This window comes from Diadema antillarum, unplaced genomic scaffold (genome assembly GCF_040938485.1).
Source record: "Diadema antillarum isolate AM-2024a unplaced genomic scaffold, OU_Dant_1.0 seq00001676_RagTag, whole genome shotgun sequence".
Taxonomy (NCBI): domain Eukaryota; kingdom Metazoa; phylum Echinodermata; class Echinoidea; order Diadematoida; family Diadematidae; genus Diadema; species Diadema antillarum.
Window position 1 is genome coordinate 444,052 of NW_027272371.1, and position 144,179 is coordinate 588,230.

The window sequence follows — 144,179 nt, forward strand, 5'->3', positions numbered from 1 at the left end:
CAACTTTTGCTGGAATGGCAACTTCCAACAGCAACAGCCAATCAGGAAGCTGGATTCTTGTCGTTACCATGACAATTGCCATTCCAGCAAGAGTTGCTATCATATCAACTCTTTATGAAATGGGGCCCTGGAGAATAGCCAGGTCTCCAGGGAGTCGTGGGAGAAACAAACATGTTCAATGATGTCAAAGACTTTTTCCAGTCTCCACCTGGTCTCAGACATGCCTCCGCAACGTCTCCATCAGTTGTGGCCACATCACGGAGACTCATTTTGTTTCAGATGTTTCCGCAACCTTGCAACCCATGGCAACCTATGGGCGGCGATGTAAATAGGTCACAAATACATCTCCACAACTGAGAAGATGTCTCAGAGAAGTCACCGTGCTTGCCGCAGATGTTGAAGTGACGTCCCCATGACTGTCCGCCAAATAAGTTGACACCCTGAGTGGAGATGCCTCTCGGACCCTGCCCTGGAGTCGCCTTCTTGGTGAGAGCACAAGCCATTTTTTGGTCTTTCAAGTTGCACGAGTTGCAGCAGTCATGGCGAAGTCTCCTCCCCTGAGATAGCCCCTTCATATTTCAAAAGTTGTGCACTTAGTCTGTCTGGGGTCACTCCGGTGACACACATAACTTTACATCAGTCTTGAAGCTCTCAGGCAGTGCTATCAGTTTAACGTGGTATTCGCAGCACTGCTCTTCAATGTCATTGATTTCCTCAACATAACTCAATCCCTCTTTCATTTCTCGGGGGGTGGGGGGGGGGAGGTGGGTGCTGCTTTCAGTCAGTTTTTTGTTTTTCTGTCTCTCTGTTTTGTTTAATCCATTTTGCTGCTTTGATTAGAGACATGACGACTGGAATGCTGACTGGTAGGAACAATGGAATGTAGATGGCAAATCTGAAGAGGAAAGAAATGTACAACACAGTACGATTACTACGCTGTCTAGACTATTAAAGGACAAGTTCACCTTCATAAACATAAGGATTGAGAAAATGCAACAATATTAGTAGAACACATCAGTGAAAGTTTGAGGAAAATTGGACAATCGATGCAAAAGTTATGAATCTTTTAAATTTTTGTGTTGGAACCGCTGGATGAGGAGACTACTACAGCTTGTGAGTCATATGCGTACAACAGTATAAAGAAAATATAAAAGAAAATTCAACATATTTTCATTTTTTTCGCATAATAAAAGAGCAATTGACTTGCCTCTTTCTAAAGGCAGGGGGAATAATATTACCCATAACATTTATCGGTAACGAGTCAGGGGAATGTGTACTTTTTTCAAAAGATGGAATTTTGTGAAATTCTCTTTATATTTTCCTTATATTGTTGTACGCATGTGACATCTAAGTTATTCATACACTGCAGTAGTCTTCTCATCCAGCGGGTACTGCAAAAAAACTTCAAAAATTCATAACTTTTGAACGGATTGTCTGATTTTCCTCAAACTTTCAATGATGTGTTCTACTAATATTGCTACATTCTCCCAATACTTATGTTTATAAAGGTGAACTTGTCCTTTAAACTTGTATACAAGGGGGTGTTTCACAAAGAATTTAAGTCAATCTTAAACATTAAGATCAACTTTAGTTCACAGTCATGTATCATCTGGTTTTTGTTGTTGTTGTTGTCGGTGGTGGTGGTGCTGTTTCTGTCAGCATACAGTGTGTATATGTGTGTGTGTGTGTGTGTGTGTGTGTGTGTGTGCGTGTGTCTGTCAAATTCACACATAATAATTATACACTTTCTATTTTAACAGTGTTATAGCACATTAATTACATTGCAACCACAAAATGACAGCGATGGTAAGGTAGGAAGGTTTGGACAAGTGGTCTCAAAGCACTGTATCCAATGACCCAATGACAATAACAGAGCTAGCATGACCAGATGCCATGCAAAGCACCATATCAGACAATGACGCCCATACCATCAGTGCTAAATACCAACACAACTAGAAAACTGATGAAAATTTTAGATGTTCTTCCACAAACTATACGTTATACTCACGTGAAGTATGTGCTTGGACTACAGTAAGGTACAGCAGTCTATAGCAAGCCCAGACGCTATGTCCAAGGAGCAAAAAAACAAACAAACTGCAATTTCTAATCGCAATCCCTGACCATGAATTCCATCGTTGCACAATTCAAAATACCAGCTTTGAACAATGCAAGTTGTGCGTTTGTGTGACCAAAAAAGCCGCTCATGTTACCAACATAAAGATTAGTAATAAGTGCTCTGAGGTAAAAAACATAAAGTCATGGATCCAAAATCAACGTCATCGTTGTGAGTCGGTTGGTGTTTCGGAACCCAATTGTACAGCCCTGTCGCGACTTCTGTACAGTGACAGGCCTGTGTATAATTGTAACAGATCTTGAATCTTATACATGGAACCTTGTTACAACAAGCTGCTTGGGACTACAGGAATATCCTTGTCACAATATTGGCTATCGCATTACTATCAGGAATACAAAAGGATACAGAGGAATATAGGAGGAATGGGATTTGCAACATTTCCTCATTATAACACTGTCAGGTGTCTTGCTTTATCCGACTTTGTTATAACGAGGTTCCACAATAAACAAAATAAGGAACAAAAGAGGAGAGTGAGGACTCACTTCTGGTCATCAGGGAAGTAGAGGAGTTCGAGGAGGGAGGGGTCAAAGAAGGCTTCCTCCGAGGCAATGATGGCCCTCTTGGAGGCCTGGAAGGCAGGCTGCAGCTTGCCGTCCCTCAGAAACCTGTGACTGCTCTGCATGCTTTCAACTGCTACGTAAACCTGTCCGGCACAAGGCAGGCATGAAGGCACACACAACACAATCAGTACGTGCTGCTCAGGGAAAGTTTGTTACATATTTCCTTCTGCTACTTAAAACTGAATAGAAAGCAAAAAGTTCACTGACCTGCACATTTTCTGATTGATATATGACAGAAGGTCATGAACAGAATGATCATGTGGTTGATAGGCTGCACATGACGAATACATTCATATTTATGATGTACATTTTTACCAGCGGACTGCGTAATAAGCTACTTAGATTACTACATACACCTCATTTGAAGAATGTTTGATTTTTGATTGGTTAAAATCACAGGCATAAATTCGGTGATCTATCACTTGGTCTACTCCCACTTCGTCTAATAGCCATTTAGTCTCAACCCATATGGTCTTATCCCATTGCCACTTAGCCTCATTACCAGTTGGTCTACTTCCATATGGGCTATGCCCATTTCATCTAATACCCACAGTTTATTAGACAAAATGGGAAAAAATTCAAGGAGACAAAATTGCTATTAGACCATCTTGTCATGAGACGAAACAATAATTAGCCAAACTGGGCATTAGACTAAGTGAGAAAGGGACCAAACGGGCATTAGACGAAATTGATAGTAGACCAAATGAGTTTAGCCGTAGTGGTGTTAGACGAACTAGAAAGTAGACCATCTGATATTAGACCAATTGGCAATAAACCATAAATTCAACATATTGCTGCAGCCTCATAGTAACAAATCGCCCAATTGCACTAAAGTGCCCTTTCCTTGGTACTTTAGCAGATGTCTGTGCATATACTGTAAACGTTTGGCTTCCATAGTGCCAGGAGTGACCTATTCAAACTGACCTTTTTGTCACAGTGATCAATGCAATCACAGTGTAAGTGTCTATAGCAGTTCATATGTCAACTGGATAGCATGATCACTATAGATCAAGTAAAATTTCTATTAATTCTATTCAGTATATAACAGAGAGACAGACTGCTTTTATTCGAGACACTTTAGACATTTTCATCTCGAGGGTATTGTTAACAACAATGTCCAAAAACAGGGGCGGATCCAGGAATTCCGTGAAGGGGAGGTGCCTTTACAAAATTAAAGGAAGGCGCACATGCCCCCCCCCCCCCCCCCCGCCCCATTTTTTTTTCATTTTATTTCTTTTGTTTTAACAAAAAATAAAGAGGGGGCGCGCACCCAGTGCGCCCCCCTCTGGATCCGCCACTGAAAAAAGCAGTCCATATCTGTATACTACCTCACTATTAAAGTGTATCCTACTACCTGGATTCCAGTTTACATGCATTAAATATCGTTATTTCAGGCAAACTTTGAAGGGAAACTTGAAGGGGAACAATCATCACCCTCCATGAAAATTGAATATTTATTTCATTTAAAATTGAATATGTTTGTAAACTGGTTGAGGGAAAACTCCTAGACCAATGCCAACACATAATGCTCAAATATCTTTAAAAGATTATAAACCTCTGTTTGACCAATGTCCTAATGTCCAGCATGTTCAATCTTGGCAAAAACTGCTGTGTAAAGATGCAATTCTTTTCTTCAGCAACAAGGCCTGTCCACCTTGATTAATGTTTCAACCATGGATTGCAAGACACAGATTCTTAATGTAAGAAACATCAAAGGAATAATTTTCTCTCACCGGCAAGAGGCTAACATGCTATTATTTACTGTACTTCTTCAATTCGTTCACTGCAAATTGTTATCAGTCTGTTCGCAAAATTAATTCCTGAACATGTGGGACTAAGCAAAGGGAGTATAATGCCAAGGATTCAGCCTTTACCTGCTGGGCGATGTCATCTTTGATGACAATGTTTCCAATTTTCTCCAGCAGCTGTGACAGGGAGAAGAGTGTGGTTGACGCCGTGGCAAGATTTTCTATACAGTGCCTCCTCAACAGACTCTCGTACTCCTGAATAGCAAACAAATATCATGCACAAGATATCAGCTTTCTACACACTCTCCATCTTTGTAGCATGGAAGCGGCATTCTCAGATTTGTAAGACTGACTTAATCACTGTGAAACCCTAACCTGCCTTGTGCATTGATTCAAATCAAAGACTGAATAGCAAAGATATTGATGACAGTGACAATTATCATTTGAACTTGCATTGCTTTTTAGAAGAAAGCATTGCTTTGCCAATACAGCAAGAAGTAGAAAATACCCAAGGTGAACTGTCTGATGGACATATGATCAGATATTGTCATTTGACAGTTATACCTTAAGTCCAATCCCCCAAACATAGCAAAATATGCCAGAAACTTCTGAGAAAATAGTTATGGAAGATGAACATGAGAGCACATGGCACTGCAATGCAGCATAAGAAAATGGGTGAAACATAGTATAGAGTATATAGGCAACATGAAGCTTTGACATTCAATGAACAGTCTGAAGGTATTTCATTGATACATTAACATACCCAATCCATAACTGAAGTTTTTGTAGGCTCATCAATGAAACTGCCATCCACCTGTGAGGAAAGTCGGAAGAAAAAATGAAAATTGGTGAATTTTTGTGTACAAACCAACTGGAGAACTGCTCAAAACCTATGTTACACAGAATTGCCAATTTGTCTTACTTCCTTAAACTTTTACATTTCATACCTTCTTTTGTGCATCTGATTTTTCCCAAAAAAATTTTCCCTGACCCACTTTTATGATTTTTTCTGTTTTCATACAAAGCAACAACTTATCAGGATAGAATTCCCCTGCAAACTCTTCGTTACTTAGAGGTCTCTTGAAATGCCAAACTCTACTCAATGAAGGGTAAAGTGCATATTTTGGTTACCCTACAGAACATCACTGATTATCACTCACTGTGCATTTTATTAGGGGAGGTCAATTGAGAATGGCATACTTATTGTAAAGGGGTAAATACAGCTGGATTACACCATGTGAGCACTAAATAGATAAGCTATCCAAAACGGTGACACATTTGTTCCTGCGGCAATTGCTCTGGTTTCATTTTCTCCAAGAACTTAGGGTTAGGGTTATGACTGTTATCGGGTTTCAGGTTTAGTCTGATTCAAGGATCGAGTTTAGGTTTAGGGTTACATTTGTGGGTAGAATTTATGTTTGGCTTAGCATGCAGACATTTTATAAGAGTAATTGTTGCTGGAGAAATGTCATGGAACCTTCCAAAACTCAATAGCTTAGGTCTCTCTCCTATGCTTACAATTGTCGGCATCGGAACACCAAGGAGCAATCGGAGCTGGGCCAGGAAGACGGGCATAATGCCTCCACTGTCTACATCCACGTGGTATGGCTTGGAGACATTCTCCCCTGGAGTAGGGGTGTTGTGTATCAGCACCCCACCCCAGCGAGGACTTAGAAAGGCATTGGTATCAACAGGCTCACCTGCATGGAACGATGCAAAAATATGATCAATTTAAAACTGCATGGAATATTTGAAGACATGACTATGATTCATGATGTTTAATCATCACGCTTTCGAATCACTGCACTTTTAAAATTCTTGCCCCAGTCAAAATGGATCCTCAATGGTGTACCAAAGTGAGAAAATCATGCATCATGTAAGACATGTGTGACTACGGTTGCTGTCTGGTTCCAACAGGGAACAGCTTGTGCAAACTTTGTGAGGCAGTCTGTCATGACTAGCATAGATCTTAAATTTTATTATTTGGACTTGGCCTCTGGTACCTAAACTTATGAATAATCATCCTTTCATCACCTCCATCTGTACATCTTTTCTCCATTGTCAATGAAACATATTTTCACCTCCGTGAGTATATGTTTCCTCCATTGCCAATGAGACATATTTTCACCTCCGTGATTATATCTTTTGTCCATTGTCAATGAGACATAGTTTAATCTCCATGAGTATATCTTTTCTCCATTGTCAATGTAATATATTTTCACCTCCGTGAGTATATCTTTTCTCCATTGTCAATGAAACATATTTTCATCTCCATGGATATATCTTTTCTCCATTGTCAATGAAACATATTTTCATCTCCACGAACATATCTTTTCTCCATTGTCAATGAGACATATTTTCATCTCCATGAGTATATCTTTTCTCCATTGTCAATGAAACATATTTTCATCTCCACGAACATATCTTTTCTCCATTGTCAATGAAACATATTTTCATCTCCATGAGTGTATCTTTTCTCCATTGTCAATGAAACATATTTTAATCTCCATGAGTATATCTTTTCTCCATTGTCAATGAAACATATTTTCATCTCCACGAACATATCTTTTCTCCATTGTCAATGAGACATATTTTCACCTCTGTGATTACATCTTTTGTCCATTGTCAATGAGACATATTTTAATCTCCATGAGTATATCTTTTCTCCATTGTCAATGAAACATATTTTAATCTCCATGAGTATATCTTTTCTCCATTGTCAATGAAACATATTTTCAACTCCGTGAGTACATCTTTTCTCCAATGTCAATGTAACATGTTCAATAAATTACCATGATTTTATTTTTCTTCAGTTAAATCACGCACAGTACAATAACAGAATTTAACTTCAACCTTTCACCCCTGACTTTCATCCAACCACAAATTGCATTGTCACTTTTATAAGGCACTGTAATGGAATGAGTAATGAATTTCTAGAGTACATTTTGGGTCTTTTTTTTTTCCAGTTATGGTGTGAATGTAAAATTATCAGAATGAAGAGACAGCAGGCGATCTTTCAGCAGAATGCCACCAAAGATCATGGGAGCAGGGCACGTGATAAAGTCTGCTCTGAAGTTGCAACCATAAATCAGTGATTGTTCTGTGGTATAAAATCTCTTAGATAGTGTGCCAGGCATGCAGAGAGAAAACAAGAAATCTGCATCTCACCTTGCTGAGAGTGAATGTAGAGTGGAGACTGGTCTAGAGGAGGAATGTACACCACAAAGTTCAGGTTGGGGAAATTTGTCACGTGAGATCCTAGATGATAGAAATAGATAAAATATAATATGATAAAAGGTATCAGCTTTCAAATTAAGGAAGCATCATATATCAGCAACAGCATCAAAGATCATTTCCTGGATAAAGACACTGCTGGAACATACCAAGAAAATATCAACAGCTGGATTAAGAACTTATCAAAGGATGTAAGAATATCAATCCTTTATTTTTCTGCTTTATCAGTGTTACAATAACAGCACGATATAATAGGTTTTCTATTACTGTCAGATTGTTTAGTAAGTGCCTGTACTTGCTTCATGCAACAAATCTGTTGCTGTGTTTTGTAAATTTTAAAGACACTAAAGAATAGAGAAAATAGATCTCCATTATAATATTGGGTGAATGAGGTGAGGTAATGTCATTGAGGAGGTTTTGATGCAACCTGTTTGCATTTCAACTAGACAATTTGTGAAGAATGATCACACATATTTAAAAACAAATTTTCAACGGAAGAAATTAATTTTAGCTAGACAATTTGAGAAGTAAAAGAATGATCACACAAATTTAAAGACAAATTTTCAATGGAAGAAAAAAAAAGTTAAATGTTATCGTTAGATGGCTTGTGTGTGTGTGGTTTGTGGTTCACATGAGTTGATGCATCCATTTACAAATCTCAAACTTATGAAGCCGTTTTAACAGCATTCAGTCATACTTTTCCCCCTCAAAAGAAAACACAAACTTGACTTTGATAACTCATTCACATAAGATTAAGATGTAACAGTAGAGCATGAAAGTGTCATTTTGGGACACGACAGCATAGACAAAAAAGGATATCATATCACATGACATGGGGGTAGTAAAGTATCTTTGAACACTGGACTAAATAGTCATGAATTCAGGATGTCTGAGTTGCAATGACGTGATGCACGTCAGTGATTAGTGATAAAAGCACAGGGATTACAGAAGTTTGCAGACAATGTTACTTACGCATCAGTGATAGAAATACCAGAACACGTTTGCACATACCTAGTTTTGCCTCCACAGGGGTAATGATGTGCCCTAGGGAGGTGTGAGGGAAGAAGTGTGACCCACCCCCTGAGGTCAGCTTGGGGGTGACTGACAGCCCCGTGTAGTACAGGACCTGGGAGGTGACGGTGAACTCGGCAAAGTCCCTCATCCTATGCAGCATCGGATCTAAGTAAACTGCAGACAAATAAGATGGGAATGGATAGAATTCACTGCAATAGGCCTACTTGTTATCAAAATCTTTAGCCCCCCCCCCAACATACACACATTTGTAGTGCATCAAAAAATACAACTAGAAAAGCACTTGAGAGTGCAGACCTCTACCAAGCAGCTCATTTACACCAACACATGCATTTTGAAATCGCCCCATTTCCCAGTATAGAAGCCTTTTGTTTATGTCACCAGCTTCCAGCTGTGTAGCACTGCGCCTTGCCCGAGCAGAGCACATGCTTTATTGCACATATCCAAACCTCAAATATGCACAGCTTGAGCACCAAAGTTCATTGACCCTATGTGCCAAAATATCAAAAATCCTTCAAAAATCCACAAAAATTCATGGATCACTACCACAAATTTATCATCTGTTCCTCATGTCACTTTCAATTTTTCCTGCAACTTTCATTCAAATATGACATTTGACATTTTTGCTAAATTTTGGTGACTTTCATCTTCTATCTTTTTTGGGGGGGAGGAGTGGTTTTGGGTATATTTTTTTCTTTGTTTGATTATTTTTTCATGTCTATCCTTACCATGATATACCATTGGACATTCAAAGTGAAATTTTGGCTGAAGAATGACATTTAGGTAACAAATGTACAGTGACCTTGATCTATTACGTATCACTACTGTATTGTTCACACAATAACCGTGACTTCAAATTTACCCTGACAACCAACTTATGCCATTACCAGACATTCCTTGCTGAAAATATACTGGTTAACAGAAAACAACATATTTTTGCAAAATACATTTGACCTCTGACATTTTGCCACTATTACTTCATGAAAGCAATGTCTACATATTTTTACCCTTCCTACACAATCTCATCACCACAGGACACTCCTAGATGAAGCTACAGTTGAAAAATTCTACTTTTAGCTCAATTCCAGAGATCTTCAAACTTATACCATGAGAGATTTTGCCCCAAATCTAATCAACACATTTCAAAAATACATGTACATGAAATCTAGCATATCTGGGCCAGGTTCTAAGAATATTAATTTGATGCTTTGTTCTGTTTTGTTTTGTTTTGTTTTGATTTTTGTTATATGGCTGTTATTGTTGTTGGTGTTCAATGCAATAACAAGACAGGGACCTTTCAAAAGTGTCAGGATGGAGACAGAAAAATTGCAAACATGAAATAAAAAACACCAACCCGTCTGTGCTTGATCCATGTCCCAATGTGCCAGGACATTGTGTGGCTCAGGAACGAGAAGCGTAAAGGAGAGTTCATATCCTGGCTTGTAGCGGAAGGAGCGCATGCTCTCCAAATCAGCCTGGTGTAGAGATATGAAGTTGATTAGTTTTCAGTTTTTGCAGGAATTTAACATCATCTCAAATCCTGAAAATGATGTGAATGTTCTGCATGCCCAAATATGGCCCCAAAAAAATTCAAATAATTATGAAAATAAATCCAGCTCACTTACACCAGTCTCAAAATGTTCTACAAGATGCTATGGAAAATGATAATCAGAATGTGAGGAGAGAACATGCCTAAATCACATCAGTCCTTTTCCTTTTAAGGCTAAAGAAATTGTGCTGTCTTCGGGACATCACTCCACATTGATTACTTTCCCTGTTAGTGCAGGAGAAGAAAACCAAAATCAAATTTGATCAAAGAGAAATATATCATGACTTCAGCTGAAATGCTGTGATACCATTCACAATGAATTGTCATATTAGCCTATCAAATACCAGGAAGTTGTTTCATAAATATTTTCATTTACTAATTTTTCATATATCCTCGCATTTGCATGATCACTTTTTCTGAGGTGGTAACATAATAATAAGTAAGCCTATACTCTAAGTCAGATGTATATGTGGCTTCTATAATGAGCTTACCACTGACTTTGTGATTCCCCTGGCCTTACGGTAGTGTTTCTGCAGACTTGATTCTGAAATGATGACCGATTTCAGCAGGGATGATGTTGTCTGAAGCGCTTTCTGGAAGTCGGAGCCTGCACACATATCAGAACACAAGCTAGCTGTAAAAGATATCTGGCGGAACAACCTTGAAACTACAGTCATCAATGTACTTACTCATAGTATCAATTTAGCTCTGTCACTTCTCATTTTAAGAAGAAGATTTGTAAAGATTTCTCAATGTAGGGGGTTTTGGTTCCTGCCCCTCCCCCCACCATCTGGGAGGTGTGAAAATCCATCATGGAGTTTTCAAAAAGAAGATGAAAATGTCAAAATGTCTACGCACGACCGATGACGGACGACGGATGGTGGACAGCGCATCACAAATGATGTACAACGCATGCCTTCGACTCGGGTGAGCTAAAGATTTCAACATCCCACAAAATCACCTTTGATGAAGATTGCTCTGTGCCCCCCTAGATACACATCCCTGGCATCAAGAGGAAAGAGTTCAGTGCTATCATCCAGAAAGTAGACAGTGATCCCTCCGATAGTTCCCTGTTGGTGACTGTCGAGTTTATCATCCAATTCTGTCAATACAAGAAGATGGAGTAGACGTCCAGAATTGTTAACACATCACAATGCATGGCTCTCTGGAGAGCCTTCACAATGAACAGTATATGACAAAATGTGACTTTGCACCACAAAACTTTTGCAGTGGGCCCGAAAACAACAGTTTAGGGTAAAAATATGTGGATTTCCTGTTTTTGGTGTTTATCTGCATGAATACTCTCTTCTTACATCCAAGTCAGATGTTTGTAAGCAGATATTTGTCTGAAAGGAGTGTTTTTAATGGGTTTTAAAGGGACATTCGCGACGATTTTCATAATTTCACATCATGCAGTACATAAATCAGCAGCTCCATATATAGATTTGTAGAATTTATTGTGGCCCTTGAGCAGAGAATTCAATGATCTGAAAATCTTTAACAAATCATACTGAACAGTGCTGATGACATGGGAGCCTCACATATTTCAGAAATGCAGCAGTGTAATTCCATTACAATACCACTTATTTAACAAGTTCACATGTGTATATCTATGCATGCCTTCCTTCTTTTGTTCTGCTTCTTTGAGCCCCAACTCATGCATTCTTGTGGTGAGGCTGCCATGTCATCATCCTTGTTCACTGCAATTTGTTATAAATTTTTAAAATGTTATTATTCCTCATCCCAGTCACTATAAATTCTGAAAACTCTGTACTCATTATAACTTATTTATAGTTGTTCAAAATGTAAAAGTCTGAAAATCTTGCAGAGGTCCCCTTTAAAGACCTATGTTTTTCAATCTGACATTTTTTTATTCATATTTTGTGTGTGCAATATAAAGAGTCAGCTAGTGCATTCTAATAGACACAGAACATTTCAGCTATTTCATTCAAGAGTAATGTCCATAGTGGTTGGCTTTATATCACTTGTTGAAACACTGAATATCAATTAGTCAATATATATAATGTAACAGATTAGAATAACTTCTTCCAAAATCTTGGCAGCCTGTCATGAAACTTGTCTGCCACTGACAACTGTCTTAAGCTACTGAAATCCTTGCATTTGATTGGCTGAGAGTAAATTTGTCAGTGAAAATCACTGACAAAGCCCTTGATGAATTGCCCCACAGGTGACTTTTTGTTCATGCACTGTCACAAAAGTAAACTTTGTTTCTTCTCTAATAACCAACTCAGAATTACTCTTTATTCTTTTTTTTTTTTAAAGGTGAATTGACTTGCAATTATTTTCGTACTGGTATGTATATCAACCGGGAACACACTGCAAAAGAAACATTGCTGACAATGCACTGACATACAGATTCTCAGTGACTTATCTCTTGCAATGACTGATACCTTTCACTGATGAAGACGATGCGATGGAGGTCTTCTCACGAGTCAGGCAGGCTCTGGAATACAGAGAGTAATGTATACTGAGGGATGACTTCTCCTTTACTCCTACAAAAAAAGGGAAACATGAATACATGTCATTAATCACCATCACTATCAATTCAGCTGATGACATAGGGATATTGCTTTCATAAGTCTAGTTTAAAGAGACTCAGTGGGTATAGCACTCTGCTGAGTATCACAAGCTCACTTTCTATGACTTCTTGCAGACTTTTAACAAGAAGAACATAAAATACTGAAGGGCTTTGGGAGTCTCTAGGGGGCTTGGTGTCCATTTATCAATTATCTTATTACCCTAGCAAATGATACCTGTCAAGCTTGGTGACAAATTTGACCATGCATTTTCAAAGAAAAGATGAAAATGTAAAAATGGGCCAAAATTTGGGCACCCCTCGATCTGCTATGAAAAGAATTGAAACTGCATTCACCACAGTACTTAGTCATAGCACTGGCTCTATCACTTCTTGTTGAAGAGAAGAAAGTTTGTGAAGATTTCTTACTTTCAGGACTTTGGAGCCTCCATATTGGGGGGGGGGGGGGTGAAGCTGGTATTGTACTCATTTGAACAAATTGAGATCCTATTTAGGGGTGTCATCTGACAAGCTTTGTGAAAATTCATCATGAGGTTTTAAGGAAGAAGTTGAAAATGTAAACAAAAATTATGCACAATCAACGCTGAATGATTCCCCTTTGGCTCGGGTGAGCTTTAAATTTTCCCCCGACATAAGGTTTGTTTACCTTCTGCAAACTTACACACATGTTTATTTTGACAAAGGAGTGTCAGGAAGTTAGAGCGACCTGTGTTAACCAGATCCATACTGAATTCTGGAATTGCTTTTCAATTCCCATAGACTTAATAAACAGGTCACCAGGTTCCCGTAGGGAAAGGGTTAACACTGGTTCTGATATGAAGTCAAGAAATGATGACTGAACATTTTCCAAAGGGCAATTCGTGAGTCATGACAAACCTTCCAAATAGAATTTCATGTCAGCTTTAAAGGGCCACCAACATTAATACACAACAGCCAAGAGGTTCCAAAGAGCTAGTGAGGAGACACGTGCATGCTACAAGCACCTCAACATGCTAGAATCATCCCTAAATCAGGAAGGTTTTCATGATCTTGACATGAAGAAAGTTTCTTTTGTGTTTGTTCATGTTTTTGTTTTTGTTTTCAGGGAGCAACCTGTACAATCTAAGGAGATGTGGCAGATGTGGATCTATACCTGATAGCAACTCTGCTAGCTTGGGCTCCAGTTCACCCACTGATGGGACTGCTGCGCTGCTACAGGTCACCAGTGTCACAGGAATGCTGCAGGTTGTCTAGTGCAGGAGGGAAAATTGGCCTGACATTGTTTTACAGACAAACAGATATAGTTTCAGCACTCGACAATGAAAATAGAAATTACAGTAAGTCATAAAGTGTCTTCAGGTGAAATGAGGTGTATGAGTCAGAAATGAGTGTACGTTTTATACTTTTTATGTTTGTCATTTCGCCTCTGACAAAGATTCTGCTAGGATCGAAAGTTCAGGTACCTTTTGGCTCAATTTCACTCACACAGAGGTCAAGCGGGGTCACACTTTCAGTGTTCACTTGTGCACTTCGAGTGATGCAGTTACTGTGCAGCAGGCATGGGCAGAACGCACTTCATATACATATAGAGTAATCGCATCTAATTTTTCCCTTTAAAGGACAAGTCCACCTTCATATACATAAGGATTGAGAGAATGCAGCAATATTAGTAGAACACATCAGTGAAAGTTTGAGGAAAATTGGACAATCCGTTCAAAAGTTACGAATATTTTAAGTATCTGCGCAGTCACTGCTGGAAGAGAAGACTACTATAGTGTATGATGTCACATGCGTACAACTATATAAGGAAAATAAAAAGAGAATTTCACAAAACTTTACTTTTTTTAATAAAGTGCACATTTCTTCGACTTGCTACTGACATATGTTAAGGGTAATATTATTCCCCCTGCCTTCTGAAAGAGAGAAGTCAAGTGTTCTTTTGTTATGCGAGAAAAATGGAAATATGTTGAATTTTCTTTATTCTTTCTTTATATCGTTGTACTCATGTGACATCACAAGCTATAATAGTCTTTTCATCCAGCCGTGACTGAGGAGAAACTTCAAAAATTCATAACTTTTTAACGGATTGTCCGATTTTGCTCAAACTCTCACTGATGTGTTCTGCTAATATTGCTGCATTCACTCAACCCACATGTCTATGAAGGTGAACTTGTCCTTTAATGATGAAAAAACCGTCACTTCACAATAAAAATAGATTTTCCGAACTTGTAAATTGATATTTCATTTCCCAACACGTAACTATTGCTGAGAATATCTACAAAACTATGATAGTTTGGAGATACAGATAGTGCTCCACATTTTGTGTGTGTGTGTGTGTGTGTGTACAATCATATACAGCTCATACTGTGCCATGGCACAGCCTTGTCAACACATCATAGGAGAAAATCAAATGGCTCACCCACTGTTTGAGTTTTATAGTCACATGCGATAAAGGCCATTGAGACACAAACATCATCACCTTATTTAAAGTCCTTTTTTATCAGGAAGAGTTTAAGTGTAAATGTAAGAGTTTAATCATCTTTCGACTCCTGTTGGTTTGACTTCAATTTCGTTATATACATTGTATGTCAAATTGAACATTTAGTAGATCATTATGTTTGTTTGTTTGTTTGTCTGTTTGTTAATACAATAAAAGATCCTTAACCTACAGGGGGAGCCCCCCCACCCCCTTGACGTTTTGTGCAATAATTCTGCAACACGACAAGACCTTGTCATGAGGTTTCTTGACATTTCTTTCAAGTCTCGCGCAACTTTTGAGACCAAATGTCTGCACCTATCAAATACGAAGTTATGCACATTTGTATAACGGCATGTCATCCCAAAATGGGCAAAATTTTGTGATTTTGTGTACATTTCCTACATGAAAAACAGTGCTCAGTCATGACACTCATAAAAACCTGACTATTTTTACTATTCATCACTTTGATGGATTAGTATTATCGTAATTATGGTCGAAATGTTGTCCATGATAATTTTCATTGAAAATACAAAGAAAAAGTAAAAAACAAATAAATACATAAGAAATTCCAAAAACAATAGATAAGAATTTAAATGACTTTTGGAAGTTTTTATGATATACAATTGTTGAATATGTTAAAACAGATATACAAACAAAAAACAGACTCTCAATGCTTTTCATTAGTGTTTAACAGGCTAAAATAAGATGTTGGGCTTAATTTGCATAATCAATTGATTAAAAATAGAAACTGATAATTTCAAAAAATTTAAAGACATATCTTATAGATTATGATGTGGGTGTCACGCATGCCAAATTTCATTGCGATCGTGCCACTGATGGCCAGAGATCTTGGGGAGGGGGGGGGGGGGGGGGGGGGCAAAATCAGCCCCGTGGACTTACGTTGTAGCATAGCCAAAAAAGCCTGGCCTGCTTAGAGTTAAAATCTGGTTAGTGAGACAACTGAAAAGACTGGTGATACAAGAGTGTCTTTACTTTCCAGAAATAGAACTGATTAAAATAATCTCTATCTTTGCACAAATTTCTCACCTGCTGTTGGAAAAGTTGGACGATGTCAGAATATGGAAGGGAAGCCCTGTATGTTGTTGTAGTCCGCCACCACAGGGGAACACCCACCACCAGACATATGAAGCCAACTGCCAAGGCTGCCCATGCCTCATTCCTTCCTTCTCCTAAAGTATTACACAAAGTGAAGAAACAAACATACAAACACAAACAAACATATATTTAATTGAGTACATTTGTTTGCAAATAGTGGGTAGAAAAATTTGTATATGATTTGATTTGATTTGATTAGATTTGATTTGATTTGATGCGACATATTTTGTCAGTCCATGTATTTTGTCAGTCCATGTAATCCCTGTTCATCACTTGAGTCTAAGTCTTGAAAAGGTATAAAACAGTGTTCAACAGAATTTTAGGGCTGATATTATCTTTCCTGATCAATATCAGGCCATTCAGTGGTAAAAGCAACAAATTTTCAATGAACATCTATTATTTGACCTTCATATGTTAGTATGTAGATTTTGGCTTAAATTCAAATAGATTGCTTCTTTGAAGCAATTTTGAGGGCAAAGTTATCTGTCATTAAAGTATTCTTCCTCTTCTCCTTCTTCTGCCTCTTTCAATCAGCTGAAGATTCTTGCAGACTGTGCGTGTTCTCCGTAATTTAAGTCCATTCGAGTGTCCAACTAGTTTACTGTAAGCTGTGGCTTTGACATCAGAGGATTACTAGAAATGCAAGAACGTTATTAGCTTTGTTGACAGTATTATTGATGTGTTGAATTGGGTCCACTTCAAATCAGAAGTGATAGCTACACCCTAGTACATTGTACTTCACAAATTCAACAGATTCAAGAGGGGTGTTGTTCAGATGATACACGGCATACTCGTGAAATAGGCCCCACCACTGCGTGTCCGTACAAATACTACGGCGGCTCGCCTGTTTATACTCGTGAATTCAGCCCCACCGTGTGGCGTTCATCGGTAGATAAGCACGGCGGTGGGGCTTTCTTCCACAGTATAATACTCGTGAATGCGGCCCCACCAAACGGCGTTTACGCGAGATGCATACGGCGGTGGGGCCGATTTCCACAGCATAGCATCTTTCGTCCTCCCTTTCTCCCGTTTTTTTCTTTGGTCTTCTACTTTTTGTTCTCGGAAGGACTCCCTAATGTCCCCTGACTAATTTAATGGCCAATTTAACCATAAATACAACCCTACCTAACCCTAAACACTAACCCTAACCTAACCTTGCTTGCTAACGCACGGGTGCACGCGCACTGCGGTGGGGCCTATTTCACGATTTTGCCTGATACACATGTTAAAAGCCAATAGTTCTGGTACGCCTGCAAAATTTCACTCCTAAATGTACACGTATGGATATGCCTATGCCTCAGATATCAGAAATGTGTGGAATAAACTTAATTATAACGCTGTAACGTTACTCGAGTCGTTGTCTAATAATAACAAGATATTCGATGGTTAACGACGAAAATGCGAAATAATAATAATTTGAATTAAGTTATACATCATTTTAAAGCTTAGAGTCTGCCCTTTTAGAATCTGTCCTGAACTAAAAATCCATGTCTGGCAACTTTTTGTTTGTTTTGTGGTGCAGGGTCACATATGGTAGACAAGCAAACATTCGACAGCACAATAATTAACGAGTGGGACCATTACGAAAAAAACGCTAACTTCACTCGCGACATTTGAAACTCTCACCTTTCTCTTTCTTGATATCTTCTTGCTCAGTCATCATGGAAATTTCATGCAGTCAGGATTAGTAAGTACAGAACCAAACCGCTTCACATAAACAATTCTGGCAGTACTAGTAAATGGCGTTGTTCGCTCCAGAACGGCTGGCTTCTGTGTTCACGCCTTACTATACTCCACGGTACACGTACGGTACACATTACCCACAGCATATGCATGCATTACACAGGCCGGATTGATTTGTGTACACCAAGAGCATCGCAGCAGGGGCTAGCGCGCGCACGAGATGGCGTCTGCTAACAAATTTACATATTAAAGATGTGAAATAGATACATAAATAAAATACAAGCAATGCTTCCATGTAGATTCCTCATATTTCTTATAAGCTGAACTTGACAATTCATCCATGCTTTTGTATAGTTATGTTTATGGTTTACATACTTGTTGAAATATGGAATATGGAACAATAAAAACAACAACAAAACAAAACTATATATCAGATAAAACTGTCATTGATATGAGTAATAGCTGAATAGTGTACATTTTAGTTGGAGGTGATTTGAGTATGAAAACCTATATCAGTTTTATGAAATCCATGATTAATTTCAAAGTTAGGTTCCAGATTTCCTCTGTACAAAACCTGAACTAAAAGAACTAATGACGTGTATGTGAGTGTGTACATGCACTGACCCTGAACAATGGACCTGGATACCACCTGTTCAGAGCTCTGCTCCAAGGCACATGAATGCTTTATTAATTATTCATGATGGATTGCCTGGGCACTGCTAGTTTCAATTCCTAGCAAAGGGTGAAATGCATGCACATGATTAAAAAAAAGTAAGTACATGTTTCCACGTGCTTGCATACACCACATTTCAGAATGAATAAAGACTAGCTGTGATATTGGGATTTCTCATGAATAATGTAGCATTCAAATCCTGGTCATTGTCCAGGACCATTGTCTGGGTGTCAACTACACACTCCCATACAATTGATGACTTCTGTGCGAAGTTAAAGTTTTGTATAACAGAGGGTTGAAAATAGAGCAAAAATCTGAAAACCATCTGAAAAATTGATGTTTAATCTATAATGAAACTGAATTATGCTGTCATTTTGAAATTGCCTCCGACAAAATTGTAAACTATTCAGCTATTGCTCATATCAATGTCAGCATTATCTGATATATAGTTTTTGAACTATTAAGGATCAAAGTGGGAATTGTTTCTTGTAACACCTAACATTAAGGGGTGTCATTTTCCAATATTTGTAATCGATATACGTGGTTTATAGCGTTGTGTCTTGGAGCAGGGAGGTGGGCTCCTCTCCCACCTCCTTGCTTGGAGTTCAAGGCGTTGAGTTTGTATTAATTAGTATTTCGGCTTTTAATGATCGATCATTAAAATCCGTATTTTTGTGCCTCATTCCGTTCTACATTTTCTGAATTTTTAAAGCAAAAAAAAATGCAAACGACATCTGTTTAGTCAAAAAAAATGTGAATTTAATGATAATTATATCTATGAAATGATTTTTCCAAGTTTTTGTTGACTGTTGAGGTGAGATGCTTGAAGTAGCAAGTACTGAAGTAAACGTGACGTGGGGAATAGTCATTCTTCGATAGGATGGATTTACTTGATCGATATCTGTTTCGAGACGACTAAGTGGCCTAGGAAGAGCCAGGTAATCCACCCTAATTTTCACCGCTAACGGTTTGTATTAGCGTGCATAGATTAGTATTTTGCGTTAATAGTTGCATTAATTAGTAGTTCGCATTGAGTTTGCATTGAGTTTGCATTGAGTTTGCATTAGTTTGCATTAGTTTGCGTTAGTTTGCATTAGTTTGCATTAGTTTGCTTCAGTTTGCATTAGTTTGCGTTAGTTTGCTTAGTTTGCATTAGTTTGCATTAGTTTACTTCAGTTTGCATTAGTTTGCGTTAGTTTGCATTAGTTTGCGTCAATTATAGGACCCACATTCTTCTTCTTCCTGTTTATGTGCAGAACCTCCTGAGAGTATACTCGTGCATGGTCATGATACTTGTGTAAACAGAATGGGATACTAGTACTAGTAATCTCTGCTGGATATTTTCATGAAATCTGTATATGTGATATTTCCTGTCAGTATATACTTGGTACTTGTTCACCTCCAAAAGGGTCCGTATGAGGAGAGGTGTGTCGGGTGCGGTCAGTCACCAATTTCGGATCAGGTGCTAATTTTATGGTCCTTTCTAATTCTGTTTGAAACTACACTGACTGTACCCAAAGACGATTGGGTAATAGGCCTAGCTGAAGAGGGAAGGCAATTCCATTTTTTTACGGTTCTTGGGGGAAATGAGTGTGCATGGACATGAGTTACGTCTCCGTCCGCAATCCGGTGGAGAGAAATTCATGCCTTGTAATGTCAAAGTCTATTTGGCCATGGATCATCTTGTATAAAACAGGTACTTTGGGAAATTTGCCTTTCTTTTTGGAGAGGGATCCAGCCGATGGAGTCTTTTATAGAGCATCAATAATCTATATAGTTACGTTTGAGTCTCGCCCATATGTGTTGGTGATAAACTTAGCCAGGGCCGGCGGAGCGTTTTCAAAAGTTGGGGGGGGGGGGGGGGGGAGGGGGCGGAGGGGGGGAGGCACTTCCGGGTTTCATGAGCTAACAAGCAAAAATTAATAATGATAAAAGGGTCTTCAGCGCAATAACATAACCTTATGTCATACCGCGCTCACACTTCAAGATCTCAATCTATTTCCTTTTAGTGCCACTTACGTACTTCCGGGGTTAAAAAAAAAAGAAAAAAAAAGTGGGGGCCCAAAGTGATGACACCTTATGTTAATGTCGGAATTTCGGAGCTTGGGTATTTGTTCCATGCTCATCGTGTCACTGCCGGCAACCAGGGACAGCCTGGTGGTATAGTGTCGCTGCCCGAAAAGCAGTATAGCAGATGACAGGTTCGAGTCCCACTGGTTCCTTTTTTTCCGACATGTTTGTTAATTTACAGATCAGCAGTTGCGATCTTAACAAATTTTCATTTGTATAGGAGACAAAAATATAATGAAGAAACTCAAACCTGACACCTTATGTATTCCTTTGAATGGTGCACAAAAAGGGGGGGGGGCGAGCACCCCTCCCTGCCCCCCCCCCCCCCCCCGACCCTCTCAAGGATGTTGATGTGTTGACACTCAGGGGCGGATCCAGGAATTCCGAAAATGGGAGGCGCCTTTGCAAAAATAAATGGGGCACATGCACCCCCCCCCCATTTTTTTCTTTTTATTTCTTTTGTTTTAACAAGACATATAAAGAGAGGGCGCGCGCCCGGTGCGCCCCCTCTGGCTCCGCCATGTGTATCAAGGAGAGGTTGAAGGGGCATGTGTAGATAAGGGCCTAAAATAAGGTGAGGCATACAGCATAGAGTATGCAACTTCTCCTTAGTCTTTTATTGAGGAGTGAGAAAAGTTTTCTCTTAGAAACAAGGTTAAGGACTTTCATTGGCTTACTTCTGGAATTTTCAACCTGTTTGTTCCATCTCATGAATGTCGTTTTGCAGGACGATACCTATATAAGTATTTGTTGTGAGAAATTATTCAAGGTCAACCCCATCCTCTGATAAGACGTCCTGGTTGGGCTTCCGCCTCTAGTGATTCGCATTTGATTTTTTATTTGATTTTTAATTTTATTGTTCCATATCTCAAACACAAACATCATGGAACAATCGGTAGAACATAAGACAAGTCATAACGTCATGATTAACAGAGGAGACAAGACAATCTTACAAACATGAAATGTGGGGGACCTGCTAAAAAGCAAAGCTTGTTATGCATTGTATAGCTTGTATTGTATACATACCACATTGTTTTTATACATTATTTTCTTTGGATGAAAAAAAGAAAGTAAACTGCGTGAAAAAAAAACACATCTTAATCAAGAGACTATAATGATCGGGCAAGGTAATTATAGGCTTTGTTTTAACTTTATTGTGCTACGTTTTGCTTGTGAATAATAATCAGTTCTTAGAACGCATAGTACCATGTGTACAAGTGGAAACAAAATCTTTCAAATATTCCTCTATTCATTTTATATGATTAACAATTAGCAAAAAGATGAGTTTTTAACACAGATTTGAATCTATCAAAATCTGACTATAAAACACTTCACTGGTATAGGGAAGGAATAGAGGCCTAGACGACTGGCGGACATCTGAGGTAAAGGGAAAACACCTTTCATATAAACCATCGGCATTTCATTCCATTTTTCTTTCTTCTTCTTTTTGTCTATAGAAAATTATGGCATCATAACAAAATGCTAAGTCTTATTTTATAGATAATGCCCTGAATTCATTCAACTTTCTTTCCTATTCATTTTTTTTTTGCAATTTCCGTAAGATGAAACAGGATGTTCATAAAGCAAAAATGAGTGAAATCTAAATCGGGAGTTGCGGTTAGGCCTATCCTGAACTGTTTACTATTAGCAATGAACATGCACACAAATATATGATAACGGAAAAAGGCGAAGCTTGCACCATAAAGAGTTATGGTTATAGACCAAGGAGTATACATCCATGGTTAAACCTATATACCAGATTCACACGGCACTGCAGAGTGTCTCGGGATTTTCAACTTTATGCGCATATTTCTGGATTAAACAGATCATCAGACCCTTTGAAAAACCGAGTCTTACTGTTATGTTGAAAGTGAAGTTTCACTAATCACAATTAATCTGAGTCCAGTGTGCTCCAGACAGATAATGGTGAATACTCAGTTTAAGTCTGGAAAATCTGTTCTTAAATGTCATGAATTCTACAACGTATAACGTTTTGATTTCTTCCATAAAAGTCCTCTCTGAGTGGATTGTAAATTGATATGGTAAATTCATGTTTCATTAATATATTTTATGAACATTATATTTTGATACTTGTATTCATAAAACTATCTATATAAGGAATGAGCCTTTTGGAAAGCAGCTGTGTAGGGCCTATAATACGATACTGAATACCAACCCCGCAGGACTTAAGAAAATAAACGAATAAATCAAAATAGGCTCCTAACCTATACAACTATGTTTATTAGTGATGTTATAGTAAAAATTGCAGAACAATTTAAGGGTCTACTAATATAGTGAAAGAATGTTTAGAAAAAAAAGGAAAAAGTGAATTCTCAGTTTCGCCGCTGGTGCCAGGCTTTCAATTAAGTCTAAAACATACATTAAAAAAACAAGCAAGCCAGAATACCTGTTACAGTCACAATAAGCTGCATTATTACTAGATTCCTTGACCATCCAATACCCTCTATGTATATAGCATTTGTAATCATACTGATAGTTTCATAACATTATATTCACGGACCCTATTTCCTATAGATACCAGATAAAGAATCTTTCAGAAAAAAAATCCGATGATCCCAACCATAAAAAAATATAAATCGTTTGTGTCATCATCAACTTGACCTGAAAAGTTTATCCCAGACAATCCATAACTTTTTGATTTATTTTTGCAAATATAGCTTTGAAGAATAAGAATATACAAAGGGGCGCTTGAATGAAATTGATTTTACACTCTCCTTATCGTTAAGAACTATTTTTTTTTTATTCTAAAGCATTTCAATTGGAAAAAAAGCTGCAGCAAATGAATATTATGGGGACAGTGTGAATATGGTGATAAATGTAAGTAAAACTCAGTTTATGGTATTTGGAAAGAGAAAATTTGATATGAATGCTGTTTTGTATTTTAATGGTCAAACAATTTCTCGTTTGTCTTGTGTAAAGTTTTTAGGAGTATAGATGACAAGCTCTCATGGCATGAACACATTGGTGTCGTGTGCAATCGTATTGCCAAAGGTATTGGTATTTTTTATCATCTGAGGCATTTCCCCAGATATATTCTGATTATGTTATACCATACTTTATTTATTTCCCATATCAATTATTGCAATGTGGCCTGGTCCAATGGAAATGATTTTTGTATGAAAAAATTGTTTGTATTACAGAAAAAAGCTATTCGAATAGTCTCCAATGTATCTTTTAATGCTCACACTTCACCTTTTTTTTTATTTGAGGCTTTTAAATGTATATGATATTAATAGATATAATCTTGCAATTTTTATGTATATGTGTTCAAAAGGTTTATTGCCCTTCAATATTTCTTCTAAATTTTTTATTGAATAGTAATGTTTATGTTTATAACACCCGTCGTGCTAATGATTATCATTTATGTCATGTGAGAACAAATATTTCTAAGAATACAGTTTTTATGAAGGTCCATTCATATGGACCGAAATACCATTTGATTTGAAAATGAAACCGTCTTTGAATAGTTTTAAAAGGAATTATAAATTTTTACTCCTGAATTCATATTCTCATTCAGAATGATTATTTTGATTGCACTTATATATGTCTTTTGATTTGTTCTTCAGTCCTGTCCCTTTCTTTTCCTCCTTATATAGTTTCGTTTCTATACTCCCGATATGTTTTACACAGTATTTATGTTTTCTAGGGGTCAGCGATTTACAAGGCTTATTGCTCTTCTCTGTTGACCCCCCATTCACATGAATTTACGCATCGGCTCTTGTTCTTGTTGTTGTTTGTGTATACCTATGTGCCTCGGTGTGTATTTCTTTTGATATTCATATATGTGTATCTATGTGTTTTCATTGTATGAATTGTTTGATGATTTTATGTCGAATGGAAATAAATTTGAACTTTGAACTTTGAATATCATTGGTATGTTCCGTATAAACGCGTCTTCAAGGCATGCATGATTGTGCGCTATATAAGTCTCACAGTATGTAGGTGTGCATGGGAGGGGGATCCCCCTCCGGTTCATGCGAAAGGCCTTTGCATTGCGTATAGATAAAATGAAACACACACCTCTGTAGAATAGATTTGCATATGTTAATTCGTAAGTTTTTTATCAAAAGTAAGAAAACAAATTACTCATGGGAAATGATAACACTAGTATAGGAATGTGAATGGCGAAATGTTCATTGCACATAATACTCCTGTATATACTTTATCATGCATCGTCTTTTGTTCGATTGAAATACAGTAAGTAATTTAACTGAATCAAAATATTAAAAAAAAACACGTGGTATCTATCACCGCTTGATCCGCATATTATGCATCTTCATCAGCACGACGTATACAGGGGCGGATCCAGGGAGGACCGCAGCCGGCGCACGCCCCCCCCCCCCCCATTTTTTGTTGAAACAAAAGAAATAAAAAGAAAAAAATGGGGGAGGGGTGCGTGCGCCCCCCCCCCCCCCCTTTAATTTTGTAAACGCGCCCCCTCTTTACGGAATTCCTGGATCCGCCCCTGGTATATGTATACTAAGTATACTAAAAGTTTATGGAGATGAACCAGGGAGGAGGAGGAGGAGATAATCCCCCTCCCACGCTGAGGGAGCTTTTGCATTTTAGCATTGAAATCCAGCGAGTGGGCGCACACTTCAAGATGACGGAATAATAAGATATGCTTGATATGATGATAGCCGTTGCAACCAGATGTTATAATCGTATAGCTGTGGTAATTACGTCATTAACGCACAACTTTCCTATTGCTGTGTGAAATGTGTAATAATCACTGCATGGAACGTAATATTTACCACTTATAGACCTATAATATACCTCTTTGCCCTTCTCACTTTTCAACGTCATTCAGATCTTGATTCCAGATAACGATTCCGGTTCCTTATCACCTTAACTGTTATACGCAGTTATCAAGGATCTGTCTCTTCCCCCTCATTATGTGTCTTGTTGTAAAATGAAAATTTTGATGCATGCCATGACAACATAACATCATTATCTATCTGGTTTCTATTTTTTTTTTTCGGCGAAACTCAGGAGTAATTTCATAACCGGTCTCATTAAAGGGGAAGTTTCCAGAAACGTGTGCATTTGGTGCATGCAGACAAAATTAATAGGGCCTATCAGTGAAAAAGCGGTGGGCGTTTTAGGAAATCGGGCAATCCATCATACAATATCTTTAAAGTTTTATTCATTCCGTGTGTCATTCTCTCAAGGAATACGTAATTCTCGATGATATTAAACTATATACGACTGAAAGAAAATATACGGCGAATTTCGCCATGTGTTTTGTGTATTAAATAGATATCAAAAGATCTCTGTCACTAACTTGATCGTAATAAGCTCCCAATCAATATATGGCCTTACCATATACTAAAAAAAAAAAAAAAAAACAGATCTAAAGGGCATGTTTCTCAAAAAGTTTTAAAATTCTTGAAATTCCTTTAAATCTTTTAATCCTTTAATCTTTGTGGTGTTCCAATACATAACGGGCCTCTCAGTGTCCGATGTGACATTGACAGAAATGTTTTGCCTCAAATTTATCTTTTACGAAAAAAACAACAACTGATCTTTACACATTCACTGAATGCATATCAATCTACGTTAGTATTTGTCAGGTATAGCTTCCTGCTCTTTAAACTCGATTTTGATGAATAGCATAAATACCCTTTCTGTATCTATATACTCACGGATATCATGTCCAATTTCGTTGCAAAAAAAAAAATGTACATATTATATTATGTATACGTATATACTATACTATGTGATAAGGGAAAAAAAGCCTCACATCGTCATATATAGGCCTAATGTACAATAGACAGCAGTGGCGGATCCAGGAGGAGCGCAAAAACCTAATAGGATATTTGTTTTCTTTTATCTTATTTCATTTATTCTTTATTTTCATTTTACTATCATTATAATTATTGATGCAGTGTAAAACAATACGGATTCTGCTGAGGGAGATCATGACATTTCAACGAGAAGCACTATGATGGTGTTTCTAGGTTAAGAATTGGACAAAATGCACATTCAGCCATTGTTTACAATCTTGCTGAGTGCAAAAAAAAAAGAAAGAAAAGATTTTACAAAGCGCTATCAAAACATAATTCACCATATTGCCGCGGAGAATTACCTTTAGTGTGACTTGTCTCTAAACCCGGTCTACACGGCCTTTTTCTTCTTGTTCTGTCCTTCCATTTCCCACTTCTTCTCTTTCTTCTCTTTCTCTCTTCTTTTCATATTTCCTCCTCATTCTTTCTTATACTTATTTCTCTGTGTACATGTATTATTATACAGTACCCGAACTGATGTGTGTGTCGATCGCTCCATGCTTGTAAATAAATGGCACTATTCATAAACAAGTTCCACTCGATACCATTCAAATGTTTGATCTGATGAGCAACACCATGGTTTCAGTATGGAGTGTGCATTGCAGTTTCAATGTCAGATTTTCAATTTCGACTATTGAACGCGGATGAAAGCAGGGACTTCGCCGTTGGAGCAGAATGCCACATTGCGGGTTCTATTTTTAGAAATGGTGACTCATGTGCAATTTGGGTTTCCCCGGCTGTGTCTGGGCTGCAGCATACCGCTTGCAACAGCTCCAGTCCATACCAGTACTGCAGTAGGCATCACTGGTAGTACAGTACAGTATACCCATACCAAAGACGAGCACGCTCGTACGTGCGCGCCCGGTAAAAGTCTCAGGTGAGTGGCATGGCGCAATGTACTCTTCCTAAATTCGGCACATCGAATGTTCTAAATATTGCCTATATTTTCACATCGAACCGACTGATATTTTTCAAGGGGCATTACCCTTAAGCTTTGGTTTGAGACTTGTGGAAGTCAGTGAAAGTCATGGCCAGATTGTTCGTTTTATAAACGAGGTAAGTAAAGAACAAGTTTGTTTTAACAATAAATGTTTCCGAAAGGCGATACGCAGTATCAGTGACAGTGCAGTGCAGTGCATGCAGTGTCAGTGTAAAAGTGACGCCTATAGTGGGGTGGCTTAGTGACAAATATACTGATAATCGTGACACGCCGGACAAAAGTGTCATTTTTTCCTCAGACATTTGTATATATATAAAGATCAAAATTAGGGGGTGCTCCAAGAAATCCGCTAACAGAAAAAATGAGAAAACGCCCTTAATTTGTACATAACAATAATGTCTGAATTCAAAGACTATACACAGGACATTCGCCAGGTTTCTGTACAATGCAATGCAATGTACATGGTTGCTAGTCTTAAAATTCAGACCCATAATACGACATATTATGTGCATGTTTACAGTAATACACCATTTTTACTGGTTTTCCTATGGTAACAGGTGGTTAGTCTGTGTTGCAGACCTGAGGGAGGTGTGTTGGAATAGTCCAGTTTTCTTAAGCACCTTTTCATTAAATAATTTGATATAATTTCTGGTAAAGGATTTTTTTTAGTACTGTCTACCTCCTGTAGAGAAATGGCAAAGACTAAGAGTGACATGTGACTCTGGCTCAGATACTTTAAATCTTGGGCAATGACTTAGCCAGGTGTAGGACTATGTCACAGCTCATTTTTTCTCCCAGAACTACTAGTTCACCAGTAGAAGAGCTGCATATTCCATTGAGAACTTAAGGTTTTGGGTATTGCCATACATATTTCCTAACAAATTTAACCCGTTTCCTCCAAGATTGTGTGAATTCCATAGGTTTAGCGCAGGGATTACCTGGTTCCCGTAAGCAATTTTTATTGTCCGCACTTCCCCTCTCTATATGTTTCTTATTTCTTATGGGGGTTATTCAAATGTTTAAAAAGGTTAAAAGTTTGTTTTCATAGATGAAGTTGAATTTAGACAATTTGAATATTTTTAAAAATATATTGATATTTGTAATTTCACTCATAAAGACTTAAAGCGGTTTGAATATTTTTGGTCTGATAGCTATGTATAGACATGTTATTAAAAAGTAAAAGCAATGTTTGATTGGTTCACATTATCCAAAGAGGGTGGGATGTAGTTGGCTGGTGAACAAAGTCTATGGGGGAGTTTAAAAAGTTGATAGAAATAAAACAAAATCGGTATAGAGCAGAATCTAAATCACAATATAATATGACAAAATTCCCGACCCCAAAGGCGGTTGATTCTATGATGCTTTATGTCAAAATACATTTCACCAAAATACATGTGATTGATAGGAGGAAAAAGTATAGTACATTAAAAACAATATAGTTCAACTAACCCCATTAGTCCAGCAGCATAATGAAATGATTGTTAAGTTTTTCGCCTTGTCAATTGAAGATGATGTTACATAATGACAATTATCAAAGTCAGCTAGATCTAGTATATCAAGAAACCAAAAAGAAGGGGTGGGGTGGGGAGAGAAGAATGAAGTAAGTTATTAGTATCTGTAGTTGTGGTTTTCAGTATATTCATTTTAATTTCCTTAATTTCCGTTAGGTCATCATGGATTGGAGCATTTGTGTACTAGTAATCTGCCAGGAACAAAAACAAGAAAAACTTAAAGGTCCTATACACTTTTGGGAGAGTGACTTGAAAAAAATGTTCAGGATATCACATTTTATGCATAATATGTGTAGGTCTGGGGGCATTTCATGAAGCATTTTGTCCGACAAGTTGTCGGACAAATTTGCTCTCTGCCAATCAGATGCAAGGATTTCTGTAGTTTGTAACAGTTTGTCAGAAAAATATCTGACCAAACTGCTTCATGAAATGCCCCCCCCCCCCTGTTGTATCACAAGACATCCTACCATAATTTTTATACAGTTTATGCAATCAAAGCAAACATATAAAGAGATATCAGTATTTTTCTCATTAAAGCATAAATGCGGACGGTTTAGTCTGGAAACATGTTATCATAGAAATATTGTTCACATTTTGTGTTATCAACAATACTTAACATTGATTATACAGATTCATTTTTACAGAGGTTCTTTCTATCCGTAACTCACACTTAAGAACAATTTTCAAGCACTAATTTTGGGTTTTTGCCTTTAATTATTCACAAAAAGGAGGACTCAATGCATAAAAGGTGTATGCTTTATTTTTGGAAAATGTTGAGGAGATCAGGAAAATTATATATATTGATGTAGATTTTGGACCTGAAGGAGCAGTTGAAGCATTTTTAAGAAACAATGCCTTGTGGCATCGTTCTTATCATCAAAAATTAATAATGACAAACTCAAATGAAAATTGGAGGGGGGGGAGAAAAGACGAACATATTGACATGAGACAGCTTGGTAAAGATTAAACGCTATAATAGACAATGCAGCCTCTTTTCTCAGTTCATACTTATCCAGAGTGTGTGCTTTCTTTCCAGTACCGGTATTATTATTTAGATAGGTTAGGAGAATCCCTTTGAATTGTGTGATACATCATTTTAAAGCTTACAGTCTGCTCTTTCAGAATCTGTCCTTAAAGGACAAGTCCACCTTCATGCACACATGGATTCAGTGAATACAACAATATTAGTAGGACACATCACAGAAAGCTTGGAAAAAATCGTATAATCCGTTCAAAAGTTATGATTTTTTCAGGTATCTGCACAGTCGCGGCTGGATGAAAAGACTACCACAGTGTATGATGTCACATGCGCACATTCTAAGGAAAATAAAATGAGAATTTCACAAAACCATACTTTTTGAATAAAGTTCACATAGTTTCTTTGACTTGCTACTGACGTATGTCAAGGGTAATATTATTCCCCCTGCCTTCTGAAAGAGAAGTCGAGTATCCTTTTGTAAGCGAAAATAATTTATGTTGAATTTTCTTTATTCATTCTTTATATCGTTGTACACATGTGACATTACAAGGTATAGTAGTCTTCTCATCCAGCCTCGACTGCATGAGCAGAAACTTCAAAAATGCATTACTTTAGAACGGATTGTCCAATTTTCCTCAAACTCTCACTGATGTGTTCTACTATTGTTGCTGCATTCACTCAACCCACATGCTATAAAGGTGACAAATCTTTGTCTGGCGACTTTTTTGTTGATAAATTATACCAACCCTGATGGAAATCTCTTCAAATTCATAAGTTCTGAAGTCTCCTTTAAGTTTAACCAAAATCTATATATATAGTTGCCATGGCAACATACCACTTAACACTAATGAAAAGTATTTCAAACCTCTATACATCCCGTCGATCAGTTGTACCTATTCAAATGGAATCTCTTCCAAACTGGAAAATAGCCTCCTGTAACTAACTTCAATAAAAACCCTAGTTTTGGGTTGCCATGGCAACGCACAAATCAACAATTATATTTGACCCCTGGTTTATACTCTTGGTACCTTCTATACAACGTTCATATCAAATTTTGTGAAAATTGAATCTTCCTCCCTCGAGAAATAAACAAAAACATGATTTTTAGAAAAAGTTCATTGACCTTTGACCTTTTACCTTTGGAAAATTCACTCCAAATTCAATCAAAATATTTTACTTGTTCTCAATATTCTTCCTGCCAAGTTTTATCCAGATTGGATATTCCTGACCTGAGAAATAGTCAAAAAACCAATTTCACAAATAAAGGTCATTGACCTTTGACCTCTGACCTCCTTCCCAGCATCAATTTTCTTGGAGCACCCTATTTTTTGAGAAGGTACATCATGAAGTACCTTTGGTGAAAAAATCATGCTTTTGTCCGCCGTGTCACGATAATTTCACTAAGCCACCCCACTACTATGTCTACGAGTTAATACGATTACAAATACAATGTTGTAAACTTTATGTCCTCTGTGGACGAATGTGCACTAGACCTAGACTAGTCAGTGGAGACTTTTAACTGTTAGTCTTTTAGTTAAAAAAAAAAAAACTTTGTAGATTTATAGTTAGTTATGCCGTTATGCAAGTGGTTCATGTGGTCACCTGGTCACAGCACACATTTACAGCAGGTTGCTGGGAGTGTTCAATTCTCCACAGAATCTATTCTGGTAGTAGGTACCAGGGTACGGTACATTACTGATGAGTGATGGCTGGCGTTACGATGGAACCAACTAGCAACTGGTGGTAAAATTATTTGTTCCTGTAATGTGTATGGCTGTAAAATTTACTGTTGTCTGTCTGTGTGTGTAGGGTGGGTGTAGATCTAGTGTTTTGTAGTCATGTGTATCTCTGCGCTGTGACTTGTGTGAGTGTGGAGCAAAGATCCTGTTTTTGTGATTGACTGGGCTGGGGTAGCAATAGACAGAAAGATCCGTCTGTCCGGAGGACTCTTTTGTATTTTGCCATTAACGCCGTCCTCCGTAGACAGACGGAAGGTTGTAGTACCCATTGCTGTGTGGATGTTCTTAACCACTGTCTCTATGGAAAATTGGGTGAGGTACCTCACCCTTCTCGATTGCGTCTAATTCACGGCCCTAGGTCGGCAAATTTAAGCTTGAATAGTTAAATCAACTATTCAAGAATAGACTACACTCACCAGATTAATGAATAATCCAATATTTCGGTCGAATTTTCAACGCAAAACACGCATCAACCAGCCCGTCGCGTCGTCACGTTCAAACTGCAGAAACATACAGTATGAATCTATTAGCCAATCACATGCGAGGTAGTTTCTAAGCGTTTTTTTTACTTAATAAAGTACCTCGCATGTGATTGGTTTACAGATTCAAAATGGCGACCTTCAGCTAGCGAACGGCGATGTTGCGATATGGATAAAATTTCTGCATTATAACCGCGTTACTGTGAGTATTTCGATTGTAAAATGTGAGAAATTAACCCCAAATATTGCTGCATAATGTGTCATGTCATGTCAAACTTGTTTGAATGTAAAAAAGCTGTCTGAAATTTGGTTTATCGTAACGTTTGATCTGTGCGCTACTGCCACACAGGAGCTGGCATCATTGACTTCGGTCTGTATACGGAGGGGATCCGTGAAGCCAGACGCAGTCTCCGCGGAACATTCCCCGACGGACAGATACAAACCGATCTTTCGGTCAAGGGTAGCAAGTACAAGTCAAGTGCAAAAAGCTACACTGTAGCTCTGTCTCTAACAAGTTAGCACACTTACACTAGGCTAGGGCTAGGCGGGGTGCGTTCGAGCGCTCTCCTAAAGACACTAAAGTGACGTGAACTACCGTACTGTACCTGCGCCAGAGGAGCGCTCAAACGCTCCTGAGGCTGAAGTGTACCATACTGTACTGTACCGAGCTAAAGGTGGACCACTTCCCGATGTGCTCCAAAAGCCAAAAAAGAAAAAGAAAAAAAAAGAGCGTACCGAAAGTTTGCATAATATGTGAGAATGCACCATGCTTGTAAACATGTACGTTGTATCATGCACATACCTCATAAAGGCAAAGACTAGAAAGAGTTCATTCTCTTTGGTTTGGATGACCCTCCTGCTACAAAATGCGTGACTCCCTCTAAAAATAACTCAAATAGCGCTCAAAAGCTCCAAATCTGGCACACATTACCCGTTGCCTTTGGTTCAGTTCACTTTTATTCGCTGTAGAGCGCTCAAAAGCACCCAGGGACCTTGACCGAAAGATCGGTCTGTATCTGGTCGTTGGGGATATGTTCCGCAAAGACTGCGTATGGCTTCATCGAATCCCCTCCTATATACAGACCAAAGGCTATCCTACTGGCTCCTGTATTGATGCTCTGCCAGCGGTCGCGCACAGACCAAACATTACCATAAACCCGATTTCATACAGCTTTTGTACATTCAAACAAGTTTGACATTATGCAGCAGTATTTGGGGTAACTGCGACCAGCCCCAACGCTGCACGTTGGGGCTGCGCCATTTTCGCATTCAGATTTTAATGTTGTACAAAACGGGGCCGTTCCGGCGCTATATTTCCTTAATTTTTCAACAAAAACTACTAGGAATACTTACATGGGTCGATTAAACCTAAATGATTCACATTGGCGACTGTTTGATGCATTTCATTGCTTATGATGCCGAAAATGCTGTCTTATAGGGCAAATATCTTCAGCTCACCGATGCTCACTAAAACTCACAATCACTTGCACATGCGTACAGCATGCATTCAGTGCAGTCCATTGACAGCTGTATTGCTCGCTACATGATGCATATTCATTTCACCGTGCGATGATGCATTATTCATATCCTTGAGCATCGGTAACGTTGACGTCATTGATCACGCATGCGTAGATGCGTACTAATGGATATGTACACGTTCAAAATAGCAGCAAAGCTCCCCACTAGGGCAGGCCGCTTACTCCTAAAAATGTGGAAAATTTTGCAGTTTCCAGATAAATTGGTGAGAAGAACCAAGGCAATGGGGTAGTGTATATTTCATTTGTTATTGTCACTGTGTTTATGATTGAAATTTAGCATTGCTTTATTTGTGAAGTTGCCGTATATGTGGCAATAGGGAGTTGTTCGTGATTCTCACTTTAACAAAACTGCGAGGTAGCCGCCAGGACCCCGCCGCAGAGCAGCGGGTCTCCGGGGCTATATTTGGGGTAACTTTCTCACATTGTGCAATCGAAACACTCCCAGTAACTAGGTTACATCGCAATTACAATGTATATTCATTCAAGTAAAGGGTGTCTGTTGGCATATTTTTGATGCACATGATGTGTCTTATGTCTTAATTTTCAATGTTATTGATCAATATCGTGAAAGACATTCATGATGAAGAAGGTGTGGTGCTGGTGTAGTGTGGTGGGCAGCAAACCCTTGCCTGACCCTGCCCTGGTCTGCATGAACTGGAGCAATTTGGCATACTCAAAGCTGAAAGTGCCTCATTCTATTTTAAATCCTGATTTTTTTTTTCAAATTCGATATTTTGGTATATATACACGTGTATATACCATTATTTTGCAGAATTGAAGATTGTGTAATAAAGCGAAAGTCATAACACAACATGTCGTGTGGTGTCAGTATTTGTGATTCTAGTCGGTTGAGAATGATAAGGGCGTTAAGTTGTCACTAAACCCATAGTGTTCAAGACAACTTAACGCCCGTCTCATTCTCAACAGACGCTATGTAGTCTCAGCATGTATTGGAACGCCTACAGTAGCTTACACACTGGAAGAATGATTGCATTTGACTATTAATATTAATTCAAACGTAAGTACGTTCTTGGTCTCCAGTAGTTTTCACCCTCCCTGCCAAGTAATTGGTTTCCTAATTGTGTAGGAAAATCACTTTGAGATATAACAAGGGTGTGCAACAGAAGACAACTTAACTCTGATTGATAAACAGGCCCTGACCTACATACATGTACACCATCTGAACATCATTTGCAAAAAGTACCAGTAAAAGTAAAGTAAAGGCACAATAATTTGTATGTAAAGTACTCATGACAACAACAAAGTGTAAATGACTGTGTTGACCAGTAGGGGATATTGTATTGGCTAGCCAAATTCACCAATAATTGTGGTGAAGCATGCAATTAGAAATCAACAATAGAAAGAGAAAAAAATAGATGAAGAGAAAAAGATGTAACTTTTGTGAGAGAGGAATATTGCATATGTGACCAGCGACAACGGTTTCCGGCAAAAGTCGGGAATTTTGAAAATTCATTGTTTCATTGAATCACATTGCCCATTTCCTAAGCTTTGAATTGATATAAAACACTTGTATTCTCCGGCACCGTAAGTGGCCATATAAAGCGAAATATAATGCATTATATTTTTATTTGTTAACCTGAAAAAATTGCGAGAAAATGGGCTTTGAAGATTCACCTCTTGCTCAAAGACAATGTCCGAGCGGCGATGCGAGGTGAGAATCACCCATCTGTACGATGGTGCCAATCAAGATTAAGCTCCGCCTCTAGCAATCACACCGCCTTCTGATTGGCTCGCTGAGAGAGTCAAATTTCCCGCTCACCTTCCTCGGAACTCGGCATGCAGAGCCAAACACAATGGGTTTCGCTTGGGTTTGTTTACCAAGTACAATGTACGTCTTTCAAGATGGCGGATAGGATAATTTCAAGCCTGCTGGTGTATGTGTGTATGGTGCACGCATTCAGCAATGGCATCCACACGCCCCCGCTTGTGTGTAGACATGACAGGAGTGGGTGGCGCATTCGTGTCCACATCTTTACAAATCGCGTTTTCATTGTGGTTGATTTGTGTTTTCATCATTGGGGACCCTTTCGAAGGCAGAAAAATTGCTAACAGTTAGAGCTTACAAGGGTCATGCCTCCTGTTATTTTTTTTTTTTCAAGCCGTGCATGTGTAGCACTGTGCGATGGGGTTTATCATAGAAAAAAAAACACACACACACACACACGACTACTTAGTATGGCGCAATCTTGACGTTTAGTATTAATATTGGTCATATATGACCGTTACTTTTCTCTCCTCTGCTGTCTCTTGAGTCAACCTTCTGTCATAATTATTTACTACGAGCAGGCATTTTTGAGAATATTGTACGTTTTTGTACGTTTAGATTATGTCATTTTGCTGCAATTGAAATGTGAGTTTTCGATTGCATGTTGCACCATATGTGTGGCGATTTACGACTCTGATGGGTTCAAACCATGTTCCCCATGTATCTGTTTTCCCATTGGAAGTTAGCGCTGCTGTTCACTTTTAGTTTCACTTCCGCTGTCGAACATAGCGGTAGAAAAGCTCAGATAGTAAAAGCCAAAGAGCGTACACTGCAGAGCGAGCATATCTATTGTAGCAACAACAATGGAGCATGCACGCATAGACAAAACATTCCCGAAACGCTGCAAGACGTGTCCCTGAAAACCGAACTATGTAAATGTGTGCGACCCACTAGCCAATCACACGCGACACGCCGCGCCGTAGCAACACTGGGCATATAAGCGCGGCGTTCGAAAGAAGATCGAAACTGACGAGTGCGATCCAATATAGGGTGTTTAAAATTCCATTTTCGCTTGGAAAAACTTAGTCTTATGCTTTGAAATTTAGTGTAGGTGTAGAAAAAATGTCAAGGATTCTATTTCTGCAAAAAAACAAAATCGACAGAAATAATGGTCTAAATCTTTGTACCCCATCCAGGAGGGAATTTGCTCTTTCTCTGATCACAGGCAATGACTTAAAGATATGATATTGATGGGAAATATACTGTATATTATATGCCATGCGTAGTGAGTCCAATTTTTGCGAATCTGGACTTCCCAACAATTTCACTAGTGAATTAGCAATCATATCTATAGTACTGGTACAGGAATAGACTAGACGTATATCAGGGCATGTCACATTCATATCTACAAAAATGTAGATTAGAGTTGATAATTTTGCATGTTGTTAAATTTGTGAATCGCGCCCGAATCGCAAAATTAGCCAAAATAAAAACCTCACAAAATATATGGCATACCCAGTATTTGAAATACACCCCTTTTGCCAATTAGACAACTACAAGTGGTGTAGGAAGAGGGCTTTAGAAGCCAGGGGCTCTGATACACTCTTATTCCCAGTTTAAGTGGGTCATAAGAAAGGCCTAAAATCAATGGCTGTCTAGAGTTTGGGGGAGCTCTTGCATGTCATTAAAGGCTCAGTTTCAAAAGTACTCCAGCAGTGGTGTATGGGACATGAACATGTCTGAAGCACTGTAAAATACTTTGACTGGATGAGTAATCCTAGGTTACATGAGTATGTACAGTATGTATGTTCTCTTCTGACCTGATCAAGGCTCAACATTAGCAGTGGCCCGGTGGCCCTGGGCCACCAGAGGTAGATGTAGGGCCACCACTTTTCAAGAAAAGATAGTGGCCTGTGCTGGCCACCAAATTTCATTATCGGGCCACCAAAAGAAAAAAATTAGTATCAAGCCTTGCTGATTCAAATTACATGAATGTGGGGAGTATTGGCAAGCTGGACTATTGCCATGTGGTACGTTGCAATAGTACATGCAGGCAGAACATTCACTTCTGTACTTTGTAACCTGTACATGTGTAATTCAAACAGGCAGAATGTGATTTTCCACTTACTTGTATATAGAAGGCCTGATGTACAAGTTTAACAGTTGTATCATAATTCAATCATGGATATTGTGCATGTGGAAAATATCATGCAATATTTTGTCATTTGAAAATTGGTTTTGGTGGATTTACTGGCAACTGCATTGATTGTTTTGGCACACATGCCTCATTAGGTGGTTGAAAGGGCAATGTAGAACAGCAGGTCTTGCATCAGATAGACTGTTTCAGGAGCACCCTTGCATTTGGGCCCTGTGTGAAAGAGATAAACTCTAATAATAATCTGTAGTACTCTTGCATATTGAAGACTACCATCAATTAACAGTCAGAAAACAAAAATAAGAATTATATTCAATAATGATCATTTTTCTCATTCAATACAGGTAGACTACCATGCCTGGTACCCTTGGCTTGGTGTCACAGTGTTTGGAAAGGATGTCGCTGGATGGCCGACCCCACACTCAGCCTGGTTCCTTATCATCTATGTCGGAGGCGGGCAGTGAGCTGAGTGGGAACATGGTAGCCACAGGAGAGGGGCCCCATCTGGGACCACCTACTGGATCATCAGAACCAGGGGTGGACCCTGGGGAGCAGCCAGGGCAAATGAGGAAAGATGCTGTCTTTAGGTACAGCAGTCTGAAATCCATTGAGGAGTCAGAATCTGGGAAGACGGAACCACCACCGGGCGGGGCCACAGCTATAACATCAGCCAGAGAGTCTAGTCCAGCAAGTGAACAAGACGTAGATGATATCACAGAGCATATGAAAAGTACGTATATGTGTGGAGACAGGTTGAATCCAGAGGTAAGAGGTGTGCAAGAAACTGGTGGATTGGAGAACAAAGAGGACATGAAAAGGGATGAAGATACACATGGAGAAAAAGCTGCTGGAAATAGTAACGAGAAGGATCAAGGAGCAAGAAAGGATGAGAAAGAGGAAACCCAGTCGTTAGCAGCGACACATGAGAGGGGACACCCAAGCGATGTAGGAATGACCGGGCGAGGTGGAGGTGGAAAAGAGGAGGAAGCTGCTCTATTCCCTGTGCAATCTAGCGAAGAGGATCGGCCAGGTCTCAAGGAATCAATGTCAGGAACATTTCATCCATCACAGAGTGACTCCGCCCTCTTCTCCTCCTCCTCCAGCACATCGGAATCATCATCCCCCCTCAGTCGCAGCCAGTCCGTTTCAAGTTGCCGGAGAAAAGAATTCTTTGATTTGCTTCTCATATACTCTGAGACTGATGAAGACGCGTGTGTCGCCGAATTCAGACAGTACGCCATCCAGAAGCAGTGGAAGACAATATCCGTGGCTGAATTCCCTATTGGCAAGCTGAATCTTAAAAAGTTCTGTGAGGTGATGGAGGATTGCTCATATGCCGTCCTCTTGATATCAGAAAACTTCTTGAAAGACCACAAATGCCAGAGGCATTACCACATAGCTCTGGAATACAGCGACAAGAACGATGACTTTGAGGAGTGTGTGTTGCCGATTCTGTTTGGGGATTTTGACCTTACGGCTGACCTTGGCTCAATTACTCATGTTCGCTGGGGTAGCCGCTACTTTGAGAGGGTCCTGGCCAGATCCATCTCCTCCGACAAACGGGTAGAGAAAGAAAGGCAGAGTTCCTCCAGCGGTCCCAGCGGTCCCCTTCCCTTCTCTCAGACACCTCGCACACTTTCTCTTAATGTAAGTACCCTTTGTGCAAATAGTCCTCACTTTCAGCAGAATTAAAAAAAAAACATAACATTAACAAAGCAAAAACAAAAGACTGCCACAATTGCGGAATAAGTCTGTAATTTGCAAATATGCAGTAAGAAATCATTTAAGGCTTCATTCTTCTCACGAACTGATTTTATTGAAGTAGATTTTACAAAGGCAGGGTAGATGTGGAACTCACTATCAGGTTTGTATTGAAAAAGCATTAAAAGTTTATAGGACCGAGACAGAGGGATAATTTGTTGCATTCTGAAATTATTTGGTTTGTTGCTAAATGTGACCACCTTGACAAAGGATTTTACTGTTAACACAAAATTCTTCAATGTAGGTACAATCGGGATCGTCTTGGTCACAGGCGCCAATACAATCGTCTATACAGGTGACCGACCAAAGCAGGAGAGTCAACCAGACAGCATCAGTAAGTATTGAATGTTAAGTCATGCATAATGATGACTTTAAAGGACAAGTCCACCTTCATAGTATACATGTGGATTGAGTTAATGCAGCAATATTAATAGAACACATCAGTGGGGATTTGGGGAAAATCGGACAATCCGTTCAGAAGTTATGAATCTTTAAAGTATCTGCGCAGTCACTGCTGGATGACATATTTTCATAGACACAAAGTGAGGTTGTTACAGACAGGTGGTGGTTGTACAAAGTAGACAGGTTTGACGTGGTAGCAGCATTTCAATGTCCCTTATCATGATGATATGTACAATGTACATGACAGTACCACTACACATGTAGGTCTCTACAGAGTACTACATAACCATGTGCTTATCATTTATGTAATATCACGCTGCATAAAGTCATTTGTGTCAACTAATCACCCCCCTCCCCCCTTCAAATGGTCACCAGTTGCCTTTAATTGCTGTAGACCAGTCTCAGTATCATTTGTTACTAGTCGTGGCTGACAAATTTAGAGTTAGCTGGTCACTCTGCTACAGTGCACTGCAGAGGATTTCTATCACTGTGGACATGTGGCTGTTGTGTACGGATGGATGCTGGAGAGTTTGGCTATATTCATGTTTGCATCAGCAGCAGGAAAAAAAAAAACTTAGTGAAGATTCATGAATTACAAAGCTCTTTATAAATGCTATCAGTGTAAGATGGTCACTGTTAGTGTTAAGTATTACAGTGCAGGGTGCATTGTGGGATATACTGCCAATTAATCCTATGAGAAAGGTTAGAAAGATCTAGCAAATTTCACCCTTTTGTTGAATGAACATCATGTTGTAATTGCACAGATCTGGGCCCCGTTGCTAGAAACTTTGCGTTTAAACGCAACTTGCAACTGATTGTCACTGGCCAATCAAAATCATTGTTGCATGCATGTCTTCTTAATAGGGCAGACCCTGAGCCAATCAGAATGGATGTTTCAAAATTAGCAATTATTTGCAATTGATTGCAACTTTCTTGCAACAGGGCCCAGGTCTGTTTCCAAAGCTTTTAGATTGATGAAAATTAGTCTGTGCATGTACCTTTGTGTGCATCGCCTGTTACCAGTATCAATTCTCAATCCACACTCACATATGGCCAGAGCAGCAACACATACAGAATTACCAGTATGATCAAATTTTAACTTTTTATATGATTTTAGTATGATGCATGACATTTTCCTCCTTGTCATATCAACAGGAAAACAAAGAACATTTCATTACTTTGAATATCCAATAGAAAACTGCTGGTTTCTTCAAGTGACTCAAGCTAAATATGACAAAATTCTCTTATACTTTGTGTGTTAATAGTTTTCAACTCTATACCTTGAAGTGCTTGTGTGTTATTGCTAATCTGTTCAGCTAGAACTACTTGATTCACCATTTTTGGCTGTGTTCTGAATTGTTGCTACTTCCAGAGGAAGCCAGAGCAGGAAGCCTGCCTCATGCCATCAGAAGTCGACTCTCCCAGCCTACCCCCGATCCCTGCACCCACAGTCGCCAGTGATGGCGCTGTTTGTGCCACAGGGGGTGCCCAGGTCACCACCACTTGTCACAGGGAATCAATGCAGGGGCAGGCAAGTTGGGCCAGTGACAGCTCCCCATCAGTGCAATGCGACCAAGGGTCATTGGCTAGTGGTCCGTCACAGGTACGTCACGCTCCTCGGTAACTCTTCTATTTATCCTTTACAGGGCAGATGTTGACTACAGGGATTAAACTAAATGATCCATCCATAGCATTTTCATTGCTACTGAGAGACTTGTAGCCTTCTTTAACTGTGACCCGCTACAACAAAAGGAACCGAAATTTGAGGGTGGTTGAGTTTTGAAAATGACATGACATTATTCCCTGACTGTTCCGCTTTAATTTCATATAAAACATGACTCATAAAAGTACTCAATTGCAGAGATATTGATGGTTCTTATGATACCATGACGAGTGGTCTAGGAAATCAGTGTTTCGAGAAAACCGCCTTCAAAGTTTTCTTTCCGATGCAATCATGATCAACGGCAGATAAGTCAGTTTTCACCTCTTGACAATAGAAGGTCTGCACATAGCAACCTCCGCGATGTTCATTCAAGCTTAGCGCCAACGGTCTACACACAACCAATCAGTAATCAGGATGCCACGCACTGACCAATGAGATCACTCCCTTGTTGCTAGGGGCGGAGTCTATCTGCGGCGCTAAATCCAAGTCTTCGGACACATTTTTATTCCGCTGAAAGTCCGGAAATCATGGCCGGGAAGAAAGCTTATTTCTTGCCTTTCCTTTGATTATTTAGCTTTGAAATTTCAGCAGATGATAGACAAAACATCTGACTACAAAATTATGCCCAAAACAGAAATTCAATGGTTTTGACCGATTCTGATGATCTGACTTCAAAACTCGATTTTCTTGGCTCAGCCGTCAGCAACTTTTGGATCCTTTTGTTGTGGCCGGTCACAAATAGAGCATGTCAAACTCTGCATTCACATAATTTCATACATTCCTGACAATAAATGTTATCTGTTATATTATCATCAGTTAGCCAAAGTGAGGAGAGAGTACACATTGTGATGCATGCCACTGGTACCTTCAATGCAAATTTTCTGTGGTAGCCATTTTCACAGTAGCAGCAGCATCATCAGTATCAAGAAGTTTTTAGCTTGCTGCATTGAAAGGCACATTGCTGCGACTTATGTGTGCAATGGGTAACCAACTTTCATAACATGCTATTTGTCTAAATCATATTTTTGTATCACTTGTGTTCGAAATACGATGTTTCTACAGGTATACATTACATGCATTTGCCAATTGAATACACTCCAAAGTATTCCCCCACAAGGGATTACAGCAAGAATGTTCTGCCCTTGGGATAATGTTAGAAATGGGCTCTGACAAATATTTCACAAAGCTATAATGGTATTGCATTGAATCATACTGCAGTGTATGTAGGAAGACATGTGCATGTCACATATACAGGCATTACTTTGGTACTTTAACCCATTGAGGATGGACTGATTTTGCTGCAACACGCATTTCCCATAGATACCTGCCCGAGTATACTTGGGACTCGTCCTCAACGGGGTAATTTGATGCAGCTTGTACAGTGCGCAGTGTGTAGCACACTCTAGTATGTCAGTAGTCCACACACTTGACAGCAAAATGAAAGGGATCACAATATGTGGGTACATGTTACAGGGCAGGTTGAGATTTTTTCTTGCAGGGTCAGCTTTATACATAAGGCCTAAACACCTCATGTACGCAATGCTGTGCAGAAATTCACAACCAGGCCCATGAATGAGCATTATTTTGAGCCATAGTCTTGTTTTACATGTACATAAAAAACATTAGGTTGTTGTTTGTTTGTTTTGTTTTGTTTTGTTTTTGTGGGGGTTTTTTTGAGGGGGGGTGTTTGTTTGTTTGTGTGTTTGTTTTTTTCCAATTATGATATTACCCCGTTGGTACATTTCATGGTAAGAGAGAGAAAAAAAAAATCCAGAGAACAGTGATATAATTACCTGTAAATCCAGAAAGTCTGGCATGAAACTTTTGCAAATTAGGCGAGGAGCCAAGATTTGCAAAAGTAATGTGCATGTGAAAGTTTTCGTATACACAATGTATTGAATGCAAGTTCATGTAGTTTAATAACTGGCAATTTTTTAATTGTGGTCAATTCGTGAAAGTTTCATGCCAAAAAAAAAAAAAAAAGGCCTTTGGTTCCAATTCTCGGATATGTCTGATTTTACCGTAACCTGTACTTTAAAGTACAATGACATACATGTGAGTTAGTGATGCAGGGCACTAGATGAGTAGACCGGTATTTTGATTTTATGCAAAAGACACTTAGTGCATTGGCCATTATGTCCTTTATAGTGCTCAATGTACACGTGTAGAATATGTTGCATAGCTGCAGAGCACTCACACAGATTGTCGCATAGAGAAATCACACTCAGATGTGCGATATTTCAGGCAACATCCCTAGCAAATGGCTCCTGGCTGGCTGCTTCCACCTTAATGTCACAGTTATTAGCTCATTTGAGTCAGATGACTCGAGTGTATTATACTGTAAACTTCAGTATTTTCATACCATGACTTTTTTTTTGCATTGAGCGGCTCAAAAACAAATTTGTAGGTTGTTGAATTCATGGTGAATTCACAGAAACTTACTGTAAAGCATGATATTTTCGTGGCATGAAATTTTCTTGAATTTTCACTGGCATTTAATGCATATAGTGTAGAGAAGAACTTTTGAGTGAAGTTTACGGTACATTTAGTTTCAAGACATTTATACCAGTAGGCAGAGAAAGCACTCCAAATAGTGTACCAATTAGCAGACAAATCACAATATGAGTAAGGGATAAATGCATTATTCCTTGCCTCAATGCAACAAGTCTGTTGTTATCATGTAAAATGTTTGCCTCATGTTTAATCTACATCCTATTGCAAATGTTCATTTTAGATATAATGAGTACAGACCAAAGTTGAAGATGAGTCAGCTTCATCCTATTGTCCATTGCTAGATTTGGAGTTTTTATTACATATTGTACAATGTACATTCTACTTACTTGCATATGATCAGTGAGAGCAGATTTTACCCAATTAGTCTAATTAAGAGGTTAAAAATCCTGTTTCATTTATAGGAAGTATATCTTATTCAAATCCTACTTGGTTATGCAAGTACATGTAGGCCTACCTCTTTGTGCAGAAGAGTCCTGTTCGATGGGCCCCAGTGATTAGTTGTGTGTGCAAATGCAATTATTAGGATTTGTGTGCTTGTATTTTCTTGTGCTGATTGGTTTCAATAGATATGAATCAAGTAGGATAGAATGTGGTAACATGGTGCAAGGTCTCTGTTCCCATCTCACCACATAGCGGTATGATATGCTTTGAAATCTTTGAAGGCTTCCGTGGCGGTAGAACGTTGGGTGGTAGAAGGCTTAACGGTGCACCACGCATTCTTTCTAGGGTATGTGTATGGCCCTGAAAAGACCCTTTCCAGGGCCACACACATCCCCTAGAAAGAATATGTGGTGCACCGTTAAGCCTTCTACCACCCAATGATATGCTTTGACGTAGCTTTCAAGCATTGAGAAAACAAACAAACAAACAAAACAAATCATGAACCAGGCACTTTATGCGTGACACAATTGATTCAGTTGTCAGTTTGTAGATTTTAGTCTTGCTGTCTAGTTGTAGTCGTTGCCTATCTAAATATATCAGGATTTAAATCTTGATTTTCTGTTCATTCAGATAAACTTGATTAGGTCTATGTTCTTACGGGGAAAAATAGAACACCCATTGTATGTGAGCAGGAAGCAAGGTCATGTAAATGTCAAGTTAGGATCAAGGTTCAGCAATTTCAGCTGAAGATAGACCGCAAAATTAATTTACAGTATACTGGCTGAGTCTCTTGCAGTCATATAGTCAATGTGGAAATAAGCTGCTTTCCTTATGCATGGTGTATTATCAGTGCAATGACAGAAATCTTGAGAACAGACTCAGGCAGATATGACCAAAATGAAGACTCCCTATTAGCCCAACCAGTGAAGAATGTGCTGTACATTGTAGGCCCTACATCTTGAATTTGATATTCTCACATGAATTCCAGATAGAAAAGAAAAAGGAAAATCTATCATATGTGATTACAATTATAGAGTTATGTGATTTAGAGTGTGCGAGTGTCACACTATTTCTAACATTTTCTGAACTGTTTCTGTCTTTTTTTCTTTTTTTGGTTTTCTTTATAAAAAGATAGATTCATTTGCCTTGCAGGTTAGGAGGTCTTGAATATTATAACTTCATTTTACACCCCACACTCCCACCAAGGCAGAGCACAAAGCCATAAATTATAGCAAATTAGCTCTTTGGTTATGACTGATGTACATTTATAGAAAGATTTATGAGCCTAGAAAAGCTGCAGGAAGTGTTTTGTTGGTAGAGAATACAATGTGAAAGTTAAAATAGAGTTCAGTTTTCGGATAGTTTGTCCCCAGGTTATTGTGGCCAGATAAAATTTCTGTGCTACTGTTTCTTTCAGGTTGTCTCCAGTGTGCCTCTACATAAGTAGCTCCTAGGTTGATATGTCATCAATGTGGAGTCCATAGATTCCCACTTCAAAAAAAAAAAAAAAAAAGAGAAGATAATTATAATAATGGAGAATCAAGATATATGGATTTACCATGTTTATAGATTAAACATCAGGAATACTCCCAAAAATCTGATGTAGGTTTATGATGTAACAACCTCATAGCAAGTACATGTGTGCTCAGCATTTGTGATGTAGTGTCTGGTTCAAAGACTATCTCATTCAGCAACAGGTGATATATAAAGGACATAGAGATGCTTGTTTCTCCTGATGGCACTGCACATCATGGTTTTTTTTTTTCTTGGGGCAAATTTTTATGAAATTGTGATTGCACTCAAATGCAAGGGCTTTCACTCTAAGTAGCATAAAGATGGCTTGTGATTGCATCAAAGAAAAGCTTTAAACACAGAGAAGTAAAGATTGAAGCAAAAACACTGAGAGATAAGACAATGGGTTGTATGAGTACTGTTACCAGACTTTGTGGCATGCTGCGCTTCCGTCCTGAAGTGAAAAGCTCTCTGGACAGCGTCGATAAAGTGGACCCGATCATTTCAAAGCAATAGGTATCAAACCGAGGTGTATCATTGAAACACTCAAACAGACAGTAAGTTGTGCACAGAATTGACGTACCGCTACTCAATGATAAATTCTGTAAACGGCATCAATTTTTTCTTGGTTTACTCTTTTTTCCACTCGCGTATATAATGTGTTTTTACAACAAAAACAGGCAACAGTACAGAGAAATCTTCCTTGGTCTGGGGGGCTCCTTAAAAGAGCCTTGGTGCATGAATGCATTTATCAGTGCTGCAAATTACTTTAAACCAGAGTACATTTTTAGGCTAATCATAAGAAATCCTAGTGTAATTTACAACGCCCGATACCGAGTTAAGATGTTGGTCAATCCTACGATGTGTAAATTTAGCAACTTGCACCCTGTTTTTCTCTTCACTACATGATAGGCTCCGTGTCCACAGTCAGCAGCTGACATCTTCCTCGAGCTTGACGTCAGCTCACAGCCAAGCGAACGCTCTGCCGCCATCCTGTCCCACGGACGCTTTGCCGAGCTCTGCAATCTCCTGGACCCCACCCACCCCACGGGGAGCGACTGGACCATGCTGGCGGAGATCCTGGAACTGAGGAAGAGCCAGATGGGGGTCCTGAACGAGAAACGCGGAGGCCAGACCAAAATGCTGCTGGAAATCTTCTTCAGGCTGCACGAAGGAGAGGAAAGACTGTCCATCCTGAAGAAGCTGCAGGACATCCTGGAGATTATGGACAGGAACGATGCAGAAGATGTTATTAAGAAAGAGATAAAGATCCTCAGATGCAAAAACCTCAAATGCAAGAAGAGATAATGTTGGTGTCCCATCTATCTATTCTGGTTTGTGCAAGCAGTCCAATTCTTCTGGTGAGAAAAGAATGAGAAATATTTGACATCTTTTAGTATCTTGCATCTCTCATAGTGTTGCAGAGATGTCAGTTGTTGCTTCTTTGCGGTATTTAGTACAATACTGCAGGTTTCATGGAAAATAATTTTTTTTTCCCAAATGGTATCAATACATGTGTCTCCTGCAAGAAAGGTAAAAATACTGTTTTTCCACCAAAAATATGCCTTTTCAACCCTCAGAGTGCTACAGTTGTGTTAAAAGGTTGGCATTCCTGGTCATATATAATCAGTTGCTGATAATTCAAGTGGTACGTCCTGTCGATGACTTGGGGCTCACATGATGTGTTGTAGTGTTCAAGCATGCATGTTAAATAAAATGTGTCTCTGGGAATGTGAATGAATCTTTGGTTTCTTTATGAGCCCTTTATGTGCCCAGGTGCTTAGCTTACCTTGGCAAGCATTTCAATCAGCATTCAGTAAGCCCTCCAAACTTGATCCAGTTGTAAAGCTGGCAAGCCCAGTTAGGTGTAGCAATGTGCCTCAGTCCAACATGTTGGCTAGGAAGACGCAATAGGAATTAGGGGGATCAAGCAAACTCTATTCGTTGACGATTAGTTTGCTTGCCAGACGTTTGTGCCAATTGGTGACCAAAATACAGTAAGGATTAAGACGTGATTCACATCAAGCACATGTGGTCACGAAGCATAAGTAATTTGGGGAAAAAAGGATGTAAGCTTTAAACAAACCCTTCTAGTCACCAATTGACAAGACTTAAGAAGAGTCAATGGTAAAAAGTCCAGCTTGCATGCCCACCTCATGTTCTCTATTTTTCTTGTGAACAAGTATAAAAGATTGTGATAACTGTAGGAAGTGCTGTCAAAAGTGATAATGCAGTGATACCACACAATTAGATTTCCCAAGGATGAATATTAAGATCGCTGTGTAAAGTGGCATAAAAAAGAATTATTCCATTTTCCATTGTATCTTCCGTCTTTACTCTTACATCTCACATATGTAGTACCAGTAGTTGAGGAGACCGTTGGGGCACCACAGAAGACCTCACAGCCAGCTTCCTCCAACCAGGGAGGTGTTAGAAAAGGAGAGACAACTCCTGCTCTCCTTTGAAGTCATGCGCGGCACCGCCGAGAAGTTATGTGCTTAACTACAGGTGGAAATCAGGTGCTTTGACAAAAGAGAGCATCAATAATCGGGACTAGCGCTCTCACATCTAGAAATACTTGCCCCTACTGCATTTCGCTCTGTCTCTTTCAATGTGATGGCAACAATGAAGTTGTATACCTTGAATTGGAGCAGCGAATCAAAATAGAGTGTAAAACTGACAATTTTAACAGCAAATAGTTTAAAAGCACGCTGGTGCACGCTTTAGCGGAGTACTTTATTTGAAAGATCAAAATATCCCAGATTAAAGGATAGAAAACTTACATGCGGAAATGTGCGGATTATAGAAAAATATTAGGTTTTTAAGATGGCCTAATTTTCATTTCATTTCAATTTGCGCATTACGAAGAAACTAGAAATACATGTTTATAATATTGAATTCTTTCCTAAACTACTCTCAATCAATTCGAGTATTTCATTTAAAATTTTACGGGGAAATAAAGCTTGTAATTCAACAAAAGGTGAAATGCGTTCTTCGTCTCCGAACTTCGCCTTGCAACTAGAGCGGTGCAGCGCATGACTTCAAAGCGTATAGTGGAATGCTAGACATCCCATTGTAATGCTTTGAACCAAAACATGTGTTTGCATGAATTACGAAGAGTTGTCTCTCCTTTTCTTACACCTCCCTGCTCCAACCTTCCCTATCCTCCGCCTTCCTTTATGCCTCTCTCAATCTTAGGCCTGTCTAGTCTCGTATGTTGTCTTCCCATCTCTTCTTAGGTCTTCTGTGCCTTGTAAGATTGTTTTGGCCAGTCCTGTTGATCTCACTGTATGCACACACCATTTGAGTTTGCATTTTTTCAACACAGTTGACATTAGGTCTCCAAATGGCCTAATGCCTTGTTGGACTCTGTTCATCACCAACAGCTTCATTTGTGATTCAATCTGTGTAAAAGATGCTGAGAAGTCTGCAAATGCATCTCAATTCTGTGGCATGCATTCTCCTTTCTAGATATTTACAAGTCCAAAATTAGCATGCATACAAGAAAATTGTTTTATAGACACCTTTAATAACTGAAGTTTAATTTTGTTTTTCATTCAGTAAAAATAATAGTGATTTTGGACTCTTTTTATTTTCCAAGGAGGAATGCAGGGGAACTTGGATAAATGCCTGGTTTGTGCAATTGTGTTGGCAATAGTGGCTTTTTGATAGTAACTACAAGACTAAATGTACAGTAACTTTAATATGATATGAAGAGTACAAATTGATTTTGAAGTCACACGACATCAAATGATTCTTTGAAGTTTGTGATAATAGAAATCAAGTGTAAGTAATGCAGTAAACAATGATGCCAGCTGTTACTTTTTTGCAGTATTTTGTGCTCTGCCAAAAAAGAAAAGAAAAAAATACTGCAGGCTTAAGGGAAAATAATGTCTCAAATTCTGTTACTACGCATGTCTTTTGAAGTAAAGGTAAAAGTGTTCTTTTTCTGAAGAAAAATGCTCCTCTGCAGCCTTCAGAATACTGTCGTGCTGTTTACAAGATTATGTTTGTTAAATGTCTGAAAAAGATACATCTTATGACCAAACCATTTTTGTCCCAGTAATAGTGATAAGATGTCTGTGAATAGTTGGTGTATACATTCGCAAGTGAGTATTAAAGCACTATGACTGTTGGTAATAGAAAACTATACAAATTGAATATATTAAAAGAAATCATGACAAAGTAATAACTTCCAAAGTATTGAAAAGTGACCAAAATGTTTTACAAATTGTTATTTCTTAAAAACAGTATTACAATGTATTTATCCTTTGAAGATGGAAGAATATAATTCGTCATCATTATGCCTTTCAAAAAGCTTACAAAGACCTTTATATCAATCACTTAAATATTCTCTTAAGAGGCTAATTCCAGATGTTATATAATTATCCATTCTCATTATTGTCGCCGTTAAGATGTGTTAAATGTGTAATATCCTGATAAGCTTGGAAATAGAGCCGCTTCCGATAATTAGACACAAAAGTTGCCTAAAGTGCAAAGTACTACCCCAATGCTGGTCACTAGAACAAAAAAAATATGACCATGTATCCCTCATTTTACATCAGTTATGCTAGCTTCCTATTATATGTGAAGAAGTAGTCTAGCATGCCAAAGCATGGGCATTTGAAGAAAATAAAAAAATAGGTCATTTCACAAGACAGTTGCAGCATGATATACAAAAACAAACAAACAAACAAACAAACCTTTCAAAACATGTAGAGACTTTGACATTTGTTGAGGAGGTTGATCCATATCAGACTTTGGATTTAATAACCAACCTCCGTTTCCGCATTTTTGACCGTTGTCACATTATTTGACATTTTGTCATCTGTTTTCTCACCTGGTCTGTCACCAAGGTAGTAGCCACAGTCAATAATCACTTCAGTGGCACCGAAAGTTTGCATTTTGAACCACTCCTAAAAATTTACTCTTTTTCATCAGGGTGTCATGTGAGAAATGAAAATACCGAAAAATTGGACCCCAAAATATGATGCACCCATAATCATAGTATTTATAGTCTTTGTAAGAGCACAAATTTGTCTGGTGCACAAGGATACTTTGATAAATATGTATCAGTTTATATTATTGATCAGACTTTGATAAATATGTATCAGTTTATATTATTGATCAGACTTTGTCTAGAGGTACTGAGTATGGCATGATTATTCCCACCAGTGGCACCTTGATCATTAAGTACATAAAGCGCCTTTGTCCCACATATGATATATAAAGCAGATTGGTCACATTGGAATATATCACTGAAATATTTTCCCCATGTCTTTGTGGTGCATATAGGTATTTTCTTGAAATTATTGTGTTTCACCACAAAAATGTTCTCTTGGGAAAATTTTAGACCAAGAGACTAAGAGCCATGTCAAAGTACAGGTGAAATTGCTAAAATTACAGTTTTTATATCCATATCTCAGAAATGACTTATGTAATTATGATATTTTTTTGCCACATTTAACCAACAAATATGTGAACTTTTTGAAATCTGAATCCCCATCTCAACCAAAACTATATCATCCCTTTTAAACATTCTGCTGCCAAAGTTCTGTTAAGTGTAGGGGTATTTGGGAAAGTGGTATACCTTTAATTGTTATATCTAGTCAGCTACTGACCAGCAGTGGAACAATCTGAAGGTTTATTGTACTATGTGTTGAGAGCATCAGGGTTAATAGTATCCTGCAGAGTGTCGATGGGATATGATCCCTTCACTTTTAAAGACAGAGCATCATGTAGCACAGAAGCAAATGGAAATTATAAGACAGTGTTGTATGTTGCATATGCTCTGAATCTTAGAACCATTCAATTTTTGAAATGCAGTGATATGTGATTTGGGGATTTTAAAAAAAGGAAAAATATACTCATTGAATTTGAATCCTGTGATGTATTTTTGTCAAGATTAATTAAATATGCAATCAGAAATTAGTACCTTTTATCCATATTGTTTAGCAGAATTACATATCCATGCGTTGTGAGACATGATAAAATAATTAAAATTATTTCACAGGAAAAGTACTTTTGTAATGTACATGAAATAACCGCAGCTAGTAAGAGAGTGATATTTGCATTTTTTTTTTAACAAATTATGAATATGTTTATTCTCTATTTTGTATGTTCAAAGGTCATAAAAGGGTCCATAATGTACTTAAATGTAATCCCACTCTTGTATTCCACCTGTTGATATCTTAGTGAATGTAGTTCTGATTTTATCCCAAAATTTGTGGCTTTTTCTATCATTGTTACATAGTGATTTCTGCTTCATCTTTGTGTTTTTAAATATTGTTGATATTAAGTATGACTTTATTTAGTAAATTCAGCATTTTTATACCCCTGCATACGCGAAGTGTATAAGGGGGTATATAGGAATCATTAAAGCATGACTATCAAAACATTTACACAGTACTACCAAATTACTTTGCACATCAATTTTAATCCATGATATTTCCTTAATATTGAAGAAAAAAAAAAGAAGCTCCAAAAAATATCCTTTGGTCTATCTGCATTTGAATGTCACATGTTTTATGTACATCATTTGCAAGCATCAAGTCAATGTATTTCTTTCTAGAAATGCTGATGTATCAGTTGCTACACTAACAAGAGGTATTATACAAGTGACACTACAGTCACATTACAACAATGGATAATTTCTGATGGCTGCAGCATGGCTCGTTACTTTGATATTTCCTGCGTAGATTTTGCTCAGGTATACCGGTACACTTGTATGTGACATTACAGCACACTAGTGTGCTTTACAGCAAGCACACTCTTTACTAGTGCATTGTTATGCCTGCCTGGTGGGTGAAGGCAGTGTTAGCTGTCACTGAACTGCTGACCATGCAGAACTGTCATGGCTGCAAAGCAGAAAATTATGCTGAAATATAAACTCAGCGCGGCTCAGTATGGATCTGTGGCCGCTATATGCTGTTTAAAATCTACCCTTGGATTAGCCCGACCAGACGCTGTAAGTACGCTGTGCGAGTACGTACCTACGTACAGCGACTGGGCTGTGTATAGTTACCCTTGGATCTAAAATCTGTGGCTGTTGGCCATGCTAGACCGGTGGCCACTATGCACTGGGTCCTTAACATGGCTTTTCTCTTGGATATTTTTTTTTTTAGTGGCTGCATATGGCAAGTGAACACTATAGACAGGTGGTTTCTGAGGCAAGTTTGACTGTACATGACACGTGTCTTCTTATGTGGTGAGAGGTTAGCTGTAGATTGCAGTCCAACATTTAGTGTGTGCTTTGTATTGGTAACATGGCGATATACAGACGAGATTTCAGCTTACGCAAGTCTCCGAGTGTGAGGAATACTGATAATGCCTTCCAGCTCATGCTAAACATCAACTACAGGAAAAATTCCTGATCCAGAAATCAAAGTAAAAGAAGACCGTACGGTATTGACCTTGTTATTTCCATTAATTTATATTTTGTTAGATGCGGAGGGATTGCAAATTCATTATAGATGTATTTTGTCATGTTATGAAGATGCATTATTTCTTTGTTTTGCTTTGTGAATGCATTAACCAGAATTTGGGGATTTCAGATCAATAAAAAAGTTATACAACACCTATAGTTGTAGCTATCTGATTGGTTGATTGCTTATCATGTGACATTCAGTTAAAAAGTTCCATTGCATGCTGTCGCTGCCAGCTGTGCAACTTTGAGCAAGAATGGATATCGCAAGACTGACATCACCCATTTCCATTGATTTCCATGTTAAACTCACGATTGACTCGGAAGTTTTTTTTCCATCGTGCTGCTCTGATATCACAATAGGCAAGCATTTACCATGCACTCAATAATTACAAGCATGCTTACAAGCGCATATTTTGTCACTCATGTTTGTAAACAACCTCAACTGATCAGTTTCTGGTACGTGTACGGCTACCAGCTGACTGTAACTGTGCTACTCATTCGCCTTTTAACGAAACTGGTTGCCATTTCTGTGCTAAATCCAAGAATCTATGTGTACTACATCTGTTGACATTAGAGGTGTTTTATAAAACAAGTAGTGCATGATGTTTACTCGTGCAATGGAACAAGATTTCACACTCGGTGAAAGATGAGGTGCACTATTCAACTGGGCTTCACCTCATTGAATAGAGCGCCTCTATCTTTCAATATGTGCGAAATCTTGTACCATCGCACTCGTGACCAATCACTGTTTGTATAATGTTATTGTATTTCAGGTATTTCCTCCATACTTGTCTATTGCCTTTTTTTTTTTAAGTACATCCATACAAAGACAGAGGCAGGTGTGGATGACAAACACTGGGTTTTATGGGGGTTTTTTATGCTTACAATACTTCATTCTTCAGTATCATCTTGGTGGATGTGGAATTATTATTTGAGATTTCTGTATTTTACAAGAATACAATTTTGAGGTTGTGTAGATTAGTAATTTTTGAAATATTGATTGTTTCCAATGACTTTGTGTTACACATGTATATTTCTTTCGCATGTGATTAATGAAAGTATCAAAATTTTATACAAGGTAATGATTGGGGTTATTGTTGTCATATTGTACATCTGTAGCAGCCAACATTTAATCTTACTGAATGTTTATGCTGTTTAATTATACTTTATGAGAAGATGTTATATATCAAGAGTATGCTCTATCTGTATAAAATTCATGCAGAAAACTATTCTATTGCCTTACTGTGAAACATACTGCTTTCAGCACAGAGATAAATACAATGTATTGTACAGTGCATGCAATATATCACACATGATTATCAAGTGGATCGCTACTGTGTTTACAGCGCACAGGTACTATTATGTAAACCTTTGTTTCACACATTGCATCACAGGTTCCATGTCATTTGCTCCTGGTACAATTGCTCTCATGAAATATTTGGATGCTATTACCCACACATAAACTCTACCCACAAACATAACCCTAACCCTAATCCTAATCTTCACATCAAACTAACCTAAAACCCTATCACAACCCTAAGCCTAAGTCCTTGAAGAAAATGAGACCGGAGCTATTGTTGCAGGAACAAATGTCACGTCACCTGTATCACATATCAGCATTTGACAGTACACTGTACTGGTAAGTCAGCTTTGCTAGCCTTGTTTACATCGCGCCATTTCACCAGGAAAGAAATTCCTGTAACCAGACTTTATTTCTCCAATATTGTTATTGCCAGCACATATTACGGTATTATTCTATATTGTGTCCAAAAAAAAAAGAAAGTCAAAAGTGTACCAATACCCTGAGTACTATGTTTGCTGTTTTGTAGAATATATTTGAGACATGCCCTCTCCAAAATACCAGAATTCTTTTATGTCACTCCAATTTCTATTTATTGGGGTTTAGATGAAAATTGTAAAGAGTACACAAAAACAAAAATGAATTATTAGACTAGTCAATCACTTGATTCTTTCAATCGAATGATCGCACTGTCGATATGTTTTTCCAAAAACGTTTTGAACAATTGTATTTATATACGCGCACATGTACTTCGATCAATACCTCGCTAACCGATCGACGTGGAATCCCAATATTATTCATGAAAACGTACACACATAACTAGAACGTGCGTACATCAGTACTGGCGCTTGCGGAGCACAAGTGCCAAATTGTTATAGAGATATGATCTGATTTATTGAAATATGTATACTTTCAGGAGCTATCACAGTTGAATTATTGTTGTTTTTTGTGTATTCTAGCTGTATACAAATTTGTTTTCCAGGGTATTGTTACACTTTAAAACATGAATTGCGATTCTTCACCAAGTTCAAGTTGGATTAGAAAGATAAAGCCAAATCAGACAAACAGAATGGGAAAAAATTAGCTGAGATAATTTTTGTTGTTGTCATGTGACAGTTCTCCCATGGTCTGTACACAAGGATAAGATATTTTCGGGGGGGGGGGGGGGGGGGGGGGGGGGTAGGGCAATGATTATGCAGCTGCTGCCCCCCCCCAAAAAAAAACAACAAACAAACAAACAAACAAACAAACAAACAAACAAACAAACAAAAACAAAACAAACAAACAAACAAAAAGAAAATGAGCAAAAATGAAATAGAATGTATGTAATGGATGCATGAATCATGAATAAAAATCAAAACAAAAATAAAACACTAATCATCATCTTAAGGCAGACCTAACACCCATTCTGAATTTGGAGGAAAGAATCTGAATTTTGACCATTCCCAGCCCTTGTTTTGATAGGAGTTTCCTATTTTTCTTGATGATTTGACTACACTCTCCTATGGGAATTGCTCTTTCTTTCCTACTTTTGAGCCAAATCATCCTTATTTTTTCAGTCAGAAAGGTTAGAAGGTCTGGTGAGGTTATCAAAACACAACAGGCATTTAGTACAAAGGGCTCAAATTTGTCTTGGCTTCATGTCAAAATGGCAAAATATAGTGAAGATTTGTCTTTATGTCAATTTGAGAAGTGAAACACTGACTCCATCACCTCGTCTCATCTACATATTGCTGTTTGGGCGACAAAACTTCGAATCTCAAAAATGTCCAATGCTCAGGAGAGCAAAAAAAAAACAAACAAACAAACAACAATAACAACAACATGGCAACCAAGGCACTATAACAAATGGATCACCTTTCCTTTGACATGTAGTGGTGATTTCATTTTTTTTAACCTTTTTGATAAGACAGCTAGATTTGGACAGCACATCACTTTTTAATTATTGATTATCTGGCTATTAATCCAAAAAATGTGATTTTCACTAAAATTTGAGATACAAGGTCTTGTCACCCCAGCAATGATTTGTAGTAACCAGTATCGGTGCTTCATGAAAAAAAGAAAAGATGTGATAAAGAGTATAAGATTACATAACTTTTGTCTTCTAGGTATATTATTGTTACCATTCTGTTTGTTTGATTTAGTTGTACATGTATAGTTACTTACAACTTGGGCATGACATATGGAATGACACAAAAGATTTTGTGCTTCATGCTTATCATTGGTAATGCAGGGTGTCTTTTATATTGTTGTTGTTGGTTTTTTTTTTCTTTAACCCGTCCAGCTTGTAGTAGCAATGGCGGTACTAAGCTCTATTATTGTTGTTGTTGTTGTCCCTTCTCTCTCTATTCATGCATCATCATTACAGTAATAACATGAGTATATCTACAATTATAGAGTTAGACCAGTGAAAAGTGCTGAGAGTATGTGTGGTGATGAGATGGAAAAAGGAATGATGGTATGCACCTATGTAGTTTTGGTTGAGTTGGGGTTTCAGATTTTAACTTTTTTGTGTGAGATAATGAGAAACCACTTATGAAATATTAAAGAGCATACAATTTTAAAGTAGACTTCAAAGTTCATTTGATGAAAATCAGTTTTGAAATGGCTGAGATATTAAAAAAAGAAAGAAATCCAAATAAAAGGTAGGACCTACAACTTATTAGGACCACTTTGTTTTATTTGTTTTTGGATATCTCAGCAGTTTCAGAATCAATTTTCATCAAGTAAACTTCCTCACAGAATTGTATGCTCTTTGATATTTTATAAGTGGTTTCTCATTATCTCACAAAAAGTTACAATCTGAAACCCCAACTCAACCAAAACTATGCCATCCCTTTAATGACCAGAATTTGGCTGATGATATAATATAAATCTCTGCATTGTGATAAAAGGAAATATTTTTATTTTCATTTTGATAGTCAAGGATATTATGTGAATGAGTCTGTGTATTTAATGAAACAAACAAACTCGGGCTGAAATTGAATCAATTTGCCCGAGATGATATGCTGTTGTGGGACCATTCTGTGGTTTGACTTACAGGTTTTATCGAGGTCAAGGTCAAAGTGTGATGTTTCAGGGTGTGCTTACAATACTTTTATTGCAGACGTGTCAAAGGTCATACATCAAAGATTAAAACAGAGAGAAAACTGTGTGTGATATAGCATTACTAAGAAACATCTGACAGAATTTTATGGATTGCCTAAGAGGATGACATCACAATAATAATGTGGCAAATGGCAACCTTTATCTTGATCAGCCATTCACAGAATTGGGAAAATTTGAAACAGTGTGGAATAGATTTTATATGTCAAAAGAATTAAAGAGATGCAAAGATTGAGAGGCAGATCAACAGATGCCTGACATTCTACACTATGATGTGATTGTTTCTACCTAGTAGATATCACTGTGTTCTTCTTTGCTGCATATTTGTGATATGTCAGTTGAGATATACATGTAAGGGAGGAGAAATTTGAATTGTAAATTCAAATGTTTATTTCATAGCAGTGTTTTTAAGTTTGCTCTCAATGAACAGTATATATGTGTTTGCTGTGAACATTAAGCAAAAGACAAGATGAATATATGATGGAAAACAGTGTATGTCCATATTGCAAAGTATTGATGTAGAATTCTGTAACAGTGTACAGTGCTTGCCTATAGTAAAAATGTTTTTATGTCATCAATAACCAATCATTTGTTACTGTTGTGATAGCAGCTCCTTATGTCATAACTAAGATCATTAAGGATATCATTTTGTTTTTCCTGTACTATGCTTCAATATAATGTTTTCAGTTCATAGAAAATCAGCTAAACATTGCATTGATTACCTGGCTTTCCAAGCCAAAGGTGTGATTGCTATCATGGAATACACTGAATGTATGCCAAGTGTTAATGTGGAACATTGTGGAACAATGTGTTCTTCTGAAATCATAGTGTTGGATGCCACACTGGTTGTTAGTCTCACAGATCCCCTTCATTTTTGGTTTGTCATGATGCAAATATGATTAGAGAATGGTCGATGTATTGGGATTCTGAATGGTCATTATAAAATGACAGTCATTGTTGCAAAGGTGTTTTGTACTTCATAAAAAACAAAACACACATTTATATATATTGTCATGTCAGAAGTCTAATCACCTTTGATACAGGGCTCGACACGAGTAGTGGCCTGATTGGGCACTCAAGATTCAAAATGGATGGTTATGTTTTGGTTTATTTTGGGCCACTGCATTTCTTTTTCGGGCAACCAAAATGTTAGTTTTAAAGATTTTAGTGGCCAGAATGGGCCACGAGAGAGAACCTTTAGTGTCGAGCCTTGTATATTATATGACAGCAAATAATTGCTGGTGAGCCACTCTGTGTTAAAACGACTACACCAGACCATTCCATACGGTGCTTTGAAATTGATTTACATGATGATTAATACTGTTGTAAGGCGAAATGATCAGCACATAAAGCTTTCTATCAGACTCTTTTTTTTTTCTACCTGTGAATATGTGAGTATAAATATTAAATAAAATGATGTAACTGATATGACTGACTCAGATATGTGATGGTCGTCTTCTCTGTACACATTATCATAAATTATGGTGTTTTAACCACACTTCCTTTCCCACTGAAATGGGTCAAAATTCAGGGTGCGGTTTGTACACCATTATACAGTCAATTATCTGCTTGAAGTATGCAGACAATGTTCAATGTCCAACGTTCAAAATGATTTCTTTTTCATTTATTGGGCATTCGACTGCATATTTCTTTCTTTTTTTTGTGGCACAAAAATCAACACATTTTCTCCCCAAAACATTTCACTCAATTCAATCAACATGGTGGCAGTATGTCCACCCGTTGCATGGCAGTATCCGTGCTTCTCAGTGGACTGTCATTTTTTTCAAACTGACAATCGAAAAAAGGGGTGCGGTTAATATATTAAGGGGGTAAACCCTTGGTTGTATCCATGTAGAGTGTCATATAAATCACTCATTATTGATAAAATTTTACAAATTCTCATCATTCTGAATCTCACACACATGAGCAAAGTTTACAGATGCGGCAGCATTATAACAAATCCTAGCTGTGACAGCAAGTCTACAATATCGCCCCTAGAATGTGCTATAAAGGGCTCAACATTAGCACTTCACCGGTGGCTAAGAATTGATGTTTGGTGACCCAATTTCCAAAAAGGTTATCTTGTAGTAGCCCAATTGGGCAACTAAAATTCAAATGGATTGTTATATGTTTCCTTGTATTTTGAATCAATTCCCTTTCTTTTTAAAATTAAAGATCCCAAGTTCCCCTCCTTACACACAGCAGGGTGCAAACTCAGTGAATATATTTACATAATCATATTATGTAAGAGTGGGAGAGAGAACGAAACAGTGGGTGGAAGAGAGGGAGATATGATACTTTGATACTCTTTTGAGGCTAATTTTTTTTTTTCACTCTTCTCCATTCTCATTTATGCTCAAATACTAGTAGCAGTTGTGCAGCTCATTTACCAGTAATTACTTGAATAAAAACTTGCAGTCATGTAACTGTACTGTGGACTCCCGTTACAACGAAGTCCTCGGGACCAGCAGTTTTCTTTCGTTACATCGGAATTTCGCTATAACCGATCAAATAAACAATAAAAATACATGAAGCGAATAATGCTGCAGCCTGAATTTTTACTTCGTTGTAACAGGAATTTCATTATAACCATGTTCGTTATAACAGGAGTACACTGAACTTGTATGAGAGTCACACCGCTGTATACAGCAAGTCAATGAAACAAGCAATAGCAGGAAAAAAGCTGATGCTATCATTGACATTGACTTGACACATATGCAGCGAGTTAGGATGGAGATAGAAGTGAAAGTGAACACTGTTCATATGGAGGAGAGCCCAGACTGTAAACACTGAACAGGCAAGCCATAGCCAGAGTAAGAGGAATGGCGCAGAATTACAGGTTTGGTTTTTGGTTTGGTTTAGTTTGTGATATTCCTTCATTCAATCAAATACAAATTCAGCACAAATTTCAGAGATACAAAAAATACCAAAACAATGATTGATATGATAGCAAAGCATTACACAAGTAGATAATTATAAGCAATATTGTGCCACTTACATATACAAAACACGTGAATGAGATTTAAAAAAATATATATTATAGTCATAAGCAATAGCATTGGGCAATGAACAAATCATATGATACATTTAAATGAGATAAAGTGAAGAGTTTGTTTGCAAAAACTGATAAGTCCATATTTGCCAAATGGAGATATTTGTGATTAAAGGTCAAGAAAAATAAAGAGAATAATAAGAAATTTTTTGCTTCTTTTGACCATAGCAGATATCAAATTCCAGTAAATAAGGCAGATGATTGAACACAGGAGACCACCATCCAGAGCAGCTACACTGAAAACGGATCGGGGCCTTTAAAAAGAAAAAAAAAAGAAAAAAAATCACTTTTAGGGAGATTGAGTGATCAAGTGGATGCAGTGATAAAGAATAAAGATAGAAATTATGATTATAGGCCTATGATATATGTTGTTATGATTTAAAGAATAGAGAGCAGATACTTGAGTTGTATCATATGCAGTTTATGAAGTGCAGTTGAAGTGATAAAGAATGACTAAACATTTGGATGCTGAACATACACAAATGAAACTTTTGTGTTGGTTTGTTCTAAGTTTTAAGCTAAATGGTTCCAAATGACTTTTTGTTTTATTTTCTATTTGTTGTGGTTGAACTGCTTTATCATATTACATTATACATGACACAGGGCCGGCGGAACCAGAACACCTTAAAGTGGCATCAGAAGTTGCGCTGAAGACCATTTTTTAGCTTAGTTTTGTTTTTGTTTTTTGCTTGTTAGCTGATGAAACCTGGAAGTGGCACCAAAAGAATGAAGTGGGGGGAAAAAAGAATTGAATAAAGAAAAAAGTAAGAAAAAAAGCAGAACATTAAGTTACAAATCATATATCATTCTTATTATTCTTTTTTTTTCCACTACTCCTCTTTTTTATGTTTCTGTGATTTTGTTATCTTATTCACGCAGATCATTGTAAATAATGTGAGTCTTCATGATTGTTCTAATAAAACATGAATATAAAAAAAGAATAAAGTGGGTCCCACCCCCCCCCCCCCCCTTGAAAACGTAAGCGACATATTTGCATCTCATAGCATGTACCTTTCTCAAAGTGAGTATGTATAAAATGCTTTGTTATATATGTCACATACTTGAAAGCAAGAGATTATTAAGCAGAATGATGAAGGTTGAGTTGTGTGTTTTCTTCAATTTGTCTCCCTCTACAAATGAAATCTATAAGATTAGCACTTAATTGTGGTCTAACAAATTTCATTTGGAGAGGGAGACAAATTGAAGAAAACTCATCACACCTTCCTTGTACATAACTTATTTGCAAGGATGGTTTTGTTTTCCTGAACATTAGCATGGCATACCTTCTGATTTCCTGTTTAGCTTCTTCTATCATTGTGGTAAATGTGGTTTAGTGTTGTCTTTTTAATTAAATTTCTTTCTTTTTTCATTCAGTTGTGTGGGGCCGGATTTTGTACCAATTATGCTTCATTCTACCATCTTACTGGAGATGTTTGTTGAGATCTTCCAATTTGAATGTGCGGCCAACTTGATCGATGAAGACAGTTCTAAAAGTGACAGATAATACCGATCATGTACTAGTATGTTTCTTTTGAAAACAATTTCTTTCTCTCATTTTGAATACACATGCCACATGAACCAAAATCTACGGCACATTAAAAGTATTCTGTCTCTCCCATCTGATTCTCCGAGTCAGTTGAACTATCCGCGATTTAGTCGTAGATGGCGTGGTTAACAAAATCTGCATGGGGATGCAGCTAGCATGCACTACTCGATGTATATAATATGCATCTTTAGCTTTGATTGCGTGCACAATATATAAGCAATGCAATGGCTGTAAGGTAGACAAGACAGTCACGTAAGTAATAATCAGGGTTTGTGTATGATCTTTACTTTTATACGTAACAGTTCACAACAAGGGATGTTCGAAGAACGTGTATGTGTTCCGTGTTCTCCACTGTTGCATGATCTCGGAGATTGTGGATGAAGTCTAACGTGGTGTTTATTTGTCTTTTTAGCGGCTATTCCAAGCACCATCGAGGTTGTGTTCCTGTAGGCCTAACCTATATAGTGTACAGAAAAGTGCACGCGCAGTGCATATCGCGTGCGTGGCGTGGCATGCAGTTAGTGGAGCGATGACCCGATGTCTTGTCGCATTTGGAGATATACTTGGGTGACCCGCACCTCGTCATAGTTAATGTTTGCGCATATTTGAATCACATTTCGCCACTGAAATTCTTTGAAACCCAACTTACATACAGGAAAAATACTGAAAATTCCAATGGAATCACAAGTTCACTGATCGATATCGAAAATTTGCTGCTATCGTCGCCAAACGCGAACGATGCGAAAAAGTTGCGCGCTAAGGAAGGGGCCCGCAACTCGTCACCCGCGCTCCCATAGACAAAGCACGTAAAAGACGTGTGCGATTGACCGTGATGCTCCCATAGACATGCACGTAAAAGATGCGTGCGGGGACAGTGGTGATACTTATAACACATATTCCGATTAAATTTCAGATTTTCGCGAAAAACTGTTCGGTTTTCACCACAGTTTGCTTGGTTTTGGTAGCCCTGCCAAGTTTCAAGCGTACTTAACACAGTCCCGAGCATAAATTTTTGTTTAGTGCGCTTAAAACAATTTTAAGCGGGGTGACGGTATTCGGGCCCCTGACGAGGTGCGGGCACCTCGCTATACATTGAATTCTGTTCTAGACTATAGACCGACTTGATCGAAATTACCAACCTCAAAACTTAACAAAACTGCTTAGATGTGATTCTTACCGTCCCTTAAACAATGGTAAAACTGTTACGGTGTCGCCGTGACACCTCTGTACGTGTAAATAGTAAGTAGTAGACTAGAAGTTGTGGATTTGACCAAATATCTGGTCGTGGGGGGGGGGGGGGGTGGGGGATTGTTCCGCGGAGGCTGCGTTTGGCTTCACGGATCTAACGTCGGAAAAACAATAATAATTAAAAAAAAAATAAAAGACTCCTCCGGACAGACGGATCTTTCTGTCTATGTGAGTGGATATGAGAATTTAGGTTTTTCTAGTAACGTTAGAGTGATTGGAATCGCAAGATCTAGATTTTAGTGCCAGTCAGTGCCAGTGCCAGTTCAGTCCGGGAAACCCGCTCATGAGGACCGCCCCCGCGTACGAGGATGGTCCCTCCTCATGAGGACCTCCCCCCGCCTCATGAGGCCCCCCGGGGAACGCCTCATGAGGTCCCCCATTCACTTCTTGGTAATATTCATCTCACATCTGACGTATAAATTGTCGCAACTTTGCACGGTGATTTTTTGTTACACACACATGTCCACTATCCATGATGAAAAGAAGAAAAAATCCTGTCTGTTTTTTTTTTTTTTAATCTAGTTTTAATCACCCGATGCAGAGCGCCCATCAAAACACGGGCGCCAGCGCGTTCGCACAATGCAAGACTGCCGCACCTAGCGGCCTGATCCGACTAAATATTTTCGATGCTTTTTTCTGCGGCTCTCACCTCTCCGCGCACGAATCAGCCTCGTGAAGCTGAAGTCTGACATCTTTTTACACAAATTCGTAACGAGAAAAATTAAATCAGTACTAACCTGATCTTGTCCATATATTCCAAATTACTATTCCACACTGATAGAGTAGGTGGGTAGATGACATACTCCAGTTTGTTAGCAAAATAATCACTTTGTAGGTATGACGAGTTCACTTTCTTCGTCAATTCCGCCCACGATTCCGCCGTTTGGGCGCTTTTTCTGGAATCATCCCGCGACGCGACGTACGTCGCATCACATCACGCATCCAGCACATACTAAGTACCAGACTGGTATGTGCTGGATGCGTGATGTGATGCGACGTACGTCGCGTCGCGGGATGATTCCAGAGAAAGCGCCCAAACGGTAAGCGGGCGGCGGAATCGTGGGCGGAATTGACGAAGAAAGTGAACTCGTCATACCTACAAAGTGATTATTTTGCTAACAAACTGGAGTATGTCATCTACCCACCTACTCTATCAGTGTGGAATAGTAATTTGGAATATATGGACAAGATCAGGTTAGTACTGGTTTAATTTCTCTCGTTACGAATTTGTGTAAAAAGATGTCAGACTTCAGCTTCACGAGGCTAATTCGTGCGCGGAGAGGTGAGAGCCGCAGAAAAAAGCATCGAAAATATTTAGTCGGATCAGGCCGCTAGGTGCGGCAGTCTTGCATTGTGCGAACGCGCTGGCGCCCGTGTTTTGATGGGCGCTCTGCATCGGGTGATTAAAAATCGATTTAAAAAACAGACAGGATTTTTTCTTCTTTTCATCATGGATAGTGGACATGTGTGTGTAACAAAAAATCACCGTGCAAAGTTGCGACAATTTATACGTCAGATGTGAGATGAATAAGAAGTGAATGGGGGGCCTCATGAGGCGTTCCCCGGGGGGCCTCATGAGGCGGGGGGAGGTCCTCATGAGGAGGGACCATCCTCGTACGCGGGGGCGGTCCTCATGAGCGGGTTTCCCGGACTGAGTTGCAGTGCCAGTGCCGTAGCATCACATGATATGTCGCCTGTTCATGATGCATGTGTGGTGGTGGTGGGGGGTAAGGGGGAGATAGCAGACTAACGTTTAGACCTAGACATGCAGCAACGAAACACCACCAACAAACGACAATAGCATAGTTGGCGTATTACATGGAAAGTCGCGGATGGACCACGCTGTTTCTGTTTATACTGTCGAGTGTTGTAATGATAATAATAACAATACTAGGGTAACATCCCCAGTATTCGGTCACTTAAGCTTTTTTGCAATATTTTTCAAACTAAAATAATACATACATACATCATATCTACAATAATGTATGTGAAATATATCAAATATCATTAATCTCAATTTTTATTTTGTTAAATATCACACAGAATTTCACAAAATCGCAAAATATATCACCTTGAAAATTCCCCAGTATACGGTCACCGGCTCCAGTATTCGGTCACACGATATGCGCGTTCAAAGTCAATGCGTGTTCAAGGCAGCTGAAAAACGCGCGCTACCTTGTTGGCGCAAAATTGCATTGGGGACGTTGCAGCGCCCGTTGGTGACCGAATACTGGGGACTCGGCACTTGCATTCAACCCTTGTGCATTGAGACACTGTATCGGCATGTACGGAAATTTTGTTTTTCTTTTGCGTTTTTGAGGATACCATCACACTCCAAGCTTGCGATAAGCAAAAAATCCCGCGAGAGAACGGCCTGTTTCTCGATTTTTAGCGCTTTTTCGGTGACCCGTATTCTTAAGACTGGGCCTTTAAATATCCGCGCGCGCTTTTGGAAAGTAGCGCCGATTCTGCACTTTTGACGGTAAAATTTGGGATTTTGGATGGATTTTTAGAGGGGGCTAAGGGAGTTTCCTGTTGTGAATGAGTGTGCATGTATGTGAATCAATGTGATTTGCATGTGTTGTGACAGTTGAACTTACTGGCTGGTGACTAGTAATAAGTGACCGAATACTGGTGCTCTTACCCTACTACTACTACTAATAATAATAACTAGAGAAGCACTGTGAGAGCGCAGACCTCTGCCAAGCAGCTAATTTTCAACAATGATCTTGTTCTTCCATAGAGATCAATTATTTCCACCCATGCGTATGCATGCTAAAAATCGCCTGAATTCCAAATATTATTAGAAGCCTTTCTGTTACACCTCTAGTGCGCGCATAAAGACCTCGAAAAAAAAAACCAGCTTGAACTCCCAAGTTTATTCACCCTACCAGCCCAAATATCAAAAATTCCTCATAAAATCCATAAAGAATCAAGGATCACTACCAAAATTTAATCATCAGTTCCTGTGTTGTGTGATTATCAACCTTTCCTGAAAGTTTCATCCAAATCTGTTCACATCTTTTTGAGTTATTTCACACATGGACAAACAAAACAACAGAAAGGAACACATAACCTCCCTTGGTGGAGGTAATAATAATAGTAATAATAATGATAATGATAAATGATGATAAATAAATATAATAATATTAATATTTATCAACACTATCAACAAGACTAGAGTAGGCCAAGCTGACCAGAATCCAGACACTACACTAGGGCCCTTCAAGATAAATTCGTTGAGTGAGAATGAGAAGGCTGGTTAGTTGCCACTAAACCCATATAGTGTTCGAGAGAATGTAACACCCTTCCTATTCTCAACCAACGAATTGTTCTTGAGGCTAGAACTGTAGTTCATACAAAATCATATTTACAATGTATACTATTAATATTGATTTAGATTCTATATTAAACTACTTTTACCGCAATGTTGAATTTGTTAATTGCATCGTAGAATTTCAGAAAATCCAAAATATGTCGCTCTGATATGCAAGTAATACAACCGACCAGAATTTGACGACCCCATCCAGAATTTGGACAGGTGCTACTGCTATGCTGTATGAGTGTTCATTGATGCACGTTCAGGGCTGCTGAAAATGCTTGGCAACATAACTTGTTGGCACAAGGTTGCCTCGGGAACATTGCGGCACCCGTTTATGATCGAATTTCTGGCAAGTTGGCATGGCACTTGCATTCAACCCCTATACATAGATTTAGTCATTGCATGGGCACGTACGGAGGTTTTCAATGAGCAAAAAAAACAACAACAACAGCAACAACAAAATGGCATATATCTTGATTTTTGTCTCTTTTTCGGCGACCCTGGTTCTTAACACTGGACTGAAGCCCAGCATGCTTTGGAAAAATGTTGCCAATTTTGCATATTTGACAGCAAAATGGGGGATTTTTGGAGGTGACAAAGAGACATTCCTGTTGTGAATGACAATAATGTGTGAAATGATTTTGCATAAGTCATGGTAATCCATAATGTGTGTCTAAAGAAGCACAGTTGTCATATCTAATGCAGACATACTTTAAAAAAAAAAAAGGATGAATATTTGCTTATGCCTTCTACTTTGCAGCATGTCAAAACTACCATCGTCAGAAACCTTTTCTCTATCTCAATATGTCTAAGTGGTTGTGATGGGTTCAGTCTCAGCATAAGATTACATGTGATAAGTGATTTAGAAGAAAAATTGTACCACTAAGCAAAATGCCGAGACTGTCTTTATTCCTCGTGTTGATATCAGATTAAAAGATGCTGATGAGATTGTTTGATTAAATTGTATCATTCTTCAGAGATACTTAAATCAGTGTTAGTTTTAATGTATTATCATAATATGTCATTTGCTGTACTTGTGCTATAATGATAAATAGAAATCCTGATTCCGTTTTTTTATGTCACCATTTTTTTCCTACTCCAGGAATGGGGGGCATGATTTGCTGTTAATACAGAGATGTAATACAGTAAAAGAGCAATCTTGTATAGTTTTATGAAGTCCATTATCATTATGTTGTAATTACTATTCAATATGTTTTATTCTTCTTCCTATATACACTAGGTGAACGATACATTGGCAACAGTTTTGTAAGTATTGTTTGCTTTGGATATCACAGTTCAAAGCAAGAGAGAGAGATTGTGCTTTAGTAGGTCTGAGCAACAAGAAACGACAACTGCTACTAGAACCAGACAGCCATTCCCATCATGCCTCTAGGAAGATATAGATCCAGGTCACGCTCTCCACACAAGAAGAGCCGCCGCAGGAGGTAAGTTTATGCCATTTGTCTATAAAAGAATAGTGAAGTATGGTTTGCATCTTAAGTCATGAGTGAATATTGCATTACATCTGTTCAAGAGCTGCCAATTATAAAGGCCTGTCTGACTTAGAAATCAGTTTTTATTATGGAAGTGCATTTAACACTTAAGTATTTTCCTGGCTGTTTTATGGAGCCTCCTTTGTGTTGATGTATGGATAGTGGCATCCCTTCACTTCAATTAATATTCAGTGTTTTCAGTCGGCCCATTCATTGTTTTCAGTCAGCCCAAAGCTTTCTTCATTGTGAAAGATTTAACTCCTTGCCTCTTGTTGGGCATATCCATTACAAATTGCCGAAGATGGGGAAAACTTTGAGGGTTTTAACCTGCCTATCCAAATATTTGTCAGTCTTGCAGCATGAGATTTGCATACTTGCCAACTAATCAGTCTAGATGTAATATGGGCATGAGGCGTTAATCATCGCTGAAATTAATTTAGGAGTGTGAAAAACTGTGTTATATTGTAGTTTGCTTGACAGTTAGAAAAAAGGCAATTATTTGAGAGTGAGATCTCGGGGCATACGCCAAAACACTAACAGATATCAGATGGTCAAGGTCTAGAGTCTGTGGCCCACTACACATGGGTACACAGTGAAATATTATCAAAGATAGACAGGTTGGCAGATTCATGCATGGTCAGCAACCTGCAATTCATCTTTAACAGAAGAATATAAACCACTGGTACAAATGTATTAAGGAGGTGGTGGCTACGTGGACTGGTTTTGTATTTAGTGGCACAGGATTTCAGTTTTTTGATATCATGCTCTTTAATGTAAATATGATGGGCCGTATGCATAAAAAGTAGCAGTTGCTTGTGCTTGCCTTTTGCTTGAATTGGTATGCATAAAATTAAGCAATTGCTTGCGAGCAAAAGCTTTTGCCAGCAAGCAAAAGCAAATTTGCTTACTACCTGTGAGCAATTGCTAGAGATGAAACATTTGCGTACAAAGTATGTTATGGACCCTTTGATTGTTCTTCCTAGCAAACGATTACATTTTTTAAAGACTCTGTTATATGAGCTTGAGCTTGTGCTTAACATTTTAAGCACCACGTTCTTCGTAAAAGAAAGGCGAAAGATTAAGAAATTTCTCCTGAGATATATCGAAAAATCTCATTTCAACAAGGCGAATTGCCGATGTTTAGCACCCAAAATGTGATGCAACGAATAGGATGTCTGACATCTGTGCATGTATGTTTGTACAGTGTATGTATGTGTGTGTGTGTGTGTGTGCGTGCATATGAGTGTCATTTTATAGTTCTACAACTGCTGTGTCAGGAAACATTACCGCCCACACCTTGCGTGACATGGCGTGACATCCTGTACAACCTATGTTGAAACAGCAAGCAATTGCTTGGTCAGGGCAAGCAAACGGTTTGAGTACAAGCAAAAAATCATGCTTATAGATTTAAGCAATTGCTTGAGCTTGATCTTTTGCTTGACAAGCTTGTGCTTGTGCTTGAAGCAAGTGCTTGAAAGCTATTGCTACTCTTTATGCATATGTATGGCCTACTGTTTATCACTAGAGTCAAGAGGGTTTGAAGTACAGTTTCTTTGAGGAAAAATATTCTTGAATATTTTTTTCTCAGAAGAATCAGAACCAAGCATGATTTGTTCTTTGTTCATTTGTTTTGTTTTGTTTTGTTCTGTTTTTGCCTTTCAGCACATTATTAAAATTAGTAAACAGTGGTTTAAAATGAACTCTCAAAAGGTTCATGCTTTGCAGTTAGTGTAGTAATACAACTCATAAGTGATAAAATGGTATTTTCAAAAGTTTGAAAATTTAACATTCTTGTATGATGAGCATAATAATATCCAAATAGTGCAGATCTATGAGCATAAAAATACTGTATGAGCTCATTGAGCTGAAATCTTTGCAGTGGTCTGATTTTTTTTAATCGTCTTTGAATCATGTAAAGAATGCATAAAAATATAATAACTTGCTAAATAATGATTTAAAAAAAGAAGAAAATCAATTCATGTCAGTGCTGGATAAGTGAAAAAGGTGAAGATAAAGTTTGAATCGTATTGAATCGAATCAAATCAATAGTGCGCAACTAGTAAGTACTGTACTGGCATGCTGCGTGGGCTGTAACGCAGCAATATCTGGAATATGACAGCACAAAACACTAGTTCACTACTTTAAGTGCAGAACACATTTTTTTTTTTCTAACGAGGAATCACCATGTAAAAAAATATTCAGTAATAGTACTGTCGCTTGCTACTTATTCTTATTTTCATTTTGTGATCTATGTTGTGATTTCTAGACCCTCGCAACCACAAATTTAACAATGTATGCAAAAATGTGTGATAACAGTTTGGCAATTTCCAAAAATATCTTAACATGAAAATTTCAGCTTGTACAGTAGTGCCTTCTTTCAAATATTTTACAAACTAACGATTATGACTTGCCGCTCTCAAACATTTTGCCATTTTGTTGTGTTTTGGGGGTTTAATTTTTGCAAAATTGTGTCACAAAAAAGTATGTTATGGCCCTTGAAAAGTACATGACAATATCAACTGTGGTCCTGTACACATAGAGAAGATATTTAAAGGTTACGTTGGTTGAGGTTAAAAAGAAATTGTATTTCCCACACCAGTTGCAAAATTGTTAAATCAAACGAATGATTTTGAACTGAAGCAGGCACATCTACTATGTAATAGGGAGTTTTAGATTTAGGACGGTAGGGCATACAGGATGGAAAGTTAACCCACGGTCCCCTTTTGGCTCCATCCTGATTTGTTGGCTGTTTCGATTTCTGAGGACGGGGACGTTTGTGTCCAGTGTACTGTATAAGCTGTCACGTGCATGCGCCCTATACCTAAAAATGCAGCAGCTACATTGTAGCTGCTCTGTCCTGCTTACAAAACAAATGCTATTTCCACCAGGAACCATCCTGAAAATCAACAGGATGGAGAGATATTTGATTTTGCACATGCGCAGATTGATTTTATTCTTCCTATCGTCCTCTGCCTACCGTCCTGAAATTGAAAGCTCTCTAGTATCAAGATGCCAAGAAACCACTTTGGAAATAATACAGAGCATACCTTTCTAAGAGGAATTCAAATTTAATTAGATAAAAATCAAGTTTGGAATGGCTGAGACATCCAAAAATGAAGTAAAACAAAGCGATCCTAATGAAAGGTGGGTCCCATCTTCAATTAGGATTGCTCTGTTTCGGATATCTCAGCCATTTCAAAACCAATTTTCATCAAAGAAATGCTGAATTCATCTTGGAATTACGTGCACTTTCATATTTCATAAGAAGTTTCTCATTATCTTACAAAAAACTGTTAGAAACCTGAAATTGTGTCTCAACCAAAATGATATGATCCGTATTAAGAGAAGTTTTGCACTTTGTGGATAATATCCTGGAAGTTATGCTTTTAAATGCTGAAATTGCTACAATAAGATAAATGCATGGAATGAGTGATATGGTCAACTATCATGAAGGTTCTATTGTTCTCTTTTGACAGAGACAGGTCCTCCAAGTAAGTAAGGCAACAGTACACACGGCCATTAAATATGTCAGCTCCCTGTGGCATGCATTTTGCTTACATTGGGCAGGAGATGAGTACATGTACAAGCATAGTGAGGCAGTCCCGACAGTTTGTACTGCCAAAGAGATGAGAAGTGTAAAAAGGAATGGCAATCTATGCAGGCTGAAATGTGCACAACACCAGGCAGTGAGGACCAGATGAGGCTTGTAATCATTAAGCTGCATTCACAAAATACAACAACTTGTATGAGGATGCCTCCCAAGATGTGCCCAAAGGAGGGAAGAAGTTGATGCTCATGGCTTGGCCGAGGCATTGCACATCCAAAGATGCGAGGACAGGACACAAACAAGGGATGTTCTTGTTCATCATCCCGAGGCATCACACATCATAAGATGAGCCATGAGTGATAGAGGATGATGAGTCTGCAAGCTTGATGAGTCCTGAAACAGCAGAAAAGACAGGATGGAGCATTGATACCATCTGCTGTGATGTTTAGAAGACTTTCATTCTTAGATCTGGTGCTATGTGTACAGATGAAAGAGCCACTAGATGTTACAAGGGTAGCACTTCAGTAAAAAAAACAGCATTAACTCTTCAGCAGTAACTCAATCATCCATTATTTCCTGATAAGGAAAAGGATGGACACAAATCCCACTATACATCTATCATGGAACTGTGTTTGAATAGAATACTGTCTTTTGTCACTACAAATTAGATTTTTGTTTTATTTTGTTTTTGATGTGCTGATGTCTTTTACCGTAATGGCCTATTGTGCTGGTTTATGAAACACATGTATGGGAGAAAATTTGCAGTCACAACTTCCAGTATGTCATTTCCAGGGAAATCACAGGGAAAGACATCATTGTTTCACTTTATTACAATAAATGGTACATGTACACAGTATTGTGTGCTCTCTGGAGCCGATAATGAATTATGGATTTCCCTTGCTTTAAACTGAAATGCAAAAGACCCCCCCCCCCCCCCAATAAAATTAAACCAGAAAAGTGAAGATCATCCTAAGAAGACAACAGAAGGCAGAGGGAATAGACCATGCAGACACAAACACTGACAAACCAGCAAAATGGGTCTCTCAGTTCTAAAATGAGCCACATCTTTTAAAAAGGAAACATTGCACTGGTGAATTGATGACTGGCTACAGATGTGGGATGACTGTCATTGATTCGCTGAAATAATGTACAAAGATTAGCTTCAAGGAAAACAAATGAATTTGAGCAAAACCGATGATTTTCAATGATGGGAAGAAGCATGCATATTTTCAGTGGACCCCTGTCTCTGATATTCATGGAGTCGTTTGCTTTCAGGAATTGATCAGATGTAACCAAGGACTGACGACCATGATGTGCCTAAGCCCAACGTGCCCCTGCTGCCCCTCAGAAGTGATGGTGAACAGCTCAGAGATGTGATACTGTGACTCCAAAGGCAGGAGAGATAACTTAAACTCGTGCAGCCACATAAAAAGAAAGAAAGAAAGAAAAAGGAATCGAACCTGTGTACAGTACATAATATATCTGAGTGATGAAGATGTGGGGTACAGACATCATATCTTTACCAGGTGTTTTCAAAATTGGCAAAATACTGGATGAGGCTATAATGGGAGATGAAGCTTTGAGCTTATGGCGAGGGACCCTACACGGCTATCACAGTCGCTCCATGCAGGTGAGCTACCAACATGCCAAGATTTAAGAATCAAGTGGTTGTACCTGTCAGCATATGAAAACCACCTTGCTTCCAAAAGGGAATTGGTGCCTGACAAAACCTGGCTGATGCCAAACAGACACACCTTTGATCAGAGGATGCTGGACTGGAGATGTTGCACATTGAATTTCTGTTCCAGCTGTGCATGGATGGAGATGAAATTAAGCAGTATGTTGGGCATCTGAAGTTAACAGTTAATCCACTGGCAGAAATGTCAGTCAATGAACATTATTACAATGTGGAAATCAAATCTGAATGCCAGACCTGTATCTGCGGAATGTCACATTGGTGCCTCATAGTATTCTGTCAGTGATCAACATTCACATCATATCCTGATGGCATCTAACAGATTTGTACCAAAGAGGAATTCTTGAAGAGTTATGAGATCATTTGGCAATTACTCTTTCCAACAGGAAGGTCCATTCAGCATCACATCATACTGTATGCAACTACTGAATGTAACCAAGCTTCTAAGACCACTGGTACCAGCATCGTGGAACTGAATACATGTATATTTTTTGTTTTACTTCGGATGTCACCTTCTGCAGGCATTATTATTTCAAGCTGTTTGCTGGAGCAGGTTGTAAAATGGTGACAGAGACGGTAATTTGAAGACTTACAAAATAGGACTTGAGTATTTTTGAGACAAGCCATTTAAAAAAAAAAAAAAAAAAATTGTGAGTATGCCATATGCCTTAATAAAAATTTGGTTCTGGGGATGCTATTGTTTAAAGTGCCCACTGTATACATGTGTCTTCTTACAATGAAATGTTAATAAAAAGGACTATCAGGTAATGGAGAGTGCAAAAGAACTACAGTTGTAGTGCCAAGCTGTATTTATAATGCACATCCCTTCATTGTATCTGGGTATGCCAAAATTGCTGATATCATTGTGAGAGCACTATCATGACAGTGAACAAATTAGCAGTTCCTAGTACCTCCCTGAATTTCCAACTTAAAAATGGTGTTTATTTAGTTTCAAAAAGAAGATCTTTCAGTGCTGTTGTTTCAGCAGAATTCAGTGCCAGTAGATAGCAATTTTCAATAATCACTTGACTGTATTTTGATGCTTTTAGTTATACCTTCTAGAATTATTTCCTTACCTGCACTACTGATGTACAAATGCTGTTCTGGTGGATGGTATAGGCATTGACTAATAATCATTGATTTTTATTTTTTTTTTCCCCTGGGGGGGGGGGGGGGGGGGTCGGGTGAGGGGGGAACAACTACAACAAACAAAAAGACACACTCCAAAGGGCAGATTCTTTAAGTGTGTCTTCTGTAGAGAAATGAGACTTTTCTTTCCTGCCAGTCCAATGCCCCTCAGAGGAACAACTGATGGCCACAGATGGAATGATGATAATGTTCTTGGCCTTCAAAAATGCTGCTCATCTTGATTTGGCAAGAAAGGAAAGCCATGTGACGTACTTGTGATGCCAAGGACTACTACGCTGCTGAGATATCACAGGTGCCAGACAATCAAGTCCTCATGGGAGTAACCATGATGAGGACGAGTGAGAAAGCCAATGCACTTACCAAAGCAACCTGTCACAGCTTCATGTATGTGTCTCGAGAGTGGAAGTCTCCAAGTTCAAGGAAGATCCAGAACAGACATGGACCACCCAAAGCAATCATACACTTCTTGTTGCAGTCCTCAACCTCACAAATACATGTATCAGACTTGATGACTGTGTAAGAGAGGAAGATACATTCTCACTTCTGTCTAGACCTTCATCCATCTCTGTTGGGGTTTTCACCGTACTAAATGACGGCATTGTATGACTGACAAGGAAACATGGGAACGTAACCTACCATGGAAGATATAATGTGTCATATCAGGAACTAAAACTGTACACAATCCTTTCAACAAGCAAGTTACAGTAGCCTGATTGTGCTGGTTAGATGCATTGAATTAAACCATAAGATGTCATATTCTGCTACATTATTCAGTATGACCGCATTGAAAGTTATCAAAATACTGAATTGGCTAATGATGAGCCAATGCAGAATATCCACACCAGACATTTCAAAGGCATTCAGAAGAACTATCCACAGGAGTTGGAGCATGATCGTAATATCCCATAATGCCAGAGGAAGGTACAGATGATGATAAAGGAGCTGTAGGTTCTTGATGGACCAAAGATGCCCAAGAGGACACGGTATAGTACCAAACGGTACAAATGGGAAAAAAATCAGCTGAGGGAATAAGATTTCTGGAGTGATTACAAGTACATCAAGGAATGAGTTCCTGCAGATGTGAATTATGTGGATGTACCAAATTGTAGATGGAAAGACCAGATGGAGAGTTCATATTCTCTAGGATTGGGATGGTAATGGCACTTATTCATCAAATATGCCTTTTATGCCTCAAGTTTTTGCAATATCAGCATTATATGGTGAGTATTCATATTTGAGAATTTTTCCTTTAGCTGATGTGTTTACACGTGCATGCTTGTGTGCAGAGCCAGTTCCATGTTGTAGTGTGTATAAGAACATTTAAGAACATTTTTTGCTAAAGAATGGATTTTGATATGAAGCATGCAATGTTAACCTTCATGTTCATCTTAAATATGAGTAAAATTCATGCCATCTTTTCTCATGTATTATAACTTTGTAGTGATTGCTGTATCTTTGTCATTCGACTCTGGCTTTCTAGCCAATTTTCTCTTGCAGTTTGATGCAAAGTTTATAATGTGAATCAAATGAACTGAATATAATGAACAAGTCTAGCTGCTATTTAAATTCAACGATAGCAGTGTCAAGTACATAGACCGAATAAATGTGTTCAAGTTTTATATATTTTGTGGGGGTTGTTTTCTCAAAGAAATGATTACTCTTCATGAAAGGAATCTCGATCAACATGATCTCATACTTTGTTTACACTGACAGGTTTTTATTGTTTAGTTTCCTTACGTTGTTGTGTTGCCCAAGAATTAGATTTTCATTTGTTTTTTTCAGTAGATTTACTATTAAACAAATGATGTGACTTGTCCTGACTCACCAGAAGTGTAACTCTCTCTACCCAGATAGAATGGTGTGGTTTGACAGCAAACTCTCTTTTGTACAGTATGGTCATCTGCTTTGTACTCACATATTGTTGAGTGGAGTGTGATAATGTGTTAAAGTCTGTTGTGCAATATTATACAGACTTGTATGAGATTGTTAATATCCATCTTTTTTTTTCAAGAATTTTCAAAGTCTTACAAGTTATTGAATTTTCATACAATGTACATTGCATGTATTAGGCCACTTAAACATCCTTTATACTTGTACACTGTTCTCTTGATACTAATAAGAGTATTCAAATCTAATCTTATGCTGTGTGTGTAATTAAATGTGCCAGAAATATTTTCATGAAATTCCAAGTAACTTAAGAATATTAAAGATGATGTTTTATAAGTATATTGTTCCAAATGTCAGACCGTGAAAATATGATATTTCAATACTGGATGCCGTAAAGAGTCAAGACTGTCTTGTTTTAATGCACGTCATGAAGTATTTGTGATAATGAAGTGTGTATGATTGTAGTATTGTCCTGTGTAATCCAATCACTGTTTGCATGTTGAATTTATTGAAGTATGACTACTTTTAAAACATGGCTATTTTCCAAAATTTTTGTCGATACAGATCTTCTGGATCAAATTATTCCCGCTCATATTCGCGGTCCCGCTCTCGCTCACGATCACGATCGATGTCAGGTGACAAACATTATCGTCACAAGGAGCGGTCGTCCAGGAGAAGCCCACCCGTAATGTCCATCCCATACCGCTCTTCAAAGCAGTCCTCTTCCCACGACAGAAGAAGGAGCTTTGAAAGCAGGTCGAGACGAAGGTCACGTTCCCATTCTCGGTCCGCATCTTCCTCGCCCCGATCACATCGATCCCATGTCAAAAAGGAATCATCAAATTATGCTCTGGATTCAAACAAAGTCCTAGGAGGAAACTTCAGCGACATTCCAGGGCTGGACTTCATTGGGCGGACCAGTGACAGAATCAAGAAGGAATCGTTTTCCCCCCAACAAGATCACAAGTCCCAACAAGACCTGGATATGAGACTGCGGGAGCTAGAAGCCCAAAGCTCCAGTGGCTCTAGATCCAGGGGATTAGACGATCAGTCAAAGAGTTCTCAGAGAGAGTACTTTGGGTCAACGAGCCTGACTGAACAGGGGTACCAGCAGCAAAGCAAAGGCTCTCAGCAGAAATATGAATCTAAGTCCTATTCAAAAGAGAGAGCAATGTCGCCACAAAAGGGGAGATATAGAGAGCAACGGAAGGACTTTGGCATCAGAGTGGAAGTCAAGAGGAAACCTTCCCCTAAACGCAGAAAGTTTGATGCAAGTTTGGTCATCATACCACGTCGCAAAGATGAAGGGCTGCGTCCAATATTTGACCGTCCAGAGATCATTGCCCGCTCTTTGGAGGATGATCCAGAGCTCTATCCTGAGAAGTATGAGCGCTTTGCTTGCTGGAGAAAATCACCAGAAGGAGACAGGAGGAAGCGCAAAGATGGCAGAAGTTTGAGCAAGGAGAGAGATGAGCGGCCACGAAAGCACAGGACCAGCCACACAAAGGAGAAAGTTCGATCCCATAGTCCAGAGCACCTTCTTCCCAGAGAAACAACAGTGGTCATGAAGCCTTTCACTGTATTTGAGAAGTATGAACAGTTACTCCGCAACAGATCGTCTTCTTTACAGGAAGACAATCAGTTTCTCATGCAGCGATCTCAAGACTTCAACCAGCACTCACACCATCCTGCCACCTCCACATCAAGCTCATTCAGCATGGACCTGGGCCTCGACAGCATGCTGAGCATCAACAGCGACCTGCGACACGACCTTGAGGTCCGTCGGCAGCTACTGGCCCTTGAGGAAGAGAAGCAGATGCAGTCCTCTCAGTTCACAGTGAATCCTTTGGACAGGCTGCCCTCCTCCGGATTTTCTATGGATCGAAGAGAAGTGTCATCAGACAGGAGGCCAGTGCGGGAGAGGCTTGGTGGTGTGGATAGTGGTGGAATTACCGTTGACGATCCTAAGCCAGATTTTCGGAAGGAAGTGGAAGAGTTGCAGAGACTGGATCCCTCAGCGGAACCTGTCCGAGGATCATTTTATGAGGTATTTGGCATTGCTCTTGAGTCCTCCAAATATGTTCTCTTGGCATGTGGGGTTTAACCATGGAAATCCACAAACTTGTGCATGCACACACACAAATTATGAAAATTCAATCATGGTACAAAAAGCCATCCAATATCCAGATGTGATGTGTGTTGTTGACTAAGTTAAGGTGACATGTTCCTTTCTGAAGCAATTTTTTTGTGATAAAACTGTAAATCATCCATGCATCTACTGTTATGCAAAATTGTAGTTTTGGCTTCCGTGCATTATAGGCTTTGTATGTACTTATTCTGGTGTTGTCCCAGAAGTGTACATACAAGTACTTTTCAGTGTGTGCTTTTTCCTTTATATGGTCTGGTAGCTGAAAGAGAATTATGGGGTTTCATTAAAGCATTCTTGAAGTCACTATGTTATTGAATTAAATGATTAAGAGCTGGTTTATGATGAAGTAAAGTCATGATCAAAGCAAGAGTTTTATGTTTATTACCTGGTGCTAAAATAAGTGTTGACCAGTAAAACAAACTTTTGCTCTCTATAGTACTTACAAGTGTAGTGGCAATGCCATTACATTGTATCGAAGTTTTACTTTCTCTGAATACTGTTCACCAGCATGACGATCGGGGGAAACGCTCCCCATCAATGGAGAAACTGCACCGACCAGTGACGAGAGGGCGCTTCATCCATCGCACACCCTATCGAGGCATGAGAGGACGCGGTTTCTATCGCGGCTCCTTCCCATACCGTGGCAGGGGCTTCTCTCGTGGCTTCAGGGGGTCGGGCTATATACCACGCGGCTTCACCAGGGGTAACAGGGGTACCTACCGACCATACGGCTCAACGTTCAGCTCAACATGGAAGCATGATAAATTTGACGACAAGGAAAAGGACAAGAGCAGTAAGAAAGACAAGAAAGACAAGGAAAAGAAGTCAAAATCTTCAGAAAAGGTAAATACAGAATGAATGTATGATATCAATAAATCATATCTTCAGTCATTCTTTAATTTCTTTCATTCTGTCTTTTTTTGAAGGGGAATGAAACCCAAATACATGGATTGAGTGAATGCAGCAATATTACAATTAGTAGATAAAGTCAGCAAAGTTGAAGAAATATTAGACAATGTTAAAAGTCATAAATTTTTACAGTTTTAGTGCAGCTATTGCTGTATGGGAAGACTGCAAAAACTGTTTGTGAGTATAGAAAACAATGTAAAGAAAATGTAAAGAGATTTCCACAAAATTTCATTTTTATGAAGAGTACACACTCCTTCGACTTATTACTGGCATGCCTTATGGGCGTGTTTTCCACTTCTTTCATTATGCTAGGGGAGTATGTGTTCTTTATATCATTGTCTCACAGCCAAGATGTCATCAAACAATGGCAGCACCAAAACTTTTAATAGAAATTCATTAACTTTTTAAAGGGATTGTTCAATTTTCTTCAAAGTTCACTGATTTGTTCTATGAATATTGCTGCATTCCTCCAGTTCACAGTCATGTACATGTATTTGGGTTTCATTCTCCTCTGAAGAGGTTGCAATCCATTGCTGTGTATATACATGCGTCTTTATGTGTGCTTCTGTTTGGGCATTTGATTCCATATGGGATTGTGTGATTCAGTGTGTTAACCTTTTTTGAGACCAGCTGTGCATTATTCATCTACGCTCTTAGGTGCAAAGTTTGGTGCAATGGACATGTTGCAAAATCCTCTAGAGCTTGTATGTTGAATGGTCTGAATTGAGCAGTAACAAAATGCATGATAAATCAGAAAATGAGTATAATTACACTGTGCACCTCTGTTCAGATTGAGCAAAACTGATGCACTCATTGTTGGTGGTTGAATTCTTGACTCCTTTGAACAGTCAACAGAAAATGCCAGATATACCCAAAATGTGGATGCTATGAAATCTGGACTCAGAGAATTCTCTTGACTGACAGAGGTTTTCCAGATACATCAAACTTTGTGGTTGATGGCAAGCATAGTATGGAGAAGCATGCATGAATGTTGCCTTCATAGATTTTCTTTTTTGGCTGAATTTGCTGTATTTGGTCTAAATATCAGAGACTGTCACTGTCATTACAAGGCATTCTCTTTGGACAAAACTTTTTTTCTTTATATTTTTCTTTTTCTTCTCATCCCTGTTTGTCAATGTAGAAAAAGGCCAAAAAATCATCAAAGTCGAGTCCAGAGAGATCTAAATCTAAGTCTGTGAGTACATGATTGACAAACTACCAATTGGATTAATAAACTGGTCATCATGGAAGTGGGACAATTTCTTGTGTGTGTATGAATGCGTGTGATCGATTCCTTGTGTGAGCAATTTGTGTGTCGGGACTGATACATGTACACAAAATACTTTCTTAAATAACCTTTCTGCGTAGTTGTCAGATAACATACATATAGTATGTAGGATATGTGTGAGAGTATAACAGTACTTTTAACATTGCAAGGCTCCTATGCTGACCCATCCAATATCTCATCTAGTGTACAATGTGGTTCAGTCACCCTTACTTTATAATCACCAAGTAGACACTAATGATATTATAAAGCTTCCTTTTTGTCCGGCTTTGTACATGTATCTACAGGTAAGACTCTGCATTATACATGTAGATATATTGTATCATGTTGTTATTTGGTGGAAGTCATAGCTTATTCACAATTAAAGGTGCATGGTCCCCGTGTTTAAGTCAAATGCGTATGCGGGCGCTCGGCGCAAGTTTCCTATAGAGACATATGCTATAGACTCCTCTTTGGCGCTTACGCTGTGGCCCACTTCCCCGAGTCCGAAGAAGTCTGATCCACTGTAGTCAGTGGTCCGATCACAGTTCGGCTCATGATTCGGCTCAGGGGAATGACAGCTTTAGCAAATTTCTTTTGTGATGTCATAATAAGAAGCACATGTGCATGCACCCTGGCATTACTACAGACTGCATGATGCGCAGAGAAGAGAACGAAGGCAACGTTACTTAGCAACACCTACGCGCATTACTCTTGATGACAGCTCAACTTCGGCTATCTTCGTATCAATGCTGACGGTGATCGGCAGTATCATCAACAGCGCCCTCTACACTACCAGGACTATGCACCTTTAAGGCTCTGCATATAGATAAATTGTATCATGTTATTATTTGGTGGAAGTCATACTTATTCACGGCCTTCATGAAATGCAGGTCTGCAGAATATCAGTAGCATACTGCATTATATACCGTTTATTTAGCAAGTTCAATTTTTCTTGAATTGGAACTTCTTGACAATATTGTAAATGGTTTGTAATCATAGAGTATTATCTCACACCTTGTTCATGTACGTACTGTGTACTGCATACCAGTACATGTAAGTATGCATGTCACATTCATGTATTCAGGAATAGTACTCAACTCGCAAAATTTGAGAGAATAAAAACCCTGTAAAATATATGGTACAAATATTCTTTGTAGTTGGGCTATTTGGGATTCTAGTGTAATTCAGACTGCAGGCTGAGAAACTGTACTCCGAAGTATTGAATGCTATTAATAGAGCTTTATATTCACCTCTACTTTGAGAAGCACAAATGGTAAATTCTGCTAGTTTCAATACATATTATTTTGCCTTGGTACATGTACATGTACAGCATACAGTCAACCTCACCTAAGTCAAATCTAAAGGGACCACAGGAAATCCGTAGAACTGTGTGAATTTTGACGTTACTTAATAAAATTATGTAAATTTGACTTACATAATAGAACCAATGCATGTTTCATCCGTGTAGATCTTTTTGTGAACTTAGTCCAATTTTCAATGTAAAATTGCAAGGGAAACTGTATGCTTTACACAAATTTTTCATATCGGTGCTAGAGTACACGTTGTATGTGTACATTATGTAGTAGATTGATTTGATTTCATTTCACATTAGCAACATCTTTGTGTGCAACTAAAATGTGCAACTTCATTCAAAATGAGAAATTTAAGCTAATGTTTTCTTTTTCTATTTCTCTCTATTCACTACATCAAAAATCTCTTTCCTGTCCCATGCTGTGATGCTCTTTGCTTTTGTGTTTTTTGTTTTGCTCATTGCTTGTGATGGTCTGTGTATTTCATGCATCCATTTTCTGTCTTCCGTATACCTGTGTACTTTGTGCGTTTCTCATGCCTCATATTTGCGCAACTCCTTCATAATCCTATCCACTGACTCTGCCTGTTTTTCATTCATACACCTCATTGTTTTCGTCTCCCTCCCCTGGTCTCTTATCTAATTCTTATCGACTACAGAAACGGGAGTCCAAGCAGAAGATATAGACTGAATCGGTTCCGGGCACCTGCACGTCACGTCCTGATGTTTCGCTCCTGTCAAGGTCTGGTTGCACTTATGTGCATCCATGAGTGAAGGGATGGTATAGTTTTGGTTGAGATGGAGCTTAAGGTTTTCAACATTTTTTGAGGGATGGTAATTTTTTGAGATAATGAGAAACCTTTTACGAAGTATGTAAGAGAATATAAGTCTAAGAGGAATTTACAGTTCATTTGATGAAAATTGGTTTTGAAATGGCCGAGATATCCAAAACAAAGCAGTCATAATAAAAGTTGGGACCCACCTTTTATACTAACGCTTTGTTTTATTTTGTTTTTGAATATCTCAGCCATTCCAAAGCCGATTCTTATCAAATAAACTTTAAATTTCTCTCAGAATTGTATGCTCTTCAAATTTTATAGAGTGGTGTCTAAGTATCTCCCAAAAAGTTAAAAGCTTAATCCTCTGACTCATCAAATACTATACCATCCCTTTAACATTTTTTTAATCTGCATACAAGTAGATGCGTTGTATATAACTCTTGTTCATCTATTTTTGCTGTACATTATAAATTGACAGTATTGTTCGCTTCCTTAGTTATATACAGTTTAATTTGTTACCATAAAACCAGAAATTTTTGCGTGCATGAAATATCACGAAAGTAAAATGCACACAAAAGTGTTCATCTACCCAATGCATTGACTGCCAGTGGCGATTTGCGAACATTTTAATTGCAGCAAATTTTTCTAGTTTTGCAGCACTTTATGCAAAAGAGCCCTGCATTGCTGTAAAAACTTTTTATTTGTACTTTTAAAGCTGTAATGACAAAACAGAATGATTTAGAGAGTGCATCATACATATTTTGTTTTTTTTAAAGACAGTGGTTGAAGCACAATTGTTACATTACTTACAATTGTTAAAAAAGTTAAAAGTTATGAAGAACTCAAAAAGGGGCAGAAGCAACACTGCTAGTGTGAGTCCCACATTGCAGTGCAAGGAACATTGTGTACTTGTGTATAGTACCAGATCTGTTGAAATCAAGTAATGAAAGTGATTTGACCATCATTTCTACAAGGTGTAACAGATTTTGTCTTGTTTCATAGCATGTGTAATCAGTCACTCATAATGCACCTCATGGAAAAGAAATAGATTTAGAAAAGGTTTCATGCCACTTGAAAGTGAGAATACACAGAGCAGATCAAGAAAATCTCATTGCTCGAGATTATACCTGATCCTGCTATGCTACCTGAACAAAACTAACCATGCACTGTAAGCTTACCGGGTGATAAGATGGACTCTTATTACAAAGGACAGCAATTAAAACAAATTCTAGTTTATTAGTATGGAAGCATATGTGTTCATACTTTTCCAAATGTTCAGTTTTTTTTGTCTTTACAGGTAATCGTTTTGCAAACCCTAATATAATCAAGTTTGTTCTACAAAGTAATTTAACTGGTCCAATGGAATTTGTTATAATGACAGTCCCCTGTAGATGGTTGTAACTGATTTAGTGTATAACAATTGCAACTCGATGTCCTCTGTTTTTTGCCATCAGTGAGTTTAAACACTAGTTATTCATATGGCAATGGTTGTGTTTTGATCATTCATTTTCAGAGAATTCATTATGAAGCTCAGGATGAGAATTCCACTCAACCTATTAAAGAGTACCAATACCCTGGAAATCAAATTTGTGAACAGCTGGAATATAAAAAACACCAACCATAATTCAACTGTGATAGCCCTTGAAAATATGCATATTTCAATAATTTAAATCAGGTCATATCTCTATAACAATTTGGTACTTGTGCATTGCACATTTAAGCTCTGCTCCATAAGTACCAGGTACTGATGTGTGCACATTCTAGCTATACGTGAATGTTTTTACGAATATCGAGATTCCATGTCGATCGGTTGAGAGGTAACGATCGAAGTACATGCGCACATTATATCACTATCATTCAATACATACAATGTATTTGGAATAAAATATCAATTGCACAATCGTTTGATTTATAGGATCTGGTTTTGAACGCTATTTCAAGTCGTTTTTGTTTTTGTAGACTCTTTAAAATTTACATTTAAACCCCAATAAATAAAACTCAGAATGACAAAAAAATCTAATTATATTTTGCAGAGGGCATGTCTCAGGTATATTTTGCAAATATAGCAAGCATAATACTAGGCCTACACATACATTTTAAATGTTGAAGCTGCTGCTCGCTGTTTCTCAAATTGAAATAATCCATCGAAGGAAGAGCTCATCCTTCTTTTCTTTTGACCTTGTTTTTCCCAAAGCTTTACCCAACAGGCTTTATTATTATAATGCTATGACTGATTGATATTCATCACAGCCTCCTTGTTGTATATATTCACAAAGTCTGTGCCCAAAATAGAATGGCTAGGGATGATGATGATTAATGCAAACACATCTTGCACAAGAGAGATTGCAAAAGCAGATAAGCTGTGTGACCATTGTGCCAAATAATTTACGACATGTATTGGCTGCAAGTCAATATGATAGAGTACAGGTACACCATACATGATTAACAGTGGGTTTCAGTGGATATTAGTCTTTCCATTGTACATGTATACAATTGTAGTACGTGTATTCTATCATGGAACCCTGATGTGTGTACATACATGTATACTTTTCTGGTGTACCACTGTAAAGAGAAACTCCAAATGTGAGAAATGTAACGTATGAAGACTTGTCATTACAGTATCATCTGCATCACTCCCTATTTTTATTCCTTTTAATATTTACTTTTATTTTGCGTTGTTTATATTATTTGTGTCAGGAGAACCTGCCAATATGGACATGGCAGCTAGTGAGACCTGTCATAATACATGTATTTCCATATGATGTATGCACATTTGTGTAAATAAGATCAGTACTTGCATGTTTGTTTTTGTTTATTTTGAGAATTTAGTAATGCAGTGTAGGACATAGGTTGTGCATGTACTACTCAATAAACTGAGCTATTTTATCTTCCCAGGTGACTAGCAGTCGTCAGCAAAAGCTATCAAGCAGTCACATTGTGCCATACGCTTGAATGAATAGAGTGGGTTTCTAGTTGCAGAAATCATTAGGCGTTTTCACATCAGCCCGATAAAAATCCAAGCTCGAGAAATTTTTCGCGATTGCGAGTTAGCGCGCTATCTCATTTCTTATTCACATCAGCCCGAAGAGAATCAGCCCAAATTTTTGTCGAGCTAATTCGACTGCTGAGTATGTGCAAACAGCATAAGTAATGTGTGTGCCCTCAAAAATTCCTCATGATTTGTGTGCAGTTTGCCTCGATCGATCGGGTCACACACGCTAGGCATAATGGGATGCATCGCGCTAATTTCTCGAGTCGTTATAGCGCACTACTATCCCGCTATTTCAGAAATTTCCAGAGTTGGACTCGAGAAATTTTCTCGATCAGAGCAATACAATTAGCGCGTTAATTTGTGTTCACATTATCAAATAGCGCGCTATTTCGAAACATCGGGCTGATGTGAAAACGCCTATTGATACAGTAGCAGTTTCATCGCTTCATATAAACCCTCAGGGTGAATACTTTGCATGTTTCATAGTGGTGGTGCAGCCTCTTTTTTCTGTAGTTATACAGTTTTTATCACACAGAGAAATGGCTTTGATTTCTGTAATTAAGCACTGTTAGTTTTAAAAAATAACATTGGTTTAAAAATCTACATTGTACTTAATGTTTGTATCCTCCTTTATGTCACTCAGACAAAAGTATTAATTATGTTGCTGTCATGTTTGTTGTGTACTCAGTTTTGTTACAATCTTGTATTTAGTATCATTTGATATGTCAGACCTTCTGGTCAACAGTTAAAATAGAATTAACAGCTTTTCCTAATATAGCACCAACTCACTCTTTTTTTGCTCTGCAGATATTTTAATGGAACCAGTGAAGACAATTTTCAAACTTTCAAACTTTGATGGGGGATAGGACAGATTTTTTTTTTCCTACCATATGTTACATCAAGCTCTTTGTCACTCTAGACATAAACTACTGGGAAGGGTGCCATCTTTACATGATTGCAGTAAGGTTGAGTTAAACCAAACTTGAGAGGAATCACCTTGACAAAGGCATATATATATATATATATATATATATATATACATACTGTACATTTGGGATGGTGTAAAGTTCATTGTGATATTTAGCTACTGTCTAGTGATGACTGAAAAGGGCATATTGACACATACATTGTGTACTTGGGCGACTGATAGTCTTTTATCAATTTCTACATGTACTGCCAAGAACTTCATGTACATATGCTATTTGCATTCTCTGCATTTATAAATTCACTCTTTTAAATCAGAAGTAATTTTGCATTTATGTTGTAGTCCCATATGTTTTTGGTTCACTATATTTCATATTGTCTTATAGCATCTTTAGAGAATATTCAGGTGTGCTTTCTTTATATGCATCCGTCTAATTTAGAAAAGCTCAATTTGTTTACTGTACATTTAAAATGTGAAGTCAACCTCACCTAAGTCGACCTTGTACAAGTTGAAAAATTGGCTACCGGTAAGTCAAAGAAAAATTCACCCTGGATGGATATAAAAATGTGTTTATTCTACTGTGTATTACAGTCAATAGATTTTCCCTGATCCCTTTTGGTGTGACTTTCTAGGTGAGGTTGACTGTGTACATTGTAATTGTTTTTGTCAAATTAAAACTGATGCAAAGGACAAAAGATTTTCTGAACTTTTTTTTGTAGCATATTTGACAAACAGTAGGCCTATGTGTACTGTTTTGAGTTATGGATGTTGTAAAAAACTCAAAAACTCAAACACAAAGACACACACACATACACATAGTGTGTGCAAAACATAATGAGCAGATGTTTTACATGTATTCATCAAACTCTCATACACCTAGAGTTGAAATGTGTATGCTGAAACCTCAACCAACCAATTTCTGAAAAACAGACATACGACCTCTTACACTTATTTACCATTAGGAGTGTCATAGGCTAGTATGTACATGTGTACATCCTACCAGAGTACTTTGAACATTAGCTTGCTTAACACAAACACACCATTAAACAGACATTCTACTGTTTAGAGAATTTTGTTGTTGAAGTTAGTTTACCATATATGTATATATATATATGTGTATGTAATATGTTAATACATACATCATGTACACAGTGTACATACACGTATATATTAAGTATATATTTATATATACAGCTGTATATACATGTATAAGTAAAAGCTGATGAAGTAGGGTAGTAATGCATTTCAGTCCAACAGTGCTTATTCAGACCAAATTTTCGACGCATACATACATCTTCCTCGGGGTCGACATGAACAATTATGAAAATAAACAAGATGACTCTATTCTCTCTATATACACTCAGCAAAAAAAGTAAGTTCCCCCCTAACATTTTTGGATATATCTCAAAAAGTATTTTACGGATGTTCATAATTCGAACGGGAATGGATAGGGAATTCCATTACTCATAACATGAATGGCATATCATTGCCACCAGATATCATTATTGGTTTAAAAAATCCCTTATGTCAAAATGCATGGGAAAAAAGCTGCACTTTAGGCCATAGGAAGCATATTGTATACATTTCCTATGTAAGTTATCAAATGATCTTTTTAAATTGTGTAGTTCTTAGGAATTTCTTCAGGTACAATGTGCTTCCCTATTAAACAGATGTTATGCATACTTTTTGAACAATAGGCCTTCTCAATATGAAAATATTGGTAGAAGCCATGTGATTTGTAATTCCAATTTAGGTTGATCACATTAATGTGCCTGTGGGCATTTTGCATCATGCCCTCAAGTTGTAGATCAGTTTGCTGAGGGAAATGGCATCGAACGTATGAAGTGGCCTGCAAGATCCCCTGACTGTAAGCCAGTAGAGAATCTTTGGGATATCATTAAGTGGAAAGCGAGCAAGAAGTTGAAAGATGACACTTCACTGCAAGAATTTCAGCGCATCTTGCAGAGAGCATGGGCCAACATTGAGCAGCGCCAAGAACAAACTTTAGTTAACAGTATGAGGAGGAGATGACGGCTGGTCATTGCGGGTGGTGGACATATCAATTATCAAATACTTCACTATATGCTCATGAAAAGAAAGAGATAGAGAAATATGCAATAACCCATGCTTAAATGTTCAGAATCATGAGTGATTGTCTAATTATTTGTGTAAAAGTCAGTACAAATCACTAAAGTGCAACTTTTTTTCCATGCATTTTGACATAAAATGCATTTTTTTTACACCAATAATGATATCTGGTGGCAATGTTTTGCCACTCATGTTATGAGTAATAAAATTCTTTATCCATTTCCGTTTGAATTATGAAAATCGGTTTAATACTTTTTGAGATATATCCACAAATGCTAGGGGGGAACTTACTTTTTTTGCTGAGTGTATAAGTGGTAGTCTGGACGTTTCTGGCAACGCGTGTGTGTTATCTAAGTAGAGGCATTCTGCGCGTCTTATCAGCATGCGCACTTGCAGTCGTACTTGCTACATTAATTATTATTATGTCATAATCATACAAACTGAGCATGACTGCAAGTGTGCATGCTGATAAGACGGATGCCTCTACTTGGATAACACACGCGTGTTGCCAGAAACATTCCTTTGACTACCATGAGAATAGAGTCATCTTGTTTATTTTTATTATTGTTCATGTTGACCCTAAGGAAGACGTATGTATGCGTAAAAAATTTGGTCTGAATAAATAGCACTGTTGGACTGAAATGCATTACTACCCTACTTCGTCACCTTTTCTGTACTGGTACCAACACGTGGACTACAAACATCATCATATATATACATATACATGTATTTATGTATATTACAGTGCACTCTCAGTATAACGAACATGGTTATAACTAAATTCCAGTTACATATACATTGTACAACAAAGAAATTCAGGCTACAACCTTATCCACTCTATGGACATGTATTTTTATTGTTTATTTGTTTGGTTATAACGAAATCTTGATATAACAAAAGAAAACTGCCACTCCCAAGGACTTCGTTATAATGGGAGTCCACTGTATGTATGTATGTATGAATGTTTGTATGTATATACAATCTGTTTTATACAGCTATTCATACACACAAGTGTATACATACATGTTAATTGTGACATTTTCTGATGATATTCAGGGGCACAAATACAAACAAGGCAAGTGCCAAATTGTGTCTCGCCCATTCGTGTACAAGGAATTAATCTTTTTTATAACTCCCAGAAGTTAATTGACCTGCTTATGACCTTTGACCTTGTGGTGACCTTCAACACCCCAAGGGACATTTACCATCCAAGTTTGGTCACAAATGGACAAAGGGATCAAAAGTAATGAGCCATAATCGAAACGCGCCATAAAAACTTAACATTGGGCCCTAAAAATTTGTTGACCCCTTCTGTGACCTTTGACCTTGTGTTGACCTTTAACACCCCAAGGGACATCTGTCCAAGTTTGGTCACAAACGGACATAGGGATCAAAAGTTATGAGCCACAATCAAAACGCGCCCTAAAAACATAACATTGGGCCCTAAAAGTTTGTTGACCCCTGTCTGTGACCTTTGACCTCGTGACGACCTTCACTTCCCCAAGGGACATCTTCCATCCAAGTTTGGTCACAAACGGACAAAGGGATCAAAAGTTATGAGCCACAATCAAAACGTGCCCTAAAAACATAACATTGGGCCCTAAAAGTTTGTTGACCCCTGTCTGTGACCTTTGACCTTGTGACGACCTTCACTTCCCCAAGGGACATCTTCCATCCAAGTTTGGTCACAAACGGACAAAGGGATCAAAAGTTATGAGCCATAAACAAAATGCGCCCTAAAAACTTAAAGGACAAGTTCACCTTCATAACAATAAGGATTGAGAGAATGTAGCAATATTAGTATAACACATCATTGAAAGTTTGAGGAAAATCGGACAATCCGTTCAAAAGTTATGAATTTTTGAAGTTTTTGTGCAGTAACCGCTGGATGAGAAGACTACAGCAGTGTATGAATAACTTAGATGTCACATGCGTACAACAATATAAGGAAAATATAAAGAGAATTTCACAAAATTTCATCTTTTGAAAAAAGTACACATTCCCTTGACTCGTTACCGACATATTATGTTATGGGTAATATTATTCCCCCTGCCTTTAGAAAGAGGCAAGTCAAGTGCTCTTTTATTATGCGAAAAAAGTGAAAATATGTTGAATTTTCTTTACATTTTCTTTATACTGTTGTACGCATAATTACTCACAAGCTGTAGTAGTCTCCTCTTCCAGCGATTCCAACACAAAAATTTTAAAAATTCATAACTTTTGCATCGATTGTCCAATTTTCCTCAAACTTTCACTGATGCGTTCTACTAATATTGCTGCATTCTCTCAATCCTTATGTTTATGAAGGTGAACTTGCCCTTTAACATTGGGCCCTAAAAGTTTGTTGACCCCTGTCTGTGACCTTTGACCTTGTGGTCACCTTCAACTTCCCAAGAGACATCTACCATCACCCAAGTTTGATTGCCATTGTAGCAACATGTGCTGAGTTACATGTGACAAGAGAGTCTTGCAAGTAAACTTTAACGTATGACCTCAAATGACCTTTGACCTAATCATGTGACCTCTTACGGCACCATAACATGAAGGTACCCCAAGTGCATCTATCACCCAAGTTTGAGTGCCATTGTAGCAACATGTGTCAAGTTACGTGTGATAAGAGAGTCTTACAAGTAAACTTTTATGTATGACCTCAAATGACCTTTGACCTTATCCTGTGACCTCCAACAGCACCATAACATGAAGGTACCCCCAGTGCATCTATGACCCAAGTTAGGTTGTAATCCAAGCAACTTATGTGAAGTTATTTGTCAAAAGAGAGTCTTGCAGGTAAACTGTAACATAGAAAATAGAGTCTTGCACATACTCTTTAATATATGACCTCAAATGACCTTTGACATCATCACATGACCTCCGACAACACCATAACATGAAGATACCCCTAGTGCTTCTATCACCGAAGTGTGGCTGCCATTGCTGTAACAGTTGCCAAGTTATGCATCATAAGAGAGTCTTGCAGGTAAACTTCATTTGTGACGGACGACGGACGGACGCCATTTGGATCCCTTAGTCTCGCCTTCATCTCCGGTGGGCGAGACAAAAAGAGTCCGCCACATAAAGAATATTAGTACATTTGTATTTCGCCAATGCTTGCATCAGTCCTCAATATTTGAATTTTATAACGATTGGCAAAACCTTTGCTGAGTTGCTGAGTTGTAAGACTGCACTATTATCATAGATAATTCCCTCCATCTCCACCCAACACTAGCTCTCGATTATTGCACAACCAAAGTGTAGAGATATTGAACTGTACACAATACCTGTACTTCACACCGTCTTCTGGCTGTCATATTTACCAAGGGTAACCTCTTCAATGTTACATACCTGTACCACTGTTCGTTCAGAGGGCCGAGCCATTTTCATAATTCCAACACTATCGGGTATTCATTCACCCGTATGCAGTGGGTCAAGGGGAACATTGTGAGTGAAAACATCTTGTCCAATGACAGACATGCGCACTTGGCAGGATTCAAACTCAAAACCTCAGTAATAAAGTTAATAAGAGTATGTGTATTATACAAATACATTTGCATGTATCAACTGCTTCGAAGGGCATTTTTTAACTATTTGCCAAGAGGTGATTGCTCCGCAGTGCTATGCCCCAGGTGAAGTCGAGGGGAATACTGTAAAACGAGGAATGTTCGCGTGCAGTTTAATTTTGTGAATTTGTCGAGAGCCAAGATTTGTGAAATTAAAATGCACGCTAAAGTTCTTTTTTACACTATATGCATTGAATGTTAGAGGCAACTCGCGAAAATTTCATGCCGTGAAAATACACTGTATCGTGTTTGACAGTAGCAAAGTTCAAAAATCATTGAGAGGAAATTGTTTTGACCATGACCAAAAAGGCAGTCAAAAAAATATTTGTTTTGTATATCATATCCCACTTATTAAGATAGTTGTGCTAAATTAAGTCATTGATATGACGTTGTGCTTCCAGTCAGACAAAACAGAATAAAACATGGTATTTCACAATGCGCAAATATAAGTACACGCACAATTCACAATGAGCAAAAAGGCGCAAATACATTATATAGACGCACATAAGATACACTTACACACCTTTTGAAAAACTACTAGATGACTGCTTGGCAGAACAAATACATGTACAGCGTGTCCCAGAAAAAACGAAACCGGGTTTCCATGCATATTTTTACTAACGAAATCATACATTTTCTCTATGAGATATACATCAATGGAAAGATAAACTCTTCTTCTTTCATTTGATGTACAACTTTAAGTTCATTGTTCATGCATGACTGAGTTAGAACAATGAAAAGTGGTGCTATCAAATTTTCATTTGCACGCGCAAATGGTGACTTTAAGTGAATTTTTCAAACTTACAACCTTACGTTTTCGAAAAACAAAGTTCATAACCCAAATATTCATATTTTCTTCTTTCATATGAGACCTTACGCGTCAAATATGAATAACGCATGCTTGAGAAAAATCTGTATGAAAGCATGCTTCCTTTCTACCAATTCTACGAATAAGCGAAAAAACAAGCATTCAGCTCTCCCGTCTTAGCATTAGACAATGGGCTCATCTGCACTATTGAATTCACACAAAACAACCGCAGTGCTACAGTGAATGTTGTTCGGGGGGGGGGGGGGGGGGGGGGGGGAGGTATTTACAGAGAAGGCTGTATGAGACGGACAGCCCTTTGTTGTCATTTATTTAGAATAAGCTATGAGACATAACTATTTATAATAATTAAAGACTAATATCGCGAGTATTCTCAGGCTGCACGCAGTCCAATGGCTACGGGAAATCAACATTACAACAATGATACACATTTTGATGATACCTCAAACTTATTAACTGTTTTCATTCCTCCCTACATTTCCCTCACGCGTGGTTAGTCCTTCATCACTGACAGGGTTTTGAAGTTTTTGAAGGGGGTGCGCTTCTAACATTTCAAAGGTGCAACTGCAGGGCAGAAAGTTGTCTTTTTTTTTGGGGGGGGGGGGGGGGGGGCTCGGAAAGTTTTCTTTTTTCGGTCCGTTACTCCCACCCTACCTTCCCAAACATTCCGCTGATGAACACCCTTTGCTCTGTAGTTAGCTGCATGGTCAGGCAAGCTCATGATCACGTGCTAATTTAGGACCCTATTCACAACCGAATCGTCTGTAACATTCCCTTTTACCCTCTCCTTTCATGTTTTTGTGGAAATTCATTGAAGCATGAAGGCCATTGTTATCTGCCAAGTCGGGCAGGAGTCGGGAAAGCTAACTGCTCCTTTTTTACCATCTATCTATCTGGGTAAAATGTAAGGATATTTTCAAATTAAGTTTTCTCGAGCAGGCGTTGATCATTTTTTACGCATGGGATATCATATGAAAGGAAAAAGAATGGATAGTAAAGCTATGACTCTATCTTTTGCAAAAGATTGCGGGAAAAGTCTGAAAAAGTCATTCAAAGTTGCCATTTGCTCGTGCAAATGAAATTTTAGTAGCACCACTGTCTATTGTTCTAACTCAGTCATGCATGAATTATGAACAACGTGTTGTGCATCGAATGAAAGAAGAGAAGTGTATCTTTCAATCCATGTACAACTCATAAAGCAAATATGTGATTATGATCGCAAAGAATTGCAATGAAACTCGGTTTCGTTTTTTCTGGGACACGCTGTATAGTGAAAACTTTTGACAGCACCTCTGACCAATCATAATCGAGGTTTCATCAAATGAGCTATATAATAATAACTATACCACAGGGCCCCCATCTTGGCCCAGCAGTATGGGAAGAACCAACAACCAGAGCCCATGTTTTGTCATGTCACTATTACACCTTAGTTTGTCAGTTACAATAATAAGTGAGAATGCCCTTGAACTCAATGTGCAAATATTTCAGCATCGAGTGTGAATGTCTTTCATTCCAATACAGACACCAAGTCCCTGCTTTTATGGAACAAGTGAAGTCACAACTATGGAGAAGATGTTCATTTTGATTCAGCGACTGTCTAACCTGAAAAAGAGAATTTAGTGAACATCTTATGACAAATGTTCAAATCACGGAAATTGGTAATGCATTGTTTTTCAATAGATCCTACATTGTAGAAGATTCCTTCATAAATGTATTTTCTTGGCTTTACTAATGGTTGGAATTAGAGAATAGCCATGGCTGCATTTTGTTCCCTTGTTCTCTTTTTTTCCTTCAGTAAGAACAATTTAATACAAAATTTCTATCTATCTATACTTGACAGAAAACATCTTACGCAAGATTTATACAATAAAATGGTGAACGAAATGCGCCTCAGAGAGAATGTAAATATTTTCCAATTACAGTCGTTACGATTAACAAAGTCCTCCTTAAATGCTGGCAGGGTTATGTGTAATGGCAGAGAGCAAAGTGGATGGATAGGCCTACAACTGAAGTTTACATAGGAGCTGGAAGGCCTCTAAAATAAGTTCCCATCCCTGCATAACATACATAATACACAGTACCATGTATTCTGGTGTGCTTTGGTCATGATTCGGTACACTACACATTTTACAGCAACTCATTAACGCAAACTTTCATTATTGCAAAAGGGGAAATAAACCTCCATAGTACAGTTGTAAAGTACAGGTACAAATTTTCCCATTTCAAATAAAAGCTCACTAAGTGAACTGAAATTTGGGGGCCTGTGTGAAATTCAAGTTCATCTGTTTGTTTTGTTCTTGGTAAACTGATTCTTTTTCTTTGTCTTGTTTTGTTTTGTTACCTCTCCCAAGGGAGGAGGTTGTTTTCATTACTGTTAGTTTGTTTGTCTGTGTGCAAAATAACTCAAAAAGTTGTGAATGCACTTGGATCAAACTTACAGGAAAGGTTGAGAATGACGCAACAGATGATTAAATTTTGGTAGTGATTCGGAAATTTTTGTGGCTTTTAAGGATTAACGATATTTTTGCAGGTAGGGTTAATGCACTTGGGAGTTCAAGCTGCGCATTTTTTAGGTTTTCATACGCGCACTAAAGTGTGTGCTCTAGTTTCTGCATGCTCGGGCGGGGTGCGCCATGCAGCTGGAAGTTGATGACGTACCAAAAGGCTTCTATAATATTGGGAAATCGGCAATTTTCTGCATGCATACGTAAGGGTGGAAGAGCATTAGTGGAAATTAGCTGCTTGGAAGAGGTCTGCACTCTCAGAATGCTCTTCTAGTTTTTATGTTTTATATCTGTCTACTGACTAACATGTGACCCTTGTACAATTGAAGAGTTGGGACTTTCATCTTGGTCAAACACATAAGACAGGGTTCAACATAACAATTTCCTCTGGTGGCCTGTTCAGGCCACTAAAATCTTTGAATTTGACATTTTTGTGGCCCGAAAAACATATGTAGAGGCGTGAAATAAAGGGAAATATGAATTTTCATTTCAAATTTTAGCTGCCTGAACAAGCCACCAAAGGGTAAATTTGGGGAAATTTATGGCCCGACATCAATTTTCAGTGGCCCTGGGCCACCCGCTAATGTCGAGACCTGCACAAGATCAGTAGCCAGCTGTGTGGTGTAGGTTTACACAGAGGTCTAGATACGGCAAGTCTTCAGAAAGTGGTTGTATTCCTCTTCAGAGACCTTGGCAATCTTCTCGCAGAATGCATCGTCTGGTACCTTGAAGAGCGCCATCAGAGAGACGTAGCCTGGCTCTTTTGGACTGTACTGGTTCCTCTTCTTATGAACCAAGAACTGCATGGAGAGAAGAGCAGACAAACAAGCATGATTGGGAGGTTTGAAAGAAACTCTCCTCCACAGAGGCAAGGAATTTAAGCAATCTAAAAATGATATAAAAGTCATATCATGTTCAGTGTCCATCATTTCAATAGCATGTCCGACAAACCTAGAGCATAATATCACATCTAAATGAAACTCAATTGTTTTAAAAACAAAAACAAATGGAAATCCACAATTCTAAAGAAACAAAATGAAAGTAGCATAAGTCTGAATTTCTCTGCTTTTGAATATGTTCTCTTCATTTTGAATCTCAAGACACATTTCACACACAAAACTCTTTAAGAAGATGCAATACTCGTGCACATCATGCATCATTATGAAATTAAGTATTAAATATGGTCAGTTCAAAGTGACCATAAGATGCCACAGACATGTACAATCTACTTACGGACAAGGGAGGGCTCAAGTTGTTTCACTGTAGGGCCTGTTGTGATATGAATACAGCTGTAGTTACTGCTGAAAGAAAGAATGTGGCCAACTGCCAATCATAACCACATGCTACCCTCAGGCCTACTCCATCCTCATCATGAAAACCTACACCAACAACCAAACTATCATTTGATTTACTGGCTAAAATGGCTTGACCAAATGACCACCTGTCTTCATACCTTGTGCCTGTCTTTGACCCTGTCTATCCGTCCGAGGAACGCTCCAGGTGACCCCAGCAGTAATTTGTGGGGAATCTTCATTGTATTGTGAAGGTAGTCAAAGGTGTCTATGAGTGCTTGCTTGCCTTTCAAACAAACAATTTGAAATAATAGAACAGGCAAATTAAGAACAGTAACCAACAATTACAGAAGTTATGACACAACCATGTAGATATAACAAGGTTGTGAATCTTTACTCACAAATTTTCCTTCAAAGAGAAGCTGTGATGGTTCTCAAATTTTTATACATGTTTCATTACAGCTTGAACAGTCTTGCCAACCTTTTCAAGAAAAGGATTAAAATTACAATATAAATTTAAAAATGTCTTTATAATACTTTTCGATTAACATACATTTTGGGCTGCATACCGACATAACGAAATGAATACACATGGAAATCTTATGCTAACAATTCTTTGGTTCCATTCATGGAGTTTTAGAAGGTAAAAAACAAATCGATAAAATTGCCAGGCAAATACTTTTCAATGACTATGAAAACCAAAAACACCACATTCTTTCACTTGGAAATCAAGTCAAGAATTATTGTAAGACATACTTTTTAATGACTGAACCAAAAACATCATATTCTTTTATTTGGAAATCAAACAAAGTTCCTATAAGAGCAAAATTCTTTGAAGTTTTCTTTTTCACAGACTCAATAGACTACTGCAAAGAGAAACACAATTTCAAACAACCCCAGCACTACACATCTGTATTCAAATGTTTGGCCCTCACCTCTCAGTAAGATGCTGGGTTCCTGCAGCACCATATTTCTGAGGGCACTTTTACTGAAGCCACACTGGAATTCAAGGACAAAGAGGTTCTCCTTGGGTCGTGATACCTTTCCAGTGACAAGCTATGGAGAGAAAAAAATAATTGAAGCAACATATACACTCCCTACAGTCAACTTTGCCCAAGTTGACCTCACACACACACACACACACACACACACACACACACACACACACACACACACACACACACAAAATAATAATAATAATGATTATAATAACAATGGTTGGGTCATGGAAAAATTCTATCCCTAGTGACTATAAGCATGTGTTAATTCTGTTGAGTACCCATGGCAAGTCAAAATCATCACTGATATTCATTGCTTATAGGATAGAGACAAATCTTTTTGTGCATTTTAATCTTGCAAATCTTGATGCTCACTAAATTAAAATGCACATGAACATTCCTTGTTTAATAGTACTACATACACAGGATAGGGATCAAACCATTGTTCAGTTCATGAGTGACAAATGCCATGAGTGAATTCCCACCATGGTATCTGAAAGAACAGATTACAATGTTGGTACATGTCTTGTCTTCACAGATGACTGTGTCATAATTTGAGTTCACACCAAGAGGTTCAGTTGGCACATTATGAAATTAATCAGCCACAGTATATAAAATGAGCATATTCCAAATATTACAATAGAAGAGCTGTGCTCAGCTACGCCAAAGTAAATAGCCTCAGACTGTTCATAGTGAAATATTGAACCCTGACCCATTTATACGGATCTGCAGACAATAACCTGTACCTACAATTGTAATATATAGCAGCATCCCCTGTACAGGTTCTTCATACCTTTGGACATCTTGTGATAATCGCTCTGATGTTGGCATCATTGAATCCAAACAGCTGCTGGTAATAGCCAAGTTTGTTGTCTATCCGTTCAATCTTTACATGCACAGAAAAGAGAATCGTAATCATCACATGGAAGAATGCATCCATCGTAAGACTACTAACCCATTGAGGACGGTTTGATTTTGCTACAACACGCATTTCCCATAGACACTTGCCCAGTTGCCCGAGTATACTCGGGACTCGTCCTTAACGGGTTAAAGTTCAAGTTGAAGTTGCAGGCACAAATAAGTGAACATGATATACTACCAGGACAAATTACTGATTTTAATACCTATCCCTTCGAACACTGAGATGACTTCAAATAATAGCAAAATATGTCTAGTCCAGCCATGTGGTTTTGATACACTGATGCTTTGTAGCAGAGTGCTGGCTTGCACACCAACACCTGTATGTATTGACTTTTAATTTTTCATAGCATATGAAAATTCTCTAAAAACTTGTCACTTCACCTCAGAAGAACAGTACTTGCTGTTTCTGTGATCCTTTCACTTATCTGCATAAACGATCAGTCATCTTAAAACAGGACTCACTGCCTTTACCAGGTAAACTTTTATGAAAAAGCTGATGTCTAACAGTTGTACTCATTTTGTGATAGAAATCAATGGTGTGCACTCATCATAAAAAGGAATAATGTATCATTCTCTGCTTCTGGGAGAACAAAGTGAATCTTGTGCTTTGTGTCAACATTTTCCAATCTCCTCAAATGAAAATTCAGCATCCTAATGACATAGAGAATATTCAATATTACATCATTGTGGGAGGGAAGGAATGTTTAAAGGGAAATTCAATTTTGATATTATGTTGCTTTTAATGAACAGAGAAAAATCAGAGTAAATCAATGAAAATGTGCTTTTTTTTTAACACATTAAAAAATTAGAATACGAAATGTTGAAGTTTACAGAGTACCCAGGGAAAGACAAATTGACAACTCTGTTTGATGAAGGTGTCAAGCGGTCTCCATTTGCTTTGTACACAAAATTTCAATCTTCAAATTTGTTAATTTTTTGCATACCATTACTAAGCAAATGGAAAGCTGCTCAGCACCTACATCACAGAGTTGCCAATTTGCCTCACTCTCTAGACTTCTACATGTTTCATTACTTTTGCATGTGTGTGTCTGATTTTTTCCCAAAAATTTTCACTGATCTACTTCTACTTTAGATTTCTGTTTTCATAAAAGCAACATAATAACAGGATGGAATTTCCCTTCATTGAGGAATGCATCATAGGTGTTTTGGTCATTCAGTATCAATATAAGACATATTGTACCCGGTACATAAAGAATCATTAGTGCTCAACACTTACTGAGAAATTGAGGAAATATGGTGCCCTGCTGATAATTTGAGAAATTGCTTCTGGAGAGAACTTCATCTCCTGCAGATAGTGGACCCTTGCCTCCAGATTTTGCAGTTCCTCTCCAAAGATGAATGGATTTTTTGTAACAAACGACCCCAGCTCTTCTCCCGGGAGGCCGCAGTGATGAAGAAATGACAGTTTGTCCTTTATGTCTCGTTCAAAGTCCATCCTCATCAGCAAGCTGGCCACCCCTCTTCTCTTCTGGATTTTTGACAGGTCCACACCCATTTGCACTAGCTTTTGTAGTGTCTCCGACTGATCCACATAGGACGCCAGGGTGTACGTTTCTGGCATGAGGGGCATTTCGGCATAATGTGATAGGACCTCTGGGTTTTCCAACTCTTCTAGGATATCAATTTCTTGGTCTCTTTCACCCTCCACAGTCTCGTCTTTACCAACCGCTAAAGGATGATCCAAAGAGACTTGGGAGACATTTCTGTCTATAAATGGAGTCAAAGAATCCACGCTGGAGGATGTGTCTATTTCCTCACATTCACTCTCATTTTCATTTGTTCTTGACCCATCTGTCAAACTGGAGAAAAACCTCACTTGCGGAAAAAATGCTGAATGTCGAATTATGGACTTTGCACAGGAACTATTTCTCATTTGTCCTGAGAAACTTCCCACTGAGGGCAGTGTTGAATTTGACCTCAGGCACAGAGAAAGGCAAGGTAGTGGCTCAGATATTGACAGTCTTCTGTGAATGGTACGCAGCATTGTCAGAGCCTGAAGTGGTGAAAAACTTTGGGCTGCTCCAGGCAGACGTTGTCGTAACGTTGAAATGTGGCGACTCCCTGCAGCCATGGTGACGTTCTCACTAGGACAGGGCCAGCACAATAAGCACAGAACTTTCCTGATCTTTCACTGTAGACCCTATGTGGGAAAAGCAAAGTAGGAAATGAGCGTCACACAGTAGTTTAAATTCAATACATACGTTTAGTGTGATTCACATCAAAACCTATGTGAGACATACCCGGCACACATGTATTTCATTCATGTCCATGTATCATATCTCCAATACCTACAGTATGGACTAATATTCTATTCTGTGTAATACATGATGATCCTAGATTAGCTGTAACTTCACTCTGACTTTGAAGTTGAGAGAAGATTCCTATTAAAAGAGATTTTATACTCCATCAAATAATATGATTTAAGCCGATATATTTTCTTTTTGCTGAACTGTGCAGAATACCCCACCATAAGCCAAACTTGTTCATGCATGCATGCATATGTATACAAGAACAGCAACCAACCTACAATGTGGAAGAGCGCAAGAATGTGGCAAGGTATTCTGTACTTAGTTGTTCCTTTTTTATAACCAATTGTCTCCATGCATTTCAACATTGAATCCTCAACAACTAAAAGCATCTTGATCTCACTTGACCTTATGAAACATTGTCCATTGAGAGTTCAAACTACACATTGGGTTGTATGCATAAAAAGTAGGAATTGTAAGGATGGCATAGATACTAGAGAAGGCATGCCTGGTATGGCACTGCCAGAGTCCGAAAACTTCCACTGTACACTTGTTGCTTCAGATGATGTTCTTCTGGCAAGTCAGGCTCCAAAGTACAAACTGCTCACTCTTCTGAATTCTCAACTAATACATCAACAAACAGACTTACAAGTCATATTATAAAGTTATGGCACAACGTGAATAGGACCAAAACTCCAGCTCCAGAATTAGTAGCAGGATATTCACCTACAGCCACGGAACAAACTCAAACTAATAAATTCTATGATATATAATCACAAGGGTAGTGTAAGGGTATGAATAAAGTTACTTTTTAGCTTTCCATTCTATAGGGCTATTTACAGTCTATTTTCCATAAATGTTCCAGATTATTTCTTCTCACACTTAGCCTCCCATACATCCCAATTCCTTTCTGCTCCCTTGTGTCTACATGTATGTACACTTTCAAGAATCAGTACCTTCTTTATTATCCACTCACCTCCACACATGATTCTTTTGTTGTGTTCACATTCATGTTCAACTTCACCTCATGATCACTTCATCTTTACTTTCCATTGGTTCTTTCATTGACCTCAGGTCACACTCTTTTCTTTGACTTTAGTATTTAGATTAGTTTGTGTATCGTACCCTGTAATATATCGTCGCTGGGGTGACAAGACCTTGTATCTGCAATTTTGGTGAAAATGGCTTCTTTGGATTTATAGTCAAATAATGGGTTAAAGGGTGTGTACAGTTCTGGTTGAGGCGAGGATTTAGCTTTTAACGTTTTGCGAGATATTCAGAAACCACTCTGTGTGATGTCAAAGAGCATGCAATTCTAAGGAGCATCAAAAGTTTATTTGATGAAAATCAGTTTTGAAATGGCTGAGATATCCAAAAACAAGGTGAAACAAAGAGATCCTAATAAAAGGCGTGGCCTGTCGCCTTTTATTATTATCACTTTTTTGGATATCTCAGCTATTTGAAAACCAATTTTCATTAAATAACATTGAATCCTTCTTAAAATTACATGCTCTTTCATATTTTATGAGAGGTTTCTCATTATCTCACTTAGGAATGTTCAAAACATGAATCCCCACCTCAACCAGTACTGTACAGTCCCTTTAAGTGATGTCCTGTCCAAATCCCAATTGTCTTACTAAAAAAATGGAGCCACCATGGCATTTCAAAGGAAAGGCTATCCCATTCACTACAGTGCTTTGGCCACCATGTTTTTGGCTCTCCTGAACACTTGACATTTTGTACATGTACGAGGTCTTGTCGCCCCAGCGACGATATGTGACCCTGCACCTCAAAACAAACAAAAAGTCGCCAGACATGAATTTTTAGTTAAGACCATATTCTGAAAGAGCAGACTTTAAGCTTTAAAATGATGTATAACTCAAATCAAATGGACTCTCCTAACCTATCTAAATATTGGAAAGAAAGCACAAACTCAGGAAAAGTGTGAACTGAGAAAAGAGGCTCTGAAGTACAGTGTCTATTCAAGCGCTTAATCTTTACCAAACCGTGCTGGCTTTGCGATGAATGGGACAAAAAACAGGAAGTAAACCACCAGAGTAACAACAATGAAGGGATTATCAGATTAAAGTGAAATTAAGCATGCCTCATTAACACATTCTGTCCATAATTAATGCCAACTTTCAAAGCAGTAGCACTATTCTTATAAAAGTTATTAGAGTTGAAAGTGAAGAGTGTGGACAAGGTTTTTCAGAAATGAAAAAGGGATTCTAAAGACACACCTAATCACACTATTCTCCCAAAAATGTTCGAGATAAACTGCTTAAATAACACACTTTCCTGCCCGTTTTATGATACCAAATTTTAGCATAGTGTAAAAGAAGACCCGCTCTTTCAGAAAATATGAAAAAGTCAAGTTCGGCTAGGTTGACCCATTTCACTTATTTTCAGTCCTCACGCAAAATCAGTGTGTGCGACTTTATGTTCGTTTTGAGATGCACGGTCACATATGTACATTGAAAGAACCCAGCTGAAGTGAGTTCTGAATAAAGAACAGTCTACCACAGGAACTGAGAGAGGACCTCTTCTTCAGCCTCTCCTTGTCCTGAATATTTGGTGGAGATTGAATAAACGTTGTCCAGCTTGTAGAGTGTCTGAGTGACGTACTTGATTTTTGGACACCTAGATAGATGAATGTTACAGTAGCTTACAACCCCCACCAAGGGAGGAGGTTATGTTTTCATTACCGTTGGTTTGCTTGTTTGTCCGTATGCAAAATAACTCAACAAGTTGTACACGGATTTGAATGAAACTTACACTCACAGGAAAGATTAAATTGACACAAGGAACAGATAATTAAATCTTTGTACAATTTTGGTAGTGATTTATGAATTTTTGTGGATTTTATGGAGGATTTTCAATATTTTGGGAGGTAGGGTCAATGAACTTGGGAGTTCAAGCTGTGCATTTTTGAGATCATACGCGCACTAAAGTGCATGCTCTAGTTTATGCTAGGGCAAGGTGGGCCGCACAGCTGAGAGTTTATGACGTAACAAAGGCTTCTGTATGGGAAGGAAATTGGGCGATTTTTCAGCATGCATACGTTTGGGTAGAAATCACCGATCTCCACACTCCATGGAAGAGCAAGATCTTTAGTGGAAAAGTAGCTGCTTGGCAGAGGTCTGCACTCTCAGAGCGCTTTTCTATTCTAGTTAATATTATCATGCAGAGGCCCAGACAAGCATGATAAGTACGTAGGCCTAGCTAGCTAGGCCTACTATATACTCAGGTCTACTATTTTTGAGATGTCTGTATATAAATAGGGTCTAGATCTATTATAAAAGTTTAGTAATTTAATTACTAACTACTTTTACTTAGTGCTTGCTTGCTGAGCTGAGCTGAACTTGGAACTAACTCGATGGACCCTAAAATTCTAGTTTTTCTACTATGTTAAAGGTTTACTTATCAGACCCAAGTAAGGAGCAAGTGTAAAGCTTTAGCTAGTTTGTATTAGATGTAGTCTAACGTTAGAACTCTACCGTGTCTCTAGTTTAGACAATCTATATCCTATCCTTGACCTTACTTATCTTCCTTCTATCATTTAAGTTCTAAATTTAGATTATTCTGTACTGTGGTAGTGTGAGTATTAGCATTGACAACATGAAAACGCGAGGTAATTCGTGTGATTACTTGACTGGACGATAAAACTAACAGAACACAAACACATATACGAAGCTTGCGAAGCAGAGTAGCATGTGTGTGAGTTCCAACACTCACTAGTCACTACAGTGCAGTGTACAGTACAATGCAGTTCAGCTTCTGCTTCAGTTACTAGACATCGTCATCATGCACAGCTAACAGTAACACTAACCCCAGCGGACGCTTCGGCCTCTGCCCGGGCGCGGCCAGGGCGGGCGCCGGTGCGCGGTTGGCGTTTTTTTTTAAGACGGCACAGATTGGGGCATGGCGCGTGTTAAACCTATGGGAAAAACGTTGGGTTAGGGTTTTTGGTTATGGTTATGGTTAGGGTTAGGGTTAGGGTTGGGGTTAGGGTTAGGGTTAGGGTTAGGGTTAGGGTTAGGGTTTGATGGTTAGGGTTAGGATTAGGATTAGGGTTAGGTTTAGGGATAGGTCCCCCGATAGATTTTTAGTTTCCCCAATCTGTGCCGTCTAAAAAAAACACGCGCGCGGTTGGCCCGACCAGACGCTGTGCGAAACACAGCTGTCACCATTTATACAGCGACTGGGCCGTCTATAATCAGTGCGCGGGTAGCCAAGCACGTGCAACGCACACACGTTCTCACACGCTCAAAAAGGCAACATATATTTCAACGTGTGGGACTTGGTTTAAACTTCTGTGTAGTTTGACCAAGGTGCAAGGATCAGGAGGTAGAGTCTACTTTACAGTACTCTCGCTGTGCAGATGTGCAAAATGGCTTCCCAAGTTCTCACCTGAAAATCTTGACGTTGAAGGTTGTCATAGCAGAAGCTAAAGTGGACGTAAAGAGTTCTTGCAACCTTGTTTTTTTTCATAACCACTCGTCTGCTCTTTGACAGCCGCACACCTACGAGATGGTCGGTTACCGATCTGCGATCCGCGATCGCGATCGACCGACCGCATACGACTATAAAGCGACTTTAGATCTGAAGTAAACAAACGTGTAGTTGAGGTCGGGTGTAGGGCTCACACCCATAAATATTTCCCCATAGGGATGTGTGTTAAAAATCAAATTTCAAAAAATTCTGTAAAACAGCTGGGAGAAATGAGGTGTTTCAGCTTCACTAACCTGGATAAGTTAGATATACCCTTTCATCCATCAAATGATCGGGGTGGATAATTCAGTTCAAATTCTGTCCAGGGGTCCGCAAAGCCAGACTACGAGTTCTTATCACTCAAAAAATCACCCATTTTCTGTACACGTACCCAATGAAATATAGTCCCCTCAAATTCCACCAGAAAAGCTTTCATCTTCCAACCAAAATGCAATTTGTAGAGGAATTCATACTCAATATCTACAGCTATTCAGTTTTTTGCCAAACTACATCATTGATTTTTAATCAATTTTTTTCTTCATTTATTTTGGTATCTTTGGTACGAATTTGTGAAGGGGCCTGGGGCATTCCCTTGTATTTACGGGTGTGAGCCCTATAGTGGAGGTCATATTTCTCATTTGACTTTTAAACATCATAAATGTGTTTTTGATGAGATTTGGACCTACATCATATGGGAAATTACACATTCAAGGGTCATAAAGCTTCTCAAAGGGACATTTTTGAAACTCATGCCCTTTGAGGTTTTTTAAAAACTTAAAAATGTAGTGTGGATCAGTTCTTCATAAGATGAATACCTAGAGGCAGGCAGTAATCTTTGATTATGGGGGTGTCATCATCACATTATTGCCTACAAAATACTTGAAAAGACTCTGTTTTGTCAAACAGACTAACTTTATGAAGTTTGACCTGTTTCAGTGGTAGCCAAACAAAGAAATACATTAAAATAACACAGTCATTCAAAGTTGTGTGATACTGATGCCTGCTATGTACAAAGATCTATCTATACCACAACAACATAATAAGAAAACAAATTGTAGCCAAACAGAGTTGGGGGGGGGGGGGGTAGAGGAGAGAGGTGGGGGGGGGGGGGGGGGGTAGGAAGGGGAAGGGGGGGAGGGAGGAAGAGATCTGACACAATAGATCAACATAAACCAGCAGAGTTTGTATGGGATGAATACTTCCCATAGACTTGTGTGCATTGCATGCATCCTCTATAGGGCTCACACCCATAAATATTTCCCCATAGGGATGTGTGTTAAAAATCAAATTTCAAAAAATTCTGTAAAACAGCTGGGAGAAATGAGGTGTTTCAGCTTCACTAACCTGGATAAGTTAGATATACCCTTTCATCCATCAAATGATCGGGGTGGATAATTCAGTTCAAATTCTGTCCAGGGGTCCGCAAAGCCAGACTACGAGTTCTTATCACTCAAAAAATCACCCATTTTCTGTACACGTACCCAATGAAATATAGTCCCCTCAAATTCCACCAGAAAAGCTTTCATCTTCCAACCAAAATGCAATTTGTAGAGGAATTCATACTCAATATCTACAGCTATTCAGTTTTTTGCCAAACTACATCATTGATTTTTAATCAATTTTTTTCTTCATTTATTTTGGTATCTTTGGTACGAATTTGTGAAGGGGCCTGGGGCATTCCCTTGTATTTACGGGTGTGAGCCCTATAGTGGAGGTCATATTTCTCATTTGACTTTTAAACATCATAAATGTGTTTTTGATGAGATTTGGACCTACATCATATGGGAAATTACACATTCAAGGGTCATAAAGCTTCTCAAAGGGACATTTTTGAAACTCATGCCCTTTGAGGTTTTTTAAAAAATTAAAAATGTAGTGTGGATCAGTTCTTCATAAGATGAATACCTAGAGGCAGGCAGTAATCTTTGATTATGGGGGTGTCATCATCACATTATTGCCTACAAAATACTTGAAAAGACTCTGTTTTGTCAAACAGACTAACTTTATGAAGTTTGACCTGTTTCAGTGGTAGCCAAACAAAGAAATACATTAAAATAACACAGTCATTCAAAGTTGTGTGATACTGATGCCTGCTATGTACAAAGATCTATCTATACCACAACAACATAATAAGAAAACAAATTGTAGCCAAACAGAGTTGGGGGGGGGGGGTAGAGGAGAGAGGTGGGGGGGGGGGGGTAGGAAGGGGAAGGGGGGGAGGGAGGAAGAGATCTGACACAATAGATCAACATAAACCAGCAGAGTTTGTATGGGATGAATACTTCCCATAGACTTGTGTGCATTGCATGCATCCTCTATAGGGCTCACACCCATAAATATTTCCCCATAGGGATGTGTGTTAAAAATCAAATTTCAAAAAATTCTGTAAAACAGCTGGGAGAAATGAGGTGTTTCAGCTTCACTAACCTGGATAAGTTAGATATACCCTTTCATCCATCAAATGATCGGGGTGGATAATTCAGTTCAAATTCTGTCCAGGGGTCCGCAAAGCCAGACTACGAGTTCTTATCACTCAAAAAATCACCCATTTTCTGTACACGTACCCAATGAAATATAGTCCCCTCAAATTCCACCAGAAAAGCTTTCATCTTCCAACCAAAATGCAATTTGTAGAGGAATTCATACTCAATATCTACAGCTATTCAGTTTTTTGCCAAACTACATCATTGATTTTTAATCAATTTTTTTCTTCATTTATTTTGGTATCTTTGGTACGAATTTGTGAAGGGGCCTGGGGCATTCCCTTGTATTTACGGGTGTGAGCCCTGTAAGGATTTATTTTGGATCTAAAGTCCGTCAGTCGTAAGAGCTCGAGAGCGCAAATCACCCCCAGGCCCCATTCATTGGCCACATGTTGTTGTTGTTGTTGTTGTTGTTGTTGTTGTTGTTGTTGTTGTTGTTGTTGTTGTTCTTCTTCTTCTTCTTCTTCTTCTTCTTCTTCTTCTTCTTCTTCTTCTTCTTCTTCTTCTTGTTCTTGTTGTTCTTGTTCTTGTCGCTTATTCAATCAAGGCTGGTTGGTACACTTCCGTCTTTTTCATTATTCTTTCCCAAAATACATAATGTAAAACAAGTAATGACAATTTTCTTTCTTTTCTTTTCTTTTTGTCAGCTGATTAAACCCGGAAGTGCCATCAGAAATATAGACCCTGTTAAAAATTAGATCCCCCCGCCCCCAGAGATTTCCCAAAATAGCAACAACAGGGTATCAAAGCGAACTGGGATTTGAGGTATTGCCAAATATATTGGTTATGCGATGCAGTACTAGTAAGTATGAAAATACAGATGGTCCTGGATGGATGAAATAGCCCATTAACCGGAAGAAAAACAATCCACAGAAATTCAGCTGGACCATTCAATGATTAACAGTGCACTTATGTTCTCCTGATAAAATCAAGTCCATCAGTCATTCTGCTTTCCAATGCACTCTTTTTAACTCGATCCCAATAACCTTTTAATTCTTTCCACTCCTTTTTCAAAGTGAATGTGGTTTTTGTAGTGCCGGTTTCTTTTTCTAACTTTATGGTTATTGCTTTATTTCGTAGACTTACTGTATCTTCTCGAGCATTGTCTCGTGCAGATCACATTGTGTTTATCAATCCAGCAGGGCCCCCACTTTTTTTTTCATCATACATAGGAATACAAAGGGTTTAACTATTTGCCCCCCCCCCCAATTTTGTTTTGTATGTTAGTCGATGTCGACCGGAAGACGTTCTAAGTCTTTTTTTTGGGGGGGGGGGTGGGGGTGGGGGGAGGGGTTGCTTGTCAGCTGAAGAAACCTAGTAGCGGAAACAGAAAGTTACACCTTTTATCTCTCTCTCCTTCTTTTCTTTTCTTTTTTTGTGTTGTTGTTGCTTGTTATCTGATGAAACCCGGAAGTGGCAAATGTATACAGTTGCTCTTCAGTGATCTTCACTATATCTCCCATATCACATCTCAAAGGTCTATCTATAACCACATTTTTTATTCCTGTATTACCACTTTGTATCATAATAGTTCATAATGGTATACGAGCATCAATGTAGGGCCTATAAATCCAGAACCTCACTTCATGAAATTGTATAGTTTTTCGTCTTCGGAGCGAGAAAGACCGTAAAACTTGAGACCTGCCAAAGGGACAATAATCTTGCGTGCAGAACGTATCACAAAGGCCTCAAAAGAGAGAGGGAGAGAGGAAGATAGGGAGTTTGAGCTTTACGTTGGTCTTAGGCCTAGTATGTGGTGCATTTGTGGTGATACAATGCATTGGGCCTACAGTAATTCTTTATCCCCATTGATCGTATAAGACCGATAGTATATGATTATTGTAAGGTTGTTAACGCATCCCTATTTACTCAAAGCTAGTCGTCTTTTGGTCTCGTTTCGCCGCCCTTGATGTGCTCTTTCTTTCAGTTCCGATAGAAAATATAATTAGTTCAAACACAAAAATAAAACAAAAAGCAAAAACAAAAGCAAAGACACTTTCAGAAAGATCGAAACCTGGATAACTTTGTTAATTCAACTCAAAGCAAGCCTATATACCACCACCACCTAGAAAAAAAAAACAAAAACAAAAACAAAAACAAAACAGGAGGGGTATGTTTATTATCATTATCATTATTATTATTATTATTATTATTATCATTATCATCATCATCATCATCATTATTATTATTATATTATTATTATTATTATTATTATTATTATTATCATCATCATCATTATTATTATTATATTATTATTATTATTATTATTATTATTATTATTATTATTATTATTATTATTATTATTATCATTATTATTATTATTTTGCTTGTCAGCTGAAGAAACCCGGAAATAGAATCAGAAAGTTGCGCTGAAGGCCCTTATTTCATTATGTTTCCTCTTTTTTTTTCTTTTCTTTTTTTTTGCTTGCTTGCTTGCTTGCTTGCTTGCTTGCTTGTCAGCTGAAGATCAAACCCGAGAGTGGAATCAGCCTGAAAGTTGTCTGATCTTATGTCTTCTTCATCTTTTTTTTCTTTTTTCTTAATATAAACGCACCCTCTTGACAGACTCTTGAAAAAAGCTGCATGGTGACGCCCCTGGATACGTATGATTTTCAATATCCACGTCTTTTATGATGACAATCTGAGTGCATCATACCCTTTGCGGCACCTGTTTCCTCCTCAGCGCGATCGACATCACTGCGGTGGGTACGCAATGCATGCAATTTTTATGAGCTACTCTGCTTTGCGTATATACACGTGTATTTTCAATGCGTCCAAAGTCACGAGTTAAATGCGCGTCTCTCTTCTATATTCTCACGTAATCTTGTTATTTTTGTGCATTCGAAGAAGAATTAATTGATATTACATCAGCGATTACCTGGCTTTAGTTTACAAGAACGATCGGTCGATGCTGTTATGAATCATAATAATGATCATGATAAATTTGCACAGCGGAAATACTCCCTGTGAATTCCATGATTGTGTGTGTACAGTTACGAGACCACTTAAATTGTTGGGTTTTTTTAATAGATTGCCCTGACCTTCCTCCAAATCCCATGCTGCTGTTACTGTAATTTCATAAATGTTTATACCTCGATCACGTATAGGCCCTACTCTTCAGTTGATTGCACCCAACACTTTCAGTTGCGGATCCAGAGCTCTAGGGGCGCAACCGTCGCACGCCTCCCCCCCCCCCTTTATTCTTTGTTAAAAACAGAAGAAATAAAAAGAAAAAAATGAAATGAAACCCGGAAGTGGTACCAGAAATATTAGTTGCGCCCCCCCCCCCCTTTACAGAATTCCTGGATCCGCTCCTGACTTTGCATTAAAAAAAACAACAACAAACAAATTTATTCCTTAGTTGACTCTCAACCAATGGAGTTGACAGACAAGCCTATAGGTCCTATGTTAGGCCTATTATCAGACAAACTTGACAACCTCCTTGGGCGCCTCGTATTACAAAACCGGAAATAGCGTGTGATGCGTAAAGCACGAAGTTCAATTTTCCATCACTTGCGCACGTGGCAAAAGAGAACAAAACAATGTGTAATGACATCGCAGAGCTTGTAAGGAAATTGATTTTTGTCTGCATAAGAATTAGAATCAACAATTGATTACCTGTAATCGTTAAGAAATATATAAAGATTGCATTCACAGATCTATGAAATTATCTGACGCTTTCGGATACTCTCTCCATGAAACAGTTTCTTTATTGAGGAGTTCAGTGAACCCGTTCGTTATTTTTTTCCTTTCTTTCTATCGTATTTGCTCCTCTACCACACTGTTAGATGTATTTTATATTCATGAAATCAATTTATTAAAGTGTAAAAATTTTAATATACTTGAAACGGCCGACCGCGCTTCGGCGTGAAACATTAACAACAGCCTAGTTCTACAAACAGGGCACACAGATTGTGTTCAGGGGCCCAGAAGCGCCTTTGCAAAATGAATTTTCATCTTTTTATTTCTTTTGTTTTAACCAAAAAATACAGAGGGGGCGCTCGCCCGGTGCGCCCACAGAACTAGAGTTCTGTGGGTGCGCCCCCCTCTGGATCCTATCGATCCGCCACTGCACTAGCTTCCTAGAGCACTGGTACCTGAGGCTGCGTTCACATAGAAGAATACTATTCGGGTATTCGGGCTCGTTTTTCGAGGGCACGCGAATAGCTGGAATCGAACGATAGGATTTCCTCACACCGGTTCACATAGGAGGGCACTATTCGAAAGTACCGAATAGCTGCGAAAAGTATAGCAAAGTGGGAATCGAACTTGTTCGATTTTCTTGCAGCGTATACCGTCTCTCGTTTATGAAATAATGACAATTTTGGTCTGGATTTGCCCTTTAGCAAAAATAAGCATGTAGACTGACATTCTGATGCAGTTTAGACATTGTTAATAAGATTTGCTAGGATGTAGGAGGAAGAAATCCTCACTGCATGGGATGTACCGTGAGTTGACGGTGCGGGTGATGGTGTATTCGGGGCCCGAATACCGAATAGCGAATAGCGAATACCGAATACCGAATACTTCTATGTGAACGCAGCCTAATGGTGTTGATTGTCTGCGCTCATATCTGTCCCCAAATTACTGTCAGTAAATTGCGTACTGAGCAGTGGGTAGATCAAAGCAAAAAGCGTGGCATAGAATGTAGATCAATTAGGCTGTCTCTATAGCAAAAGCGCATAAAACGGTCGTTGGAATTGTTAACAACATCTACGTTTTGTGAAAAACAGTGATACAGACAAGTTTTGCCCCAATAACTGCAGTGTTTAGTGGGTGCTACCAGGGAGGTTAGTTTCGCGGCGTCTAGTTCGCTATTGGTGAATGGCTTTGCGCGAAACACACACGTGAGACCTCTCGCGCGAAATACAAGTCGCGGGAAAATCCTCTGTATTTGAGTTCCTTTGCTACACCTCGATTGTGTACAGGTTGTGTATGTGCGTAGTGCAGTGATGCATAGCTAGCTGGCTAGTTTTAATACGTGGACTACTACGGCTAGGCTCCGGGTAGTAAATACGGGCAGCACCCCATTACTAGTATACTGCTGCGCCGGGGATCGGAAACGACGCGACTTCCACAACCTACTCTTCATTCATTCGAAAGCCGTAAGAGTTCTGCTCGAATCCAAGCCATCGGTCTTCGTTTGACGCTTCAAAACACGCGATTACCTGACCAGTATACCAAGTAGATATTTTACTTTCGTGTCTTACACTTATTTCACCTTAGCATTGAAAGATCTCGAAAGATAAGCTCTTTGATTGCTCGAGTTCCGAACTGAAGTGGGTAGTCCCAGGCACATAAATATTCGATCCGGGTGGCGTCATCTCGATCGTAGTGACAACAGTAGCCTGAGCTGCCGTGCCCTAAACTTTGTACAAAATGCCCCGTGGAGTATCTGCGTCTGCACTTCGTCGGCAATCTACAGATGTGGAGGTCAGGAAAGTTGTGGGCATTTCGCCTCAAAGAATTCTACCAAACTTGTCTGGTCAGCCAATGACCAGGGACATTACGAACATCGCAAATTTTGCCGAGGAATTCGATCCAGAAATCGTCGATGTCGTCGGCTTTACTCCCGAGTTCGACGCGACAACAAAGAGTTCGCGACCGCAGCTGGGCAGACCTCCGGTATGTTTATCTAAACAAAGTTGACCACGACCACTGAAAATCTAGATAAAAGTATAGACTCTTTTAGAGTCTTTATCTGATGAGAAAATATACACGGTTCACATAATCGACAAGATTTGCATTTCTGTCAGTAATCAATGCCTCCAGAGTCCAATTCAAGATCAATGAATTCACAAACGATCTCGAATGACTGACAGTTTAGGCACAGCACTCAGCAGCAATGCAAACTCTTTTGCCCTTGTCTTTACTCTTGGGCTCGTTTGGCACAATCTTGCTTCTTTCTTACATCATTTATTTTTCCTACTCCTAGCTGTTGCTCTGTAGTAGCCTTGATAAGTTTTATTTTCATTTTAAACTACAATATGGATGATAGACTAAAAATTGTAAAATTATAGTCCTAAACCTACTAATATATTTGTGTGATTTGCTGAAAACAATTTTGGTGTCTAGAGATTTTCTTAATTGATCGGTTAAGATTTCTTACATTTTTGGAAGTCATTTATTTTATGAATAATAAGTCATTGTTTTTTCCAGTATTTTCTCAAGACACATTTGAGACATAGGTCTATACACTGTGTATAATAATTTTGTAATGACCAAAAATTGGGCATTTCCACAGTAACATTAAACAAAAGGATAGCATTGTTAATGTTGGGGCTACATTTCAGGGATGTTACTTTATTTTCTGTTTTTAATATGCATTACCCCAATACAATATTTTATTTTTACTTGCATGGGTTCAACCACTTTTATTGTAAATATGTGGGTTATGATTATGGCACCTCCGCACCCTTGTTGACACACAGCAAGGATTGTTCATCCCGGTATAGCTTCAACGGAGCTGCAGTTTTGGGATTATTTCAACAAGTAATGACAAGTAATACAATCTTGTAACTTTGCCCAAAATTTACTTCAAAGAAGCAATGTATTGGAATTTTTGCCAAAATGAAAATTTTGGGGGTAGGCTAACCTACACTATGTAGACGGTCTACATAATGTAGTATTACATGTACATGGCGTAGACTCTACACTAGATTCTAATGACAATGTTCTATTGTACAAAGTAGACTGTGAAATGCTTGACAGAAAGCTATGTTGCCTACGCATGGGATAGGCCCTACTAACTTTAACAAGGTCAAGTGAATGGTTATTGAAAATTTGTTGTTTTTCAACGGCATTGCCCATAGAAAAGATAAAAACAGCACTAAAGACGCAAAAGTACTATTGAACATTATGTTTTACACCATTTCTAGACTATCAAGTGGAGAACATACACAGTAACCATACTAACGTGGACAGACAAAAATGTGACAGTTTTGTCTGTCCATGTGTACGTACGTTCACCACTAAGTCTAGAAATGTCATCTAAAGATTAGGATGAGGATTAGGGTGAGGGTTATGTTGTGAGTAGAGTTTATGTTTGGCATGGATGCAATTGGCGCAGGAGCAATTGTCGCAGAACCTCTCCTTGTTTAAACTTACAGTTTGTATGTACAATGTACATGTAGGTGAACGTGTATAAAATTAGCCAATGACTGTAACCTGTTGGATAACGAGTGGCATCAAGTTGACATGTCATGCTGCACAAACCAAATTCCTGAGGAAAAAAAAAAACAACAATCTGAAAGTCTACAGCTCTTTCTTTGGTTCATGCATGGACCGGGTTTATTCTGCATATCAATGAGTCTTGATGGCACCACCTAACAACATTTCCATAATCTTGTACACAAATATGTTAAAAATTGTTTCTGTTTTGTTGATAATTTAGGAGTTTAATCTATACTCCTATTAAAAAAGAAAGCCCTGTTTATGTATAAAGCTGCTGTTTTGCAATTTTTTACAGTTATTATAAGTTACAATAATTGCTGCACCATGGCAATTAGTTTTAATACCCATTGGTTGTTCCTTGCTGTTGCCATGGTAACTGCAGTTAGTGTAAGTTGTAATTGTGTGGTACAGTGCCTGTGATTGCTGAAATGAGGCCCTGGTGTGGTGCCTGAGGTAGCTTTCTGATTGGTCCTTTATTCTGCTTTGTTTTAATCTGATTGGATGACGCCAATCTCAGGCCAAGAGGAAGTTGGAGCTGGACTCCGCAGTGCCCGCAGGAGGGACAGGATTCAAGACGCCGAGTCCTAGACCATCAGCCAAGGCCAAGAAAGCCAGACGTAAGCAGTCTGTACAATTTGTTGCTGCCTATGCCTTTAAATGTCCTAGAAGCAAGAGGCATCGTTCCTCAAGCCCTTTCATCTGATACAGGATAGGCAGAACAACAAATTGATAAAAATTGACATTTTCAGTCAAAGTCTTTACTTATATGACAGCTGTATTCTCATTTACTCTGGGACTTTTGGTAAATGGTCTGCATTATCAATGTCAAATAACAGAGCTTATATGCATTGATTATGTGATGCCCAAGAAATATGAGATGGTTGTTTCACATGACATCCTTTATGGAAAAAGATATCACATGATAATTTACAAATAATCAAATAAATTCAAATTGAAAATCAAGGTAAGTCAGAGGTCAAGGTCAAATGTCAACTTTTAACTGTTTGCCACAGGAAGCAATCTTTCACACCGTCTTATTAAAGTATGTGCATCTGTCGGGTATGAAGGATTTGAGTTTTGATAATCATGTTTATAGAGTTGCGTGTGCATAATCTGCTTTTTTTTTTTCTTCTTCTTTTTTTACAAATTGCATTGTGATCAGAAGATCTTTGTCCCAGATTAGAGTTTTTTCCAAATATGCGGGAAAGTACTATGCAGTATAATGATCCTCTCTTTTTTCTTGAACTTTCAGGGCACCTTTCAAAATGTTTAGTAGATTAATAACAATGATATCTGAATTTCATATTGTGATATTCCTGCTCAAGGCCTCTGATCTCATGTTGCATCAAGCAGTTTTCTCTCTGAAAATATACCTTGTACTTGTAGATTGAAAAAAACTTGTGTCTCCTTTGCTTCTTTAAAAGCTGCTGCGAGGTCGCCGATGGAGAAATCTCGCTATGACACCTCACTAGGCCTGCTGACAAAACGCTTTGTGAGTCTACTGCGTGGGGCACATGATGGCGTTCTCGACTTAAACAAGGCCGCAGAAGTGCTGGAGGTGCAAAAGCGGCGGATCTACGACATCACAAACGTTCTGGAAGGCATCAAACTCATCACCAAAAAGTCGAAAAACAACATTCAGTGGAAGTAAGTGGGACAGGGTGTAAGTCTCCCATGCAATCATTCATTCAAGTTAATTGAACTTGCAGAAGAAGTTAGCCAGGTCATCTTGAAAAGCTAAAGAAGCTCTTGAGCTGCTGTTATTATAGTCTAATGCAAAGGCAAATTGACTTGCTTGAGTCCTTTGGGCAACGTCCTGTGGGTGGATATGCTTTAAAGACCATCTTTTGTCCCTAAGGTCCTTTGTCTGGTCTCTTCTCAGTGGACCAGTGAGTAGACACCAGCTACTCTTAAGCTTGGCCAAGGATGAGGCTATGGTATGGATGATTGTCTCCATTGACTTTTCTCAGCTCATGTCCTTGCATTGTGTAATTGGTTTTTGTCTTGAAAGTTCATTGAGATATCATACCTCTGCAGGCTTATTTCAAGCCAATCAATGTTTTAGGACAGCTGTTCAACCATGAGCAACCTTGCTGCACTGTAGATAAGTACAGTGCGTTCTGGCTTTGACCAGAGAACAAGTAGCCGAGTTATAGGAAACCACAAGACTCCTGAAAACACCCTTCTGATTGATGACTCAGTGGAAATGTGGGCATGCATATGTACTGTAAAACAATATTTTCGCGTATGGGAGCCGAAGGCCTCATTTTCAGCATGAAATTTTCACGAGTTGCCTCTAATGTTCAATGCATATAGTGTAGACAAGATCTTTAGCGTGCATTTTAATTTTGCGAAATTGGCGAAATTAAAATACATGCGAACATTCCTCGTTTTACAAAGTAAACAAAATCTAGAATGAAAGTTACAACTTTGTGAAATGTAGCAATCACTGATAGACAGTAGGTCAAACATATATCAATCTGTAGCAAACTTCCCCTTGCATTTGTGCATTAGATTTCTTGATTTTCAAAGGTTTTTCAATTACTGTCATTCGCTTCACTTGAAATTTGACAGAGGTGCATGCAGTTCTGTAGCAGTTCACCCAGGAAGTTCAGACTCAAAGGTATCTGCAGAAGCTATCCACTTACATTCAGGTAAGTCGTCACATTTAAGATATCCTGCTAAGACCTCTGCAGTACTTATCAATCACTTTCTGTTATCTCTTTGGTGACAAGTCGAGTCACCTTCATTCAGAATAACTGAGATATGTTGCCTGTGTGGAAGATCCCTTCATCCAAATATTCTTTTTGTTTCTGACAAAATTCATTTTAGGACATAGACAGAGCACTTGACCTTTATTGTACAACGTAGTTGTAGCTCTGTCACAAGGCGTGGTGAAAAAAAATAAAACATTGCCTTATTCCTGAGTGAACGGTCATTGAAATGTGTACTTTTCATTAAAGATTTAAACGTGTGAAATTCCCTTTTAGATTTTCATTACATTGTTCTGATAGTGTGATACCATAAGCTGTTGAGTTTCCATATTAATAGAGAGGATGACACATGGAATGAACAAAAACTCTAATGTTTATTACTTTTAACAGATTGTCAGATTTTCCTCAAACTTTCAGTGAGTGTTTAGCACATCTTCCCACCTGTGTTGAATCTGTAAGTATGAGTTGGGATAATTCCCTATTAAAGATTTGGATACATCTGCACTTTTGCACAAGCACATGCACACACTTATCAACTGAACCTTTTCCTTTCTCCCCTGTCTGGCTCCAGACTTAGCCGACCTAGAGAACCAGGAGAAGCGATATGATGAGCTGATCCGCAACGCTTCCAACCAGATCAAGATGCTGACAGAAGACCCAAACAATGCAAGATATCCTTTCACCCTACCATCATTCCTGATGTTTATGACTTGCACAATTTCCAGATCTAGAATGTCTCCCTGATTCTACAGGAAGCTCCCTGAAGAAAGGTTTTTTGTTTGTTTGTTTGTTTGTTTGTTGTTTTTTTTAGTGACTTTGGCATCCAGACTTCTCCATGCAGTGAAGACCGGAAAGAGAAGAACCAGATCAAAAGAATATAGTGCCACTCCCTTTATAACATCACATCGCCTCCTCATGCCCCAGTCACATAGACATCCCGGATCACCCCGGACCACCCCGGATCTGATCCGGGATGATCCGGGGAGAGATCCGTGTTGACGCCTTGGACATCCTTAGACATCCGTGTATATCCGTGTAGATCCAGGTACATCCAGGAGGCCAACGCGGCAACTTTTGGAGGTCAAAAACATCTGGCGTCATCTGGGGATTGCTGTGTTGGCAGAACAATCCGCCCGTGTTGATCTGTGTAGATGCCGTGTTTATCCGTGTAGACGCCGCGCTCTTCCGGCCTTATCCGTGTAGCTGCCGTTTTGATACCGTGTGTACAGTCATACCAACGCTCGTCGACACTCCATCGAGGTCGAAACTATCCCGGATCTCACCGGATCTTCCCGGATCACCGTGTAGATCTTTGAGCATCCGTATTTATATGTGACAGGGGCATCAACAAAGAAACAAGCATAAATCGTGATCTGATGGGGGGGGGGGGGGGGGAGCAGGAGGCAGAGGCTAGAGTTAGAGATGCCAACTTCACATTTGTTTCAGTCCGTGCAGTGAAGTAAGACCATGAATTAGATTAATGGGTTGAAGTCATGGTTTAAACCTTTTCAAATTTGAACTTTAGAGTGTACAACTTCTCCTTTGTATTCCTTGACCATCCGCTATACGTATGCCTATGTGACCTATCATGATATACGAGGGATCAAGAGTTTCGAAGACCAGACTGTCATAGCCATCAAAGCCCCTCCAGAAACCAGGCTAGAAGTTCCAGATCCAACAGAGGTGAGTTCAGACGAACTGCTTTCCCAGTCATCAACCTAAATGATGAAAGATATATGTGCTGAAGTAGTTGTTGCATATGCGTTTCAATTGTACAGCTTACTTCCATATTAAGAGTTGAGGGATCCCAATGATCTAATGTGCTGTTTAATTCACCAAGTTCCAACCGAATAAACTTCAATGCTTGAAATTCACTTGCTGAAGTTAAGATGAATTGATCATGACCAAGTAGTTCCTCAGTCAGAATTAAATCTATGCTGTCATTAGAGCTAAAAAAAGAATTCAAGAACTCAATAAACATCCAAATTGGTCCAGTCCAGTGCCTGCTCATTGTATCAGGTTTGAAGGTGTCAAATTTTGTTTTAGACTGTCATATTATCAGTTAAAGCAGTACTTCTATGTTTCTGTTGCAACAGATCTTCAGTCATGCATAGTCACACTTCCATTACACATTTATTGCATTCTGAAAGATTAAAATGAAATGCACATAACCTCTATTTGCTTGTGTTTGCAGAGTATTCAAATTTGGCTGAAGAGTACAAGGGGTCAAATTGAGGTGTTCCTTTGTCCAGAGGACTGTCTAGATGAAAGCAGTTCATCAGGGTCAGAGGCTGGGTCAAAGGAGGGGTCACCGTCAAGTTCAAAGGGTAAGACATGATTATTTATCTGATTCCAGCTCTCACCATATGTGACCCTGCATCACAAAACCAACAAAAAGTTGCCAGAAATGGATTTTTAGATAAGGGCATATTCTGAAAGCGCAGATTCTAAGCTTAAAATGATGTATAGCTCATTGCAAATGGACTCTCGTAACCTATCTAAATATTTGAAAGAAAGCACTTACTCTTATCTGGAAAAGTGTGAACTGAGAAAAGAAGCTCTGAAGCACAGGGTTTATTAAAGCACTTAATCATTACCAAGCCATGCTAGCTGTGCGATGAATGGGACAAAAACAGGATGTAAACCACTGGAGCAACAACAATGAAGGGATTGTCAGATTAAGCTGAAATCAAGCATGCTCTATTAACACATTTTTTTTTAAAGAAATGTAAAGGAGACTCTAAGACACACCTAATCACACTATTCCCCCCCCCCCCCCAAAAAAAAAAAAAAAAAAGTGTTCGAGAAAAAGTGCTAAAAACACAATTTCCCATTCGTTTGATGACACCAATATTCACCATGATGTAGAGGAAGTCTTGCTCTTCTAGAAAGTAGAAAAACTCAAAATTGACTAGGTTGGCCTATCTCACCTATTTTGAGTCCTGACACAAAATCAGTGTGTGAGACTTTTTGTTGGTTTTGTGATGCCAGGTCACATATTATCTCTCACCTGGTTAAAGTTCACCCTTGCCAGAACCACTGTACTTTGTAGTCACTGTGAAAGAACTCTTACAGGCATCTTCAAAGTGATCCTCCGTAAATCAGATATCTAATTATGAAATATAGTAGGGTTTCTGTTTTAAGGGGAGAGTTGTCTGAAACAGGAGAGCATAACTCATTACAGGATGTATTATGAATGCATTCTCTTGCAATTGTAGTGTCTCGTTTTGCTGGGAAGAGGCAGCAGCAACAATAACAACAAAAGAGAGATTGTGCCATTTCAGTTCCATTCCAGTTGTAGTATGAAAGTATTATTTGTATGACAAACTTCATGCCAAAACTGTACCATGCCATTTATTTTCCTGTATCATAAATGTCCAATCTTTAATTAAGACATTAAAACAATTTCATGCAATACTCAGTACATCACAAATGACTTGCTTGCCACTCTTGGGACAGATGTAATGATTTTACCATCAACATTCCTTTATATCAGGGTTTTTTAATACAAGGAAATTTGAATTTCGGACAGAAAAAAAAAAATGTTTTGTTATAACAAGGAGTTTCTTGTATCAGAATCCACCATGTGTGAGTCCACTGTATCAATAATATTGCTTACAACCAAAAGTTCAAACCTTTTAATGTGTATCAAGGCAAACCCTGGTCATTTTCTGGACTTGTCAAAGTCAAGGCTTTGTAAACAGCAACCTTTGACCTCTGACCTGCAGGTGACCCTGCTCTGAAGGCCACTGCCCTAGAGGAGGATGACCTGTCACAATTGAGCCGCAGTCTCCTGCTGCAGACAGAAGACCAGAATGGCCTCGAGGACGACTTCGTGGCGCTATCCCCGCCGGCGGTCGACGACTACCTTTTCGCCCTCAGTGACAATGAAGGCATCTCGGATCTCTTTGATGCCTATGATATAGATGTATTCTAAATGGCTCCACGTTGGTAGGAAGGTGCCTTGTTTGTTGGCGGGGATCGTGTTTGCAGGATGGCTCTGGCAGTTGCATTGAGCGTTATAGTGTGTTGATTTGCAGAAAGTAGGGTTTGTTTGTTTGGGATTTTTTTTCCACAGAAAGTGTACTTTGAGGAAAGAACATTTGATTGGTGTGATAATGAAATAAGTAGCCGAGTTTGCCAGCAAGCAATCGCCAGTCTGCCAGAAAAGGATGGTTTGGTTTGGATTCCATCTGGCTATAAACTTTGACATCCGGGGGACCTAGACACACCCAGGAGCCTTGAGCTACCTCTAGCTGATGGTGGTCATGTAAGCACACAGATACTGAAATAGGGTCTGGAAAATGAGTGGACGGGGCAGCAGGAGTGGACAATACTTTATGCTTCTGTTTCCTTTTTTCCTTCAAATGGAGATTCGCTACCACCTTGTTGAAACCATCGTAAAAGTACAAGGTACATACAGTGAAGTCGCCCTCAGGAACTCCCGTTTTGGTCAGTCCGTGATTATGCATCAAATGTGCAACAGTATCTCACCACGTTTTGTTGGTATACGTCATTCATCCTAATAATCCAGCTGCATGTTTAAAGATTCATCTAAAATGCTTGCGTCAACCTTGTTTCGTACGACACTCATCATGTGTATACATACGATAATGTATTGCTGATTTGATGCCAGTGTTACAGGGGTGCCAACAGTTCTGTGTTGTTTGTTTTTTAAGTATTTTGTACTGGTTTTTGCCAAAAATACTGCAGGTTTTGTAGTAAGTACTATTTTTCCCAATTTGTATGACCACACATGTCTGAAGCAGTGAAGGTAGAATACTGTTTTTCCACAAAAAAAAAAGAAAAGATAAATAATATAACATCTTTGCAACCCTGTAGAATACTACAGTGCTGTTTACGAGGTTGGCATCCCTGCAGATAATACACCTTGCGATGGCTTTCCAATGTCCTGTCAAAACTTGAAATAAAAGAATTAGGCAGGTACACTATAGTTTTCTTTTCATCTGCTCTGTACACCTCTGTAAGTGGTGTACCACAGTTGGTACATCAGTTAGAGACCAAGTAGTGTAGGGATACCATAGAGTGGGAAGGCTGGCCTAGCTCAGATAATTTTGATAATCCCAGCTATAATTTTTGTACAGATTTATCACTGATATCTGTTTAAAGGGATGGTACAGTATTGGTGGAGATGAAAATTGAGCTTTGACATTTTTGCGAGATACCAAGAAAACCTTATGAAATAGTACAGAGCATACCATTTTAAGAGGAGTTCAAAGTTTATTTGATGAAAATCGGGTTTGGAATAGCTAGAACATCCAAAAACGAAGTAAAACAAAAAGATTGTAATAAAAGGTGGGTCCCACACTTTATTAGGATCACTCTGTTTTGGATATCTCAGTCATTTCAAAACCAATTTTCATCAAATAAACGTTCAAATCCACATGGAATTACATGCTCTTTCATATTTCATAAGAGGTTTCTCACTATCTCACAAAAAAATGATACAAACCTGACGTTAAGTCTCAACCAAAAATATATAATCCCTTTAAGTACTCACTCCGCCAACAAATCTCAACTGGAGTTGACCAGGACTGACTAGGATACGCTTCAATGTACATATTCACTGGCTGGTGCTATTCGTGGTTTTCAAATATAGTCCAAAGGGCAGCAAATGAACTGGGCCACCCATGGATCCCCATGCTACTTGATATATAAGATTGCTCCTCCTGAATGAGGTACTTGCTTGAACACCTCACTTTGAGTATGTTGAAATACTACTGATACATCTTACTGAAGAGAAGAAAAGTCTGATTACGTACTTCCTGCTACAGGTTTCCTTGTATAGTTCCGACAGAAGAGTTTATTTTATATTCTAGAATCTGTAGTGTACATAGCTCAGTCTGTTCTACACCTTTGTGAACATTCCATTGTTGAAAGTATTCTTTGACACTTGCTATACCTTTTCTGAATTTGTGCCCAATTTTATGTGTTAACATTCATATTTTAGAATTGATTCTAAAACGGATGGTGCTTTAGCAAATGTGAAACAGCTCTGATCTTTCCATGCTGGCATTCCACGAAAGAGAATGTGCTTGTGGTAACCATGCTTGCATAAAAACATTCGCTCAATGTTTACTACTAGTAAATTGCCAAGGAAATCAAGTGAGTAAACAACTTCCAGTGAATTTTAGCTTTGATATTTTAAAGTACTATGCAAACAACTTGTCAGTATACAAAAAGTACTATTGACTTGGTTTTAGTCTTTGCTGTGCCTTATTTTATACAGCTTGTAAAGATCATGTTGTTTTGATAAATAGTATTCTTCCATATGAATGATTGAGGCTGTTTTGTTGAGAGAACATTAATGTTGTTATTAGGACCACTCTTTAATACCCCTACCACACAATTCTCAATGCATATTTCTTGGTTGTCCTACAGTGTTTCCTTTTTTTTTTTGTAGCTACATTATAACTAGTTTTGTTAGCCCTGTGAATCTCGATATGTGTCTCCATGAACATATGATGATGAATTTGATGATTTTGAGCAAGTGAAAGTCAGAATTTGATAAATGATGATAAATGATGTATAAGAATTTCATAATTACGATGTGTTTGAATTTCCCTTAAAGGGGCTTTACCAAATAAATGGTGTATAAGCTGTGATATGAAAACCTTAATGGAAATGTTTACAATTACAAGTATGCAAGTGAAATTGACAAATCTACATATTTTGTCTCCACTTTCAACCCACCAATTATAATTTTTTTTTTTCTAAATTATTCTTTTTTTAGCAGGGGTCGCACTTAACTTTTTTTTAAACTGGCCAGGCGGACTACTTAGAATCTATTTTGACACTGAAGCAATATTTTGGCTAGCCAGACGGACTAGTAACTTCAGAATTTTACGATTTTTAGCTAGTCCCACGTGATTTCGGGTGGCCAATGGCCAGCGGACCATCGCCAATTTCGAACCCTGTTTAGCCATTAATGTTTGTTTACTTTGTTCCTTTCATTTGAAAATTTGCACATACACACTGTAGCATCTTACAGGTAGGAGCATTCTGAAAATGTCAAGATTTGTATCACTGAAAGTGAAGTGCCTTGTTCAGCTTTCTCATCACTCCACAAGTGAGAGGGACGATATATTTGAATTTCATGCAGGTTTCGTTTGTTTTCTATGTGGCATATCGCTGGTGGGGCGACAAGACCTCGTATCTACAAAATGTCAAATGTTCAGGAGAGCAAAAATACATGGTGGCCAAAGCACTGTATCAAATGGGATAGACGTTCCTTTGACATGCCGTCTTGGCTTCATTTTTGGGGTAAGACATCTAGGATTTGGACAGGACATCACTTAACTAATTATCTGACCATTAATCCAAAAAAGTCATTTTCACCAAAATTGCAGATACAAGGTCTTGTCACCCCAGCGACGATATGTTGTACAGCTGTACCCAATGTCATGCCAAACTGCACATTTTTATGAGTCACGTTAAGGCGGTGGCCAATATGCAGAAGGACTTTTGCCAAGCGTATAACACTAAAGTTGTGCCTTGCATACAAGTCTGTCATATTTAGAGCAAAGGCTGTCAAGATTTCTTTAAACCGCTGACCATGCCTTTAGTGACAGGTAAACTCCGAGCAGTAGATACTGTTAAAGTGGAAATTTTTGTGCGTTTCGTGCAACCAGAAGCTAGTGCGAAAATAAAAGCACGCGAATATTTTTGCATGCCATGTTCCATTAGTTTATGTCCCGATTCTGCGATATTAAAATATGCAAAATTCATCTCACTGGGCGAAGCGTGAAAAATTACTTGCGCAAAAATAACCACTTTTACAGTAGTTACAGTCATTAGGTAAACATAGCGGGGGGGGGGGGTGTTTGGAAACACTAATTTAGCTTGAAGTTATTGCCATTCAGTGAGGTGCTACACTGTTTTGTTTTGTTGATGTTGGGTTTTTTTTTCTATTCACATGATTATTTGGTTAAAGAAACAGAAGAAAATTTATATTTACAAGTTGCGGGGCAAAGCAATTTATTTTAAATAGTTTCTAACAGTGAGAATCTTATCAAACCACCAAGTATTCAAGCATTGATCCTGAAGGAAATTTCCTACCCAGATCAATCCAGGACATGCATCCTACCATAATTATATAGTTATATGTAAATGGTTTGTGATATTTTTAATATGATAATGAAGGCAAAAGCATGCATTATGCAGTTTGCAATTTCCCCAGAAATAATAGTGAACTTAAAATTCCAGTGAACATGGAACTTGTGCATTTTTTTGTAATGAGGAAGGTGCATTCTACTTTTTTCAAATGTATGTATTTAAAATGCAGCATGTTTGCCAGAATTGTCATTTAAGTCTTTCATTTTAATGAATTGTACCTGAATTTGATGACACCACTGTAATATGTACAATTCCAGTATGCACTACAATGTGACAATCTAAACTGCAAACTTATATCTTCAAATGGGGGGAAGGGAGCGGTGCATTACAGGAATGGGTGTTTAGAGTAAACCTGAAAATAAAAACACATTGTAATTGTCATTTGCAATTGTAAGTTGACATTTGAATAATAGCAATTGTATATTTGACTTTTGATAGGTGCTGAAAGGACTGGGAAAGTGTTTTAATTTCCCCTTCCAAGAACTAAAATGTTCTTCCAGGAAACACTTGGCAATTCATTTATTTCCCAATGCACTGGCAGTTCCTTGTAACTTTATATACATATCTAGATGCATGAAGATAAAATGAATTGCCACTACTTTGTGGATACCATTGTTTTAATGGTAACAGGATTTCATCGAAGACGCCAAACTTTTAAAAAGGTGAATTTGGCGGCCCTGATTTTCCACTACTGTATTTATCTGGTCTCTTTTATAGTACATTTATGAGGTGCCAGGCATAGGGTGGGAAACTTGGCGGTGCCGGCAAACTCATTACAGTGGGGTGTCCCTGTAAAACTGAGTATCCAAAGGTTTAACAGAAGAAATGATAATTGCATTTCATGTGTGTGTTTCAGAGGTATTTCAGGTATAAAAACATTGTTTGTAAAATGTTGAAGGTTTGTAATGTTCAGTGTCATTTTCTGAATAAAGAGAATTATTGGATATGATTTGAACATACCCAACCAATTCATGCTCAAGACTTATAGTCTTTCCTCTTTCAGTGTACATAACATGTAAATGAGCTTTAAATCTTCAACCTCTCACTATTTCTAGCATTTGTGGTCTGAGCTTCCAGTACGGGATATGCAAACATTATCCTTTGTCTCCCAACCTGTGATCAAATCTAAACCTACAGAGAAACAGTTCTTACCAAATGATACCATCAAGAGGAAAAAAAAAAGAGCAAAAACAAAAGAAAGCACAAGGTAGGCACATGTGCAATTAAAATCATCACACTCTTCACTTGTGAAGAACTACAGTCGCATCACACAGGCAGAGACTCTAACTCTCCCGTTTTCGATGGGAGATCTCCCGCCGAAAGCCCATTTTTGCAAAATCTCCCGTTCTCCCGTTTGAGATTTGATTTCTCCCGCCCTGGCTCTGTGTCTCCCGGTGGAAAAGATTTTTTACTTATTGCTATCGTATGTTGAAAAATAAGCCTTAAATAGCACCAGAGAACATCTGGAACCCTGAACTTCGCCTTCGCACACATCAACTTGGAGTCTCCCGTTTGCTAGGGGTTTCAGGCGGGAGAATCTCCAGATCAGAAGGTGCTTGGGGTTGGAGTCTCTGCACAGGAGTCAACAGCACCAATTTGCCCCCTTCCCTCTCCGTGACTACAGTAATGAATGTGAACATCTCCATAAACCAAGTCATTTAAAAAACAAAGCGAGCACAATGTTCGTTTTATTACACACATGTACAACTGTACATTTGTATTGCACTGGCTTTATAGTATGTAACCCTACGATGAAGACATCTGCCAAACATGGTTGGTATTGATGTGGTCTAGGATATGACACATTGGATTGTGTAGTCCATAGAAACTTGCAAAATGCTGCGCTAAAAGTTCCTTGTTGGGTTCAAAGTTCTAACTGAGTGATTCAAAGTTCTAACTCTGAGTGGTTCTTTTTGGTATTATATGTAGAAGTGAAAAGCCATCAGAACCGTAGGGCAGGCACAGATGTCAGAATAACTGATTCATATTGGATTTACTAGACTTTACTACTACCAGATACATGTATGTTCATGGGTGGTTTTGATTAAAACATTAGCAATTTCTCATCTCCCTCACAAAATTACATGATTAGATGTAAAACAAACAAATAATTGCAAAACGGACGACCATATACATAGTAATCATATTTCTTTTGCTTATATTTTTGTTGTTGAAGACCCGACACACTGGCAAAATTAAGGACTTTTCCTTCACAAATAAACTGCAAAACTGTTAAAAGTTGGCATGACATGGTCCATTCACTCTCAGGAGCAATTACACGTGTACCCCATCTTTTCAAACAGGAAGAAATGTCTCCCATTTTGATAGCTGACTGGCTCCAAGAATGAACTTATCACAGGCACCTGTTCATCCTTGGAGTAGACAGGGCTACATGCTCAATGCAAGCTAGGTCACCAAGACCAAACCAATGTGCTCCAAAATATGACTGGTGATAGTGATTTCAACTTTTTTTTTTCCTGAGGAGCTGTTGATAAAATAATACCCTTACAAATACTTTTGAACTATATTTTGCACTTAAAGAAACTTTATTCATAAAATTGAGGTAATTTGTTCATTTTTATAACATTTTTTGTGACAGATACCTCTTTGCTACATGAACAATTTACTTTCTGGGATGAGATATAAAATTGCTCTTGAACATTCTTGATAAATCATTAAATCAATATCAAGTATTCCCACAAATGCTACTGATATTCATGGCATAAGTTAAGGTATGATAATCTGGGTTGAAGACAGGTAGAATAGCAATTTGTGAAATATAGGGATATTCATTTCATCATTACTGTCAATTTCCCCCTTGAAATTGACATAAATGTTTCCCAAAGTCTACACTTGATGCTGTTACTAAACTGACTGCCATTTTTACAATTAGAGTCAGTTCTCTACCCCCATGCCTTTGATATCTTCACATAATATATTTCAGTTGCAGGTACAGAGTACAATTGACATACTGAAAGAGCCCAGGTTGTCCTTGAACGAAACTTGAGTTTTAGGTTCCATCTTTCATTTTTTTAGTTTTTGCTAAGAGACACTTGTGTACACTTCACTCCAGGGGGATCTGCTTTCCAACAGTGATTTGATACAAAACAGATGGTAATGCCGATACTGATTATTCGCCAGAGGCAATGCAAGTGCTTGTAATGTCAGAACTGAAGTAGCTGGAGTTGATCCAAGAAAAGTGCTTTGTTTGAATTAGTGCATGCATACAGTCTAATAAAGCCAATGGCCTTGTAATACTTTTACTTCTTTCATTTGGATCATATGAAGATAACAAACTTCAAGATACTGCTAGAAAGCATCAAGGTATCTTAATATTTCATACAAACGTGCATCCATGGCCAGGCTTCCTCTACAGGACCCCTCTAGGTCTGATTATACTTTGGTAAAAATAAAGAGAACATTAAAAAGCATTACATTACTGGCAGTGAGGTAGGGACAGGGAGTTGTTGGGTTTCACGCACTCATCGATTAGTTTTGTGGTCAGTTTATCAGTCAGATCACAGGGCATGGACAAGTGCTTTCTGCTCATAAATTCTGCTCATAAATGAGCTAAGAGGGGAGAAAGATGAGGTAAAAATGACTTTCCATACGATTGCTGATTCTTTCGAAAGGGAAGCTAACAAAAGTTTATTGACCCTCATGCTTCAGGGAGGCTTTGCACAACCAAACAAAAGGGGCGTCCTTTTAGGTTGCATTGCAGGTGTGGACAACTTTGGTCTACCATTATTTCTATCATTTAAAAAAAAAATTGAGCAAAGAAAAAGAAATTCCACAGGGATATGAATGGGTACACAGACCACACTACCTAAAATGAAGTAATATCGACACTTACTGTACAATCTTTGCAATCTCTGAAATTTTGAATATAATGCCCTGCATTGTATTTTGTTTGTTCATGATCTATTTTTGCTTAGAAGGAAGGAGGGTGGTACATGGCACTATGTATGATTTAGAACACTACTATTGAAACCTAGAGGAGGTTGGTTTGGATTTTTTTTTTTTTTTATCAGAATATTTTCAGCAGCCATCAGATATCACCTTTTTAATGATGTCATGGATGGCTGGGAAAAAAGGAAAAATACCAGCGAATTCGTCAGGTCAAATCATCACATCAGGTCCTGTTTGTACCTCAATAACTCGGATTTGAATCTTACTACACTGCCACATCTTGGCCCACTGTGCAATGCTTTCATCTCAGTGTTACCACTAGAGGAGTAGTCACTGCTTAGCCACTGCCACACTCTCCCATTAGCTGTTTTGGTCACGCTCCTTAGTGCTAACACTGCAGGTGTAGCCACTGCTAATCCACTGTCACTCTCTCCCCTGGTCGTACACCCTTTTTTCCTACACAGTTTGTTGGTGGTGTTCCCTGGTGTTAACGCCACAGGTGTAGTCACTACTCATCCATTGTCATTCTCTCCCTTGATGTCTTTGTCTCCAATTAAGTGTTTTGCTGGTGTTCCCTGCTTGGTGTCAGTCCCAACATCAGACGATTCGTCTTCTGGTCGTTTGGTGTCTTTACTTGTCTTCTGTTGTGGTTTGACCTTGGGATTTGGAGCTTTGGGAGGATAAAAGGACGGAAAATTAACCAGTGACCAAGATTAACTTTATGTTTGGTTCAATTGTGGTTATACATGTAGTAACTTTCCATCATTTTGAGAGAACATTAAGTTGGGTACCTAATTTCTTGCATACAAGATGTTGGCATTACTGGCCTGATGGTTTTCACCCAGTAGTTCAACCCCGATACCTTTCACATTTCGGCCTTACCCAGGAGCTTCCAGGAGCACCAGGGAGTTTACCAGGTACAATTTGGGGGTAAAATTTATGAAGAGTCACCAAGTATTTTTTACTGGTTTTGAACCTACAAGAACTTTCATACTACAAGATATCCCAAGGTGAAATTTGCTGTTAGAATTTAGGGTATTACAGTGGACTCCAGTTACAGTCCTCGGGACCAGAAGCTTTCTTTTGTTATATCGAAATTTCATTATAACAAATAAGCAATAAAAACATAGAGCCGATGGTGTTGCGGCCTGCATTGTAAGTTTGTTGTATAACCGGAATTTCGTTAAAACTATGTTCGTTAAAATGAAAGTGCACTATACATGCAGCTTGACAGGCAAACAAATCCTCAAATCCAGGAGGTTTCTGTATTCTCTCCGCAGGACATGCAGGAAAAAAAGACACAAACATTTTCACACAGCATCCTCCAGAAATAGAAATACTGAGTGCTATTCAGCATCTTGGTTTACAGTACATGTTTGTTTATCTTTCCTGTTGGTGTACTATGGTAATGATCTTTAGATGGACTTTACCAATAATCCGAAGTCACATATACAGTAAGTGTATGTTTATCTTTGACATCAGAGTACTGTGGCATGTTGTAACCCACACACCAAACTTACACATCCACACGTCTGTATACAGACACCATGTCCCTTACAAATAAAATGTCCTAGACTATCATCAAATCTTACCGTTCGGGTTCTGTCCTTTGTAAAAATCTTGAAGCATCTCTATGGCTGCTGCTGCCTGGAGCCCACCTCTGCACTGCTCGTCCAATTCAGATTGAGTGTAAAACCATTTGAGGGGAACAAATGAGAATTCAGACTGAAGTCGGGACTATTATGATGCCTCGACTCCAATACGTTTCAATTTGAAACATGCTGATGTCTGAAAGTCTGCATTCAACTAATCACAATGTTACTTTGGGTTCAGCAGGACCTACAATGGACATTACATTCACCATCTTTGTTCCTGTCTTCAACATAAAGGCTAAAATGTACACCTTTCTACTGAGAGTAGCAAAAAGAGAAAAATTACATAACTGTCACATTAAGTCATTAATTCACTTGGTTTAAAAGTACCATTGCTTGTATACAAAACACAAAATACAGATAAAGATTGAGGTTCAAAGCAAATCAATGACAGTCCACAAATAAATATCATTTTGACTATACAGTGCTATCCCAAACTGACAAATCAATGGAAGACTTTGAATAATTTCAAAGTTTGCTGACCTCAAAGGGTGGGCCAAGAGAGGGTAGATCATCGGAGCTGACCGTCAGCACAGAGCCACAACCTCCAAATCGGTCATTAGGACAACCGTAGACCACTTTCCTGATGCCTGCCAGAGTAAAAAATAAACAAGGAAAAGTAGAAATTACGCAGTGCGTAATATATGTCCCCGCCGGAAGTAGCATTTAGTAGCAAAATGTACAATATAGGTAAAAAGATCAAGGTCAAAGGTCAAAGAAGTCAAAGGTCAAAATTCTATGTAGAAGTTTTGAAGCCCTCACCTAGTGCCATCACATACATAAAGCAAACGGAATCGAAATCGGGTTAGAAATGGCGAAGGAGTAGCATTTTGTAGCCAATGTACAATACAGGTAAAAAATCAAGGTCAAAGGTCAAAGAAGTCAAAGGTCAAAATTCTGTGTAGAAGTTTTGAAGCCCTCACCTAGTGCCATCACATAAAGCAAACGGAATCGAAATCGGGTTAGAAATGGCGAAGGAGTAGCATTTGGTAGCAAAATGTACAATACAGGTCAAACATCAAGGTCAGAGGTCAAAAAAGTCCAAGGTCAAAATTCTGTGCAGAAGTTTTGAAGCCCTCACCTCGTGCCATCACTTAAAGCAAACGGAATTGAAGTCGGGTTACAAATGGCGAAGGAGTAGCATTTTGTAGCAAAATGTACAATATAGGTCAAAAATCAAGGTCAAAGGTCAAAGAAGTCAATGGTCAAAATTCTGTGTAGAAGTTTTGAAGCCCTCACCTAGTGCCATCACATAAAGCAAACGGAATCAAAATCGGGTTAGAAATGGCAAAGGAGTAGCATTTTGTAGGCAATGTACAATATAGGTCAAAAATCAAGGTCAAAGGTCAAAGAAGTTAAAGGTCAAAATTCTGTGTAGAAGTTTTGAAGCCCTCACCTAGTGCCATCATATAAAGCAAACGGAATCAAAATCGGGTTAGAAATGGCGAAGGAGTAGCATTTTGAAGCAAAATGTACAATATAGGTCAAAGGTCAAGGTCAAAGGTCACAACTGAAATTCTGTATAGAAGTTTCAAAGCTCCCATGTAGTGCTATCATATAAAGCAAACAGAATCAAAATCGGGTTAGAAATGGCGAAGGAGTAGCATTTTGAACATTTTGATCACACACGGACGCAAAGACGGACGGACAGACGGACACACGGACAGACGGACACACGGACACACACACGTACGGAGCCCGTTTCATAGTCCCCTGCTCGAACTCGTTCGGCGGGGACAAAAATAAATAAATAAACATTCCTGACTCAGCTATCTTTGCTTGACTCTCATATTTATACACTTCAATACACTTCGGTGGGTGGCCGGAATTGATCAACTTAGTTTCCGATGAGTGACCAATGAGAGAAAATCTCTGTGTAATGAGGGTATTAGTTTGCCATCGGATGCCCTATCACAAATGGAGTCAGTGTGGGATAAGAATTGAATCAGTCTGATGTGTGCCAGATTTGTGATGTGTATCAGGTGTGTCCAGTCGATGTCCTATGACAGTCTGCCGGGTGTCTGATGAATAACAGTCACTGGACAAGTCTACTTGAGTCTTGGTTCTAAGGCTATTCTGCCAATGACATCACCCTTGGCAAGCCTTGATGCAAGACTTAGGAGCTTGTAGACTCAGATTTTCATCAGAACTAATCAGAACACTGACATTTTTGCATTCTGGGGATCAGATGAGCCTATAATAGACTGGTCAGTAGAAGGGGGCATTACAGTCTGTTCAATGTCTGTTCAATGTTTAGTCGGCATCTGTTCAGTGTCTACCAGAAGCCCAGTCAATGCCTTTTGCAGTGTCTGACCAATGTCTACTCAATGTCTGCTCTTGGTTCTCTCCTCACCCATGATACGGAGAGCTCCAGCACACATGATGCAGGGCTCCACGGTGACAAAGAGCTTAGTCCTAGAAAAGACCTCCTTCCTCGGCTCACTCTCCTTCCTACACCACTCCATTGCCTCTTCTATGGCCAGAAGCTCTGCATGCCTTGTGGCCTGTGCAATGAAATGTTGGATTCAAGCAGTCACTAAGTCAAGTCTTAAAGGGATGGAATAGTTTAGGTTTAGATGGGGCTACAGGTTTCCAAATTTTTAGGAGATAATTAGAAATTTCTTATGAAATACCTTATACAAGAGCATATAATTCTAAGAGGAATTCAAAGTTTATTTGATTAAAATTGGTTTTAAAATGGCTAAGATATCCAAAAAAGTGGGACCCATCCCTTATCAGGATTGCTTTGTTTTACTTTGCTCTTTCGCATTTTATTATAGTTTCTAAGTACCGGCAGCATCTCACAAAAAAGTTAAAAGCTGAATCCCCCTCTCAATAAATACTATACCTAGCCTTTAAATGAAACAAAGAACAACATGTTTGATTACTCTTCTTCACTTGTCACCTACAGCATCTAGACTTGAGAGAGCAGTTCAATTATTGTAAGAAGCAATACTGAAAATTGAAGGCAATTCAAACAGAATTCTCAAAATCTCCTTTGCAACAAGAGTTCATCAATAATATAACTAAAAGAGTGAGTTCAAGCCTTGTCAGATTCTCTGTTTACTGATTTTTCATGGTGCAATGAAATCCAAAGCCCCTTTAGATACCAAGAACTAATGATATCTGATCAAAGCAATATCAAAGTTCCAGACAAGGCCAATTGCAAAATTGTTCACTGCATAAAAGAAGATTTAAACACAACACTTATTATGGAGAGGTGAATAGTGCAAGGGATGTTATTTATTTTGGAGCAATGCTTCAGATGGTTACATGAACTTATTTTGTTTTAAGCAGTATATTATGGCAGTATTTGCAGTTGTCACTGATTTATCTCTGTGCATTAGGTGTGGCTGTTCGTGTGATGGTAAAACAACACAGGGAGCAATCAAACTCGTTCATCTAAACTATGGCAAAGTGAAAAGTAGTCAGCATTTTGACTCTATCAAGTTCATGTCTAAGTGCATTGGAGTTCCAGACTGATTTGTCTGTCAATGACAGCCAATCTTCACAGCTTCCTTTCATTGTCCTATGCAAAGAGAAAAGAAGCATGCCTTCAAGTTCAAGAAAGATCAAGAGATTCTATGAACCCATGAAACCAAAAGCACATTTAAGAGAAGAATGACAATGACCAAGAATCACTGTCAGTAGATTTGTGTCCTCAGCTAAACCATAAATCTAAGAGTAAATCTGAAACTCCCTATTACTAAAGACCTAAGGCCTCAGCCACAGAATAACTCCCATCCTTTTATATAGCTTCATGGCAACACTTGTAAGAAAATGTGCAGGTTGTAACTTCATGGTACAAGCAAGGAGGTTCAAGAGAATGGAGTCTCAACCGTCTTATTTCCTTCGCTAGATGTTCGAAGCCGCCGCTCAAAAATATTTGAAGCATGTGCCAAACAGGATCTGCCACGCAGATAGTAATACAACTGACTCGTGTCTCATTGCATAATCACCAGCCACTTTCTAAGGAAGATGTGTCTTTGTGATGGTAATTACTTTTCGCTATCCCTTCTTATGAAAGATAGGTGGTACAGACACGAGGATGTGCGAATAGAAATTGCGCAAAAAATGCTGAAATAAAGATGAAAATTACTCGACTGGGCATACCCGGGCACTACTCTGATATATCTATCAATAAAGAATTATACTTGAAGATTATTCCATGCTAGTTTTATTTGTTGGAATTAAGTGGAAAAGTGATAAAACCGGCTTTCCACGATGGTACAGTTTTAAACATTTTCACATGATACAGCTGTGTTACACTTTTGAACAAATTTCTGCATGGGATTGACTTTTGTTTTACATGCTCTATCATTAAGTGAAATTTCATTTCATTTAATAAATAAATAAGCAAAATATGGCCAATATTATGTTAACGTTCAAAATGAATCTTCAGATTGCTCAGCAAGACGGCGGCTTCGAACATCGATCATCACAGGCACAAATGCATCTGTGAAATTCTTTTGTACATCAATAGAAATCTGACAACTGTTTGAATAATTACAGCCAGTTGGAACTCCAACTCTTAAACCTCCTTGGTACAAGTAGTTGTGAGTGGATGGATGGACAGATATCTTGAACCATGCATTGTTTCATTCACAGCATTTCTAAAATATCTTGTGAAAGGAAGCTTACATTCTTTGTTTCGTTGACTGCATTTCTTCCTGTACCAATCACCTGGTCTCTGAACACCAGCAGGCAGCCAACGGGAACTTCCCCTTTAGCCAGGGCCTTATGAGCCTAAAGGAGTGGGGGCAACAGGATACAAAGATCAATCAATCAATCAATCAATCAAAATCATAATGCTATTAAATCCCATAAAACTCATTCTTGCTGAAAATGAAAGGGCATTCCCAATAAATATGGAGCAACTGCTCACTCAAATAATGGCACATCAATGAATATGAAGTTTTATCTATTCCAGGTCACAACATAGAGAAAACAACTGTACTTCATGTTATCTCTTTTTGCTTTCCACTATAGTGGTGTCACTTTAAAGTCGACATACCTTTCTGCTTTCCTTGCATTTAATACTGGTGCACTTTCAACAGTTTTTCACATTCTTAATCAGGACGACAATATTCATTTTAGAATGCCATACATTTGTTACCTTACTTAACTAAACTTTAATTCTACCCATTTGTACTTTCAACAATTTTATCCTGTAGACATCTTGTCTGATGCTTGGAACACTATAAATCTATGTCATCAGTGACATCACCCATTCCTAACCAAATAGACTAAAGAGCCAATAAATGTGTTCAATTGACTGTAACCTTGAGTGTCATCATGGTACATTTACAAGATGAGCTATCATATGAAACCACAAACAATATATAAAAGATAGTAATTTTATGTCCTTTTCTGTTTTGCAAGACAAGGCCACTGCTCTGTTTGAACTCTGAACTTTATTTGCTCTATCATTCAATGCTAAGTATTAGAGGTCTAATCATCATTAACTGAGTGAATGTGGCCGAGACACATACATACACTATACAGTGACATTACAGTTTGAATTTATTTGATATTATTATTAAATAAATACGACAAAAGTCCCTGACTGAAAAATTCACCATCGCCAAAGCTTCGTTCATCCACTTGTCCTCACTGTCATCTTCTGTCTCCTTCATTTTTGTTTCCCCCTGAGAATCTGGGTGTCCATAAATAACAAATAACGGAATTGATAAACACACATTACACAGTCACAGCATCACATACAACTTCACAAGGATGCCTCTGCTAATACAGTGCTATACCCCAGTAAACATACCATATGCATGGCAATGGCATGGGGCAGTGCAGTGTAGGTAGGCATGCAGTGCTCATCTCAGGGCAGCGCGGTGCCGGTGGCGGCGTGTTGCTGGCGGTGAGGGCTAGGGGATGTCCCACCGAACTAAACGGTGGGATGTGCCCGCCTGTGCACGCACGTCGGTTCAGGCCGGTGTGTGTAGATCTCCAGCCCCACGCACGTACTAGATCCACTACGCTACTGCAGCGGGCAGGCAAGGCAGGAGCGGTCGGGATCGTGGCCCAGCATAGCGGAATTTCGCATGGTCCCAGCCATTTGTCTGTGTGTTTGTTTGGTGGATAAGCTCCAGCAACCTGCTGTTGTGTGTGTCGAGGAGGACAAGTCTGTACGTTTGCTTCGTTACAGTACATTTTTCATATTAGTGATCCTTCTTCAGCCACAACTAAGATGAAATTGGTAAGCTTTAAAGTAAATTCCAAGTTCAAATTGTGATTGGAAGCTGGGAAAAGTACTGATATTAATGTTTATCCGGTCATAGTTCCCCTCACTCGGGGATGGTGTCCTAACAAAATAATGTATGTATGGGACCATTGTAAAAACACCCTTGTCATGTGTGCCATGAATTAGCAATTTATCTCTCAAAAGGTATGTAGACCTATCGGTATCGGCGTAAGGTGTTGATGACTACTGCTAGTATTTAAATTCGTAAGCTTATCCAGTGGTGTAAACTTTTATGTACCGCTAATTATTAATATTAGTTATTACTATCAAATATAATTTAGGGGCCTAGCCTAATCGTGGGTATGTTAATTTAAAGATTTATAACAATTTTAATTGACTGACAGAGTGTCAGGTTTAACAGAAGGCAACAATAAATTTAAACAAATTTGAATTAATGTGTGGTTAGATTTCATTGATTGGTACAACAGTTGTTAACGATTAATGATATTATGAATGAATAGCAAACATTTTTATTTTATTTTATTTATTTATTTTATTTTTTTTTTTTTTTTTTTGGGGGGGGGTTATGTTCTGCCGGCTGCCTGCACAAAATATTCCTTTAGTATGACATTTTTTTGTCTCTTTTACTGATTTAATTACTTGATTGTAGACAAATGCAATAGTTTCTAATTCTAGAGGCAAGAAAAGAAGCATGTTTGATTAAATCTACTGACTGAGAATTAAGAGATATATTTAATTACCATCTAAAAAAAAAGAAGAAGAAGAAGAAGAAGAAGAAGAAGAAAACTGAGAGAATAAAGAATGAGAAAATCCGGGGACACTTCTCGTCTCATCTCAACTTTCAGTGAGTTAATGTGCGTACGTACAATCCCCCCCCCAAAAAAAATTAAAAAAATAAAATAAAATAAAATAAATAAATAGATAAATAAATAAATGAATAAATAGATAAGTAAAGAAAGAATAAAAACAAACAAACAAACAAAGTAAAATAAAAATAAATGGAATAAAAACTACCCGGTACCAGTAAGTACAATGTTAGCCAGATTAGTGTATTGTATGTTATTGCTATTTAGAGAAGATGGTAGAGTTACAATACGCAGCTTTCAAATGTGTACCCTGCATGCTGCATCACATTAGACTAACTCACATTTTCTTGGCTCAGTTCTTGAATTTGGAATAGCAGAACCAATAACAAAATTGAAGAAGAAAGCATAAGTGACACAAATTCTGTAAAGTGTTATCTGCCCCATTACAGTATACTTTACACCCTCGCCAATAGTTACACCTTTGTCAGTAAGTCATGCATTTTTTTTCCAGGTGCTGATAACAGCAGCATCAAAATAACCTGAGCCCGGCGCTGGCTATTTTTTTCCATTCATAAACTCACAATTTTACGACTTAGCCCGGGCCTGGCCTTCGCCAGAGAGATACTAAAAGGGATATTATATTCATTAGATTGAGATATGGATTACCAGTATGCTTTGTTGTGTCTTGTCTCGATATGTTCTAGTACTGTCTATCTGAGCAGCCCAGTGCACCATGCCTTCTACTGACCTTCAAAGGAACCACCATCCTCCTGGACTGTAGCCTTGATTTAAGGAGTCTCCAGCATTTTCTGCCTTTGCCCCTTGTACCAAGGTATGGAGCAGGGGTCAAAGTGTTTGAACAAAGATGAAACTACACCTTTGACCTACCCACTTTATTATGCAGTCACATTCAGCTATAAAGGCTTGCTCTGAGCACAGCTTTTTTATTGGTAACTGCTTGATAGAGAAGGTAGAATCTGTTCCAGAGTGATAGCATCTTTATTAGATTCTCAACATAACATTTCATACACAGTAGATGAGGCCATTTAGCAAGAACAGAAACACATGATTACCGTTGTTAATCTTTAATCGGTATTTGTCACAGTTATCTCCTTGAGAACGATAAAAAATTACTGCCACTCCTGAGATCTTTACAAAACAAATTACTCCTAAAAAACAATGGTTTGATAACAGAATTTGTGTAGCAGCTAGAACCTTCCCCACCCGCATATTTTTATCTTTCTGTGATGATGTGGCTTCCAAGATACAAAACATAATATGTTGAGAGGCAGTGTGTAACTTACACAGCAGCTCAAGATCTGTTGGGTGTAACTCACCTCATGTAATTTGTGTTGCATTAATTTCTCCCTTCTTACGTGTTTATACAGTGCACAACTATCCAAACTACCCAGATGGAAGGCAGCCAGTGGAGACAAGAGCCAAGTGTCAGCACTCTCCAAGGTATCAGTACAGAAATGTCACACAGATAAATTCTGACTGCTACCTTCAGCCTGATTGCAGATTTGTATAATGTTCAGAAATATGCAGTTGTCACACAACATGTGAAGTAATTTGATGTCACTTCACTTCAGAAGTGTTAAAGAAGAGATCATAGGTAAAAACACAATGTCTCTATTTTAAGGTTTAATGGAGACAAGGCACTTTGCAAAATATTGCCATTTTGATGAACATAGCACATTACTGAAATATGAATCAGTACTATAAATGGAAAGGAGTAAATTTAGCATGAATGAATTGTGTGTCACTTCACTTTGGTGCTAGACATTGTAAAGCATTCTTTAATGCATTATTTTTAGTTATGAAGTGCCAACATTGATAAGTAAATGAGCTGTAAAGATTACAGAGATCATCTTTCATGAAGTGTATTGTTTATAACATTCTTTGTCATTTATGTATCACAACAAAACAGTGTAATGTTATTTGTTTTCAATTTTAGTGCAACTTTATTTGAATGCTGCAATAATGAGTGCTCTTCAGGTACCACTTAAGCATTCCTATTCTTGACATCGTCATGCTGTTGGGGGCAGGGCAAGATGAGCATATGTACCATGTATACAATGACAAATTATATTTGCTTTTACAAGTTATGGTTGTCAAACAATCAAGCTTTCCATATCTGCACTTAGTGTATCCAGTCATGACAGTAAGAGTAAATTTAAAAGTTCCATGATGTTTAATGTGAATTCATGTCTAGTATCAAACATTTATGCCTTTAGGAGTTGAAGGAATGCTGTGGGAGAGTGTTTGTGGATGGTATGCCAGAAGTCTGCACTCCAGAGGTAAATATTTCACTCCATCAAACTTTTTGCCTGTATTTTGCGGCAGTGTAAAGATCTCAGTTGAATCTCAATTTGAACTCTTTTTTTTTTCTTTGCTTCAAGTTAGTAAAACAAAGTTGCTCAAATATAGATATTGTGTCATCAGAGGACAGTGCTAATATGTCTAAAATAGAAAATAATCTCTACCTATGTTTGACAGCTGCTTGTAACTCAAATACAATCACTTTATAAGAATGAATATGGTGGAGTTGTCTGAAGATGGAAAAATGTTAACCCGTTCCATACTGAATTCTGAAATGGCCATAGATTTAATGCACAGGCCACCAGGTTCCCGTACAGAACGGGTTAAGTCCAAAATTATTGGAAGCATATGCTAGTAGCAATAAGTAGAATGGCAAAGCATACAATGAGTCATTTATTACATATTTTCCTCAGATTTGTGTGGATTGTGATCAGACATACTTCTCATCAAAATTATTCCTGCAGCACAATCTTTCACAGCCATCTTATCTCTTTTTTCTTTTTTTTAGTTGGGCATGGTTGACATGGCAACGGTCGATGCCATTTTGATCTCAAACTACCACTGCATGCTGGCACTTCCCTTTATCACTGAGGTAAGTCAAGTCTCTCTGTCTGTGCACAAATTCTAGGGCGTCTATGTAAGGAGCCTTCAGGATTTTTTTTTTCCAACTTCCTACAGCAATGTCTGACTGGATGATAAGACTTAGTTCTTACGTTAGTGTCTTGAAGTTTAATTCATTTTTCTTTTTGTCAAATTATGAAAAATACAATACACCTTCATATGATATCATTGTACACTGTTGCCAGTGTATGTGAAACAGAGTATATTTGTGATCAAAGATGTATCCAATAGATAAGTGTGTGTTTGATTTCAATTGAATCTACACACATTGTGTTTCGACGCCAGAACTTTTCATTCATAATTAATTCAACTATGATGCAATGAAGGAAGGTGTTGCCATGAGAGTATCCATGTCTGGTTATTATTGGATGTCTGTCAGCATATGAAATCTGTCACTCGCATTTATGCACAAGAAATTTGCATGAACCATGGACTACATTTAAACCACCTTAATGACTACGAACCATTGTGTCCTGTACTTCCGGTAGAACAAACCATGCTGGTAAGAAAAACATAGGCAAATATCAATTGATAGTGTGGAATCATTCACCATAAGTTTGGTTACTGAACTTCTAAGAAGCACTTACATGTAGATCTTTTTATTTTCTCTTTTCTTTTTTACTTCAGTTGTAACTGACAAAACATGTAAACCCATTCTATTCTTATCTTTCCAACAGTACACAGGTTTCAATGGTGTGATCTATGCCACAGAGCCTTCAATACAGATAGGGAGGTAAGAACGAACAGTGAATCAGTTTCTGTTAAACCTCTTTCTTTTAGCCTTCCAATATGCTGCTGGATTGTACATGCTCCTTTCAGAATTCTAACACTGTGTATTATTAAAATTCCTTTGCTTATCCTCACAACACTGTGTATCATTAAAATTCCTTTGCTTATCCTCATTCTTGTTTTCAAGATCAAATATCACACCTTCATAGAAAATTGTAAGTGATTCAAAATTGGATTGACTTGAGACGGAGGTCAAATGTTAGGGGTCAGAGCAAAATTATATTTAAAAAAAAAATCACAAGTTCTTTATTTACGTATTCAAAGAAATATCTTAGAAAACACGAGCAAAGATATCGCAATCATAATCCGTGGTGGAACAGTAAACTGATAGGATTTGTGGAAGATCTTGTAAAGATTGATGGTCATAGCCAAATAAGATAGCTGGCAATATTTGCAAGGTTACATGTACATTCAAGTCCGTGTGTAGTGCACATGTTTCCTCAGGCAATGCAGAAGTACTCCAGAACAATTACAGATATCAGATATTAGATATTTTTACACAGGATATGCTTTTCCTACTCTTATTTGATTTGTAACTGATTTTGCTGTTGACATTGTCTCATTGAAAGTGTTGGCCACATTCAATTTTCTGTCATGGCTGATGACAGAAAGATATGCATAGATTAAATGGTGACACACCATTTGCTCCTGCGATAATTCCTCCAGTCTTGTTATTTCCAAGGATTTAGGGTTAGGCAGGGTTAGGGTTGTGATAGAGTCTTAGGATGCGTTCGAGCGCTCTCCTAAAGCGAACTGTACCGTACCCGCGCCAGAGGAGCGCTCGAACGCTCCTAAAGTGTACCGTACCGTACTGTACCGAGCCAAAAGTGGACCACCTCCTGATGTGCTCCAAAAGCGTACCAAAGCGTACCAAAAGTTCGTTGTAAAGCATGCGCCTATCATGTGCATGCGTCATAATGCAAAGACATCATTCTCTTTGTTCGGGACAGCTGTAAGTTGTTCAAGCGCCAGGTGGATGACATTCTTGCTACGAAATGCGTGACCTCTTCTAAAAATAACTCGTGAGGTACGCTTTCTCAACAGAGTGCTCGAACGCTTCAAATCTGGCACAGTATGGTACGGTACGCTTTAGTTCAGTTCGCTTTGGTTTGCTTTAGAGCGCTCGAACGCACCCTTAGGTTTAGTTACATGTTATGATTAGAATTAGTGTTAGGGTTATATTTGTTAAAATTTATGTTTGGTTTAGCATGCAGATATTTCATGGGAGCAATTGTCACAAGAGCAAAATGCCATGAAATCAGTTTAAATATAGCTTGATATGGAGTGTGTAAGCATCGATTTAGATGGTGTTATGTCAACGCCTGCATTGTGTTAGTATGTTTTAGTTCACATATAATAGTAATATCAAGTTCAAGTCGTTCAAGTTGATT

The 144,179-nt window shown here is 38.4% G+C and overlaps 7 protein-coding genes across 9 annotated transcripts in view; 4 read left to right on the plus strand and 3 right to left on the minus strand.

The window, feature by feature from the left end:
• Positions 1-771: 771 nt before the first annotated feature.
• On the minus strand, positions 772-18,152 carry LOC139711621 (GPI transamidase component PIG-S-like). Its single transcript, XM_071623478.1, has 14 exons — positions 18,015-18,152; positions 16,320-16,462; positions 13,947-14,043; positions 12,669-12,770; positions 11,219-11,359; positions 10,749-10,864; positions 10,063-10,183; positions 8,688-8,864; positions 7,611-7,700; positions 5,961-6,142; positions 5,206-5,256; positions 4,569-4,697; positions 2,617-2,777; positions 772-895 (listed from the first exon to the last, which is right to left on the minus strand). Exons 1-14 carry the CDS (start codon positions 18,049-18,051, stop codon positions 778-780), a joined length of 1,665 nt encoding a protein of 554 aa, XP_071479579.1. The 5' UTR covers positions 18,052-18,152; the 3' UTR covers positions 772-777.
• Positions 18,153-27,496: 9,344 nt separating this feature from the next.
• LOC139711622 (uncharacterized) lies at positions 27,497-47,987 on the plus strand. The gene is made up of 4 exons (XM_071623479.1): positions 27,497-27,677; positions 38,033-39,335; positions 41,224-41,454; positions 46,849-47,987. The coding sequence occupies exons 2-4, from the start codon at positions 38,043-38,045 to the stop codon at positions 47,227-47,229; spliced, it is 1,905 nt and encodes a 634-aa protein (XP_071479580.1). The 5' UTR covers positions 27,497-27,677; positions 38,033-38,042; the 3' UTR covers positions 47,230-47,987.
• A 14,592-nt stretch (positions 47,988-62,579) lies between these two features.
• On the plus strand, positions 62,580-86,758 carry LOC139711628 (uncharacterized). 3 transcript variants are annotated; one of them, XM_071623484.1, is made up of 6 exons: positions 62,580-62,602; positions 68,161-68,365; positions 77,257-78,739; positions 79,349-79,684; positions 80,892-80,945; positions 82,986-86,758. In XM_071623484.1, exons 2-6 carry the CDS (start codon positions 68,304-68,306, stop codon positions 83,010-83,012), a joined length of 1,962 nt encoding a protein of 653 aa, XP_071479585.1. In that variant the 5' UTR covers positions 62,580-62,602; positions 68,161-68,303; the 3' UTR covers positions 83,013-86,758. The 3 variants fall into 3 exon arrangements, with proteins under 3 accessions (XP_071479585.1, XP_071479586.1, XP_071479587.1); XM_071623485.1 differs by lacking the exon at positions 80,892-80,945; XM_071623486.1 differs by lacking the exons at positions 62,580-62,602; positions 68,161-68,365 and adding an exon at positions 75,884-76,025.
• A 9,790-nt stretch (positions 86,759-96,548) lies between these two features.
• On the minus strand, positions 96,549-100,929 carry LOC139711619 (transcription termination factor 3, mitochondrial-like). The gene is made up of 5 exons (XM_071623475.1): positions 100,446-100,929; positions 99,081-99,173; positions 98,225-98,345; positions 97,451-97,575; positions 96,549-96,797 (listed from the first exon to the last, which is right to left on the minus strand). Exons 1-5 carry the CDS (start codon positions 100,797-100,799, stop codon positions 96,639-96,641), a joined length of 852 nt encoding a protein of 283 aa, XP_071479576.1. The 5' UTR covers positions 100,800-100,929; the 3' UTR covers positions 96,549-96,638.
• Positions 100,930-113,777: 12,848 nt separating this feature from the next.
• Positions 113,778-122,273, plus strand: LOC139711623 (transcription factor E2F3-like). Its single transcript, XM_071623480.1, has 8 exons — positions 113,778-114,074; positions 116,140-116,239; positions 117,047-117,269; positions 118,197-118,276; positions 118,908-119,007; positions 119,905-120,019; positions 120,531-120,663; positions 122,065-122,273. The coding sequence occupies exons 1-8, from the start codon at positions 113,829-113,831 to the stop codon at positions 122,271-122,273; spliced, it is 1,206 nt and encodes a 401-aa protein (XP_071479581.1). The 5' UTR covers positions 113,778-113,828.
• Positions 122,274-130,893: 8,620 nt separating this feature from the next.
• Positions 130,894-137,669, minus strand: LOC139711624 (tRNA-specific adenosine deaminase 2-like). The gene is made up of 6 exons (XM_071623481.1): positions 137,613-137,669; positions 136,675-136,779; positions 134,387-134,537; positions 132,517-132,623; positions 131,974-132,046; positions 130,894-131,051 (listed from the first exon to the last, which is right to left on the minus strand). Exons 1-6 carry the CDS (start codon positions 137,667-137,669, stop codon positions 130,894-130,896), a joined length of 651 nt encoding a protein of 216 aa, XP_071479582.1.
• A 385-nt stretch (positions 137,670-138,054) lies between these two features.
• Positions 138,055-144,179, plus strand: part of LOC139711625 (integrator complex subunit 9-like) — a 26,619-nt gene continuing 20,494 nt past the window's right edge. The window contains exons 1-6 of the mRNA XM_071623482.1: positions 138,055-138,244; positions 139,761-139,888; positions 140,445-140,517; positions 141,294-141,356; positions 141,887-141,970; positions 142,677-142,732. Coding sequence (XP_071479583.1) covers positions 138,236-138,244; positions 139,761-139,888; positions 140,445-140,517; positions 141,294-141,356; positions 141,887-141,970; positions 142,677-142,732 — 413 coding nt within the window. The 5' untranslated portion in view covers positions 138,055-138,235. The remainder of the gene's footprint in view (positions 138,245-139,760; positions 139,889-140,444; positions 140,518-141,293; positions 141,357-141,886; positions 141,971-142,676; positions 142,733-144,179) is intronic.

Bases quoted from the DNA above. Each gene is read 5' to 3' on its own strand.
- LOC139711621 (XM_071623478.1), bottom strand. From the start codon at position 18,051: ATGATGACTGAGCAAGAAGATATCAAGAAAGAGAAAG. The intron at 8,865-10,062 runs GTTGGTGTTTTT...ATTTGTCTGCAG, and splicing joins CATGGATCAAGCACAGACGG to TTTACTTAGATCCGATGCTG. The intron at 5,257-5,960 runs GTAAGCATAGGA...CTTTCCTCACAG, and splicing joins GTGTTCCGATGCCGACAATT to GTGGATGGCAGTTTCATTGA.
- LOC139711622 (XM_071623479.1), top strand. From the start codon at position 38,043: ATGCCTGGTACCCTTGGCTTGGTGTCACAGTGTTTGGAAAGGATGTCG. The intron at 39,336-41,223 runs GTAAGTACCCTT...TGCTACTTCCAG, and splicing joins CTCGCACACTTTCTCTTAAT to AGGAAGCCAGAGCAGGAAGC. The intron at 41,455-46,848 runs GTACGTCACGCT...CCGTGTCCACAG, and splicing joins TGGCTAGTGGTCCGTCACAG to TCAGCAGCTGACATCTTCCT.
- LOC139711628 (XM_071623484.1), top strand. From the start codon at position 68,304: ATGCCTCTAGGAAGATATAGATCCAGGTCACGCTCTCCACACAAGAAG. The intron at 79,685-80,891 runs GTAAATACAGAA...TTGTCAATGTAG, and splicing joins AGTCAAAATCTTCAGAAAAG to AAAAAGGCCAAAAAATCATC. The intron at 80,946-82,985 runs GTGAGTACATGA...TATCGACTACAG, and splicing joins AGAGATCTAAATCTAAGTCT to AAACGGGAGTCCAAGCAGAA.
- LOC139711619 (XM_071623475.1), bottom strand. From the start codon at position 100,799: ATGCCCCTCATGCCAGAAACGTACACCCTGGCGTCCTATGTGGATCAG. The intron at 98,346-99,080 runs GTATGAAGAACC...TTCTCTCCATAG, and splicing joins TTATCACAAGATGTCCAAAG to CTTGTCACTGGAAAGGTATC. The intron at 97,576-98,224 runs GTGAGGGCCAAA...TTTGTTTGAAAG, and splicing joins ACCCAGCATCTTACTGAGAG to GCAAGCAAGCACTCATAGAC.
- LOC139711623 (XM_071623480.1), top strand. From the start codon at position 113,829: ATGCCCCGTGGAGTATCTGCGTCTGCACTTCGTCGGCAATCTACAGAT. The intron at 120,020-120,530 runs GTGAGTTCAGAC...TTGTGTTTGCAG, and splicing joins AAGTTCCAGATCCAACAGAG to AGTATTCAAATTTGGCTGAA. The intron at 120,664-122,064 runs GTAAGACATGAT...TCTGACCTGCAG, and splicing joins GTCACCGTCAAGTTCAAAGG to GTGACCCTGCTCTGAAGGCC.
- LOC139711624 (XM_071623481.1), bottom strand. From the start codon at position 137,669: ATGAAGGAGACAGAAGATGACAGTGAGGACAAGTGGATGAACGAAGCT. The intron at 132,624-134,386 runs GTGAGGAGAGAA...TTACTCTGGCAG, and splicing joins TGGAGCTCTCCGTATCATGG to GCATCAGGAAAGTGGTCTAC. The intron at 132,047-132,516 runs GTCAGCAAACTT...TTGGACGAGCAG, and splicing joins CTCTTGGCCCACCCTTTGAG to TGCAGAGGTGGGCTCCAGGC.